The following is a 144,179-nucleotide window of genomic DNA, read 5'->3' as shown; positions in this document are numbered from 1 at the left end:
GTTCCAGCAAAATTAAAGTAGTGTAACTTACTTACTTTTGGAGAAAATCGTCTTTTTGCGTCCCAATATCCCTGATGCAAATTTTGACTTGGAAGGTCTTTATCACTACGGTGTTTATTCACGTTGAAAACAAGCGTTCTGACGCCCTTCGCGGGTTAAGTTCATTTTACGAATTTAAAGTCAACAAAAGGAGCGGAATAATATCAAGAAACAATGCATTTTCAGCTGTAATATCGACATTAGTCGGGTACAAAACCCAATATCGGATAATAAGAATTTCCTGTAATAGTTGCAATAGGAAAATATTACGATGTCAGTAAATAAATGTTTAATTTCTTTCGTTTGATTCAATTTCTAAAATTGTTGACTTGATCCCCAACATTCCAGTGACGTCACTTTTAGTAGGAATGAATGAAACGGCAGTCAATCCCGCCAAACAGTGATCGTCACAATCACCGGAATGATCATTCTGTGTAAAGAACAGGCAATTTGCTTTCGTTTTGATTACTATCTTCTGTATGTATAATGAAAAAGTTGCAGGATAAACAGAATACCCGGTCGCTATCTTACAATACAAGTTTTATTTTGGTGTCGACAGGGAAAACAGAGATGACTCTGAAAAACCTCCTCATCTCATCTCATCTTATCGCACAAACGATAGCAGCAGCGATATTAATTATAGCAAAATAAAAATGTCCAACGTTGGAAATATTGCAAGTACACTCATTATTTACATAAACCAGTAATTAGAATAATCACATATTTCATCTAGACTAAATAATTTGCGAGTCCCGTGCATCGCCTGCAAGGAGACGACCTTGGCATATCGCTACCCACGATGCTCTCGATCGTGGTCTTATATTATGTAACTTTTCCTGGGATATTAATTCTAGATATATCTGTTTTCGACAGTTAAATTTCTTTGAACATGTGTAAAACAAGCAGTCTCAACTGATATTCCGAGACCGTAAAATTCAATCTTGATCACCTCAGCCAAAACACAGGGGCACGCAAATTATGACAGAAACGTTTACAAGTAATTTGATAAGTATGTCATTTGAAAGTATTGGAGACCTTTTGATATGCACGTGTATATCATGATGTTTCAAGTGGATGCCCGTATTATTTTTTGTGAAAAATGAATTATATATATATATTATATATGTTATAAAATTCGGTTAGCTTTTTTATTGTCATTATTGTTATATACACTGCATGTGATATCTAAACGAAAACACATATTTTACCTAATAAGCCAATCATATATATAATGTAAGTATCGGTTAGCTTGTAAGAATAATAATAAGAAGAAAAAACAGAACAATACAATAGGGATTTCCATCCTTAATGGAAATCCCTAATTATATAATTAATAATATAAAATATATTAATGATAGCTTGAACTATATTAACAAAACTGTAGTATAGCTTATGGTGTATCGTATCATAGGTATGAGTATAAAAATAACCTGGTTGAAAAGTTACCTGAGTTGGTGTTAGAGTTTGAAACAGACTATAACTAAACTTCAAAGGGTTCCCTACATAAACACCTCCCATTTTATACCATAGTTGGTGTCCGGGGAATGAGCCGTATATATATGTACATGTATATGTAATACGTAAGAAAGGCTAGCGCTATCACCTAAGTACATTATGCTATAAATGGACCTACTGTACGTGGTTAGGATAAGGCACGCATACAGTGTTAGCTGTGATACACCTGACTGAACATATTGAAGGGGGCACATTGAAGGCCCCAAGCCCCAGTCTGACCAATGTTAGATCATTTAAATTATCAAATAAAGAGTGGAGAGCACGTTTCTCAGATCATAAGAGCGTTTGAACCGCTCGATTATATAATGAGCTTACTTCAAAGCATCATATCCATGATGTTTACCCATGACTCCCCTCCCTATAGGTACAAAAAATGGCGGTCGCAAACTGAAGTTGTACATAATGTATGTATGTGGGATTGGATTTTGAAGATTGGGTGTTTTCTTATATTTTCATGTACGTGTTACCTTAGACGTGCCCGCACTTGGTGCACGTCGGGCAAGAAGGGCTGCGCCCTTATTATGTAATCAGGTTTCACACTGGGTCATATTCATTACGTCATCGCGATCATGCTAATTTGAATACAACTCCTCTCCCAATGACGATATTTGTAGGGAAATATAAATATGCATGTACGGGACAAGAATCAACAAAACGACATCAAAGGAAATCAATATTAAGTGGCTCTCAACCTTCCTGACGCCAGCGCATCATCATCATCATCATCATCATCATCATCATCATCATCATCATCATATCATCATCATATCATCATCATATCATCATCATCATCATCATCATCATCATCATCATCATCATCATCATCATCATCATCATCATCATCATCATCATCATCATCATCATCATCATCATCATCATCATCATCATCATCATCATCATCATCATCATCATCATCATCATCATCATCATCATCATCATCATCATCATCATCATCATCATCATCATCATCATCATCATAATCATCATCATCATCATCATCATCATCATCATCATCATCATCATCATCATCATCATCATCATCATCATCATCATCATCATACATCATCATCATCATCATCATATCATCATCATTCATCATCATCATCATCATCATCATCATCATCATCATCATCATCATCATCATCATCATCATCATCATCATCATCATCATCATCATCATCATCATCATCATCATCATCATCATCATATCATCATCATCATCATCATCATCATCATCATCATCATCATCATCATCATCATCATCATCATCATCATCATCATCATCATCATCATCATCATCATCATCATCATCATCATCATCATATCATCATCATCATCATCATCATCATCATCATCATCATCATCATCATCATCATCATCATCATCATCATCATCATCATCATCATCATCATCATCATATCATCATCATCATCATCATCATCATCATCATCATCATCATCATCATCATCATCATCATCATCATCACCATCATCATCATCATCATCATCATCATCATCATCATCATCCATTTCTTTAAAAAGTTAAATAATGTGACAGAAATAGGTCGCCCACAGTTAAGTTATTTTGTATATATAGCTGAATGGTTCATTTGAAGACCATAACCTACTTATATCAGCACTGGTTCGGTTGATCAACAGTATCAGCTTGGCTTGAGTATAATGCAATGGTGCATTCCGATTGGCTGAAATCTGATTGGTTGATGCTGACTATAAAAGTGGAGAACCCAGCTCTCCAGTATCATTCCTGCTCCAGCTTTTCAAGTGGATACTGCTATATATAGCGCTGTCGCAATAACAAAGGTAAATCCAGCAATACCCCCAAGGCATACCAGGTGCTAAGAGTACTGAGGATAAGTGTACAGGGTGCACAGGCACAGGGCACATGGTGTAAAGGAGTACAGGGTGCATAGGCACATGGTACCTACCAGTACAGGGTGCACAGGCACAGGGTACAGGGTGTGTAAGTGTACAGGGTGCACAGACACAGGGGGACATACCAGTACAGGGTGCACAGGCACATGGTACATACCAGTACAGGGTGCACAGGCACAGGGTACAGGGTATAAGGGTACAAGGTGCACGTCACAGAGTACAGGGTGCATAGATGTCCATGGTTAACAGATACAGAGTACACAGCAGTACAGGGTGCATAGGTACAGAGTGCTGGCACAGTGTATAGTAGGCTATTGTTGTTTGATCACTTGGTACATATTTCTTTCTATCTGTATGTTGTTCATTGAGTAACTGTGAGGTACACAGTGCATGTTTCTTTCTTTGCTCACATGTCATAGGGATTTATTATGTGTTGGTCAAGGTAGACCAGCGGTTCCTTTGTATATATTTGCTACCGCTAACACCCCAACCCAGGAAAAGACCTGGTACGAACTCAAACACGTTACACAATTTCTGGTGGCAAGCGGTGGGATTGGGGTTGTTTATACATCTGTGTTTTATGTTAGATTCAAATTGTTGAACAGGTATTTTCATACCTAGTATACAGATAGCTGTTATTTGTGATATTTGTGTGATATCCAGTTGTTTCTTTTGGTAATTAGTATTTCATTGCTTTAATATGGATATGACTCAGGAAATTAGTAGGCTAGAAGAGGAGGTGGCGCAACTCAGCCATGGATTGTCTACGAATAGGAAGGTTGATGACGAGGTTACGGTAAGGGACTCGGGTGTATCAACCATGAGGATGAACTTAGGTCCTATCAGTAGCAGTACGCCACATATCGACATACCATTTCGAGGGTCGGTTGACAGGAAGACTTATGGAACACAAAAGGACAATGCAGTGTTATACTCTAGTCCTGGGGGAAGTGTTCATGGCGAGATGCCGAGACTCAGTCGTATGGCGGATATTGGGGATATGTACAAGGGTACATCAGTACACAGTGCCTATGCACTTGGACGACCTCGACAACGAGATGGACGTGGTGATCATGCCATGGATGCAAACACACGGCATACGCAGGATAATAACATAGGTCAAACAAGGACTGATTGATTTACACAAAGCAAGTCGCATATCAAGCCAGCAACGTTTGATGGTACTGGATCATGGATTGACTATAAGGCACATTTCGAGGCTTGTGCACAGATTAATTCATGGAACGACATGCAGAAGGGTCTGTATTTGGCTGCGTCCCTTAGAAGCCAGGCACAAACAGTACTGGGGAATCTGCAAAGTGGTGATAAACACAGTTATGCAAAACTCACAGAGGCACTGGAATCACGTTTTGCGCCATATAACCAAACAGAACTGTATCGCTCTATGCTGAGGGAACGGAGACTGAAGACCTCGGAAACATTACCGGAGTTAGGTGAAGGGATAAAACGCTTAACACATTTAGCATACCCCACGGCAACAAGGGACATAGCGGAAATGATTTCTAGGGACCACTTCGTCGATGCCCTCATTGACTTTGATATGAGGTTAAGGGTCCAGCAGTCCCGACCAAAGACACTTAACGAAGCTGTGGCACTCGCTGTGGAAATAGAAGCTTTTACCAGAGCTGACAAAGAACGCCGAAGTAGTAGTAAAGGATATGCACGGCAGGCACAATGTTCTGAGAGCTATGCAGAAAAGGATTTACCAGGTGAACTGGAGATATTCATGTCCTCAGTTAAAGAGTCAATCTCCAACATGGAGAAGGAGATAAAAGAGCTGCGAGAATCCAAGACAAGGACAGGTGGTAATACAGGTCATAAGAAGAACACCTGGTCAAAACGCGATCCACGTGAGGGATCAAGATGCTACAAATGTGGCAAAACAGGACATTTTAAGAGAGACTGCAAGGAAAATAAAAAGTCTCCTTTACCCGTGGCAAAAGGCGAACAGTCTACAACGGGAGAAAGTAACAATGCACATAGTAAGAATACTCCTACAGTACTTCATGCACAGGGTGTATCTGAAGACAAACCAGTAATCAGCGAAAGTGGTTTATTTGTGGACGTTAGTGTTAATGGACTAAGTGCAAAAATGCTGGTGGACACAGGAGCTACAGTAAGTCTCATGTCTGAAGACTTTTACAAGTCTATCTCCAGTGAGCAACAGGTAACATTGGAACCTGTGTATCAGAAGAAAGTAGCAGCTAATGGAGAAAGGTTAAAAGTCAAAGGGAAAGGAAGGTTTACTTTCAAAATAGACGAGTATCACGCGGCATGCACAGTTGTAGTCGTAGATATTTCACTACAAGGGATTCTTGGATTGGACTTCCTGAAAGATAGCGGAAGTGTAGTGGATGTAGCCAAACAAAAGTTGACCATTGTAGGCCAAGAAAAGTCACTACAGCTTGAAGGGTCACTAGGATGCTTTAGGGTGTGTATGAGTGACACAGTGAGTCTACCCCCAAGGTCTGAAATAATATGTGAAGGCAAGGTCCATTATCAAACTGTCGAACTGTTACATGAACAGGAATGCATGATAGAGTCCAGCGACAAATTCGTAGCTTCAGGACGGGGTATTGTTGCAAGAACTCTGGTCAGGTCCGGTTCTACTGTTCCCATAAGGCTACTTAACCCTACAACGGATACCCAACGAATATACAAACATTCATTTGTGGCAACACTTAGCCCTATTGCGAAAGTGTTGGATACTGTTGACAAGGGAACAGGGAAGCAATGCAATGAGTTACCTAAGCACCTGGAAGATTTGTACAAAAGGACCTCGGAGAATCTCAAAGAATCGGAGAAGGAACAAGCTAGAGCTCTTTTACTGAAATATTCCTCTTTATTTGCAAGCTCAGACAAGGACCTTGGTCGGACAAATGTAATCAAACATACCATTGACACGCAGGATAGGAAACCAGTCAAACAACCACCGCGTCGTCTCCCACACCATGCTGCGGAGGAAGTAGACAGGGAGGTTGATAGCATGTTGGAGAGAGGTGTAATTTCACCTTCAACCAGTCCCTGGTCATCAGGAGTTGTCCTGGTGGAGAAAAGTGATGGTACCATGAGGTTCTGCGTGGATTACAGGTTGCTTAACAAGTTAACAGTCAAAGACGCATACCCTTTACCAAGGGTGGATGACACGCTAGATCGGTTGTCTGGCAGTAAATGGTTCTCAACCATTGACCTGTTCTCAGGCTTTTGGCAAGTGGAGATGGAGCAGGCGGACAAACCGAAAACGGCATTTGCAACACGCAAAGGACTTTACGAATTCAACGTTATGCCCTTCGGTTTATGCAACAGTCCAGCTACGTTTGAAAGACTGATGGACACGGTTCTGTCTGGATTGGCCTGGGACATTTGCCTGGTGTATATTGATGATGTGGTGATCTTTGGGAGAACATTTGAAGAGGCTTTGGAGAACATGGACAGGGTATTCGCGAGAATACAAAAGGCGGGACTAAAATTAAAGGCAAAGAAGTGTCATCTATTCCAACATAGTGTACATTTCCTTGGATATGTGATATCAGGTGACGGGGTGTCTACTGACCCGGACAAGGTAAGGTCGGTCAAGGAATGGCCTATTCCAGTGGACGTCACCGAGGTCAGGTCATTTTTAGGCCTGTGTAGCTATTACAGGCGGTTCATTGAAAGGTTTTCAGTGAAAGCAAGACCTCTGATACATCTCACGGAGAAAGGAACCGACTTCGTGTGGACAGAAGACTGTCAAATGGCACTTGACAGCTTAAAGGAACGACTTGCTACGGCACCAATCCTGGCACACCCAAACTTTGCAATGCCATTTATTTTGGACACAGATGCCAGTCAGTTTGGGATCGGAGCTGTATTGTCACAGACCATAGATGGCAAGGAAAAAGTCATTGCCTACGCAAGCAGGACGCTTACCAAGGCAGAACGGAAGTACTGCGTGACACGCAAAGAGCTGTTAGCCGTCGTAGTCTTTCTGAAATACTTCAGACATTACCTGTACAAACACAAATGTGTTGTTCGGACAGATCACAGTGCACTCAGGTGGTTATTGGAAACTAAAAACCCTGAAGGACAGGTCGCAAGGTGGATACAGGTGATAAGTTCACAGGACATAGAGATTCGCCATCGCCCTGGTAAACAACATGCAAATGCTGATGCATTGAGCCGGATTCCCTGCAGACAATGTGGCTACCAGCCGAAAATATTGGACAAGGTAAACACCGTGAATGCTAATGGGTCAAACCATGTTAAACAGGAAGAGACTCTGGGAGATCTGCAGGACAAAGACCCTGACATCATGTTAATAAAAACATGGATTAAGGAAGGGAAGCGCCCAAGCTTTGTTAAGGTCAAGGGACAAAGCCGGGTACTCAGGTCTTTGTGGGCACAATGGGATATACTAACTATCAAAAACGGTGTTTTGTGCAGAGTCTGGAAGGAAAAAAAAGATTCCTCTTATCAAGTGGTGGTACCAATGTCTAGCCGGAGGAATATCTTAGAGGATTGCCACGACAGTAAAACCTCTGGTCATTTGGGAGTAACCAAGACACTAGGTCGGATACGCCAAAACTTTTACTGGACTGGGTTGCAGCAAGATGTTCGCCAGTATGTCTCTGGGTGTCAGAAGTGCGCTTGTCGCAAGGAAAGGACAAAGAGACAGGCTCCTATGCAAACTGAGGAGACCGGATATCCGATGGAGAGGATAGCAACCGACATTATGGGCCCATTGCCAGAAACAGGAAAGGGCAACAGATATATCCTCGTTGTAGCTGACTACTTCTCAAAGTGGACCGAGGCATACCCTATGCATAACATGGAATCAGCTACCGTGGCGACATTGATAGTCGAAGAGTTTATTGCCAGATTCGGTGTACCTGACACCTTACATTCCGACCAGGGTAGGCAATATGAGAGTACCCTCTTTCAAGAAATGTGCAAGTTACTCGGTACTAGGAAAACCCGCACCACAGCGTTTCATCCAAAATCAGACGGGATGGTTGAGCGATTTAACCAAACACTGCAGCAGATGTTGAGTGCATATGTCCAAGATCATCAAAAAGATTTAGGAATATTTTGATGTTAATTTTCGTATTGTTGCTCGCATGCATACTGATCGTATTACAGAAGAAAATTCTAATAAAATCTGTTACCTGTAAGTGATCGAGATCGGGTTATCTCGGTCAAGGGCTAAGATTTTGTAACATAATCCCAACCGAGGCGTTAGCCGAGGTTGGGATGTTACAAAATCTTAGCCCGAGACTGAGATAACCCGTTCTTGATCACTTAAAGGTAATAGATATTTTTTTCTCACGCCTCTAAGATAAAATAAAACCATCTATAAACGCATTCAGAGTAAAATTATCCCGTCTTGGACCTCCTGGTTCAAAGCCGATTTACCATTTCATCTGCGCTTCGAATTTAGTCATTCCGCGTAAAACTATAGTTCGGTTCAAAAAAAAAATCTGATCAATCGGTACATACTGTTTTAATTAAAAAACAACAACCAAACAATGCATGGTAAATACTTGAATGTACATATTTCTAATAATATTGATTGTCTGAAGCGTGTGACGTCATCGATTCGAGAGTATGACGTCACATGCGCGGACTGTTACATGAATGGCGTAAAATTCCGCCAAAAATCGCGTAAAGGTACCAGACAGATCGATAGACTGGTTCCCTTAGTTCTCTACTCTCCGCCAGGCTGCGCTCCGCTCACTAGGGACCGGTAGCGGGTAACCATGATGATTTTTTTGATTGGTCAATCTACATATCCGGTTCGCCTGCATCACATTTTTTTAGGCGTGGGAAACCCCTTTACGCACGAAGCGACGGATCTTAACGTAAAGAATAAATAATTTATTTGAACGATATATAAACAAAAGTAAATAAGATCTTAAGTTTTGAAATCATTTCGTGCTAACAGAGTTTAGAGTGTTCATAGGAACGACGTTAATGACGTTATTTTCTCTTAACGGAAGTAGCCGTCTCCATGATGACATATCATGCGCAGAAATGATGCGCACTACTCTGGAGTTGGAATTCCCACTCAAGATGGCTACCCGCTACCGGTCCTCAGTGAAGCGTACGCAAGGGGGGTAACTGAGGCGGGAACCAGTCTAACAGATCGAACGAGATAGAAAAATCTAGCACTGGGTATCATGTGAGATTTCCCTGTCCGAGGTGCGAAAAAAATAGTTTGGTGTTGTTTTGATTTATTTCACAGAGTGCATTGAAATTTCGACTTATATAAGAAATACGGCGGTTCTTTTTAAAGTCGGTATCACCGTGGTCTGACGGCAAGTGTCCACTAAGTGGTCAGTATGTGGATTACGAAAACTAGCTGACCGCCATAACTCTTTAGTGGGAGCTACATTTGTAACTCTAAATTGTAGGCCGACTTCATGATCACGACTGCGCCACTGTATTACAATAATGGGTACGGTGGTTGATCCAATTACAAAACGATATCTGGAACAGAATGTTAATTTCAAAACGGCGGACGCGGAGCAAGATGCCCCAACATGTCTTTGTATGTGGATGATGCTATATATCAATGACATAAAGCACAATGTTTGGTCACTTTTACGCCACGTCGTAATTTCATTGGAAGCGTTGAACAGTAAAATAATATTAGCGCAATACTGTTTTTTTTAATTGAAAAACAGAAAGGATATATTTATTCAATTAGGGGATGACTTTAATCAAAATGTCTGCAATATTTTTTCTATTGATGCTTTTTTGTTGAGAAAATGATTTTTTTTGCTGCGACAGATGTAACACGCATTTGCATGCGGTTTCAGTTAAAGTGTCACTGTACATGTATGTGGTCATAGTGAACACCACATGGCGATAAAATTTAACACAGAGATTCTCCGAAAATGCACTATCATGACGTCATTTCGTTATAATGAATTGTGACGTCATACTTCAAAATAATGGACTTCGTTTGTAGAATTGCCGATCGACAGATCCGAAGAGAAAAGATAAAAAAGTGAAAAACCACAAATACACTTAGTACAAAACGGTACTACTTCATGACATAGAGACATGACTCGTTAATATAAAAATACATTTTTCTTCTATTTTAATAACATATCAGAAAATATAGACTGCGACGTCGTTCTACTTTTTTTATCGAACAAAATCTTTGTCTTGCAGAAATGACACAAAATTATTTTTTCAGATTGACTATTCTGTCACGCAAGTTCACGACGTTGAAAAGTTACTTAAATATTAGGAATCATTTTTTCTATTCAGAATAAAAAAATACGTTTTTGCTCAAATATATGTGTGCGCAATCTCTACTGAAAATTCAAAAAAGATCCAAAATTTGCGTTTTTTCTTTGTCTTGCAGGTTTGCGGAATGTCGGAAATGACGTCAATTGCGCTCGTCATGTTTAAAATAATGACGTCTTTTACATTCAATGACGTTACACAGAAGTGACCGAACATTGTGCGTGACGTCGTTATATATTCATCTTGAGTTTATACCTCTAAAACGCAGGTGTTTTCAGGGTTAATTTTGAATGATAATTATTCCTTTTAGACGCGTTCATTCAAATTTAACAGCGGCACAGAAGTAACACAAAGATTTTTTTATAATGCAAGACAATGGTTTTTAAACCAAGATGGAAATTTCGATGGCCTGTTTGAGTCTGTCAAATTACAACTACGTTATTGAATAAGTTGTACATTTATAAATTGACAAAGTGTACATGACCATTTACTCTTAAGTAGTTCTACATTATAAATTGACAAAGTGTACATGACCATTTACGGTGGGCAGGGCAAGGTATCGGCATGAGCTATTGGGAGACTGGTTCATGGGGATGTTAGATTCCAGTCTTGACCTTTGGTTCAGCTTTTATTGATATTGCAGCGATAACGTGACACACAATAAAACGCAAGCTATCATTAGTTCGACATTCCCTGCAAATGCAGTCAATTATATAGAAACATACAAATGCTACTTACATGTTGTCTTGAAAACATGACTTCAGCAGATATAATTGTCTGTATACGGAAAACAACGAGGGGACGTGGTCTGCGTCTTATTGTTTGTTGCTAATGCTAATGCAGTACTTACAATTGATAACGTTCTAGTATGAAAATTGTATGACAGCTTGAACCTAAAATGCATAAACATGTCATTATAATGCCGGACAGAGCAGACATTTATACTGCCAATTCTTGTTGTCCCTAGCACAACAATGGTGAAGTCAAAGTAAGTAACTGGCATTCATGCACTGAACATCACCCACCTATGCTTGGTAATATCACATAGTTGGAATGCAGTGAAAATGAAACGATATCAAGTATAAATTGTCTATAATAGACTTTAGTTCGTTTAAGATTTACTACCTCTCTGAAACACATTAAAAAACATCTTTTTAAAAACAATAATATTCTAAAACATATACAACAATAAACAGAATTACAAATGCAAGATTTACTGTATAATCTATGTAAACAGTGAAGATTCATTTGGCTGTTTTGCAATCTAGCGCAAATGCGCGGTAATTAGGAAGACGACGGGAAACATACATGTTAGACGGCACGCATTGTGAAAATTAACATTTGATGTGTAGTATTAATGATCAGAAAGGTAATGAGCCTTTAATGGAAAGAAAAAGTCCTCAAATATATTTTAAATTTACAAATGGATTTTTGTAGAGTATATCGTCGTGTTAAAAACAGCCTGTATTTATACAGACACAGCTACCATTATAGGTGTTTGTTTACTTATAGAATAAATACCTGTGGTCCTCATATATACTGTAGTCATGTAATTATGAAGTACATGAATACCGCGACTACAAACGGGGCCTTTACAAGTATTTCACTTACCAACTCTTAGTATTGTTATAACATTGAATCTCGCTATCTACTGTGGACATTCACCAATGACGATATTGTGGTTACATGATCTTCCAAATACGTGAGAAAAATGCAGGCCAACTCGAATAAATAGGTAATGTCATTAATCATGATGGATATTAAAAAATAATAAGTATGGCCAAGTATGGAACTTTGAAGAACGCCGGCTTCGATTACACCAACAGAAGTTTTAAATCTTTGTAATGAATAGTTTTAACCATAAATACAACTCGCCTGATTTTAATTTTGTTGGTGACCCCTTTCTTTCATACATACACATGTTCATTCATTCATTCGTTCATATTATTCCGTAGGCCTTTCGGCCTATTGGTGAAAATAACAGCATGTATTTATCATTGCAACGTACCAATCCATATAAGGAGAGTGATCAACAAATATTGGAATATTACATTGATTCATAATAGTAATAATAAGATTCATATAGTAATAATAATGTATAATGAATTCAATAAGTGACATTTGGCAGAATTCAAACTCAAATCTAATAAATGAAAGCTAATTAACAAGAACACTTAAATATCACACGTGTTTTATACTAGGTATATATTTCGATTCCTCCTTTTGCATGCTAGATTGTAGATATTTACCGGAATTGGATAATTATCATACATTATTAATACTCAGAAGCTGTATTAACTTGAAAACAGTAAGTCTTTTATAATAGTTTTTTTTTTTTTTTTTTTTTTTTTTTATAAATTTCAGCCTTAAATCATTATAAAAAGGGCACGTCAGAATAAAATGAAATTCATCTTCTACATCTCTTAGGTTACACTTATTACATATTCTATTTCTACGTAGAATATTATGGTGTTACCAACCTCAATATTTAAGTTGTGACATGATTATCTAAATTTGGTTATTATATGTTTGTATTTGACGTCAATAAAATTGGACACAATAGTACAAATGTTGATATAATGAACCTTTTGGTGAGGCAGTTATTTTTGCTAATATGTTTTGTTTAGTGCTATCAACAAGCATCTGTTTTATTATTTGAAAAGCAAAGTTGTCAGGAATCTTAGTGTCAGCCATATAACCGAGTCCTAATAATGCTAATTCATTCTAAAATTACCTATCCACTAGTCATTTTCGTTCACGCGATCATCTAAGCAAGTTTTCACAATTACGTTATCCGTTTTCCTGAGTTTTAACCAATATTTAAACAATCTAATGTAACACTTACTGGTCTCGGGTAATACTATCGTGTCGCCTGGGTAATCATGGGTAGTCATGAGCCGAGATCTGTTCTCTCTCCAATATATTGTACAGTTTGAGGCTTATCTCGAACTTAAAACATAGCAAGTTTTTGTGTTAATAAAGTACACTTTTATTTTTAATATTTATAGCCAGTTTTTTGCCTTTGTCTATGAACTCAGGTAACTCAAACAATGTGCATTCAACTATGACAAATTCGATATAGACAATGGCGACATATAATTACCTTTGCCTGTCTTATAAGTGATGAGCATTCATGAACGAAATGCATGAAGCATGCTTTTTGGTTGGACAACTATCTGTAAATTCACGTTCACCATGTCCATCGACAGTGATGGAGGGATATTAATTTAAGCGATATATTAAGGTGACTTAAGTGACTTTTATTATTAAAAGGACATTTCTGTCCAATGCCTGATGTGGTAATGAAATGATATATGAAACTAGACTTGCAATTTAGGCATTTGTTTGTCATAAAATGACGTAAAAGCCGACGCTTGCCGAGGGTTTTACATTTTGTGATCCTCAGGTAGAACATCCCTATCCCTCATATCCACATTTGAAAGAGACTTATAATATTACTCATAAACCATGATTCAGTATATATACATATAGGCATAATGCAGACGAAATGATGATTTGACACTTAGCGCTAAGCATACAGGGAGTAGTACGCCTGGTTTGCCAGTTGCCAGTAAAATGTGACCGGATTAAGTGTGGTACTTGGTATAGTACTATAAAAAGAGCAATAGTTTCACTATACAAGAAGACACAGCAAGAATATACCACAGTCTCCCAAAACACACCCCGTACCTCATATACGTACCTCATACACGTACCTCATAGCCATAGCAGTATAATACAATTGCATAACCACTTAATATATTTCAATTTTACTTAAGTTCATATTTTAGCTTTAATAGAACTTGAACGCTTAATACTTTGTACAGAGTATAAACAGATTGAACATATACATGTAGTAGTTATACAATTGTATATTCAATGCTATATCATATAACATATATAATCAGCTATATCACAACATAATAATATATATAGTAATAACATACAAGTAATATAAATACAGGTGTATGTAACAAGTACACTGTACTTTTTGATCAGTTTAAATACATAACTGTTCTATTTGTTTAAGAAAATAACTCACTTTTGTTAATAGAGTTTGATTACAGATTTCAAACATGCCTCCCATTTTTAATAAACTTTGATTTGTATAATAGTATTTGTGGAATATATTTATGGCTATTATTAGTTACACTTGCATTACTACATTGAAATAAGTAGTGATATTCATCTCCAATACCGTTATTACATAGTAAACAAATACGGTTATCACGTGGTATACCAGCCCATCTACCAGTTTCAATAGGAACTTTTAAATTCCAGGTTCTAAATTTACTAATAATAACACGTTCTTTCAAATCAAGCTTTACTAAATATGGTTCAAATTTAAACTGCTTTTTAATGGTTGAGTAGAATTGTCCGCGAGACGATGTTTCAAGAATAGAAAACCAATTTTGAATATATTGATCACATAAACGTCCTGTTAGCAAGTTTTTAAACAAAGCTCTATTCATCGTACATGTATTTTGAAATGCCCATATATTGTTAAAAACCTGTGTCATTAAGGAGTGATTTTATATGCCAAAGCCACTTAAATTCTTTAGTATCGTTTTCTTGCATTCTTAGTGTAAGGCGATAAAATACACTGGAGAGTTTATCTCCCCCTGTAATTAATTTGTGCCAATGTAATCAATTTGTGCCAAAACATTAACATCAGTAACTTGATTTCAATTTCTAAAGGAAATTTACCAAGTTCTGCATAAACCATAAAATATGGAGTACTGTTTCGAACATGGAGATTTTTTTTACAAAATTGCATCTGAATTTTCTCAATAATGCTTACATTTTCAAATCCCCAGATTTCACAGGCATACAACAAAATAGGAGATACAAGTGAGTCAAATAATTTCAGTTGTAAATCAATTGATAATGGGATGTTTCTAATTTTAGTATACAATGCATACAGTGCTTTCTTTGCCTGGTCAGCTAACTTTTTCTTTGTTTTAGCAAATGAGCCGTTGTAATTGAACAATATACCAAGATAAGGATAAGAATCTTCACGAGTTATCTGATCATTAAATAATTTGAAATTATATTGCCGTCTACATTTGCTTTTTTCAAAAATTATTATTTTTGTCTTTTGTGTATTAACAGTTAGTTTCCACTCGTCACAATAACGTTGAAAGCAATCAAGTGCACATTGTAGACCTTCAGGTGATTCTGACATCAGCACAGTATCATCTGCATATAAAATGACAAATAATTTGACAAACATACCAAGATTATTTTCACATAAACTATCAATTTCTCTCAAGTATGACACATTGTTTTGGTGAAGATATTCTTCAATTCTTCAAGATCATTAAGAAAAATAGAAAATAAAAAACGGTGAGAGATTTGTCGCCTTGTTTAACCTCAACATTACATATAAAAAAATCTGACATTTCATTTCCATTGCGTACACAGGATTTTGTATGTTCATATAAATTATATATAACTTTTATTTTTTTTCCTTTAATAGAGAAAGACTGCATTTTTTCCATAATCCAACGCGCCACACTGTATCAAATGCTTTTTTAAAATCAATAAATGTACAATATAGTTTTTTGTTTGTAGAGAAATAGATAGAGATCAGAGTATGTTATATAAAGATATTTTCTGTTGTTGAGTACCCTTTTCTAACCCCGGCTTGTGCTTGTGATATAAGATTAATTTTCATCTGCTAATTTAGTGAGTCTATTGTTTATGATAGAAGTGAATAACTTGCCTAGGCACGAAACTAGAGTAATAGCTCTCTAATTATCAGGATTGTGTTTGTCACATTTTTATATATAGGCTTAATTATGCCAATAGTCCAATCTGTTGGGACTAGACCTGTGTTAAGTATAATGTTAAACATTTTCGAATATACTGGAAGAAATGTGTGTAAAGTATGTTTCATATATTCATTGATTATACCGTCAATACCACTGCACATAAATGTGAATTTGTATAAATCATCTTTAATTTGGAAATGTCTCCTATCAATATAATGTTAATTAAATATATTGAAAAACAGCAATAACTGTGTAAGTTACAGATATGTTTTAATAAAGACTAGTACATGTAAATGTTTGTCAGTAAAAAACAAACAATTGTACAACAGTAACGGCACATATGATAATGACTGTTGATTACCTTTCAGAATGCACAGGCAGTAACCACCAAGATAGGGTGGGTTAATATTTTATGGGTAGAGATGTAGGCGATATAGATAGGGTGGGTCAATATTTTATGGGTAGAGATGTAGGCGATATAGATAGGATGGGTTAATATTTTATGGGTAGAGATGTAGGCGATATAGATAGGATGGGTCAATATTTTATGGGTAGAGATGTAGGCGATATAGATAGGATGGGTCAATATTTTATGGGTAGAGATGTAGGCGATATAGATAGGATGGGTCAATATTGTATGGGTATTTTATGGGAGGTAGTATATAACTATATCTTGTCTATATAGATAGGGTACATATTTCATGTAGTTATATCGACAGGTTGTAGTTATATAGACAGATGGTAGTTTAGGTGGTAATTATATAGACAGGAGGTAGTCATATAGACAGGAGGTAGTATATAGCTACACCATGTCTATATAACTACCTCCTGTGTATATAAATACCTCCTGTCTATATAAGAAATACTAACTACTTAAACATGTCTAGCAAATCTGTGCGGACAGTTTTTTTCTTTCTTTTTTTGTGTGTGTTCAAATTGCTGATGATTAATGAAGTGTTGACATTGTCTACAAAATAATTACATTTTGAGCTAGATGTCAAACAAGCCTTCATACAAGAGAAGGAAGACTTCTGGGAAAAACCACAATCAACAAAATGGCTTTAAATCTTTATTCAGACATATAACCAAACAAAGTTGTAGAACAATCCCTTACTTCCATACACTACACTACATTTGATCAAGCATTGTCAATGGTTCAAAAGCTTGGTAAATGTGCCTTGTTAGGAACAAAACAAAATGTCAAATCAGCCTTTCGTTTGCTGCCAATTTCACCAGGTGATTTTGACTTATTGGGTATTAAAGGGGATGAAGATAATTATGTTGACAAGTGTTTACTCATGGGGTGTAGCATTTCTTGAAAAGTTCCCAACATTTTTGGATTTGCTAGTACGTAGTCAATGTAACAGCAATTCAATCGAACACTATTTCGATGACTTCCTATTTTGGGGCAAGACTGATAACATTGCTTGTAAACAGGCCATTGACAGTTTTGAAAATATTTGTCAGGAATTAGGCGTACCTGTGGCAGAGGAAAAGACTGAGGGCCCAGCCACTTGTTTAGTTTTTCTAGGATTAGAAATTATCAACATTGAAGAAATAGTTAGAGTACCACAGGACAAGGTTCAGGAATTAACTATTATTTTAGCAGACTTGGTTTAACAAAATAAAATTCAGTTAAACGACCTTCAGAGTTTATTAGGTAAACTAGCTTTCTGCGTTAAAGCTATGTCAGGTGCCAGAGCCTTTTCTAGGAGATTGTATGGGTTGTTATCTGTTGCTTCTAGACCTAATCATTTTATTCGTTTGTCAAAAGGAACAAACGAAAATATCAGAGTTTGGTATGAAATCTTTCAAAGTTTCAATGGTACCTTTTATTTCTTTGATCAGAACTGAATTGCTAACTCCGACTTTGACCTGTTCACTGATAGTGCAGGTAATGTTGAATCAGGTTGTGGCGCTGTGTTTGGAAAACATTGGTTTGTCTCCCAGTGGCCAAGCAGTTGGCATAACTGTTACCGAGATGATATTACGTTAATTTTTCAACTATTTCAAAGCTTTGAAGTAAGGTTTAGCAATTGATTTGTATTTTGTCACGATCTTCTTCAGATAACTACCTCCTAGGGTCACATTTGCTGGGTCACGAGCATACATAAGGTCACATCCAATGAATGGTATCGTCTGTCAACTAAGTATCTTCTGGATTTCCCATGTTTAAAGCAATTATTTAAACTAAATAAGTTTGTCTTTAAGTTATATGTGACGTATTTTTCATTCTCACGAATCAAGATGAGCTTTTAATATGTTATTATTACCAAAAGTTACCAACATTTTGAGAATTACAGTATTTTCAATGCTTACGTTTTAATTTTACTAATACATATAAGAGCTGAAAATGATTTTTGGCAGTACTGCTAAAAATCATTATATTGAAATCTGTAGTGAAGTGAAATGAGTCCATGCGGTCGGACCATGAAGCCAAATCGTGATCTACAATTTCATTTAACATTTTTATAGCGTTTTAAGTCATTGTTAAGTGATTTCTGCTGGTAACTTTCCATATAAACATACATAAGGTATAAAACAACAGTTTTAAAAGTGCGTAATTTCTGTGTTGCAACTAACGTTTATCACACATCTGAAGTAATTTGAATGATTTTCACAGCTTTATATTTATCAAACTTTATGGTTTTCAATAGATTAGTGAAGAAAGAAATAACATGTCAAGATCTTCGCCCAGTTACGGCACATATAACTTTAAGAGAGCATAATAAAGCAACACCTACATTGCAAGTATGATGCAAGAATTGTGCCTGCTGCCTTATATCATGATCGGAAAAGGCAACTAAATCTGGAATTTCAATTCTAGTGGCTACCTAGATAAAACATATATTGAATTTCTCTTTCAAACATCACATAGAGATTTCTTTTTCAGAAACACTTTTCTGCCACTATCAAATAATTATTTTTATGATACTATTCTATTATGGTGAACGCTAGATGTTTAATACATGATATTGTTTGCTAAAGCCACTAAATAAATGTTCCATATTTAGTCGCCTTTTACGATCATGTAATTGGGCAGCAGACTCAATTCTAAAATCATACTTGTAATGTAAGTGTTGTTTGATATTCTCTCATAAAACAAACTTAAATAGCTTAAACACTTGCTTTAAACAGAAAACCCGCAAGATACATAGTTGACAGACGATACCTTTCATTAAATATGACCTCATTTATCCCCATCACCGAGCTCATGTGCCCCTAATATGCGATCATCTTAAGCAGATCATGAAAAATACAAATCAAACTCTAAAGGTAGCTTTAAAGCTATGAAAAATTTTCATCTAAGTAACAAAAAACTAAGATTCAAAATTTAGTCGCCTTTTACAATCATTCAATGGGGCAACAGGCACAATTCTAACATCCTACCTTCAATGAAGACGTTGCTTGAAATAAGCTTATAAAACAAGCATAAATAATTTAGAAACTTGCTTTAAACATGAGAAAAACAGAGGATACTTAGTGGAGAGACGATGTCATTCATTGAATATGACATAATTTATACACGTGACCTAGCCAATTTGACCCTAGGATGTAATGATTCATCTTAATCAGGTCATTTCAAGATCCACATGCAGTACTAAACATCAATCTCAACCTATTAAATCATTGAAAAAAATTAGTTTTCAGCAAAAATATTAAAGTTTTTAATGACAATATAGAAGTATTTAACTAGGTCACTGTGACCTACATTTGGATTTTTTCATCAGTTTTCTTAACTGAACTTCACAAACCCAAGATTTACTTGCAAAAACTAAAAAAAAATATTATCTTTATTCTAATCTTTAATTAATTAGGAATAAAACAATGAAAATGTGAATTTTCACCCTTTGACCTTGGACCTCTAAAATTACCCTCAGCGCAGACAAAATCTGATATACTGAATAGCATACAATATACAGCTGACCCTAAGGTATCTTCATGCAAAATATTTTGCTTATCACTGAGTGGCCGTAAAACGGCCCAAAGTGATACCCTTCCCTTAGATGATACAATTCAAATCATCATTACATGTACGTAGATATATGCAAATGTATAGTTGTTGTGCTGGATATACCCAATGTAAATGGTACAAAATTCTGTCACATACTTATCATGATATACTGTACATTGCACATGGGGATACAGGTATACACTGTACCAGCATAAATGACTTGTGTACTGTAAACTCTAGCCACACAGGTATGTCGTTATGGCCACTAGGCCTTGGGCCCTTTTCTCCCTCTTTCCCCATCCCACCACATAATAAGGTAATACCTTAACTGAGAGATGATGATCAGTCAGGCATCACTGGTAAGGTTTACCTATTTCTTTAACCCCATGGGGTCCATTATAGACTTCAATTCAACTGATAGTATGCTGTGACATCCTCTATACCTGTATAACCTAATTCTTTTATTAAAATGTACCTCTCTACTTATATACTTGACACCATGTGGTTTAGTTTTAAATGATAATAAACCTATAGCTACTTTTTATCAAAATGAGATTATTCTTTCAATTGAAAAGATAATTGTTATATTATTTATTTGTTTAAGATAATGTATGTATACACATTGTTTTGTATCTTTTATTTATCTTTTTTACGTGAGGGAGGGGTGTATCAATTATATATGTATTATATTAAGATTTATACTAAATTTTACATTTTGTACATCTGTATTCCCCAGCCCCATCGTACCCTACACCTATATCTACATTGTACGTGCATGTAGCTATACATATATATCGTACATGTATGTGTATTTCGCCAATCTCACGTTTTTTTACCTGGCTCAGGTATACATAGAACTATCTAGTATGAAAATCATGTGAATACCTGAATGAAGGTACATGTACATTTATCTTTCAAACGATTTTGCGTATATTTAAGTTTGAATGTCTTACTGTTATTTCTTATACCACATGGCAATACATATATAGTTTTAATTAATAAAGCTGTCCTGATTTAAAATATATGTATGATTTGTTTTAGTTATTCATAAACAAACTTTTAAAGCTCTTTAAAACCTCTATAGACTAATCGTTGAGATCGGAGACCGAAGCCTGAAAACAGGACGTGGGCAAGTGGCCATCTTGGAATACCAAAATCTTTATGAAAATGTTTGCATGTTGTTCGCCATCCCTTAAAGCCTCTATAGAGCAATTTTCATTGAGATCAAAGTCCGAAGCCTGAAAAAAGGAAGTGGGCGAGTGGCTATCTTGGAATACTAAAATATTTATATAAAATATGATTGTCCTTCCCAAATGATGTTTCACACCAAATATGGATGAAATCCACTCAAGAGTTGAGGGGAGTAGGATTTTAAAGCTAAAATTAAGAAAATTTCCCCTTTTGGGGCCCCACTCCTCAGTCCGTAGGGGTTGGAGCAAGCTCATTGATATAAAATATGATTGCCCTTTGTCAATGATATTTCACACCAAATATGGATGAAATCCACTCAATGGTTAAGGAGTGGTAGGAATTTAAATCAAAAATTAGAAAATTTTCTTCTTTTGGGACCCATCCCTCAGCCCATAGGGATCGCAGCAGGCTCATTTATATAAAATATGATTATCTTTTTCCAACAATGATTCAAATCAAATTTAGTTCCCATTCATCCAAGAATAAAGGAGGAGTACGATTTTAAAGCTAAAATTAAGAAAACGTGCCCTTTTGGGGCCTCGCCCCTCTGTCCCTAGGAGCCAGACGTAACTCATTGATATAAAATATGATTGGCCTTTCCCAACAATGTTTCTAAACAAATTTGGTTGCCATTCATCCGAGGATGAAGGAGTAGGATTTTAAAGCTAAAATAAAGAAAATTTGCCCTTTTGGGGCCCCAACCCTCAGCCCCTAGGTGTTGGACAAGGCTCATTTATATAAAAAAAATTGAATGTTTTTCCCCGATGAAGTTTCATACCAAATATGGATGAAATCCATCCAAGGATGAAAGAGGAGTAGGATTTTAAAGCTAAAATTAAGAAAATTTGCCCTATTGGGACCCCACCCCTTAGCCCCTAGGGGTTGGACTAGGCTCATTTATATAAAAAAAAATATTTTCTTTCCCCAATGATCTTTTAAAACAAATACACTGTATGGATGAAATCCATCCAAGGATGAAAGAGGAGTATGATTTTAAAGTTTAAATCAAGAAAATTTGCCCTTTTGGGGCCCCATCCCTCAGCTCCTAGGAATCGGACCTATCTCATTTATAAAACAAATGATTGTCTTTCCCCAAGGATGTTTCACACCAAATATGGATGTAATCCACTCAAGGGTTAAGGAGAAGTAGGCTTTTGTATAAATAGTCTTACGCACGACGCAAGGCGGACGGCGCACGGCAAACGACGACGGACGAAACATGACGACCATCCTGACTTTCGGTCAGATGACCGAAAAATGTAATGAGATTTAAATTCCACAATCTGGATTTTAAAATATATTTTTCTAACCTATGTCGATATATTTTATTTTAGTGGCAATGTCATTATCACTCACCGGCTAAACCACAACGACAACTGAATAGGATCATATCTTATACACCTATAGCTAGTGCATGTGCGTGTACCATTTTTAACGAATAATATTTTAAGAATACAAATCAAGGTAAACATTTGCCAGAAACCTTGCTCTCTGTGGCCTCTGACTGTGCATGTGATGATGTACATGACATACTATTCGCCACGGCAGCACTCAAACGCAAACCCTAATTTCGCGGCCAGGTACCGTGCAGTAAGTCATAGATTTAGATAGTTAATTGCTTTCTAGACCAGTTCAATGTAGTTAGTCAGAGATTTAGTTAGTTAATTACTTTCTAGACCAGGTACAGTTTAGTTAATCAGAGATTTAAATTGTTAAATATATACTATCTAGACCAGGTACAGCGAAGGTAATCACATATTTAGATAGTTAATTACTATTTAGACCAGGAACAATGTAGTTTACCACAGATTTAGATAGTTAATTACTATCTAGACCAGAAATAATGTAGTTAATCAGAGATTTAGATAGTTAATTACTATCTAGACCAGAAACATTTTAGTTATTCAGAAAATTAAATTGTTAATTACTATCAAGACCAGGAACAATGTAGTTAATCACAGATTTAGATAGTTAATTACTATCTAGACCAGGAACAATGTAGTTAGTCAGAGATTTAGATAGTTAATTACTATCTAGACCAGGAACAATGTAGTTTATCAGAGATTTAGATCGTTAATTACTTTCTAGACCAGGTACAGTTTAGTTAATCAGAGATTTAGATAGTTAATTACTATATCTAGACCAGGTACACTGCCGTTAATCACTACTTTAGATAGTTAATTATTATCTAGACCAGGTACAGTGTCGTTAATCAGAGATTTAGATAGTTAATTATTATCTAGACCAGGTACAGTGTCGTTAATCAGAGATTTAGATAGTTAATTATTATATTTAGACCAGATACAGTGTAGTAAGTCAGAGATTTAGATAGTCAATTACTATCTAGACCTGGTACAGGGTAGTCAATCAGATATTTAGATAGTTAATAACTATCTAGACCAGGAACAGTGTAGTTAATCAGATATTCAGATAGTTAATTACTATCAAGACCAGGAACAGCGTAGTTAATCAGAGATTTAGATAGTTAATTACTATCTAGACCAGGTACAGTGTACATCAGTCAGAGATTTAGATAGTTAATTACTATCACGACCTGAAAAAAGCGTAGTTAATCAGAGATTTAGATAGTTAATTACTATCTAGATCAGGCACAGCGTAGTTAATCAGAGATTTAGATAGTTAATTACTATCTAGACCAGGTACAGTGTAGTTAGTCAGAGATTTAGATAGTTAATTACTATCACGACCTGAAAAAAGCGTAGTTAATCAGAGATTTAAAAAGTTAATTACTATCTAGACCAGGTACAGTGTAGTTAGTCAGAGATTTAGATAGTTAATTACTATCTAGACCAGGAACAATATAGTTAATCAGAGATTTAGATAGTTAATTACTATCTAGACCAGGTACAGTGTAGTTAGTCAGAGATTTAGATAGTTAATTACTATCTAGACCAGGTACAGCGAAGGTAATCACAGATTTAGATAGTTAATTACTATCTAGACCAGGTACAGTGTAGTTAATCAGAGATTGAGATAGTTAATTAATTTCTAGACCAGGAACAATGTACTTAGTCAAGGATTTAGATAGTTTATTACTATCTAGACCAGGAACAATGTAGTTAATCAGAGATTTAGATAGTTAATTACTATCTAGACCAGGTATAATGTAGTTAATCAGAGATTTAGATAGTTAATTACTATCTAGACCAGAAACAGCGTAGTTAATCAGGGATTTAGATAGTTAATTACTATCTAAACCAGGTGCAGTGTACTTAATCAAAGATTAAGATAGTTAATTACTATCTAGACCAGATACAGTGTAGTTAGTCATAGATTTAGACAGTTAATTACTATATCTAGACCAGGTACAGTGTAGTTAATCAGAGATTTAGATAGTTAATTACTATCTAGACCAGGTACAGGGTAGTTAATCACAGATTTAGATAGTTAATTACTATCAAGACCAGGAACAATGTAGTTAGTAAGAGATTTAGATAGTAAATTACTATCTAGATCAGGCACAGTGTAGTTAATCAGAGATTTAGATCGTTAATTACTATCTAGTCCAGGTACAGTGTAGTAAGTCAGAGATTTATAGATAGTTAATTATTATATCTAGACAAGGAACAATGTAGTTAATCAGAGATTTAGATAGTTAATTATTATATCTAGACCAGGAACAATGTAGTTAGTCAGAGATTTAGATAGTTAATTACTATCTAGACCAGGTACAGTGTAGTTAATCAGAGATTTAGATAGTTAATTACTATCTAGACCAGGAACAATGTAGTTAATCAGAGATTTAGATAGTTAATTACTATCTAGACCAGGAACAATGTAGTTAATCAGAGATTTAGATAGTTAATTACTATCTAGACCAGGAACAATGTAGTTAGTCATAGATTTAGACAGTTAATTACTATCTAGACCAGGAACAATGTAGTTAGTCAGAGATTTAGATAGTTAATAACTATCTAGACCAGGAACAATGTCGTTAATCAGAGATTTAGACAGTTAATTACAATCTAGTCCAGGTACAGTGTAATAAGTCAGAGATTTATAGATAGTTAATTACTATCTAGACCAGGAACAATGTCCTTAATCAGAGATTTAGATAGTTAATTACTATCTAGACCAGGTACAGTGTAGTTAATCAAAGATTTCGTCCCAATAAACACATACATTTAGCTTTGTTGTGCACTTTGGGCGAGATGACCACATACAGGAAAATAATTTGGACAGCTTTTTCAAACTTTTTCGTCCCCAGTAAAGAAACTGGCATTGCCAATTTGATTGGTCATTTCTAAAGGTCATCTTGACGTGACCTATAATGGGATGTTAACAAACGTAGTGATAATAAGGATCTGTATTTTAATCAGATTGTACTATCACAAAAATCCATCTGACGACCTTTTGCCCATAATGCAAAGTTTAGTATATGTTCAGGTAAAAAAATCCAGGTAGATCTCACACAGGTAGTGTCATATTTATGATTCAGACTAAAATCGTTATAACGACATTCTTGCCGGTACATGTTTTTAAAATGTATTAAAAGAATTTTCTTATGTAAACAGGTTTAGAAGCCAGTGATTTTGGGTGGAGTTCAATATCATTTATACTGGAACATGATAGCTTATTTTCTAGGCATAGAATGCAACACCATGAAAGAGGGTATATAGCAGAAGTTTAGTATTGATGCATGTAGACTATTATATTATTTTATCCAATCATTTAAACAATAACATGAAATTCACTCCTTTCAGATGAGTAAATAGGAAAGTGCACTCAAAAGTTTGTTATGATTTTATGGATTTCGTTACTGCCAGCATAATTTCAGGATACATTTTTTTGTATGTCAGATTTGTGGTTGGAGGAAACCATAGCACCAAGAGAAAATCCACCGACCTTCAGTCAGTGCGTACCTGGCAACTGTCCTATATGAAATTCAAACCATGACAGAGGTGGAGGGCTTGGGTTAATATGCATGTACTATATGTCTGGACAATTTAACCACTTGGCCACAGTGGCCCCTAAAATAATTTAATCAAAAACACCTCCAGAGATGTCAAGTTTAACTTAGCTATCATTTGAGAGTTCTTATTTATATATCCTGACGGACTAAACAAAGTCTTAAACTTTACATCTGTACTTAATGCTCCTCAACAGTACTGTAATGGTATCCAAGGGCCCAAAGTGAACTTTTGTTTTATTACATTTTTGTTTTATTACATTTCATTTCATAACTGACACCAAAGTGACACTGCGGATATATCTATTTGTTATTTTATTAAGAAGAAACATATATACATGTAATAGTATATCAATAAGTTGTTATTTTGAAAATAAAATCATTTAAATTTAGAAGCAACTAACCATAGTGTGACAATTATAAAGATGAAGAAAGATATATGGCTAATCAAAGTTAGACATAAATTCATACGGTAAATAAATAAAACTTGTTTTTCTAGATCTATAGTTAATTATTTATCAGTTTCAGAAGGATATATTCGTCTGTAGATAATTTCATCTTTTCCTTCCTTCTTAGCAGAATATCTTGCGACAGTGAAGAGAAAATCACTCAACCTGCAATAAAAAAAAAACATAATATCTATCGTGTCATCAAATATTCTTCAGTGATTATTCTCTCATACACATACCTATGGGTGTATACCTGTAATACTGGTCATGCATGGAAAGAATTTTAAGTACTACTTTTTCAATAACATTTTTTTCAGAAACAAGAACAAGAACACAACTAGATTTGATCGCGATCAAAACACGGGATTTCCACCTGTGTAATGATATAAGTAATGTTAGCGAACGGACGATTGCTTGAACGAACGGGCGATGTCACTCAATATTTATCAGAAAGCGTTTCTTACGAAAGTAGTCTGGTTCAACCGAAAAACAGATTTAGGGGGAATCCCCCTTTGGGCAGAAGATTTCATAGAGAGGTGAATATATAGGAGCCTGCTGATTGGATATATGTGTGGGTCGGAACAATACATGTAGATGTAAATTTTGTAAAGAATTTTGATAACTTCAATTAACCTGAATAGTAGCAAACGTTAACACGGTCCTCTATGGGAATTTATTTGGTTCTGTGATCTCAAAACGGCCGGATAGTTTCTCAAAATAGCACCGGTTGTGTTTGAACATCCGGTGTCACAGGTGAGGGCTCTGCCACACACATAAAAGGCTTTTAAACCTGTCAGTTATTGTGTTTGTGCATTACTTTTATTGTTTGTTTGTTCAAATGTACGTCCTATTAACAGCTAGGGTCACGTAAGGACGGCCTCCCATGTATGCGGTGTAGTTACACATGTACGTGTATTTACGCAAACACGTGTACATTGTTCATATATACGTGTATATGTAGTGTGATAGAACGGGTTTCTATCATTGTTGCATTTATTTCTACAGTATGTATATTTGTTATTGCACTCTTCTAAGTCTTCACTTTAGTGATCTGTTTATGTATCTTGGACCCAAATTCAGGGGAACACCGTGAGAACAGGTCTTATCTAGGGTGTGTTTGCTGTTTAGCAGTCACATTCATCAACCTAGTTGTCCTCATGATCACCCCGATGATGACCGCTGGCCGGAGTACACGTGTGGTACACGTGGGAGGTGTTTATCAGTCAGTTGAGCCTTGTCTGTTTTAAGCGGAAGTTATATTTAGTGTGTGGTGGGTTGTTGAAGCAACGGTTTCACCTAAATATGGTGCTCTGTCCGGACATTGACCAATCAGTGATCACTTTGGGGTACTGCGTTGATGAGTTGTTATAAAAGGGGCTGATGGGTCTTTACTTAGAGTGTATCTATAGCTAACGTAGGGTTTGTGTATAATTAGGGGTTGTCAGGGGCTTAGGGCTTAGGCATCCTAAGGTATCCTAGTTTACACCGTTGGTTTTATATACCTCTAGAGTTAAGAACACTTGTAGGTGGTTAGTTGGCTCCGTAGGGTGTTAGGCTTTGTTTAGGGAACGTGGTAATCACACAGGACTTAGCTAATTAGGCCTAAAGTTTGGCTATAGTTAATCTTGGATACATTGTAACTGCTTCGGCACTTATATATCTCTTATTGTTATCTGTCTTAACGGGCACTATTGTGAATCTTCTATGTAATAATTAATCTACTTGTCTTTTATATAATAAATAGTTATTTGTACCTGTATTTACCTAGTTGAGTTATTGGATTAGTGTCAGTGCTTCCGCTACATCCTAGAGATCGAACCTGTTGAGATACAGGCCTGTAACCTGTGGAGGAAACGGGATCCAGAGAGGATTTGTGACGACTGTGGACTCTGTTGTATACTAAAAATACTATACGATCACGATTTGGGACTTATACATATAACGGGAGCTACAGTCGGATCGCCCCTCCGGGTCTCTTGTGGAAAACCCTACCGGTGAAAACCCTCCCTATTACAGTAGCACTTAAAACATCCCGAAAAGTATTGAAAACTAAATGTAAAAATACCTTCGAAACGGCCCGTGTGTAACGAAGATTGAGCCCAGGACAGAATTTTAACCCGGCCGCTGATTGGCTGGCTTATTATGAATTTCAAAATTAAAAATGTTTTCTGACAGGTAATTATTCCTTGATAACCGTGATATGAATTTGGAAATTCCGATTGAGATTTAGGTTCAAAATATCAATTTTGATAATGAATAGGTAAACACATTAGAATTTCAGGTTTTTTAAAAGTGCAAAAATTCTCCTTATCTTATGAAGATCTTGGACCAATGCGGAATAACAAGTACGATTAGAGTTTTAGTATTAGATACCGATTATCTCCCTTTGGCCACATGCCACATCATGTAATCACACCTCAAAATCGCTGAAAGTTCTATACCTCCGCCATTTTGAATCATATGACATTGAAATTGGTCATTTTATGTGTCTGAAAGCATGATCTTTCACATCCAATTCAAAACATTTCACCCTTTGAATTTTCATGAATTACGCTAAAATTTACGTTAAAAAATGGACGAAACGCCATATTCGGAGGTCTATATTTCCGCCATATTCAAATTCATGACTTTGAAATTAAAAACCTGTACAGACAATAGGCTAAAGCTAACATTTACAAAAATTCAACACTCTACATGAGATGATAAAGGCCCTACGAGCTCACAAATAACGGAAAAAAATAAGAAAATGAAACAAATCGCCATATTTGGAGAGCTATCTTTCCGCCATTTTTCTATATAACCCCTTAAAAATAAATAACTTTTGAAGACAAAAGTTCATACAACATAGGTATGAAAAATCAACAATGTATATACAGGTTTAAAGGCGCTGAAACGTCTCGTGCAAGGACAAATATAAACTAAAATTTCGATTTTTGATGTCCTATATCTCCGCCATTTTGAATCTTATGACCTTGAACTTGGTCATTTTATGTGTCTGAAAGTATGATCTTTCACATCCAATTCAAAACATTTCACCTTTGAATTTTCATGAATTACGCTAAAATTTACGTTAAAAAATGAACGAAACGCCATATTCGGAGGTCTATATTTCCGCCATTTTCAAATTCATGTCTTTGAAATTAAAAACCTGTACAGACAATAGGCTAAAGCTTACATTTACAAAAAATCAACACTCTACATGAGATGATAAAGGCCCTACGAGCTCACAAATAACGGAAAAAAAAATAAGAAAAATGAAACAAATTGCCATATTTGGAGAGCTATATTTCCGCCATTTTTCTATATAATCCCTTTAAAAACCCATAACTGTTGAAGACAAAAGTTCATACAACAGCGGTATGAAAAATCAACACCGTACATACAGGTACTAAGGCGCTGAAACGTCTCGGGCAGGGGCAAATATAAACTAAAATTTCGATTTTTGATGTCCTATATCTCCGCCATTTTGGATCATATGACCTTGAATTTGGTCATTTTATGTGCCTGAGAACATGCCCTTTCATATGCGCCCTTCGAAACATTTCTATGGTAAAGTTCATTTTTGACCTTTGTTTTGACCTCATTTGACCCCCTAGTGAACTCGTGACCCTGACATAATTTCTGATAACATGTAATGAGAAAAAAACGTGACTTATCGTGATCTACATGGAGAATGAAACGTACATGTTGTGTAGCGTACGGTTATGAAATTATGAGCGTTTAAAGTTCGTTCGAAAAAAGCAGTTTTTTACGTCTGTGACCTTGACCTTGAACGTTATCCTCCAAAATCGAGAGTACATTTTAAGAACTCATGTACGTACATAACGTCTCCAAATTTCAGCGCTCTACACCTCTTATTTATTACGAAGATGTCGTTTAAAGATTTAAAGCTTTTTGAACCCTGTGACCTTGAATGAATGTCAAGGTCAATAAAACAGCATAAGTTCTGTAGACATTCGTCCATGCTATGTCTATACAAAAAATCAAGCATGTGTGTTAAGTATTAAAGGCGCTGAAACCTTAAAAATTTTTGGCGGGAAAACGCCAAAATAGCCTTTTTTCAAAGGCCTATATCTCCGCCATTTTGGATTTCATGACCTTAAAACTTGTCATTATATATTTCTGAGGGCATGCCCTTTCATATCCAACTTTCAAAACTTTTCTGTGTTGAATTTCGTTTTTGACCTTTGTTTGACCCCGTAGCGAACTCTTGACCTTGACATAATCTCTGATAACATGGCATGGGAAAAGCACGCGCAATGTCAAGATCTATCTGAATAACAAAACGTGAACGATGTACACCGTACGGTAATGAAGTTATGAGCGCTTAAACTTCGTTCCAAAAAATTGTTTTTTACGTCTGTGACCTTGACCTTGAACATTTTTGTAAAAAATCGAACGTACATTTCAAGATCTTATGTACATTCATAACGTGTCCAAAGTTGAGCGTCGTACCTTATTTCGTTCCTGAGATATCCTGCGAACAAGATTTGTGGAAATAAGAATAAAAAAGAAAAATAAAGAATAACTAGATTTGATCGCGATCAAAACACGGGATTTCCACCTATGTAATGATATAAGTAATGTTAGCGAACAGACGATTGCTTGAACGAACGGACGATCTCACTCAATATTAATCAGAAAGCGTTTCTTACGAAAGTAGTCTGGTTCAACCGAAAAACAGATTTAGGGGAATCCCCCTTTGGGCACTTTAGGGGAATCCCCCTTTCGGCACAAGATTTCATAGAGAGGTGAATATATAGGAGCCTGCTGATTGGATATATGTGTGGGTCGGAACAATACATGTAGATGTAAATTTTGTAAAGAATTTTGATAACTTCAATTAACCTGAATAGTAGCAAACGTTAACACGGTCCTCTATGGGAATTTATTTGGTTCTGTGATCTCAAAACGGCCGGATAGTTTCTCAAAATAGCACCGGTTGTGTTTGAACATCCGGTGTCACAGGTGACGGCTCTGCCACACACATAAAAGGCTTTTAAACCTGTCAGTTATTGTGTTTGTGCATTACTTTTATTGTTTGTTTGTTCAAATGTACGTCCTATTAACAGCTAGGGTCACGTAAGGACGGCCTCCCATGTATGCGGTGTAGTTACACATGTACGTGTATTTACGCAAACACGTGTACATTGTTCATATATACGTGTATATGTAGTGTGATAGAACGGGTTTCTATCATTGTTGCATTTATTTCTACAGTATGTATATTTGTTATTGCACTCTTCTAAGTCTTCACTTCAGTGATCTGTTTATGTATCTTGGACCCAAATTCAGGGGAACACCGTGAGAACAGGTCTTATCTAGGGTGTGTTTGCTGTTTAGCAGTCACATTCATCAACCTAGTTGTCCTCATGATCACCCCGATGATGACCGCTGGCCGGAGTACACGTGTGGTACACGTGGGAGGTTTTTATCAGTCAGTTGAGCCTTGTCTGTTTTAAGCGGAAGTTATATTTAGTGTGTAGGTGGGTTGTTGTAGCAACGGTTTCACCTAAATGTGGTGCTCTGTCCGGACATTGACCAATCAGTGGTCACTTTGGGGTACTGGGTTGATGAGTTGTTATAAAAGGGGCTGATTCTAAGGAAGCTTTGGTCTTGACTTAGGGAATAGGTAGGGAGCAGAGCCACGTCGTGCACTGTCAACAGTGCAACACTTGCGGGGTTTCTGAGCTAGACTGCAACGTGGGTCTTTACTTAGAGTGTATCTATAGCTAACGTAGGGTTTGTGTATAATTAGGGGTTGTCAGGGGCTTAGGGCTTAGGCATCCTAAGGTATCCTAGTTTACACCGTTGGTTTTATATACCTCTAGAGTTAAGAACACTTGTAGGTGGTTAGTTGGCTCCGTAGGGTGTTAGGCTTTGTTTAGGGAACGTGGTAATCACACAGGACTTAGCTAATTAGGCCTAAAGTTTGGCTATAGTTAATCTTGGATACATTGTAACTGCTTCGGCACTTATATATCTCTTATTGTTATCTGTCTTAACGGGCACTATTGTGAATCTTCTATGTAATAATTAATCTACTTGTCTTTTATATAATAAATAGTTATTTGTACCTGTATTTACCTAGTTGAGTTATTGGATTAGTGTCAGTGCACACTACTAACGGGTACACAAACATATACGTACATACACATATAGACAAACGCAGCGCTCGCGAATATATACGATATATTACGCACGCGAGTAAAACACGGCACGGCATAGATACATACTAATATTATTATTCACTGCAAATTATATATTTGCAAATATTGAAACATCTTTCAAATACACTTTTATACCACTTTTATTTATTACATAAATTCACATAAAATATGACCCTACTACATACATACAGGTTTAAAGGCGCTGAAACGTCTCGGGCAAGGACAAATATAAACTAAAATTTCGATTTTCGATGTCCTATATCTCCGCCATTTTGAATCTTATGACCTTGAACTTGGTCATTTTATGTGTCTGAAAGTATGATCTTTCACATTCAATTCAAAACATTTCACCTTTGAATTTTCATGAATTACGCTAAAATTTACGTTAAAAAATGAACGAAACGCCATATTCGGAGGTCTATATTTCCGCCATTTTCAAATTCATGTCTTTGAAATTAAAAACCTGTACAGACAATAGGCTAAAGCTTACATTTACAAAAATTCAACACTCTACATGAGATGATAAAGGCCCTACGAGCTCACAAATAACGGAAAAAAAATAAGAAAATGAAACAAATTGCCATATTTGGAGAGCTATATTTCCGCCATTTTTCTATATAATCCCTTTAAAACCCATAACTGTTGAAGACAAAAGTTCATACAACAGCGGTATGAAAAATCAACACCGTACATACAGGTACTAAGGCGCTGAAACGTCTCGGGCAGGGGCAAATATAAACTAAAATTTCGATTTTTGATGTCCTATATCTCCGCCATTTTGGATCATATGACCTTGAATTTGGTCATTTTATGTGCCTGAGAACATGCTCTTTCATATGCGCCCTTCGAAAGATTTATATGGTAAAGTTCATTTTTGACCTTTGTTTGACCTCATTTGACCCCCTAATGAACTCGTGACCTTGACATAATTTCTGATAACATGTAATGAGAAAAAAACGTGAATTATCGTGATCTACATAGAGAATGAAACGTACATGTTGTGTAGCGTACGGTTATGAAATTATGAGCGTTTAAAGTTCGTTCGAAAAAAGCAGTGTTTTACGTCTGTGACCTTGACCTTGAACGTTATCCTCCAAAATCGAGAGGTCATTTTAAGAACTCATGTACGTACATAACGTCTCCAAATTTCAGCGCTCTACACCTCTTATTTATTACGAAGATGTCGTTTAAAGATTTAAAGCTTTTTGAACCCTGTGACCTTGAATGAATGTCAAGGTCAATAAAACAGCATAAGTTCTGTAGACATTCGTCCATGCTATGTCTATACAAAAAATCAAGCATGTGTGTTAAGTATTAAAGGCGCTGAAACCTTAAAAATTTTTGGCGGGAAAACTCCAAAATAGCCTTTTTTCAAAGGCCTATATCTCCGCCATTTTGGATTTCATGACCTTAAAACTTGTCATTATATATTTCTGAGGGCATGCCCTTTCATATCCAACTTTCAAAACTTTTCTGTGTTGAATTTCGTTTTTGACCTTTGTTTGACCCCGTAGCGAACTCTTGACCTTGACATAATCTCTGATAACATGGCATGGGAAAAGCACGCGCAATGTCAAGATCTATCTGAATAACAAAACGTGAACGATGTACACCGTACGGTAATGAAGTTATGAGCGCTTAAACTTCGTTCCAAAAAAAATGTTTTTTACGTCTATGACCTTGACCTTGAACATTTTTGTAAAAAATCGAACGTACATTTCAAGATCTTATGTACATTCATAACGTGTCCAAAGTTGAGCGTCGTACCTTATTCCGTTCCTGAGATATCCTGCTAACAAGATTTGTGGAAATAAGAAAAAAAAAGAAAAATAAAGAATAATAATAATAAGAAGAAAAAACAGAACAATAACAATAGGGATTTCCATCCTCAATGGAAATCCCTAAAGAAGAAAAAACAGAACAATAACAATAGGGATTTCCATCCTAAATGGAAATCCCTAAATAATGGGATTTCTGTTTAAGACATCACACAATTTCCATACACATGTATGGAAAAGTAACTTCTTTGAACTTATTTTAAAATGGCGATATATCTTCAGGTGGAATATCCCTATCCTTCATCTCCACATACATGTACATGTTGGTGTATTATATAAAAGTCATACAGATGTATATTATACACTTTTTGAAAGAACATTTCAAATGTGATTCCAATAACAACATGAGTTTTCCTGTGAAGTACAAAAATATACAGTTGACTCTCACTGCTCCAGCTACATTAGCTGCAGAGCAGAGAATAGAGCCACCATTGTGTATATATTACTAGTTTTACACAAAAAACTTGCTGCATCCAAGACTAATGCTATTCAATGAGCTAATTAGGGATTTCCATTTACGGATGGAAATCCCTATTGTAATTAGGGATTTCCATTTAGGATGGAAATCCCTATTGTTATTGTTCTGTTTTTTCTTCTTCTTATTATTATTTTTCTTTTTTATTCTTATTTCCACAAATCTTGTTCGCAGGATATCTCAGGAACGAAATAAGGTACGACGCTCAACTTTGGACACGTTATGAATGTACATAAGATCTTGAAATGTACGTTCGATTTTTTACAAAAATGTTCAAGGTCAAGGTCACAGACGTAAAAAACAATTTTTTGGAACGAAGTTTAAGCGCTCATAACTTCATTACCGTACGGTGTACATCGTTCACGTTTTGTTATTCAGATAGATCTTGACATTGCGCGTGCTTTTCCCATGCCATGTTATCAGAGATTATGTCAAGGTCAAGAGTTCGCTACGGGGTCAAACAAAGGTCAAAAACGAAATTCAACACAGAAAAGTTTTGAAAGTTGGATATGAAAGGGCATGCCCTCAGAAATATATAATGACACGTTTTAAGGTCATGAAATCCAAAATGGCGGAGATATAGGCCTTTGAAAAAAGGCTATTTTGGCGTTTTCCCGCCAAAAATTTTAAAGGTTTCAGCGCCTTTAATACTTAACACACATGCTTGATTTTTTGTATAGACATAGCATGGACGAATGTCTACAGAACTTATGCTGTTTTATTGACCTTGACATTCATTCAAGGTCACAGGGTTCAAAAAGCTTTAAATCTTTAAACGACTTCTTCGTAATAAATAAGAGGTGTAGAGCGCTGAAATTTGGAGACGTTATGTACGTACATGAGTTCTTAAAATGTACTCTCGATTTTGGAGGATAACGTTCAAGGTCAAGGTCACAGACGTAAAAAACTGCTTTTTTCGAACGAACTTTAAACGCTCATAATTTCATAACCGTACGCTACACAACATGTACGTTTCATTCTCCATGTAGATCACGATAATTCACGTTTTTTTCTCATTACATGTTATCAGAAATTATGTCAAGGTCACGAGTTCACTAGGGGGTCAAATGAGGTCAAACAAAGGTCAAAAATGAACTTTACCATAGAAATGTTTCGAAGGGCGCATATGAAAGAGCATGTTCTCAGGCACATAAAATGACCAAATTCAAGGTCATATGATCAAAAATGGCGGAGATATAGGACATCAAAAATCGAAATTTTAGGTTATATTTGCCCCTGCCCGAGACGTTTCAGCGCCTTAATACCTGTATGTACGGTGTTGATTTTTCATACGGCTGTTGTATGAACTTTTGTCTTCAAAAGTTATGGGTTTTAAAGGGATTATATAGAAAAATGGCGGAAATATAGCTCTCCAAATATGGCAATTTGTTCCTTTTCCTTATTTTTCAACGTAATTTGTGTGCTCGTAGCGCCTTCATAATTTAATGTAGGGTGTTGATTTTTTTGTAAATGTAGACTTTAACATATTATCTGTATCGGGTTTCAATTTCAAAGACAAAGCACTGAAAATGGCGGAATTGTAGCCCTCCGAATATGGCGTTTCGTTCATTTTTTTAAAGTAAATTTTACCGTTATTTATGAATTTTCAAAGAAAATTGTTTTGAATTAGATGTGAAAGAGCATGCTCTAAGACACATAAAATGACCAAGTTCAAGGTCATATGATTCAAAATGGCGGAGATATAGGACATCGAAAATCGAAATTTTAGTTTATATTTGTCCTTGCACGAGACGTTTCAGCGCCTTTAAACCTGTATGTACAGTGTTGATTTTTCATACCGCTGTTGTATGAACTTTTGTTTTGAAAACTTATGAGTTGCAAGGGATTATATAGAAAAATGGCGGAAATATAGCTCTCCAAATATGGCAATTTGTGTCATTTCCTTATTTTTTTCCCGTAATTTCTGAGCTCGTAGCACCTTTATCATTTATTGTAAGGTGTTGATTGTTTGTAAATATAGACATTGGCACATTCTCTGTACAGAGTTTTAATTTCAAAGTCATGAATTTGAAAATGGCGGAAATATAGCCCTCTGAATATGGCATTTCGTTCATTTTTTTAAAGTAAATTTTACCGTTATTTATGAATTTTCAAAGAGAAATGTTTTGAATAGGATGTGAAAGAGCATGCTCTAAGACACATAAAATGACCAATTTCAAGGTCATAAGATTCAAAATGGCGGAGATATAGGACATCAAAAATCGAAATTTTAGTTTATATTTGTCCCTGCGCGAGACGTATCAGCGCCTTTAAACCTGTATGTATGTAGTAGGGTCATATTTTATGTGAATTTATGTAATAAATAAAAGTGGTATAAAAGTGTATTTGAAAGATGTTTCAATATTTGCAAATATATAATTTGCAGTGAATAATAATATTAGTATGTATCTCTGCCGTGCCGTGTTTTACTCGCGTGCGTAATATATCGTATATATTCGCGAGCGCTGCGTTTGTCTATATGTGTATGTACGTACAGTATATGTTTGTGTACCCGTTAGTAGTGTTCACTGACGGACTTTTATGACGGACAGGACATGTGACTGTTACGGACATTGACGAAGTTGTTTGATTGGTCAGTGTGGTCAGTTTAACGTATTTGATATATATATCTTTTTGTATTTCGGGATATTTGAATTTCGTCCCTGTGCTTGGTTGGACGTTTCGTTTTCCCGGTCGAGAAATTCATTAATTTTGGTAAGTCTTGCTTTTCGGTTGTTCTAGTATTTGTTCTTTATCTTGGTTAATACATTATTCTATTCTCCCAGTATGAAAATGGTTTGAATGTGATTATTATAATTTAGATATTTTTAAAATATGAAATATATACGGATAAACATGTATTGTATACATGTGATCCGATTATTGTAATTGTAAAGTGTGTAAAATGTCTAAGTTATATATTTCTGAAATGAAGTAAGAATTGTGTGTTCTTTTATATTGTAGTTCAATCTGTTGTGATTGCATGGTCGTACTCATGACGTACGGAGCTAGTATACTTTGTAGTGCATACATCAATTACATTGATACACCATACGTGTTGTACATTAGTTGAGATTACATGATGTCACCAAAGGGAGATAATCCTCTAATACTAAAACTCGTACGAGTTATTCCGCATTGGTCCAAGATCTTTATAAGAAATGGAGAATTTTTGCACTTTAAAAAAACCTGAAATTCTAATGCGTTTACCTATTCATTATCAAAATTGATATTTTGAACCTAAATCTCAATCTGAATTTCCAAATTTATATCACGGTTATCAAGGAATAATTACCTGTCAGAATACATTTTTGATTTTGAAATTCAGAATCAAACAATCCAATCAGCAGCCGGGTTAAAATTTTGTCCTGGGCTTAACCTTCTATACACACGGGCCGTTTCGAAGGTCTTTTTTCATTTAGTTTTGAATACTTTTCGAGATGTTTAAGTTCTACATGTACACGTATATATGAACAATGTACACGTGTTTGCGTAAATGCACGTACATGTGTAGCTACACCGCATACATGGGAGGCCGTCCTTACGTGACCCTAGCTGTTAATAGGACGTACATTTGAACAAACAAACAACAAAAGTAATGCACAAACCCAATAACTGAGAGGTTTAAAAACCTTTTATGTGTGTGGCAGAGCTGTCACCTGTGACACCGGATGTTCAAACACAACCGGTTCAATTTGAGAAACTACCCGGCCGTTTTGAGATCACAGAACCTATAGAGGACCGTGTTAACGTTTGCTACTATTCAGGTTAAATGAAGTTATCAAAATTCTTTTAAATGTTACATCTACATGTATTGCCCGACCCACACATTAACCATTAACTGATGTACCTTGAGTATATCCAATCAGCAGGCTCCTATATATTCACCTCTCTGTAATAGGAGCGAGACGGGCCCAGTTTGTTAATAACTACAAACTACACCCGGCTCACTACCTGTGTGTTTCAACCCAGGTTCGTAGGGTTTTGCTTGATTTTTGCCGGTGAAGGAAAACGAGACAAATACTTTTAACACGTAACAATATTTATTTATAATGACATATTACACGATATTTTACGCAAGACGTAGGGCCCAACAACGACGAGACTAACACATATATTTACAATATATCCCCCGTCAACCCCTCCATGCCCCACTTACAACCCTACCACCCTATACCTTCCTTCTTCCTATTACCCACCTCTATTTAAAACCTATTAGGTTCAGGAACTCAATCCTTCAGTACACCGCAATGAAATGGATAGAACACCCATATATATACCCGACTATAACAATACATGCACGATCGACCAATACGAAGACGGAACACAACACAGGCGCTCGATACAATGACATATTGTGCACAACAGCTCTACGTGTACAAGATACACCAAGTGGCCAAAGGGAGATAATCCATATCTAATACTAAAACTCTAATCGTACGTGTTATTCCGCATTGGTCCAAGATCTTCATAAGAAAAGGAGAATTTTTGCACTTTTAAAAAACCTGAAATTCTAATGTTTTTACCTATTCATTATCAAAATTGATATTTTGAACCTAAATCTCAATCTGAATTTCCAAATTCATATCATGGTTATCTAGGAATAATTACCTGTCAGAAAACATTTTTAATTTTGAAATTCATAATTAGCCAGCCAATCAGCGGCCGGGTTAAAATTCTGTCCTGGGCTCAATCTTCGTTACACACGGGCCGTTTCGAAGGTATTTTTACATTTAGTTTTCAATACTTTTCGGGATGTTTTAAGTGCTACTGTAATAGGGAGGGTTTTCCACAAGAGACCCGGAGGGGCGATCCGACTGTAGCTCCCGTTATATGTATAAGTCCCAAATCGTGATCGTATAGTATTTTTAGTATACAACAGAGTCCACAGTCGTCACAAATCCTCTCCGGATCCCGTTTCCTCCACAGGTTACAGGCCTGTATCTCAACAGGTTCGATCTCTAGGATGTAGCGGAAGCACTGACACTAATCCAATAACTCAACTAGGTAAATACAGGTACAAATAACTATTTATTATATAAAAGACAAGTAGATTAATTATTACATAGAAGATTCACAATAGTGCCCGTTAAGACAGATAACAATAAGAGATATAAATGCCGAAGCAGTTACAATGTATCCAAGATTAACTATAGCCAAACTTTAGGCCTAATTAGCTAAGTCCTGTGTGATTACCACGTTCCCTAAACAAAGCCTAACACCCTACGGAGCCAACTAACCACCTACAAGTGTTCTTAACTCTAGAGGTATATAAAACCAACGGTGTAAACTAGGATACCTTAGGATGCCTAAGCCCTAAGCCCCTGACAACCCCTAATTATACACAAACCCTACGTTAGCTATAGATACACTCTAAGTAAAGACCCACGTTGCAGTCTAGCTCAGAAACCCCGCAAGTGTTGCACTGTTGACAGTGCACGACGTGGCTCTGCTCCCTACCTATTCCCTAAGTCAAGACCAAAGCTTCCTTAGAAGCAGCCCCTTTTATAACAACTCATCAACCCAGTACCCCAAAGTGACCACTGATTGGTCAATGTCCGGACAGAGCACCATATTTAGGTGAAACCGTTGCTACAACAACCCACCTACACACTAAATATAACTTCCGCTTAAAACAGACAAGACTCAACTGACTGATAAACACCTCCCACGTGTACCACACGTGTACTCCGGCCAGCGGTCATCATCGGGGTGATCATGAGGACAACTAGGTTGATGAATGTGACTGCTAAACAGCAAACACACCCTAGATAAGACCTGTTCTCACGGTGTTCCCCTGAATTTGGGTCAAAGATACATAAACAGATCACTGAAGTGAAGACTTAGAAGAGTGCAATAACAAATATACATACTGTAGAAATAAATGCAACAATGATAGAAACCCGTTCTATCACACTACATATACACGTATATATGAACAATGTACACGTGTTTGCGTAAATACACGTACATGTGTAACTACACCGCATACATGGGAGGCCGTCCTTACGTGACCCTAGCTGTTAATAGGACGTACATTTGAACAAACAAACAATAAAAGTAATGCACAAACACAATAACTGACAGGTTTAAAAACCTTTTATGTGTGTGGCAGAGCCGTCACCTGTGACACCGGATGTTCAAACACAACCGGTGCTATTTTGAGAAACTATCCGGCCGTTTTGAGATCACAGAACCAAATAAATTCCCATAGAGGACCGTGTTAACGTTTGCTACTATTCAGGTTAATTGAAGTTATCAAAATTCTTTACAAAATTTACATCTACATGTATTGTTCCGACCCACACATATATCCAATCAGCAGGCTCCTATATATTCACCTCTCTATGAAATCTTCTGCCCAAAGGGGGATTCCCCCTAAATCTGTTTTTCGGTTGAACCAGACTACTTTCGTAAGAAACGCTTTCTGATTAATATTGAGTGAGATTGTCCGTTTGTTAAAGCAATCGTCTGTTCGCTAACATTACTTATATCATTACATAGGTGGAAATCCCGTGTTTTGATCGCGATCAAATCTAGTTATTATTATTAGGGATTTCCATTGAGGATGGAAATCCCTATTGTTATTGTTCTGTTTTTTCTTCTTATTATTATTATTCTTTATTTTTCTTTTTTATTCTTATTTCCACAAATCTTGTTCGCAGGATATCTCAGGAACGAAATAAGGTACGACGCTCAACTTTGGACACGTTATGAATGTACATAAGATCTTGAAATGTACGTTCGATTTTTTACAAAAATGTTCAAGGTCAAGGTCATAGACGTAAAAAACAATTTTTTTGGAACGAAGTTTAAGCGCTCATAACTTCATTACCGTACGGTGTACATCGTTCACGTTTTGTTATTCAGATAGATCTTGACATTGCGCGTGCTTTTCCCATGCCATGTTATCAGAGATTATGTCAAGGTCAAGAGTTCGCTACGGGGTCAAACAAAGGTCAAAAACGAAATTCACCACAGAAAAGTTTTGAAAGTTGGATATGAAAGGGCATGCCCTCAGAAATATATATAATGACAAGTTTTAAGGTCATGAATCCAAAATGGCGGAGATATAGGCCTTTGAAAAAAGGCTATTTTGGCGTTTTCCCGCCAAAAATTTTTTAAGGTTTCAGCGCCTTTAATACTTAACACACATGCTTGATTTTTTGTATAGACATAGCATGGACGAATGTCTACAGAACTTATGCTGTTTTATTGACCTTGACATTCATTCAAGGTCACAGGGTTCAAAAAGCTTTAAATCTTTAAACGACATCTTCGTAATAAATAAGAGGTGTAGAGCGCTGAAATTTGGAGACGTTATGTACGTACATGAGTTCTTAAAATGTACTCTCGATTTTGGAGGATAACGTTCAAGGTCAAGGTCACAGACGTAAAAAACTGCTTTTTTCGAACGAACTTTAAACGCTCATAATTTCATAACCGTACGCTACACAACATGTACGTTTCATTCTCCATGTAGATCACGATAATTCACGTTTTTTTCTCATTACATGTTATCAGAAATTATGTCAAGGTCACGAGTTCACTAGGGGGTCAAATGAGGTCAAACAAAGGTCAAAAATGAACTTTACCATAGAAATGTTTCGAAGGGCGCATATGAAAGAGCATGTTCTCAGGCACATAAAATGACCAAATTCAAGGTCATATGATCCAAAATGGCGGAGATATAGGACATCAAAAATCGAAATTTTAGTTTATATTTGCCCCTGCCCGAGACGTTTTCAGCGCCTTAATACCTGTATGTACGGTGTTGATTTTTCATACGCTGTTGTATGAACTTTTGTCTTCAAAAGTTATGGGTTTTAAAGGGATTATATAGAAAAATGGCGGAAATATAGCTCTCCAAATATGGCAATTTGTTCCATTTTCCTTATTTTTCAACGTAATTTGTGTGCTCGTAGCGCCTTCATAATTTAATGTAGGGTGTTGATTTTTTGTAAATGTAGACTTTAACATATTATCTGTATCGGGTTTCAATTTCAAAGACAAAGCACTGAAAATGGCGGAAATGTAGCCCTCCGAATATGGCGTTTCGTTCATTTTTTTAAAGTAAATTTTACCGTTATTTATGAATTTTCAAAGAAAATTGTTTTGAATTAGATGTGAAAGAGCATGCTCTAAGACACATAAAATGACCAATTTCAAGGTCATATGATTCAAAATGGCGGAGATATAGGACATCGAAAATCGAAATTTTAGTTTATATTTGTCCTTGCACGAGACGTTTCAGCGCCTTTAAACCTGTATGTACAGTGTTGATTTTTCATACCTGTGTTGTATGAACTTTTGTTTTGAAAACAAATGAGTTGCAAGGGGTTATATAGAAAAATGGCGGAAATATAGCTCTCCAAATATGGCAATTTGTGTCATTTTCTTATTTTTGTCCCGTAATTTCTGAGCTCGTAGCACCTTTATCATTTATTTAAGGTGTTGATTGTTTGTAAATATAGACATTGGCACATTCTCTGTACAGAGTTTTAATTTCAAAGTCATGAATTTGAAAATGGCGGAAATATAGCCCTCTGAATATGGCATTTCGTTCACTTTTTAACGTAAATTTTACCGTAATTTTTGAAATTTCAAAGAGAAATGTTTTGAATAGGATGAGAAAGAGCATGCTCTAAGACACATAAAATGACCAATTTCAAGGTCATAAGATTCAAAATGGCGGAGATATTGGACATCAAAAATCGAAATTTTAGTTTATATTTGTCCCTGCGCGAGACGTATCAGCGCCTTTAAACCTTGTAAAGGGTCATATTTTATGTGAATTTATGTAATAAATAAAAGTGGTATAAAAGTGTATTTGAAAGATTTTCAATATTTGCAAATATATAATTTGCAGTGAATAAATAATATTAGTATGTATCTGCAGCTTATGTGCAATTTTGTTTCATTTTGCTTATTTTTTTTATCGAGCGCTGCGTTATTCATATGTGAGGAACGTCGTAGCCGCGCTTTGTTATCCTCTCATATGTTCACTGTTGTTTGAATTTTTGTAAATGTAGGACATGTGACTTTAACGGACATATTGTCTGTATCAGGTTTTTTAACGATTCAATAGATATGAATTTTGAAAATGGCGGAAATATAGACCCTGTGCTTGGCGGTTGGATATGGTTTTCCCCGGTCGATCGTTCATTTTTTAACGTTTCAAATTTTAGGGTATTTGTTCTTTATGGTTAAAATTATTCAAAGTATGAAAATGTTTTGAAGATTGGATGTTAAAGATCAAGATTTTTTTAAAATATGAAATATAACGGATAAACATGGTATTCGGGTATACATGTACCGATATTGTAATTGTAAAAGTGGTAAAATGTCTAGTTATATATTTTCTGAAATGAAGTAAGAATTGTGTGTTCTTTTATATTGTAGTTCAATCTGTTGTGATTGCATGGTCGTACTCATGACGTACGGAGCTAGTATACTTTGTAGTGCATACATCAATTACATTGATACATCCATACGTTTGTACATTAGTTGAGATTAGCATATGTCACCAAAGGGAGATAATCCTCTAATACTAAAACTCGTACGAGTTATTCTGCATTGGTCCAAGATCTTTATAAGAAATGGAGAATTTTTGCACTTTAAAAAAAACCTGAAATTCTAATGCGTTTACCTATTCATTATCAAAAAGTTGATATTTTGAACCTAAATCTCAATCTGAATTTCCAAATTTATATCACGGTTATCAAGGAATAATTACCTGTCAGAATAACATTTTTTGATTTTGAAATTCAGAATCAAACAATCCAATCAGCAGCTGGGTTAAAATTCTGTCCTCGGGCTTCAATCTTCGATACACAAGAGCCTTTCGAATGTATTTTTACATCTAGGTTTTCAATACTTTTCCGGGATGTTTTAAGTGCTACTGTAATAGGGAGGGTTTTCCACAAGAGACCCAGAGGGGCGATCCGACTGTATATCTCCCGATTATATGTATACAGTCCCCGAAATCGTGATCGCGTATAGTAATTTTTTAGTAATACAACGGATCCGGTTCCTCCACAGTTACAGGCCTGTATCTCAACAGGTTTCGATCTCTAGGAATGTAGCGGAAGCCACTGACAACTAATAGATTCCACATAACTCAACTAGGTAAATACAGGTAACAAATAACTAAATTATTATATAAAAGACCCCCAAATGGGGTTAGATTAAGTATTACAATAGAAGACTTCACAATAGTGCCCGTTAAGACAGATAACAAATAAGAGATAAAGAAAGTGCCGAAGCAGTTTACAAATGTAACCAAAATTAACTAATAGCCAAACTTTAGGCCTAATTAGCTCAGTCCTGTGTGATTTACCACGTTCCCTAAACAAAGCCTAACACCCTACGGAGCCAACTAGCTCTGCTCCCTACCTATTCCCTAAGTCAAGACCAAAGCTTCCTTAGAAGCAGCCCCCTTTTATAACAACTCATCAACCCAGTACCCCAAAGTGACCACCTGATTGGTCAATGTCCGGATGTCCGGACAGAGCACCATATTTAGGTGAAAACCGCTGCTACAACAACCCACCTACACACTAAATATAACTTCCGCTTAAAACAGACAAGACTCAACTGACTGATAAACACCTCCCAAGTGTACCACACGTGTACTCCCGGCCAGCGGTCATCATCGGGATGATCATGAGGACAACTAGGTTGATGAATGTGACTGCTAAACAGCAAACACACCCTAGATAAAACCTGTTCTCACGGAGTGTTTCCCCTGAATTTGGGTCAAATATACATAAACAGATCACTGAAGTGAAGGACTTAGAAGAGTGCAATAACAAATATACATACTGTAGAAATAAATGCAACAATGAATAGAAACCCGTTTCTATCACACTACATATAAACGTATAAATTGAACAATGTACACGTGTTTTAGCGTAAATACACGTACATGTGTAACTACACCGCATAACATGGACAGGTCCGTCCTTACGTGACACCTAGCTGTTAATAGGACGTATCATTTTAACAAACAAACAATAAAAAGTAATGCACAAACCCAATAACTGACAGGTTTTAAAAAGCTTTTTATGTGTGTTGGCAGAGCCGTCATCTTGTGGACACCGGATGTTCAACACACAACCGGTTTGTCTATATTGATGAGAACTATCCGGGCCCGGGCACGTTTGAATATCACAGACACCCAATAAATTCCCATAGAAGGACCGGTATTAACGTTTGCTACTATTCAGGTTAATTGAAGTTATCAAAATTCCTTTACCAATTTACATCTACATGTATTGGTCCGACCCACACATACCATTAACTGGTTAGCCCGAATATATCTCTAATCAGCAGCTCCTATATATTCACCTCTCTATGAAATCCTTGTGCCCCAAAAGGGGAAAAAAAAAATCCCCCTAAATCTGGTTTTTCGTGTTGGAACCAGACTACTTTCGTTAAGAAACGGCTTTCCTGATTAATATTGAGTGAGATTTTTCGTTTCGTTCAAACAATTCGTCTGTTTCGCTGAACATTACTTATATATCATTACATAGGTGGAAATCCCGTGTTTTGATCGCGATCAAATCTAGTTTCTTATTATTATTATTCTTTATTTTTCTTTTTTTTCTTATTTCCACAATCTGTTAGCAGGATATCTCACAGGAACGGAATAAAGGTACGACGCTCAACTTTGGGACAACGTTTATGTAATGTACATGAGATGCTTGGAAATGTATGGGTTCGTTCGATTTTTTACAAAAGATGGTTCAAGTCAAGGACATAAGACGGTAAAATAAACAAATTTTTGTGGAACGAAAGTTTAAAGCGCTCATAACTTCAATACCGTACCTTGTATATCGTTCACGTTTTGTTATTCAGGCAGATCGTGACATTGTGCGTGTGCTTTTCCCATGCCATGTTATCAGAGATATATGTCCAAGGTCAAGAGTTCGACTACGGGGTCAAACAAAGGTCAAAAACAAACGAATTTACCCACAGAAAAATTTTGAAAGTTGAAGATATGAAGAAGGTCATGCCCTCAGAAATAAATAATGACAATTTTTATTATGGTCATGTAGATCATAAATGGCGAGGTATAGGCCTTGAAAAAAGGCTTATTTTGGCGTTTTCCCCCGCCAAAAATATTTAAGGTTTTCAGCGCCTTTAATACGTAAACACACATGCTTGAATTTTTGTGTATAGACATAGCAATGGACGAATGTCTACAGAACTATGCGCTGTTTTATTGACCTTGACATTCATTCAAGGCTCACAGGTTCAAAAAGCTTTAAATCTTTAAACGACATCTTCGTAATAAATAAGGAGGTGTAGAGCGCTGAAATTTGGAGACGTTATGTACGTACATGAGTTCTTAAAATGTAATTCTCGATTTTGGAGGATAGACGTTCAAGGTCAAGGTCACAGACGTAAAAAACTACACTGCTTTTTTCGAACGAACTTTAAACGCTCATAATTTCATAACCGTACGCTACACAACATGTACGTTTTCATTCTCCATGTAGATCACGATATTTCACGTTTTTTTCTCATGCGACATGTTATCAGAAATTATGTCAAGGTCACGAGTTCACTAGGGGGTCAAATGAGGTCAAACAAAGGTCAAAAATGAAACTTTACCATAGAAATGTTTCGAAGGGCGCATATGAAAGAGCATGTTCTCAGGCACATAAAATGACCAAATTCAAGGTCATAATGATCCAAAATGGCGGAGATATAGGACATCAAAAATCGAAATTTTAGTTTATATTTTTGCCCCTGCCCGAGACGTTTCAGTGCGCCTTCTAGATACCTGTAATGTACGGTGTTTGATTTTTCATACCGCTGTTGTATTGAACTTTTGTCTTCAAAAGTTATGAGGTTTTAAAGGGATTATATAATGAAAAAATGGCGGAAATATAGCTCTCTCCAAATTATGGCAATTTGTTCCATTTCCGTTATTTTTGTCACGTAATTTGTGTGTACTCGTGGTAGCGCCTTCCATAATTTAATGCGTAGGGTGTTGATTTTTTGTAAATGTAAGCTTTAATCATATTAATCTGTATCGGGTTTCTAATTTCAAAGACATGAAGCACTGAAAATGGCGGAAATGTAGCCCTCCGAATATGGGGGGGGGGGGGGGGATGGCGTTTCGTTCAATTTTTTAAAGTAAATTGTTACCGTTCATTTATGAATTTTTCAAAGAAAATTGTTTTGAATTAGATGTGAGAAGAGCACATGCTCTAAGACACATTAAATAACCCAATTTCACACAGTCATAAGATTCAAAATGGCGGAGAATATAGGACAGTCGAAAATCGAAATTTTAGTTTATATTCGTCCCTTGCGCGAGACGTTTCATGCTCCTTTTAAACCTGTTATGTACAGTCCTTGATTTTTTCGTACCTGTGTTGTATGAAACTTTTGTTTTTGAAAACAAATGAGTTGCAAGGGGTTATATAGAAAAATGGCGGAAATATACTCTCCAAATATGGCAATTTGTGTCATTTTTCCTTATTTTTGTCCCGTAATTTTTCTGAGCTCGTAGCACCTTTATCATTTATTGTAGGTGTTTGATTGTTTGGTAAATATAGACATTGGCACATTCTCTGTACAGGAGTTTTAATTTCAAAGTCAATGAATTTGAAAATGGCGGGAAATATAGTCGCCTCTGAATATGGCATTTCGTTCACATTTTTAACGTAAATTTTTTACCGTAATTTTTTGAAATTTCAAAGAGAAAATGTTTTGAATAGGATGAGAAAGGGAGCATGCTCCTAAGACACATAAAATGACCAAATTCAAGGTCATAAAATTCAAAATGGCTGAGATATTGGACATCAAAAATCGAAATGTTTAGTTATAATTTTGTCCCTGCGCGAGACGTATCCAGCGCCTTTAAACCTGTATGATGTAGTAGGGTTATATTATGTGAATTTATGTAATAAATAAAATGTTGTATAAAAAGTGTATCTTGAAAGAAGTTTGCATAGTTTGCAAATTATAATAATTAGCAGTGAATAATAATATTAGTAATGTTCTTCTGCCGAGCCGTGTTTTACTGTCGCGTGCTGTAATATATCGTATATATTCTCCGCGAGCGCTGCGTTTGTCTATATTTGTATGTACGTACGTATAATTTTGTGTACACCGTTATTAGTGTTCATTTTCCTACTATTATGACGTACAGGACATGTGAGCTCGTAGGACAGTGACGAAGATTGTATGATTAATCATGTGGGCAGTTTAACGTATTTGATATATCTCTTATTTGTATGTCGGGATAATTTGAATTTCGGTCCCTGCTGCATGTTGACGTTTTCGTTTTCCCCCGGTCGAGAAATACATTAATATTTGTTAAGTCCGTTCTTGACTTTTTTCGTTGTTTCTAGAATTTGTTCTTTATCTTGGTTCAAATAAAGCATTTATTCTATTCTCCCAGTAGAAAATGGTTTGAATGTGATTATTATAATTAGATATTTTTAAAATATGAAAGTAATATACGGAATAAACATGTATTGGATACATGTAATTCCGAGTATTGTAGGTTTTTAAATCGAGTAGAAAGGGCTAAGAGTTATATATTTCTGAAATCGAAGTTAAGAAATGGTGTGTTCTTTTAGTATTGTATTTCAGACCAATTGTCAATGTCATAATGATTAACTCATGACGTACGGACTAGTATAATTTTGTAGTGCATACATCAATTGTCCTTTATAACAACGATACGTGTTTTGTACATAAGTTGAGTATTACATGAAAGTCCACCCAAAGGGAGATAATCCCCCTAATACTAAAAACTCGTTACGAGTTATTATACGCATTGGTCCAAGATCTTTATAAGAAATGGAGTAATTTTGCACTTTAAAAAAACCTGAAATTCTAATGTGTTTACCTATTCATTATCAAAATTGATATTTTTGAACCTAAATCTCAATCTGAATTTCCAAATTTATATGCAGCGGTTAGTCAAGAGTAATAATTTACCTGTCAGAAATAGCATATTTTAATTTTTTGAAATTCAAATTAGCAAACAAATCCAATCAGCTGCCTGGTTAAAATTCTTGCGTCCTGGCTTTGTAATCATATATATACACACGTCCCGTTTTGAAGTCCTTTTTTCATTTAAGTTTAGAATACTTATTCGAAGATTTTTAAGTACTAACAGTGTAACACGTAATATATGAACAATGTAACACGTGTTTTTTGCGTAAATGCACGTAATGGTGTAGCTATCCACCGCAATACAAGGGAGGGCCGTCCTTCCTTACGTGAACCCTAGCTGTTATAAAGGAAGGACTGTAACAATTTAGAACATACAAACAACCAAAAGTAAAGCACCAAACACAAAAACTGACAGTTTAAAAACCATTTAAGTGTGTGGCAGAGCCGTCACCTGTGACCAACCACATAAACACCGGATGTTTCAAACACAACCGGATGCTATTTGAGAAACTACCCGGGTTTCCCGTTTTGAGATCACAGAACCAAAATAAATTCCCAGAGATGACCGTGATTAACGTTTTGCTATACTATTCAGTTAAACATGAAGTTTATTCGAAAATTCTTTATACAGAATTTCACATCTACATGTATTGTCCGAACCACACATTATAACATTAACTGATGTAACCCGAGTATATCACCTCTCTGTAATAGGAGGAGCGAACTGGGCACAGTTTTGTTAATAACTACAACCTACACCCGGCTCCCTACCTGTGTGTTTTCAACCCAGTTCGTAAGGGTTTGCTTGATTTTTGCGAGAAGGAAAACTAGACAAATACTTTTAACACGTTAACAAAATTTAATTTAAAATGACATATTACACATTTTTATACAAGCACGTAGGGCCCGTAACAAACGACGAGACTAACACATATATTTACAATATATCCCCCGTCAACGCCCTCTATGCCCCACTTACAACCCTACCCACCCCATACCTATAAACATGCTCACCTTCCTGCTTCCTATTACCCACCTCTATTTAAAACCTATTAGGTTCAGGAACTCAATCCTTCAGTACAACCGCAATGAAATGGATACAACACACCATTTATATACCCGACTATAACAATACATGCACGATCGACCAATACGAAGACGGAACACAACACAGGCGCTACTCGATACAATAACATATTGTGCACGACAGCTCTACGTTTACAAGATACACACGGCACTCTTACATCTACATGTAGCACAGGACCACGACACTATATATATACCCTCCCATAAAGCACAAACTATTTACAAGCCCTGCTACCATCTCTATGAAATCTTCTGCCCAAAGGGGGATTCCCCTTAATCTGTTTTTTCAGTTGGACCAGACTACTTTCGTAAGAAACGCTTTCTGAATAATATTGAGTGAGATCGCCCGTTCGTTCAAGCAATCGTCCGTTCGCTAATATTACTTATATCATTACACAGGTGGAAATCCCGTGTTCTTGATCGCGATCAAATCTTGTGATAACTTAAATTTTGAACAATAGACATTAAAAATGGAATTTTTTTAAGGCCTTTTAGTTTATAGCATATGCTTTTTTCAAACGTCAAAGATATATCATGGTATTTAAGTCTTTGATTGTATCACTACGTATTGTTTTTTTTTAAACTTAAATGCAAATAAATATGTCTTTTCTGGCGAAGTCTCAGCATGCAAGTACATGAAACGCTATGGATGAAATGAGAGATCGTATCGTCAATTTCCAAATATTTTTTTTTTATGAATTACAAAGATGGTGTGAATGGCAAACCCGATGGGGACGTTGATCTGCGATAAATCAGTCTGTAGACTCTATTTAGCTTACTGGTAGGGAGCGACAGCGAATAATACAACATGTGTAACAAACATGAAAACATATACATGTTTTGTTTGTACGAACATGGTATACAAAGTGATGTTTACTGCCGGTAAAGGATAAGGGGACATATAATCATTGTATTAATTTTACCTGTAACTCTTGTGTATAGAAAGACAAGTTAGTAAAACTTAGTCTGAATGTCCGAATTTACTGTGATTGCGACTTACTTGACTATTATTTATATAGGATTGGATTTCGTAATTTTATGTTACCATGCTTGTATGGAGCGCTTCCTCTAAAGCTATAATACTATGGGGGCGCTTTATCATTGGCTTAGAGGTCATAGCCCCATACATGCATGGGTAACGTCATAAAAAAACGAAATACAATCCCTATAATTTACACTCACACGCGACTTTTTAATTTAATATTTGTATGGAGGGGGCAATAAAATTGGGGTGTCATTTGAAAGTGGTACGGTAATTATTCAATGAAAGTTGGTCAAATAGTGGGAGGAGCTTACTCTATTGAGTCTAGCGTATGATTTGACGTTCTGCTTCACGTAAGGTATGTAAACTTATTCCGATCCCGCTTTACGACAAAAAAAAATCAATATTTTTTATCTAAGTGAATGGTATATGAGTAAAGGATTAAGTTTACACCTGGTTTTGGGAAGTTCAAGGCAGGCGCTTTTGTGAGTGAGAGAGTGTGCACTGACCCTGACGTATGGTATATTTTGACGTTGATTTTGCCTTTGATATCCGCCGTATATTAGCCTATGTGTTTTTACTTGGTATGGTATATTAGGTGTAACCGTCTTTACTTGGTATGGTAGATGTTGGGCCGTCATTTACTTGGTAATGGTATATCGTTGTATTGTTTACTTGGTATTCGAAGGGTATATTTTTGTGTTGTTTTGACTGGGTAACCTCTATATATTTGTGTGTTTAACTTGTATGGTATTTAACGTGTTGTTTTACTTGGTATGGTATAACTTTACAATGGTGTTTGTTTTACTTTGGTATGAGTATAGTATGTTGGTGTTGTTTTAAAACGGTTGTATGGTATATTCCCGTGTTGCTTTAGGCGTCTCGCGTAAGTGGTTAAGTAAATTTACAGTGTTTGTCCACGATATCCTTGTAATGTGTATATCCTTGTGTTAGCTGTAAAATAAACACATGGGTATAAGTAATTTTCAGAGATGCTTATACTTGTATTCAGGTCAGAACGTCGTGTGAGCGTTTGATGCAGAGCTTGCGAGAGAGTGCTATAGCGCGCTGTGTTGTTGTTAGCTTGGCCGATTGGGTAATAAATATTGTGTGTTGTTTTACTTGGCCACATGTGTGATATTTTTGTGTTGCTTTACTTGGTATGTAGCATGCGAGCAACGCACGTTTTTATACCCAGGTATGGTATCCCGAAGTTTTCGAAAACACAGTTATCAACTGTGGCTAAATGGTATATTATTGAGATTAGTCGTCTGTACTTGACGATATGGTATATCCTTCTTATGCAGCTGTATATGTTATAAAATCTGGGGATAGAATCCATCGTCCATCTGTGTGAACACACTTCACTTGTATGTATATGTGTGATCGCGTAACTGTCAACACTAGGATTATCTAAGCGTGCTTGTTTTAATACACATAATTAAATTCTCCAAAGAAACATAAGACAAGTAGATATGTATATTACTGACCTCTCTCTATCAGATGGCTCACACGCCCGTCCACCGCCAGAAGACACGGAGACTATGACGAACATTAGGCACATGGTAATTTTACATTTACACCCATACATTTTTAACAAAAATATAAAGCACGTAGGCCGCCAAGTGAAGACTTTCGGAGTTTTGCTATATTTAAAGCAAAAATTTACAGTACTGTAGAAATAAATTTTTACAACAATACAACTATAGAAACCCGTTCTATCACACTACATATACACGTATATATGAACAATGTACACGTGTTTTGCGTAAATACACGTACATGTGTAACTACACCGCATACATGGGAAGCCGTCCTTACGTGACCCTAGCTGTTAATAGGACGTACATTTGAACAAACAAACAATAAAAGTAATGCACAAACCCAATAACTGACAGGTTTAAAAACCTTTTATGTGTGTGGCAGAGCCGTCATCTGTGACACCGGATGTTCAAACACAACCGGTGCTATTTTGAGAAACTACCCGGCCGTTTTGATATCACAGAACCAAATAAATTCCCATAGAGGACCGTGTTAACGTTTGCTACTATTCAGGTTAAATGAAGTTATCAAAATTCTTTACAAATTTTACATCTACATGTATTGTCCGACCCACACATAAACCATTAACTGGTGTACCCTGAATATATCCAATCAGCAGGCTCCTATATATTCACCTCTCTATGAAATCTTCTGCCCAAAGGGGGATTCCCCTAAATCTGTTTTTCGGTTGAACCAGACTACTTTCGTAAGAAACGCTTTCTGATTAATATTGAGTGAGATCGTTCGTTCGTTCAAGCAATCGTCTGTTCGCTAACATTACTTTATCATCACATAGGTGGAAATCCCGTGTTTTGATCGCGATCAAATCTAGTTTCTTCTTATTATTATTATTCTTTATTTTTCTTTTTTATTCTTATTTCCACAAATCTTGTTCGCAGGATATCTCAGGAACGAAATAAGGTACGACGCTCAACTTTGGACACGTTATGAATGTACATAAGATCTTGAAATGTACGTTCGATTTTTTACAAAAATGTTCAAGGTCAAGGTCATAGACGTAAAAAACAATTTTTTTGGAACGAAGTTTAAGCGCTCATAACTTCATTACCGTACGGTGTACATCGTTCACGTTTTGTTATTCAGATAGATCTTGACATTGCGCGTGCTTTTCCCATGCCATGTTATCAGAGATTATGTCAAGGTCAAGAGTTCGCTACGGGGTCAAACAAAGGTCAAAAACGAAATTCAACACAGAAAAGTTTTGAAAGTTGGATATGAAAGGGCATGCCCTCAGAAATATATATAATGACAAGTTTTAAGGTCATGTGATCCAAAATGGCGGAGATATAGGCCTTTGAAAAAAGGCTATTTTGGCGTTTTCCCGCCAAAAATTTTTAAGGTTTCAGCGCCTTTAATACTTAACACACATGCTTGATTTTTTGTATAGACATAGCATGGACGAATGTCTACAGAACTTATGCTGTTTTATTGACCTTGACATTCATTCAAGGTCACAGGGTTCAAAAAGCTTTAAATCTTTAAACGACATCTTCGTAATAAATAAGAGGTGTAGAGCGCTGAAATTTGGAGACGTTATGTACGTACATGAGTTCTTAAAATGTACTCTCGATTTTGGAGGATAACGTTCAAGGTCAAGGTCACAGACGTAAAAAAACTGCTTTTTTCGAACGAACTTTAAACGCTCATAATTTCATAACCGTACGCTACACAACATGTACGTTTCATTCTCCATGTAGATCACGATAATTCACGTTTTTTTCTCATTACATGTTATCAGAAATTATGTCAAGGTCACGAGTTCACTAGGGGGTCAAATGAGGTCAAACAAAGGTCAAAAATGAACTTTACCATAGAAATGTTTCGAAGGGCGCATATGAAAGAGCATGTTCTCAGGCACATAAAATGACCAAATTCAAGGTCATATGATCCAAAATGGCGGAGATATAGGACATCAAAAATCGAAATTTTAGTTTATATTTGCCCCTGCCCGAGACGTTTCAGCGCCTTAATACCTGTATGTACGGTGTTGATTTTTCATACCGCTGTTGTATGAACTTTTGTCTTCAAAAGTTATGGGTTTTAAAGGGATTATATAGAAAAATGGCGGAAATATAGCTCTCCAAATATGGCAATTTGTTCCATTTCCTTATTTTTCAACGTAATTTGTGTGCTCGTAGCGCCTTCATAATTTAATGTAGGGTGTTGATTTTTTGTAAATGTAGACTTTAACATATTATCTGTATCGGGTTTCAATTTCAAAGACAAAGCACTGAAAATGGCGGAAATGTAGCCCTCCGAATATGGCGTTTCGTTCATTTTTTTAAAGTAAATTTTACCGTTATTTATGAATTTTCAAAGAAAATTGTTTTGAATTAGATGTGAAAGAGCATGCTCTAAGACACATAAAATGGACCAATTTCAAGGTCATAAGATTCAAAATGGCGGAGATATAGGACATCAAAAATCGAAATTTTAGTTTATATTCGTCCCTGCGCGAGACGTTTCAGCGCCTTTAAACCTGTATGTACAGTCTTGATTTTTCGTACCTGTGTTGTATGAACTTTTGTTTTGAAAACAAATGAGTTGCAAGGGGTTATATAGAAAAATGGCGGAAATATAGCTCTCCAAAATATGGCAATTTGTGTCATTTCCTTATTTTTTGTCCCGTAATTTCTGAGCTCGTAGCACCTTTATCATTTATTGTAAGGTGTTGATTGTTTGTAAATATAGACATTGGCACATTCTCTGTACAGACTTTTAATTGCAAAGTCATGAATTTGAAAATGGCGGAAATATAGCCCTCTGAATATGGCATTTCGTTCACTTTTTAAACGTAAATTTTACCGTAATTTTTGAAATTTCAAAGAGAAATGTTTTGAATAGGATGTGAAAGAGCATGCTCTAAGACACATAAAATGACCAATTTCAAGGTCATAAGATTCAAAATGGCGGAGATATAGGACATCAAAAATCGAAATTTTAGTTAATATTTGTCCCTGCGCGAGACGTATTAGCGCCTTTAAACCTGTATGATTAATGTTGATTTTTCATACCTATGTTGTATAAACTTTTGTCTTCAAAAGTTATGGATTTTAAAGGGGTTATATAGAAAAAAATGGCGGAAATATAGCTCCTCAAATATGTCAATTTGTTCCATTTCCTTATTTTTTTCGTAATTTGTGAGCTCGTAGAGCCTTTTTCATTTAATTTAGGGTGTTGATTTTATGTGAATGTAGACATTGGCATATTGCCTGTACAGGGTTATAATTTCAAAATCACGAATTAGAAAATGGCGGAAATACAGCCCTCCGAATATAGCGTTTCGTTCACTTTTTTAACGTAAATTTTACCGTAATTTAAGAAATTTCAAGATAAAGGTTTTAAATCGAATGTGAAAGGGCACGCTCTCAGACACATATATTGACCAATTTCAATGTCATATGATTCAAAATGGCGGAGGTATAGAACATCAATTGTCCTTTCAGCGATTTTGTACAGTAGTTGAGATTACATGATGTCACCAAAGGGAGATAATCCTCTAATACTAAAACTCGTACGAGTTATTCTGCATTGGTCCAAGATCTTTATAAGAAATGGAGAATTTTTGCACTTTAAAAAAACCTGAAATTCTAATGTGTTTATACCTATTCATTATCAAAATTGATATTTTGAACCTAAATCTCAATCTGAATTTCCAAATTTATATCACGGTTATCAAGGAATAATTACCTGTCAGAAAACATTTTTAATTTTGAAATTCAGAATTAGCCAGCCAATCAGCGGCCGGGTTAAAATTCTGTCCTGGGCTCAATCTTATATATACACACGGGCCGTTTTGAAGGTCTTTTTTCATTTAGTTTTCAATACTTTTCGGGATGTTTTAAGTTCTACATGTACACGTATATATGAACAATGTACACATGTTTGCGTAAATGCACGTACATGTGTAGCTACACCGCATACATGGGAGGCCGTCCTTACGTGACCCTAGCTGTTAATAGGACGTACATTTGAACAAACAAACAACAAAAGTAATGCACAAACCCAATAACTGACAGGTTTAAAAACCTTTTATGTGTGTGGCAGAGCTGTCACCTGTGACACCGGATGTTCAAACACAACCGGTTCTATTTGAGAAACTACCCGGCCGTTTTGAGATCACAGAACCTATAGAGGACCGTGTTAACGTTTGCTACTATTCAGGTTAAATGAAGTTATCGAAATTCTTTACAAATTTTACATCTACATGTATTGCCCGAACCACACATTAACCATTAACTGATGTACCCCGAGTATTCACCTCTCTGTAATAGGAGCGAGACGGGCACAGTTTGTTAATAACTACAAACTACACCCGGCTCCCTACCTGTGTGTTTCAACCCAGGTTCGTAGGGTTTTGCTTGATTTTTGCCGGTGAAGGAAAACGAGACAAATACTTTTAACACGTAACAATATTTATTTATAATGACATATTACACGATGTTTTATACAAGACGTAGGGCCCAACAACGACGAGACTAACACATATATTTACAATATATCCCCCGTCAACCCCTCTATGCCCCACTTACAACCCTACCACCCTATACCTATAAACATGCTCCCTTCCTGCTTCCTATTACCCACCTCTATTTAAAACCTATTAGGTTCAGGAACTCAATCCTTCAGTACACCGCAATGAAATGGATACAACACCCATTTATATACCCGACTATAACAATACATGCACGATCGACCAATACGAAGACGGAACACAACACAGGCGCTCGATACAATAACATATTGTGCACGACAGCTCTACGTGTACAAGATACACACGCACTCTTACAGCTACATGTAGCACAGGACCACGACACTATATATACTCCCATAAAGCACAAACTATTTACAAGCCCTGCTACATCTCTATGAAATCTTCTGCCCAAAGGGGGATTCCCCTTAATCTGTTTTTTCAGTTGGACCAGACTACTTTCGTAAGAAACGCTTTCTGATAAATATTGAGTGACATCGCCCGTTCGTTCAAGCAATCGTCCGTTCGCTAATATTACTTATATCATTACACAGGTGGAAATCCCGTGTTTTGATCGCGATCAAATCTAGTGATAACATTAATATTATGAACAATAGACATTAAAAATGGAAATTATTTAAAGGCCTTTTATTAATAGCATATGCTTTTTCAAATCAAGATATATCATGGTATTTAAGTCTTTGATTGTAACACTAAGTATTGTTTTTTTTTAAACTTAAATGCAAATAGAATGTCTTTCTATCTCAGCATGCAGTACATGTATGATGTTGGAGCTAGTATTTCAATTTCCAAATATTTTTTTTTTATTGACAAAGATGGTGAATGGCAATACAATGGGACGTTAGGCATAACCTGTCTTAGCCTTCTTATATAGGTGGTACAACATGAAACATATACATGTATATATGTACGAACATATATACAAAGTGATGTTTATAAAAGGATAAGGGGAGATAACTCAGTATTAATTACTGTAACTCTTGTGTATAGAAACAAGTTATAAAACATAGTCTGATTCCCTTTCTGTGATCAGACTTACTTCTATTATTTATATAGGGATTGGATTTCGTTTTTATGTTAACCATGCTTGTATGGAGCAATTCCTCTAAGAATATATTCTATGGGGGCGCTATATTCTTAGAGGAATTGCTCCATACAAGCATGGTTATCATAAAAACGAAATCCAATCCCTATATTTACACTCACACGACTTTTTATTAATATTTTATGCAATAAAATTGTCATTTGAAAGTGACGTAATTATTCAATAAAAGTCGGTCAAAAGTGGGAGGAGCTTACTCAATTGAACAGCGAATGATGACGCTTCACGTAAGGTAGAATTATTCATCCGCGACGACAAAAAAAAATCAATATTTTAGTCAAGGACGTATATGAGAAGGATAAGTCACACTGGGTTTTGGGGAAGTTCAAGGCAGGCGCTTTTGTGTTTGTGCACTGACCGTGACGTTGGGCGATGACTGATTTTCCTTTGATATCCGCCGGCGCAGCCTTTGATGTAGCTTGCGGGTGCGAGGGTTACCGTCTTACTTTCTGAAGCGGGGCCGTCATTTCATGAGCTGTCGATTATTTTTAACGAAAATTTAAGACATATCCTCTAAATATTCCGTCTTTAAAGCAAGTTATATACGTCGTGAAATTTAATAAACTTTACAATGGTGTTTCGTTTGACTCGATAAGACAAGTATTTGTTGAGAAAAAACGGTTTTTATTCCCGGTTCATAGGCGTCTCGCGTGGTGTTAAGTAATGTAAAGAGACAGTCACGAATCCTTCTCACTTATAAATCCTTGATTTTAGTGTAAAATAAACATGACAAACAAAGTAAATTTCAGAGATAATTTTATTTAATCAGGTCAGAACTTTAAATAGGTATTCAATTTTGCTTAAAGTTCATATATAGTGTAATAACATAAAGTATTTGTTCACGGCCACATGTGTGAACTCGGTGTGACCGTTATTGTGCAGCTAGGCGAGGCTGACGCACGCTTACACACTGGAGTTTTCCGAAGTTGTCAAAACACCAGTGTTCAAGTAGCTAAATTTGTTTGAGATTGTCGTCTGACTTGACGATATTACATCCTTCGGAGCAATGTGATTATATAATCTACGCTTAGATCCATCGCCATCTATGGAACAACTTCACTTGTATGTATTTGTGGTGACGCGTAACTGTCAACACGTGGATTACTAGCGGTGCTTGTTTTATAATACACATAATTAAATTCTCAAAGAACAAAGACAAGAGGATATGTTTATAACTGACCTCAGCTCTATCAGAGGGTCTCACGCCCGTCCACCCCAAAGACTCGATCGTAGGACGAACATAGGCACATGGGTAATGTTTACATTTGACACCCATCATTTTTAACAAAAATGAAAGCACGTTGGCCCGGTCGGGATATTTTTCCTTTTCCTAATACAATTGTTAATTTAAAAATTGTTTGAATCATATATAAATATAAAACATGTATATATTGTTTAGATTTTTCCAAAATTCTATGAAAAACAACAATATACACGTAATGTTGCGTCAAAATGTAAACAAAGCCATGTGTTTTTTTGTTTTTTTTTAAAGTAGTCCTTTTACGTTGCACAGAACATTTTCATACGCAAGTTCAAAGTTCAATGTTACCATGCAGTTATGGTAAACAAAATCGGCTAGTATTAGAGTATAGTGACCAAGCCTAGCAAGTGTAAATATACATGTGTATATTCTAAATTTTCATAACATTTGAATGAATTCTATTCATATTCATATCTCATTGAATTTTAGCGTATATATATTCTATTTAAACTTACCTGTTTAGGTATTGAAGGGGTTCACCACTTATTTCACCACTCCGTACAAGAGGGGTCACTCTATAATAACAGTTATATTCCAATAATTAAAGGGAGCAAATTACAATTCAATGCAAAAGTCATTAAATACAATGCATGTACAATGTAACAGGCTTTTCTAAAATTGAATGTGATTCAATATATCATTATAATTTACATGATCAGCCTTTTGTCTAGAACTATGTATATACTCAAATCACTCTTACAGTAGTGTGTTTACCTTATAAGGCGCATGCTCTTGTCTAAAAAACAATTCCATCAACTCCTCAATGAGTATGTATTGCATTGTTTAACTTACATGATATAGGCTCGGGTATTGGTCCGGTGTACATTTACATATTGTACCTGTTTAATCGTATTTAATCGTATTGCTATCCTATTTGGAATACCAAAGGTATCAACAAAAATACTTATCAATGTCATGGAATTTGTCAGTATTTTTTGCTATATGCTTCATAAGGAATGCAGAACAATATTCATGCAATATTTTGCTGATGGTGATGTAACAGAATAAGTCTCACAAAATTTTGTCCCTTTAAATTTAAAGTATATATTAGCAGCAGTTAAAATTAGTTACAAATGTATTGCATAATGATTGTAAAATAAATTAGTTTTGTATATTACATATTATTGTCAGTATTTTTGATTGGGAATTGTTGACAATGATCTTTAAAAGATCGAAAATTAATCTCATGTATATATATAGCTTACTGTCTTTCTGCTCTGCGACAAATGGTCCTTGCCAGATGGAGAGAAGCTGAAGACTTGCCCCCAGACTGTAATTAACACATATAATATATTTTCACATTTATACAAAAACATTTGAGGTTTTTTTTTTAACCTTAACTTCAATATAATTGGTTTTATACTATTACTTACTTGACCTTAATTAATATGTTTGCAAAATTATACAATACAGTGTATGTGTATAATCTGTCTATTTTGGAAATTCACTGAAGAAAACCTTTACTAAGAGTGTTGTGTTTTCTTTTGCTGATAATTTGTAAAGTATATTCACATTACAGATATCTGTTAAATTACACTTTCAGAAAAAAAAATTTTTTTTTTTTAATAAGTTTAATTACTTACAGGGATGATAAAATTTTCTAAGGGAGGTAACTCTGCTGTGTAATCATCAATCAACCTTTCCAGATCTGTCACATGCTTGTTACTAAAATGTGTCATCTCTGAAAAATAAAAAATAAATTAATGATAGGTTTTCACGTAACAACATACATATTTAGCATACATTTGCAATAAAAATAATAAGTGAATAAGATAATTTCATAGGACATAATTGATAAAGTTAAAGTTGCTGGGAGTATTAGAAAGAAATTTTGCATTTTAGGTTTTTACGGTGGACCATCCCTTCTGTTTCCTCTCAAGGATTTTGTTCATTTTTTGATATTTTGATTTTAGGTATACCCTGATCACAAAAACTGCATAAAAATCATATGTCACTGGGTTAATTTTTCTTCCATGGTTGCTTAAATACATGTATATGCACTAATGACTTAAAATTCCGGATTTTAAGGATTTTTTAACAAATAATATTCCTCCCTGTAACATCCCTTAACATATAAATAATATGCCTTAAACATGTTCATACTTTCAGTAGGTGATATATAATTCATAACTATATCCAATAAGCTGGGTTTTGCACAATAAAACAAAATATCGTTATTTTAAAATTAAATCCGGACCCAATTTTAGTGAAAAATTGCATCAAAATAGTCATGTTTTATTTTTCCTAAAAAAAATGATCTCAAGAAAAAGCGATTTTTTAGAATTTCCATGAAGATCAGCTTATTTGCAATCAGAAAAGCCAATAAAAAGTATACCTCACCGCATTATGTTTCAAAATATGACCGATTTGCTTCCTAATACCCCTTAAATTTTGGCCTGAAAATGTTAAAAAATAGGCAAACCGCAGCACTTTTCAATGTTTTATGTTATTCATTTACCCTTGTTAGTTTTCTATATTTATTATATTATTGGAGCATACCAGATAACACAATAATTACATATCTTGATGATTTCATTTATTTGTTATATAAAATATAACAAACCAGTTTGCAAGCTACATCTAAGCCTGACCTCAAACTTTCAAAAAGAGTCTAATTCAGCAGGAAATATATGAGCTTTTTCTGAGACAAATAATTTGCTCTGTGTGATACTGTATTAAAATGGATTATTTCTCGTTATAGCTTTTTTAAAACCTATAAGTAAAGATTTTAACAAAAAATAAAATGAAAATATTTTCCAGCAATTTTATTTCCGTATTTGTCCGGACGAAAGTTAGTATACCAGTATCTTATGAAGAGTGCCTATTGAAGCTAGATACTCAAATGTTTCCATTCAAAACACCACTAACTTCCTTCAGCATCCATATACTGTGTAGATTATTTCTATTATGCAAAAAGATAGGTATACAATTCTAATGATATTCATTTGTTACTACTGACGTGAAGTTTTTCATTTTGGGTCCCCGTAAATCCATGTGTAGGCCTATTCCATCTGATTGTTTAGCGACTATAGTAATGCCTGAATTTTAATTCATGCATGAATCTTCAAAATTATACTATATTTACCAATTGTCACAACTTTAGATTGATGCACTTCAAGTAAACACTCAAAAAGGTTCTAGACCAAATACTTGCTCGAATGCCGATTTCAGAAGCGAGTTGTAATAGATGGGTACGGAGAAATAAAATACGTTTGCCGGGATCTGGATAGCGATGTTACAAACGTATGACGTCACAGAAGGGACGGTCTACGTTAAGTATATGCAGATTTAAGGTCCACTAAGTTAAGTTACCGGATAGTTCATTGAAATTGGTTTATCACCTACAAGATACTACCAATTGTCAGTGTTGTCTCATGGACGATTATGGATTGATGCTATATATTAGCATTTAAAATCCTCAAAATTTGACATGTACATGTACATACTTAAATGTGAGTCTCTGGCAGATGATAGAGGTGTGGCAACACATGATCCAACATCCTGGAGCACACACTGGATCTGTACAAGTCAATTACAGAAAACATTAGTGTGTGTGACTGGTGGCTCAAAGTGAAAAGAAGGTAATTCAAATTTCCCTTTGAAGTATGCTACAGAGGTATTATTATAAAGGATATTATAGCAAAGGTTTTCTAGAAATAAGGAGTAAAAACCATATGATTGTGTTTTCCTAGAATTCAATTTCTAAAGCTATCATAAAGGCTAATCATGTACTTATATAAACAATTAGTATATACAGAAATAAATATTTCACTTACTTGTTCTAACTCTGACAATATGGGTAAATTAGCCTCTTTACAGAACTCAGCAGCCAATCTGAAATTAAATTCATAAACAATAGCTGTGTACCCCTTCTTTGACATTTGTTATAAAAGTGTTAGAATCTTAACTTTCTGATTCTAAACCAACATATCCAATTTAAGGGTGTAAATTTGTAATAATTTAAAAACTTGGTCCCAAAAATGAAATTGATCAAAATTAAAATGTAAAAATGACATATCGTTCACATAAAATATTCAAGTAATATAATTACATTTTTGGTAGTTAAATATTTGGAATAAGTCCGGTAGGTTCCTTTTGATTAATTTCCTTTACTGCAAATCAACTTTCTTTTCATGCAATTTACTTTCAAAGATTTTGTGATCTATGCAAATTCACGAAAGTCTATCTCTGTGCTTTAACATCTACTACATGTATATAGTATAGTATATTAATCAGGATTTTATTCAAATTTTAAATTTGCCAATATTACTATTCACAAACTTGTTTTGAAATAGGATTCACAAAATAAATTTAGCAGCCGCAAAAGAAAGTTTAGAGTAATTGAGAGCATGGGGACCTATGCTTACCCAATGGCACAAGAAAGCTCATCTGTGGACCCTAAGGCTTCAAATATTATATCACTTTTTGGTCGTCGTTCCCCTGTGTAGGTCGATGATGAACCTTAGAAAACAATTATAAGAAAATTGAACAAATGAAATTGTAATAAAAAATATATCACACATCTCATGTAGCCATGTTGTGGTCTATAATAACAATTCACATTTTCAGTTTTTATTTGTAAATTGTAAAATGATTTCTTTAGGTATATTCAAACATGCATACATGTACATGTGCATCAGGCATAATAACCGAGAATTTTACAGTGCATGCTATCTGTGTTGTAACTAATGTTTATAGGGCATCATACATGTTTGTCTGTCCTTTTAAATGATTTCAACAGCTTCATTCATCAAACCTGACGGATTTCAATAGATTACTGATATCATAAGAACAACAAAAATCATGTCAAAATGTTTGCCAGGTTATTACACATATAACTCAAGTTCTACATAAAACTTGATATAATCCAGGAGTTATGGTGACATTTCCATTTCCAGGTAAACTGCTGTAAGTTACTGTACATTATTGTAACTCTGGAATATCAAGGATGGCGTTAAATGCCCCTAATTGTCTATCAGAAATTCATATTACCTTTATCTCCTGTTTTTGTGTAAATCTTTGGAAATTTTTGTCCTTCACTTTTCTGAGCTCTGAGAAATACACCAAATTAATATGAATATTCATCATTACATGTAGAAATATTTTTATTGAAAGAAAACTGCATATGGTCACCTGTGTACACATATTCCATTAATCGAAAACACTAAACAAAATATAATTGTCAATTACTGACTGAATAGTGTACTCCAATAAAAAAACCCAATTGGCATCATATAAGTTAGGAGAATTATAATCTAGCTGACCCAGTTTCATCATACCAAGTTCTTTTTTGGAATTCCTTTACATACATGCCATACTTTTCTAGAGGTGGTAAGGGAGATTGATAACCATTTTAAGGGATTTTGGTCTCAAATAAGGGAGGTATACATGCGACATATATGAATAAATTATATATCTGCTTTTTTATGATGAAATTCTTTGCAAAATAAACACAAACATATAATTTCATGTTCTATAACAATTTTGCTTCATTTAGGTATCATTTTTCACATTGCATTTGCTTTCTTTGCTTTTTGGAATACAGCATTAGTCAGAGTGTAGCTGAAACAGTCTGCATTCATATTAAATTTTACTGAAATATTTAGGAATGTGTGGTTTTACACCCAGTGCTGGAGCAGTTCTATTGTTCAAAATATTAGACTGGGCTTTTTAATATATCTTTCCCAATAATGGATAATTAAAGATAGATAAAGTTCTTAAATTTACAACCACTAAATTTAAAAAAAAAACAGAATTGTTACAGTAGTATTCAAATCATGATTTAATCTTAGAGAGAAAAAAAAGTAAATTTCTTTTTAATTTGATTTATTTAAATTCAGTTACTAATGATAATTTTTATTATTTATATATTTTTTTCTAAAAATAAATTCGCACAGAAATTCTAAAAAAAAATAATATCTTTTCCATTTTTAAAAACGTGGTTATTAGGAATTCCGGAAATTCTATAAAATCAGGATCACCTATTACAATTGCCCAAAATGGCGGTCATTACGATTGCAAAGTTTGTGTGACATCCAACAGATCTAGATAGACCTATTTAATATTAAAAACGTGAGTAAATCATTTACAGTTGTAAGCAGTATTTGTTTTGTAGTAATGCTCACTAGCTGTAGTCTTAAAATTTATTGAAAGGCCAGCTGTTTGTTTTCTAGGCGGCCAAACGGCTGCTTGACTTCAGTTTACGTAATACACAGATGTGAGTGAAAGTGACACCACAGGCCAAGATGGAAATAGCGCAAGGCTGCTAATTAGGGTCACTGGGGTGTTGGTCAGGGGGTCAGGGAGTGGTTACTCTTGTGCCAAAATTAACCTAGCATGTACACAAATGTGGCGACAAAAATAAAACGGAGGGGTTTACAGAATATGGGAATTTAGACTCTCCTCCCTGGAGACAATAAAAGGCTTTAAAATACTGGAAGTTTTGTCTCACACCGGGAGGTATGGCATGTATGCCTTTATTCAAAATTCTCCACATCGTAGGAAAGCATTACAGAAGTAATGAAAATGTCCTTAACTTAACACATTTTTCTTGAATTCTGTATTGTTTTCCTAAGGAGATTTTTAAATAAATTATTTAAGTCATTTACAAAATTTTATCATTGAACACATACATTGTACTTGAATCTTTTAATTAAAATCTTCATAAAAGTTGGTAGAGGTATAGCGGGATTGGACTAGGTCGATCATCGGTGACCAGGTAAACAGTGTAGCTCAGTGGTAGAGCTGTCGGCTAGTGTTCGGGGGTCCCGGTGTAATAGCCAATTCTTTCCCCCCTGCTGAAAGTTTCCCTGGAGAATTCTTTCCCTTCTCTAAGGTTCGATTCGCGGTCTGATCGCTACATTTTCTCCTCTCCTGCTGCAGAATTGGCGCCCAACTAAATAACCTATGGTGGTGGTCTGTTGGTGTTTGGAAGCCGGTCTGGTAGGTCTTCGAGAGCGAAGACTTTGAAAAAAGAAGGGAGGAGTGTAGCCGGATTGAACAGGGTTGATCATCGGTGACCTGGTAGCTCAGCGGTAGAGCATTTGGCTAGTGTTCGGAGGTCCCGGGTACCATTTACCGTTCTGGCCACTACATTTTCTCCTCTCCTGTTACAGAGGCTTTATTTTCATCTACTCACTCAGAAGAACATGAATTATATCTATTGCGTATTTACTAATTGTTGTGTACACTCTATGTCTATCGTCCTAACAGTTGTCATTTAGTAGTCATATTTTATCACATACAATCAGCTGTCAAATTAATGTACATGTACTAGGCTTACATTGTAGATTGTACTAGTACAAAACCACACCGCCCAGCTACATTCCATTTACACCTACAAATAAAACATCACTTATCATATTAAACCTGAGCATGCATCAGATATATACTCACGCTAGCAGTTTAGAGTATGTGGCTAGCCCTCTAGTTGTCTGTCGAATGACTGTACTGATCTGTGACATGATGACATGTGTAGGTTACCAAAACGAAAGTAACCGGAAACGCTTTTTAATACCTCCACGTTGAAGAGCTACGTGTGTACTTTCACTTTATCTTAAGTCACGCGTTGACGAATATGGACAGAATAACCGTATCAGCTCCCGGGAAGGTAATTCTACACGGGGAACACGCTGTTGCTTACGGAAAGGTATCTATTTAAAGGTTTATATAATTAGATAAATTTGATCATTTGTCATTAACTTTTAATTTTGTACTGCATCGTGCATTTTCTGTTGGCTTAATTTGGCCTACATTTAGCTACATGTATCGTCATCGTCATCATCATCATCATCATATCATCATTTTCATTATCATCATCATCATATAATCATCATCATTATCATCATCATCATTATATTTGGGGACACAATTGATATTTTAGAAAGCAAAGAAAAAGTGGTAAACCATACATTGATACATGTACATGTAATATGCACTAATTATAAGAATACATGTATGTTGGTTTATGGATTATTTATAATGTCTAATGTACACCTGTATAACAGGGTGGTTTTCACTAATTCGTTTCATTGGTCACTAGTTGTGTATACCTGTGTATGTGTGTCCAGTTTACCTTAGCTGCAATATTGTAGCTCAAAAGACTTTAAGACAGTAAATGATGTCGTCTTTAGAGCTACAATTGGTGCCTATTACTACTAATGGAGCAAAGTAATGATTATGCAAACCATTATAAAACGTTTATTTACATTTCATCTTACTTGTTCGATATCGCTTACTTACTAGGCAATAAAACTGAACCACATAGATTATCAAATTGCCACCAAGGCATTATTTTTTACGTAATACATATAAACATCTTTCTGAAGGGGATTTTTACCGCAAGTCCAGAAATTGTGAATATGACGTCGTGTGAGCGGTACGGTAGATATTAAGAATGGTAGTTATGTTTGTTTTGGACAAAAATAATATGTAAATGCATGTATACGCATAAAATAATTGGAAACCTACAAAAAAGTATCGAAAACTGTGCCCGAGTGATTTTCGGAGGCAGCGCTCCACTACGACACACAGGGACCAATTCGTACCCGGCCGAAAAGTATAGTAGGCCGGGTACGTATATTCGTTCTAAGTTTACCTGTGTGACATAGTCAATTGTTGTGTCCTTGTATTGTCTCGTTTCTGTTTTGTGGTCATTGTAATTGTCTTTGTCTGGTTTTGGCGGGGAAAGGAAAAAGAGGATTTGACTTACGACCAGACGGATGTGATTATTTAGATTACTACGTATTTCCATTAGACCCTTGACCCATTGTCAAGGTAGGTGTTTTATTTATAATGTACTATATAATGTAGGTTTTAATTTGTGGCTGTCAGTACATATCGACTGATCGACATATAGACTGCATGTGTATGGTATGCGTATGCAGTTAATATAATATGTAATCCAAATTAAAATTTCTCATGTTTGCCAATAGCAAGATCGTCAGAATATACAGTTGTTTCATGACTTATCAGTCACCAGTCAAAACTTTTTTCCCCCGAGTTATTGGGACCGGAGGCTTAGGGAAACAGTTTATCAGGTTGTCCCAACACTGACGGGAAAGAGTACTAGTTTGGACTGTTAACTGATAAAACATATGTTCCTCGCCAGTCACACTCAAACCATTGATTGGTCAATAGTTTCTGAGGATTTGTATATTTGTAACGGAAATCAAGCAATTCATGTAATAACAGACGAGATTACTTTATTTATATTTATATATACAGAGTCTCATAACAAACATCTGCTCAATTGCTCATTATGTAATTGAATTTTCCAGAAGGCATTGGCAGCCAGCTTAAATCTCCGAACCTACTTGACTTTAACCAGAAAAGATGATAAACAAATTAATCTTCATTTTCCTGATATCGACCTGAAATTGTCCTTACCATGTGAAATCAACACATCTGAAAACAATTCAAAAAATGGTAAGCTTAATTTCGGATATTCAGTAATTGTTTGAACGCATTTTGATAAATGAAATCAAAATGTAACATTTTTATTATTTTTCCTTTGCTTTTGAGATCACCTACATAATATTATTTTCAGCATCTAAATAATATATCAATAGCATGTAGCAAACTACATGTAAACAATATTTAAATGCATGCATGTTTGCTAAATGTGCCTACAATATTTATCATCTTAGCATAGCCTAGGTAAATTAAAAATTCTATTCACACATGTACAATACATGCTGAGATAAGCTCAATTTAGATAATAATCAAACTACTGAACCATAGATCAAAGATTTGATCCATTCTAGCAGATGCATAGAAATAGTTTATAATTATTGTAAAATCAGCTATCTAAATGCAAGCATGTATGGATTCAATTGACCAATCACCAGACATTATACAGCCTTATACTCATATACACATACCTATACATACAAGAAACAGAAAGTGTACATATTCTATGTCAAAGCAATAGGCGTAGCATACACAATACAAAAATCATAATGAAAGTCACAAGTGCTGTCCAAGAGATTTGATTGGTAGCTAGCGATCGGTCATTCAAAGAAAATTCTTTGATAATTACCGTATCAGACTTAATTGCTACAGGAGATGTATCCAGTCCCATTCCTGCCTCAGACAAAGTTATAGAAACACTTAAGGAGGTGTCTGGTTTAGACAAATCTGCTTCATCATCACAGACCTTAGCAGTAGTATCATTTCTGTATGTTTACTCAGGGATATCAAAGGCTAGCAAGTAAGTGGACATGCAGAGACAGGAGCCTTTTATAAATTTTCTAAGTTTTAATGTAGCTGTTGTTAATAAGATAAAAACCGTAGTTCAAATGGCACAAATTTATTCTTTGAACTAGTGATATAAATATATATATTTTTAAGGAAAAGTCCTATACAGTAAAACTCACTCGTGTCAAACACGGTTGAATGGAATACATAATATGAGTAAAATGTTTCAAAAGGTCCTGATTTTTTTCCTTCTTCTTTATAAAAGTAAATAAAGCACGGATGAATCAAACACGCTTGAATCAAATACATTTTGCGGTCCTTTCCTTCTAAAATATACCAATATTTCCTTTTTTGTGTTGAACATTCCGGCGTCACGCTGTCTCAGGTAAAAGTCAAGTCTCAGTCCGATTGACCAAACATGACTGCATGATCAACCCTAACAGTGCTAACGAACGTCTTGTTCATGTATCAAGTTCATTATCAGTTTGACAAATCTAGATGGTAAAATGTACTTCCTGTCCTCTATTTCATCTATCCATTCTTTATGTCATTATATATTCTTGTGTTCATGATAGGATATCAAAGGAAAATATAATTAATCTGTGTAAAGCTGTATGACAGGAAAACATATACATGACACCATTAAATCTGTTATGGTTTAATGTTTTTAATTGCATTCAGGTTTTAAAAAAAAATCAAAATATTTAATTGCTTTGAAATTCATACTTAGTTATTTAGCTTGTGATTGAATACTCCTTAGTGCTAACCATAGTGTCTATTACTACTAGTAACATCTTAAATGAATATATTTTTTTGTATATACATTTCATTTGTTTTTTTCCTCAGAAATCCGCTTCCTGCTATAGATATTGAGGTAAAGTCGGAGCTTCCCATTGGAGCTGGCCTAGGATCTTCAGCTAGTTATTCTGTCTGTGTAGCTGCTGCACTTCTACAGCTAGGAAACCACATTAAACAAACAGAATCAAGCTCAAATAGGGTTACAGATCATTCAGACCAGACTTCCTGGACCAATGATGAAACCAAACTCATAAATAAATGGGCACATGTTAGTGAAAACATTATGCATGGAACGTCATCAGGAGTAGATGTTTCTGTGGCATCTTTTGGTAAGTGTGATTTTCTTTACAAAAGGTGAGTCAAAGAAAATAAAAGAACTGAGCATCTTTTCCAGCTTCTTTTTTTGGACCTAATTCTTAATTTCCTAACTTATACAATTGTAACTACCTTGACATTTTTGCAAATGAATCTAATCACCCAATAAATGTCCCTCCCCATTTTCCAGACCATGTGTTTCTTTCATTGTATTTAAGCCTTTATTAAATGAATTATGAAAAATCTTAATGGCATATTATAGTTTCTATGTTTTACTTCTTTTGCAAATAGAAGTGTGAATTACTTATTTATTATTTCGTGAAAGGTGCAGAATTTGGTTGAGGGAAATGTCATTTACCATTTACAGGGGGAGCTATAGAATTCAAAAAAGGAAATATTCAAAATTTATCTGAGTAAGTAACATAATAATATTTACATGATTGTATTGTAAAATATTGTACAACATTTTGGTTAATTAAATTATAAATCTGCGAACATTTATCCATTTTGTATCATTTTGATATGTTCATCTTCATACCATCTTACCATAAACAATTGATCCTAGAGCAGTAGCAATGTTCACTAATTTTATAAATCTCAAATATTTCACACAAAAGGAGTTTCAGCAAGGTCAAAGTATTATTATCTCTTTGATATGCTGTATTCTTCATCAGACAGAGTCCCCTCAAGTTTCTTGTAATCTCTCATTACAATAGTTATATGTATGTAATTGTTAGTCTGTATATTCTATGAAGTGTATATGTTATGTTTCAGAATGCCAGAGACAAATATTCTTTTGATCAATACAAAGGTCCCCAGAAGTACGAGAACCTTAGTGTCACGTGTAAAAACCAAATATGATAAGGTAACTTTAAACATGTTTCATGTCACATTTTCAGAATTTTGTTTCGAAGGCTTACAAAATTATAAACATGTTTACCAGCTTCCCAGCTTCTTTTCTTTATTTTTTTACATGTAAGTGGTTATGTTTGTTATCCTTCAATATGATAGATTGTAATATGAATTTAAGGCAATGCCTCAGAAGAGCGCAGCTACATATAAAAATGTAAATATAGTTAGGATAATAACCTCAGATTTAGATTGCTGTTAACTTGTAGTCCGATCATTGATTTTTAGTAAATGCTATTCTTCAATACTTGTGTCTAGCAGTCGTCATATACAGCAAGGATTTATAAGTGAGAAGGATTCGTGACTGTCTCTTTACACTACTGAACACCACGCGAGACGCCTATGAACCGGGAATAAAAACCGTTTTTCTCAACAAATACTTGTCTTATCGAGTCAAACGAAACACCAATGTAAAATTTATTAAATTTCACAACGTTTATCACTTGCTTTAAGAACGGAAGATTTAGGAGACATGTCTTAAATCTTCGTTAAAAAATATGACAGCTCATGAAATGACGGCCCCGCTTCAGAAAGTAAGACGGTAACCCTCGGACCCGCAAGCTACATCAAAGGCTGCGCCGGCGGATATCAAAGGAAAATCAGTCGTCGCCCAACGTCACGGTCAGTGCACAAACACAAAAGCTCCTACGTTGTACTCCCCCAAAACCCAGTGTGACTTATCCTTCTCATATACGTCCTTGTATACAGGTTAGAAAGAAATATTCAACTAGATTATTTCATTTTTTTCGACCTTGTTCATGCCATGTGTCAAAAATGCGCGGGAATATGTGGCGTCATCTTTAGCACCAAGCCTCCTGACGTCACGGCTGACGGTGCCGTGCGCTTGACAACACACAGACAGTATATTATTTTGACCAGAACATTTATTGTGTCGTTCTTATCCTTGTGTATTTATTTAAAACTACTTAAAGTAATTTCATAGTGTATCCTGGTGATACGTTTTGCCTACAGAAAAAAAATAAAATCTCGTCGTGCTGATAACGAGAATTAAAACATGGCTGCCTGCATGGAGGCGCGAGACTTTTCCCGCGGGACACGATTTCAAAGTCCAAGGGGTACTGGAATGTATTGGAATCTATATGCTCACACACGTGTTATGGTTAGTAGAGCTTCGCTCTGCGCGGCCAAAGGCCGCGCAGAGAGCTGCGCTCTTATAAAAGTTAACTTTGAATGCACTTGACAAATTATAATTTGAAAACAATGTTAGATTTGTATGAATATGTCTGTGATTGTTGATGTTATGTCTAAATATCATGTATGTTTTGAAAAAAAATAAAGAAATATATCTATTTTAAACTATTTGTAGTTTGAGGACATTATAGGACCCATACTGGACACAATAGAAGCTGTGACCACCAGGAGCATTAACACTTTCTGTACACTTAGGGAAAATGGACAGTCATCGTCGTCACAATACAAAGACCTAGAGGTAGGTGTTAGGATCTGTATCAGTTAAAATAAGCTATCTGGATCCAGTTTCACAAACATTCTTTAACTTTAAGGAATTCTTTAACTTAAAATTCCCCATAGGAAAGCATTACAGAAGTTAGGATAAGGAGCCTTTCTTAAACTCTTAAAATGCTTTTATAAGGCAGCAAATTTTAAGTGAAGAAATTAATTCCTTAGTGTTAATGAGTGTTCGTTAAACTGGGCACTGATGGTTTCAAACATTTGCATGTATCATGTTGAAGCCAATAAGAGAAGTTTAGAATCTGTAATATCCCCAAAAAGTTATGATTTTAAGAAAACATATGAAAAGTTCTATATCAAAGAAAGAATACATCATAGTCATGTTGTTGACATCTGTCTGACACTTGGTAGGTACCTTTGTAATGTTCCAATGAAAAGATCAATATTTATAAACCATTGCTTTGTAGTTTCATCAAAAGCAATAATGAGCATACATTTGTACATTGTATATTCACTGGCATCATGAAATAAAAAAAACCTAGATAGAATTATTATCATTTGTCCATTTCAGGCACTTATAGATATGAACCAAGGCCTCCTGAACACATTAGGGGTTGGTCATCCGAGACTGGACCGAGTATGTGAGGTCACTGCCTGCTCTGGTCTCCACTCCAAATTGACTGGAGCTGGCGGAGGAGGATGTGCTTTTTGTCTCATAACACCAGGTAAATAATACCATTTATAGCCTTACAGCACTTTCACAGAATTTTTCAGTTTTATAAGGCTAGATGAAAAGATAAAAAAGAGATGTCTCCATGCAGTAACGCATTTGAAAAAGGAAACTTGTATATATATAAGTTTGTTTAAAAACTTCAATTTTCATTTTCATCTTTACCGTTTTTTTTGGAAAACTCTTTTGACCTGATGGAGACCATGGGTTTGATATCTAGTACGATGTCTCTCTCATACATTGTAGTGTGCAGTATTTTAATTTACATTCGCATTTATGACAGCGCAATAAGTATAACACTTGCACCACAATTTCACTAAACAAAAAACAAACTTTGGATGCTATATGTTTTGCTGGATGATTAGGTTTACTTATAGGTAAAAGGTTGTTTCATTTGCATTACTTAAATAATTATGATGGTATGCTGACATATCTGGTTTTGCCAGACTGGTGTTTGATATAATTATTTGTTTGTATGGTCAACTTCTCTTTAATTATTTCTAATCCATTTCTTTGAACTTTGCAATGTTGTAGTATGGATGTTTCCATGACAACGGCTCTTGCTAGTATATAATAATCATAATATTCAACTGCACTAATATCTTCAGGGACTCCTAAAGCTGTTGTTAAGGAAGTGATGTCACAATTGAAAGATGAAGAATTTGAATGCTGGGAAACAGATATTTGCGGAACCGGAGTGGTTAGGCATTGGAGTCATAGTGAACATTATAATATTCCTCCTGGATTTCTGCCATAAAGAAGTACTAGTATGGACAAGAAATATAATTTCAATATCCCAGAATGTGAATGACAGTTTTAACGAATGTATATATGAATGTGCAAAGTTATTTGATTAATATGTGAAAGATTAAAATAAAATAATTTTGATATAGAAAGTTGTAAATAAAAAAATTATTTCCCCCCTTTAATATTTTCTAAATTTATCATAAAATAAATCCAGCCGATTGCAATCTGGATTACAAAAACGATGTAGTCTCTATTTCTTAATTGATGGGGAAAAACTCAAAAGGACTTCACAAACGGTATTTTTGCAATACAAATGCAAATGCAAAATCTAACGGTTAGCATTATAGATTGATTTTAGGTGTTTAAATTGTTGGCAATGGATGCACGTGAATTTAATCTGATTTTAGTGGTTTTCCGGCAAGAATAGTTTCACAAAAGTATTGTATTGAGTGCATTTGTTTCTACGAGTCCAACCTTCTATAAAGGAAACCTCTTTATAAAGAACACTTGTTTATAAAGGACAGACTCACCAATTTACCATATAGTGAAAACCAAGTAATTTTCGTTGCAAGTTAATTTCACGTTTTCACGCATAGCGACCCAGAGTATGTTCGCAGTTTCTGATCACATGGTGTCCTTTTTAAACAGGTTTTGACTACATTATGACTACGCGAAGTCTTCATCGAAATGACTTTTTCAAAATCATTTTTTGTGTTTAAAGTTTGAGCGCACCAAAATTAGAACGTTTACGATATGTGATCCATGAAATGGTTTTATTTCTATGTTCGTCCGTATATAAACAGTAAGGTACTGGCAGCGCCCGTCCCTCCGACCAACTGTCTAGGGCCTTTGTCCGTCATTTGTCCACATAGCAAACGTTACAGCAGCCATCTGGGGTCATAAGTGCATCGTCATACGCTGCCATGTAGTAACCTGCAAAACAGAAACGCAGCCATCCCTGCAAAGGAAACATATACCCCCTTAAAAAATAAATAACTTTTGACGGACAAAAGTTCATACCTGCAAGGAAACAGTAATAATTATATATTAAAGTTCAACTCAGCAAACTGAATAATCACTATGAGAGAACAGTGACTAAGTGGTAAATGTGTCTGTCATTTAACCAATAGTGAAATTGGTCATGTATCGGCGGTTGAACGCTGGACTGTCCAATCTAATTTACTCTACTGATTTAAAACGGCTGCAATAACTTTATTTCTTTTGTATCTAATTATCGCTAGTGCTTCATGTATATGTTCGTAGTAACTAATCCAGTTAATTAATAATTTTTCTTTTTAAAGATAGGGTTTCGCGTATTTATTCTCTAATCTTCATTTTCCCAAATCATTATTTATTTTATGTGTATTTTACCAAATTGTTTTTAAGAAATATAAAATGAGATAAACCGCTTCTTTCTGTCTTTCATTGCTTAAAATTAAAATGACTTTGGCATAGTTGTAATTATAGCGATATTGTAGAAGAAATTAAGATTATTTGTATGATTGGTCCTACATGTAGAAGCATTCTTACCAAGTCAAGCTTTCCCATATCAGCAGGGCTCGTGAGACGATAATCGGCTGCAGTTTCTGGATGGATGGCTTGAGTACACGAGTTTTTGATATGAGACGCCCAGTCCTGCGATGGATAAAATCACTTATTTCAAAACTCTTGTCTTCAATCGTTCTGTAATTTTGATATCACTACTCAAGTGAAAAGGGCCTTGTTATGGAACGTCTACATACACATACGTCATTGATATATAGTGATCATGACCAGTCGTCCGGGTGATATGAAATAAAATATGATGGCGACACTGAGAAAACGGAAAACGCATTGGACTTTTTGTTATTGTGTCTATTTTTATGTTGAAAATCTTACCCTAAATCAAATGAGAATTTTCGTTTTGAAGACAATTTTAGCTGATTTCGTGGTTGTTAAAGACCACAAATATGAAAGCAACGTTTTTGTATCAATGACATAACCAGACAAACGATGAATATTTTATTCCAAGAAATAATTTTGAAGCTGAAAACCAGCAATGAAGGTGTTCTCTATCTAATATAGTATACACTGTAAATACATTACCTTATCCATCCAGTACTTAGACGCAGCTGTGATAGGTATGATCTGAATACCAATCAGGCAGGCGTGTCTCATGGGGAACAAGTTTGGTGCACATGGCCAGTTCAGTGTGTACACATAGAAATTGTCCTCAGCGATCTGCCCCACCGCGCCGTAACCTCTGATGATTGGTGGGAAATGAGCCTCGTTGTGATTCCGCACCTGAAAGTATTCTTTGACGGATTCTATCTCCATGGCTAGTGTCACCTGGCCAGTTTTCCTCAAAATGTCGTCATTGTAGGCATCGCCTAAGGCAGCAAGACCATGATAACAATTTAAAGCCTGCAAAATATAGAACAAAATGTTTTTAATATTAAAATATAATGTTCAAGGAAATAAAGATAACTATATAGTGGCGGTAGTCGAGGAGATAATATAATGTGCGCAACGATTTAATTACCACCAGGTCACCATGCACCGACGATTAAATGTTTGAGTTTGAAGCTCAGGAATGTTGATGAGACGTGTTCGCATGGAACTTTTGTCGGCATCCAATCAAAACATAAGACGTGAACCATACTCACACTGTCAATATCTATGCTACTTTTTCTATCGGACATTATTTTACTCGACCATATCTCGATCACGTCATGTATCAAAAAAAGAAGATTGCCATGGGTGATAAAGGTGGACAGCCTACACCCGATAAATCTTTCCAGTCTTGCTCTTTTACACTACTGCAAACGAAGGAATCTTACGGGATTAAATTACTTCTCTGCAACATCCATGCATACAAAAAATCTAAAAAGTTTGTAAACAAATTACCTCCGAAGAAGATTCCTCCTGTCGTTGTCCTGGTACAATCCCTGTAGCCCAGGAAAATCCCATGTATGCATCTTTATGGCGTACAACAGGAAAATATTTGTCCATATAACTAGGGTTACCGACATCTCTTGCAAGGGCATACACACGCTCTTTATGCTCTGAAATATATCAATATAATGATTGGTAAGATCTTGATTTATTACACAAAGAAATGTGTATGACTTACTTGAGATTATGTTTCATTTGTGGATGGATGAGAGGAGGAGTCAACTATTCGATTCATCATCGTTCTTTGTTGCAACATCGATATGCATGTACATCAGTAAGATCGCGACGCTTACACTTCAATATCCATGCTCTTATTCAACTTCTATTCACGCTCCTGTGCATAGCCTTTATCGCTGTCAAAAGCCCATCCTAACAAATAATCGTCCCTCCTCTCAAACGGGCAACGTTCACATCGCCCATATTTACGTTGGTACCGCCCTACCTCACGTTAGTCCCACTTTCACCTCGTCATATCATGCTGGTCTTTCCCAGCCTCACACTGGCCCTCGTGTATTCACTCTCATCCAACCCACTCCCACTGACAAGACTCGCACTCGCCCTCACCAGCCTTTACTCATGCTGGCCAAATCCGCACTCGCCCTCACCAGCCTTTACTCATGCTGGCCAAATCCGCATTCATCCTCACCAGCCCTTACCCATACTGACCATATCCGCACTCACAACACCAGCCCTTGCTCATGCTGGCCAAATCCGCAAAGCACCATCACCAAGACATAACTCCCACTTACTAGACCCGCACTCGCCCTCATCAACCCTAACTCATACTGACCGGACCAGCACTCCACCCTCATTCAACCAGCACTTACGTTGGCCCCAGGTCTGATGGTGCCTGACGTAATATGCCAATGCGTACAGAAAATAACCGAGATGGAAGTGGTGGTCGTTGTAATACGGGAAACCGAAGTCGTATCCATAACCGATGTCGGCGTTATTGGTGGCTCGGAGGAATAGGCCGCCCCATACAGTATCATAGTGGAACTTCCACATGTCCGACAGCGTATCTGGAATATTGCAATAAGGGATGGCGCCCCGGATGCTCATAAATTATTATAATACATTTTGTACATCGTCACAAAGGAAAATAGTTACGAAAGAAATATGATTGAAAATTCATTATCATTTCATATAATATGGTTGGATAATATTGAACTACATGTGAATATTTAACCCAATTTAAAAACAATGAATTAGGTAATACACTGCATGTAAATTTGAACAGTTTTAAAATTACTTTTCACATGACAAGATACATGTTTGTTGTAAATATGATACATCATTATGTAGATGCAGCTATTTTTAAAGTGGTAATTAAAATAATGTTGTTTATTTTGTCAAGGCCTTTAATGGTTTTTTATCTTTATTATGAGGACATTATAAATGGATACCATAAGTTTCAACTATACCTTGTATACGAAGCCATTTTTCCAGACACGTTTTAATCTGCCTGTCTATATCCTCGTAATGGTTAGTACCGAATGCTCGGGATATACTCGCCAATCTTGCTGACAGGGATATTGCCTTTCCCAAACCATAACTATCCCACTGACTACAGATGGTGTCAATATTGTGCTCGGACGCGTCGCGTGCAATAGCTGCCAGGATTTCCTGAAAATACAGCAGACTTTCAATTAAAATCCAAATTGTTCAATTCATAAATTACCCAAAAGTAATAATTATCGCTCTAACCTTAGAATCAAAAATGAGTTCTAGTGTGTCTACTAAATCAAAGAGGATATTAGAAAAATAATCTTAGACCAAATGTATACTTAGTTTTTATTTATATGACTGATTCTTTTCATAAAGACTGCTGTTATTTGCTAGCATACTTTATGATATCTGGACCAATCCTTATTAACTCACTCAGGTAAGGCTTAGCATATCATCAATGCGAATTGTTTAATAAATAATTTTCCTTTAATAAAATCATGCGATTAAATAGCAAAGAATACTATTTCGTTCTTCCAGAGAAACAAACAAGTAATGCTGAAAATAGTATACAGACATCTATTACGTTCATAAATGTTTAGATTATAATTATTTACAAAACTATATTGGATCGTAGCTTCAATGAACTTTTCCAGCATATACTTAAAATGTTGAGAAAGTGTTATCTATAAAAAGTTATAACGAGAAAGTGTTCTCTATAAAAAATAATCTGTTAGATTTATTCATGTTAAATGTTAAAACGATATTGTATCGTAGATTCCTTGACATTTTCAGTATATTTTGAAAGATTAATGTCGGGACATTGTTCTCTGTAACATATAATCTGTTTGGTTAATGTTAGACTAACTGTTCCTGTACAGAAAGGTATTGTATCATAGCTTTTTCACCGTTGACTTGTCTGTATTCAAAGTTTGATGATAATACTAACGCTAAGTTGTTTATTATTTTGCTTGATTGTGGTCACTGCTGTTGCATCAGGTTCCATAGACGCCCTTGGAAGGTTCATTTCAAGAAGCCATTCTGACCCCTCATAGCCTTTGAACCCATACACCGTCTCTTTGATATTGCTTCGTTCTATCATTTGAAGTACCTAGAAAATGTAGTTATTGAACATGGAATTCACCAATATGTAAAATCGGTTTAAAGAGCAATTATAAAATAATATAATTATAAAAATATGATATAAAATAAAACAAGTGATGGAACCTGTATTTTATCAAAATTTAGAAGGCTGAGATACCTTTCTTCTTATTTCAATAATGCAACAATATTTGCAATATTTCATCCCTACCGATCAACCGTATACCGAATAACTGTGTTTTTTGAAACATAAAAAAATACAATTATATTACTTCCAACATTTCAGGAACTATAATGATATGTATTTAATATATATAACTTTCGGGATAATTCGTTGAACAAGTATTTATAAACACGTGACGTCACGTATGACATAGCAATATGCACGTACATGATGAGGCATTGTAACCATTAGAAGTTGTCCGGATTGGGACGCTGCGTATTGATTGTTGACCTTCCAGTCGAAATTCACATAAGCTTTATTCGCTGCATCAGACGCACAATACGATGCAACGGGTTTGTAGGAATATAAACCAAGATTATTGTCGAGGAAGTTGTCATTAGAGTGGTCCCCCCTCGGCCCAGCCCCTAAATAAGCCAATTGCATAAGGCCAGAATACGTGCCACCAGATTGTGGTGAGAAGGTGATTGTGTTGTCGTCATTGTTGATGTTCATGTTCACAACTTCACTGAAGTAAAGAAGAAACTTCCTAGTTTGGTTTGGGAGTTCATTTCCAGGTTCGTTGAGCTCCATAATGAATTTTTGGCCTGATAGGATATTAACATGGTTGTGCGTATGAGATCCCTGAGGGTTTGATGGAGAATGAGTCGCTTGTGTGACCGGCGGGGGATTCGTTGGGGCATTCGTGACAGGTGGTGGCATGGTTACTGGGGCATGTGTTGGCTGCTTGGTGACAGATCCACCTGCAAATCATATACCATAAGATAGCAAATATACAAAAATCACATCCAAAGGTAAAATAAGATACTACTGAGACAACAGGCGATTGCTAAAATAGGAGTTTCAACGTAGGAATTATAAGGTACATATAGTTAACCTGAGTAATTGACTTTTTGAACATTATGGGATTTATTGCAATGACGTAATGATGTCCTTGTCAAGACTTCCCCAGCATAATACATGTGTCTATGACACAATCATATAAGAGAACAAACAACGAGACGGTATTGACTATGACGGGTATGTACATTTGACACCCTATGCGATACGTTAATATGTTTGCGTACTCAAAGCTGTTACTGTAGTCTTTGGAACAACCATGACGTCATCGTGACACAAAATCTGTAAAACTGGACATACAACATAAACCTTGACTTCATAGACTGTTCAGGTAAACAGTGTTTAGAATAGCAAATGTATTCTTTTGTTTACAATGCCATATTGTCACCATTTGATGGAATGACAAACTCACCAATGCCACAACTTGACTTGAGTTGACTTACCTCCCTTGAAGTACGTCAGACTGTTAATACTAGGACCGCCACATGTGAACACGTACGGCTCCTCCATCCAGTGCTGGTATGGTAATACTGTTCTTCCTATCACGTTTATGGCTAGTCTGAGATAAAAATAATGATGGAAAAGTTATTGCTATCATATAATAACGGGTTTTTTTTCTCAAAATAATTGACATTTATTCGCATAACGAATTTCGTAAAATTTTAATATAATTGTATTTTCTAATATCCTTACACAATAGCCAGAACAATAGCATATATTTTTAGTACTATTTCGTAAGAATGAAGGATATGAATCACCACAAAATATTGAATTTTGTTGTTGTTGTTTAGTTGTAATCTAAATGTAAGCGTTTTGTGGTATAGCATACAGTATTTGCAGGATATGTGACAGTCCTAAAGAATTAACCTTTTTTCTCCTTTTTACATGTGCATATTTTCTCGCCTGAATGAGGCAATAGGACTAAATTTGAACAGAAACAACTAATTTTTTTAATTTTTTTAAAACTACAATTCACCTGCTCTTCACAACTGTGCTAAAACAAATCTTTATGTAGTACAGTGTAGTTTTCTTTTATGAAAAGAAAAGAAGAATATTAAAAGTGGTCGAACTACTAACTTGAGTTGACTTCCGGTCATGTGTGTTTTGATGGTGACGTATTGTCCATTCCTGGCACATTTATCGTATGTACACGTGTGCATGGGCACACATCTTGTAGGACATCCTACCCACTCATTGTAGTTTTCCAGCGCATACTGAACCTAACACGACAAAATCTTGTAAAAGTGCTGTTATGTAAAATCTTTTCAAAACGATATTGCACGTACATGGACTTGAATAAAACAGTAATGTTTGATAATTTTCATCAAATCTTAATAACTTTTTTTCCTCTGTTATCATACTAAATTCCTGATTGATCGATATTTTTTCTTCATACTTGTTTGAAGAAAAGACTCCGAGATAGGCTCCATAATCAACACGTCATAATAAAGATATCGACGTTGCGTATTGATTTGGAAAAATAATCCAGTGGAAAATCAATGGAATCGTACGTTTAAGCGTATTTTATTTTATCAAGTAGCATGAAATATTAATTATAAGCATCGATGTTTTAACTTAATCGGATTATGAAATTTTTGTTATAATATTATACGCATATTCACACAGTTTGCAAACAATTTCTTTCATACCCCGATGTAGTTAAAAATAGTGATATCAATGCTAAAAATGATAAACATTGTTGATTTACAAATGACTGTTCATACTGTGAAAGGTACCGTATTTGAATACATAGTGGTATGACTGGTATTACATTTGTACTGTATTATACTGAGTTTTCTGCGAAGGCATTTCTATGCATTTTTCAATATAAAGAAACGTCTACAATTTTCCTCCGAGAAAGGGGGTCATTGCTAAACGCACAAAAGCAATGCGATCGAAAACAATTGAAAGACGTTTTGTATCTTTGATTTTGTGGTATTTTGACGATAATTATTGCGTTTTGAAGATCATTTTGGAAATATCGTAAACTATTGAAAATGCTAAATTACCTTAAATAATGATTTTTTGAAAAAAAAATTTAATGTTAACTTATTTCGATGAGTCTTGATAACTATTCAGTACATTTACATAAAAGTGCGTCATAATGATCTAACAGAATACATATACATGTATATATAACGTTAGGAGTTTATTTTACTCGTGCTATTCCTGGTAACTGGTGATGGCCAAGATCCACTCGTATAACGACATTATGATTCTGGTCACACGACGCCTCGAACTGTATTTCAGATATGGCCTGTCTCTTATTGTAGAGTGATACGTCATTAATTTCTGTGGTTCTGGTCTTGTATACGACATCATTTTTCATGTCAGAGGTTTCTCGTCTTCCCGAGCAAGTGACCTCCTCAGGATGGTCAATCCAATTCCAGGGCAAAATGTAGTGACCAATATAGTTAATGGCAAAAGCCATTCGTCCTGTTGAATATTACACAAAACGTCAAATAATTCTATTATATATTGTGTATACACATTTACTAAAATACATATTACATGTATAGATATTATATATTAACAAATCATGATATCAAACAAAGAGGTTTATAGTTATAACGAAATGGAAAATGTGCACTTTCGGTAGAGGTCATGAGCCGTTATTTAGAAAGAGTAAATTAAGATTATCAACATGTCTTTACAGATCATAGATCATACATGCTGAACAAATATAAATATTCTATAGCACTCTTTTCGCGGCTAAAAACTGTAAATTCGACTTATTTTTAGAAAAAATAATCTTCTCGAAACAAAGAGTGATATATGGATAAGTGGACGTATGATTTACACTTTACATATATAGTTTTTCATTCATTCATAAAATTTTCACAGCCACGATAATATTCTGCAAAATTATGAATATATCCCCACAAATACCCGAAGGCTTGCAAGCGTCCTCTTGTTACCTGAGGCGTTCGGGATGTCTACTTTCAGGTGACGGAGGTCACTACTGAGGCGACATGTGCTAGGATCACAGTTATGCATGGCATGTTGATGTCCCCATTGGTCCCTCCTGCTCGCTGCCCATTGGATTTTTCCAAGTTCTGTTATCGGTTTGGAATTATCTAACGTTATATATAATTTTCCGTTGCTACACGATCCGGAAATATGGCCACTCCCCGCGTCCGCCACTAACAACAAACCAATTAATGAATGGCATTTGATTCAATTTTTTTCTAGAATACATTCACACATGCACCACAACCCATACAAGAGAAACTGTCCTTAAATAACCTTAACTAACTTTTTTCACATATTTTTTCACAATTTAGTACCGATGAAATTAAATGCACGTAATGGATTTGTTTTCATACATTCTATATTCTTACTTGAATTTTCCTTCGGACAGTCAAAATGGACAGATCTGCCATTAATACTGCTCAGACAGAAGGGTTTAATGATGGGATTGGCGTTCTTGAAAAGATGAGTTAGGAGGGCTGCACCACGGACAATGGGAACCTGGTGAAAGATGTACATATAAGACATTATTTTGAAAAATATCCTTTAATAATAGTGAAAATTGTAAAACAAATAGAATTTGTAGCTTGAATTTATTATTTAAACTAAACTTTACAGGTCATAGAGATCATACAATAACATTAAAGCAATGAAGAATATTTGATATATGTAGCGGGATTGGACTGGGTCGATCGTCGGTGACCAGGTGGCTCAGCGGAAGAGCCTTCGGCTAATGTACGGAGCTCCCGGGTTCGAATCCCGGCCTTCTAGTCTTCTATTCTGTTACTGATATTTTACAAGACCTATGACAATATCTTAAAACCACCTTGTGATGATGCTGTCAGTCTATGTATGATCTGTTGGAGAATCCGAGAGGTAGCCCACTAAGAATGAAATAGACACTTAGACATACTCAGGGGCAATTTCCTATTTTGAGTGTTGTATTTTATTGTGTTATTACATGACCCGTGATGTGGTATTACGTATATTATATATGTCACATACCTCCATAGTACCGCCATTTCCGGAATACAAGGCGTTGCCATAAAGATCACCAAAGTCCGTAATAGTTGGATCGCCGGCACCAGCTATGCTGACTCGTACGCCAGATCTACCTAAAATGGCCAGTACATAAGGGAAAGTATATTTTTACTTGTACATAAAGTGTATTCTAAATAAGATAAGGGGAGTGCATTACATATCAGATATATTTACTTAAATTCTTATCCTTCAATATACATTGTGCAAAACGTCATCTTCTGAAATTATAAACAAATCGGGAGAAAGGTTCTTATTTCTGAAGCCAATCAGAAGCGCTGTTATAAAACGGCTACGTAAAATTTACCTGGATGCGATAGGAAAACTATCATTTTAAGACAAATGAAAAATCAATTGTTTAATAGTTACCTGAAAATGTCCCGTAGCGGTTTCCATCAGGACCAGATGTTGTTTGTTTAAGGTTTGTACCCAGACTCATTATTTTATTCCATGGCTCCCCACTCATCCAGGCAGATTGTTGCTGCATGGTGTCCGTCCTATTGGGATCGTACCACCTCTCCATTGTATAGGCATCATAGGTCATGCCAGTATTGTCCATGGTCGCTAATTAGAATGGCAACAAGTCACCGTCAACAAGTCACGTACAATTTATAAATTAAATATGTATAAATAGTCATCCAAATGTAAAAAAGGTTAAATATATACAGTGAAGCATGCCTTGTAGCGACCACCACTGTATACCAACGGCGTAGTAAGGCCACTTTCTTAGGGTCCCAAATGGTCATTTATAACATAATTTGACTTGTGTATACATACTACTAGGCTATAGAGACTTCTTTTCACTAGGATGATCTTTATAAACCTGTTTGACTTTGTAGAGTATTTGAGATTAGAATATAAATATGCTTTCATGTGTCCCTATGTCGTCAACGGAAGAGGAGTAGCGTTCAAAATAGCGTAATCGCAATTTGTCATATGAATACAAAAGCGCTATATTGAATATGTCTGTACCCAATTATGTTCATACCACCCTTTTACGCAATCAAAACACTGTTCAGTACCTATCTGTCTTTTGACCTCATATTTTATTTTGCAGCATTTTTCATTCATACCAATTTTGCTTAATTAGCATGTCTTATATGAATTAATAAAAACAATCATTACTGTTTTAAAAATCATAATCACCTGTAACTTCGATACGTATTGCTAACAATGCTGCAAATGGCAAATCTAAATTATGAACGAGACTTTTAATGGCCCCATATAAGTGCACTACAGAAAAGACAGGTGATAATAGATGTAGTATCCATTTTGACAAAATTAAGCGATTCGCTGTCCTTTACCTTCATACGGAAACAGACGAAGCGGAACCGGATGGTCTTTGATTACATTGGTCATGAAATGACCGGTAGGAATAGCCCCTCTAGATCGGAGGTTCCCAACCTTCGTCGGTCTAGCCTTGTTGCCAATTTCACTTGAGCTTCCGAAAATATCACTAGGGTTGGAATGGGAGAATGGATGTTCTTCAAGGCGAACGCACCCCTGCGGCAGGCGTGACTGGACCGCAACCAGAGTAGTGACTGTGAATATGTAAACCAACTATATAATAACGTAACATGTTTGTTTGTTGGATTAATTAACGTTCTATTAATAGACAGGGTTATGTAAGGACGGTCTCCTATGTATGCGGTGTGTAGATGGTGTGAAATGCGAGATGTGTGCTTTGGGAGACTGCGGTATGTTCGTGTAGTGTCTTCTTGTATACTGCTTTATCACTGAAGCATGCTATCGTAGACACCAAGCAACACACCCCACCTCGGTACATTGTACTGACAACGGTCAAACCAGTCGTCCCATGTTAGTAAATGGTTTATATCTTGAAAGAAAGAGTATTATGAAAACCCATAATTTTGCTCTTGAAAACATTGTTTTGTCAGTTATAAGGATCTTATTTAGATAAAATCCTGACATCTTAGGAACTTATTCATGGAACGTACACTTGCAATTTATTTTATCTATTTTAATTGATTGATATGCATTCACTCTCTGAGGCACATTGATAGATATTCAAAGTGTTTCAATAATTAAATGATGTAATTTCCATGTTTTCGCTTTTCTTGTCCCCAAACCTTTATTTAACCTACATTTGTTTGTCGATTGTCGTCGAATAAAAGAAACTATTGTTTTTTGTCTTTATGTTCGGAGTCACTGTGTACGATATACTGTATGCATGAATGAGCAGGGAAGAAACAAGTTTTTGGTCAAAGCAAACTATGATAGAAATAAACATGGTATACAGTTTGTTTTGGATTCAAAGCAATTTAGAAAATGTTAAATCGATCAAACTTAAAACCAAAATCTGACAACATTATACTCTACTTTCGCAAATCAGTACTATATTATACATAATTATGTTAATGTATTTCGATTCTAGTTTCACTGACATTTAATGTGTGTTCCTTTCGACAGATATGGGATCTTAGCTGCATGAGAATAAATGCAGATGTTATGTTCAGACTGCACATCTAGGTCAAATGACAAGACTGCACATCTAGGCCAAATGACAAATAAACAATTTTAGAATGACGATCATGATATCCACCTTATTTTACATTATTCTAACAAAATTTACAGCATGTGATGTTTTAGTTATACATACCCAGAATGAACAGTTCCCTGAACATGATGTTATCCTTTGTTACGCCTAGCCACTTAGGCTATGACAGATAAGCTTCACTCAAGCCTTCTAAAGCATGGTTAGCTTATCAATGTTTCATACCACTAATCGTCTAATTGTTATCTCTTTTCTGCATTTTCAACATCTGAAAATAATTACATCGTACATTATATAGGTCAGTCTATATATGAAAGTAGGGTCATGCAGGGATGACTTTAACGATTCGTATTCTTCGAAACAATGGTAGAATTAACATAATAAAATCATTATTAATTTCACAGTTTAACTACCTGTTCATTACTTTGCCTAATCCTCCTGAGAAATTTATTAACAAATTGAACTCTCTATTATCTGATTTCCTGTGGAGTAACAAACCACATAAAATAAAAAAGTGTTATTATTCAAAACTACACAAAAGGCGGGTTAAAATGATTGATGTACATTCTTTTATTGATTCACAAAAATTAGGTTGGGCAAGAAGAATATTTCAGTCTTCTGGTAAATGGAACTTGCTTCTGAATACTACTATAGACTTAAATAAATTACAAAATTGTGGCAAATAATTCATTTATGTCTGTGCCTCCTCATGCAAAAATAAGTTTTGGAAAGATGTTTTTAAAGCCTGGATCAGAATGAATAACTCAATGTTTTTGAGAAATGTTACATACGATTTTATCTTGAAAACACAGCTGAGGTATAATAAAGATATTCAAGTTGGAAATAGTTATGTTTTTATCCACATTAGTTTAAGGCAGCAATTTTAACAGTCAACGACCTTGTTAAAAACACTAATGATATGACTTTTTATTCATTTGATGAATTTCTTCAAAATTTCAGGATTAATACAAATTTCCTTCAGTATCATGGTGTACTTACTGCAGTGAAACACTTTCTTCAAAAGTATAATTTTTAAATGACAAGAGGCCCATGGGCCTTAACGGTCACCTGACTCATGGCACAAAACAACAAAGCCACATGATAAAGTAGTGGTTAACAATTAATATAATCAATACAAGGAACTTCTTTGTTGAATATGAAAGTTTCTGAAATAGGTCAAGGTCATTTGGTGAACAAACTTGGTAGCCCTTCATCCATATATTGTTGTAACCCATTCAAAGATGAAAGAGGAGTAAGATTTTAAAGCCAAATTTTAGCAAAGCTCTCATTTTGGACCCCCGCCATTCTATCCCCATGGGTCTTACCTCGTCCTTTATAAAATATGATTGTCCTCACCTGAAGTTCCCCCTTCTGAGCCCCGCAACTCTGTCTGTCCCTAGGTCGGACCTAACTCGTTTATATTAAATATGATTGTCCTTCCCCAGTGATGTTTTACACAAAATATGGATGAAATCCACCCAAGGGTTAAGGAGGAGTAGGATACCAACCAAAACATAATACCCCAAACGACCCTATCCCTCCCCATCTCCACCTGCAACAAATCAAGAATGCAGTTGCACAGTGTATGAGCATCTTGAAATAAATTTTGAGATACTTTTATATTCAATCAGCCCAGCGACAATATTTCAATCTTTTTTTCATACTGATCAGCATCCCTTTATTCCCCTTTATACTAATTTTCATTGAAAGCAGAGACCGAAATATAAAAACGGGAAGTTGGCCCAGCGTCCATCTTGGAATACCAAAATCTTTACGAAAATGTTTGCATGTTGTTCGCCATCCCTTAAAATCCCTATAGACCGATTTTCATGGAGATCGGAGACAGAAACCTGGAAACAGGAAGTGGGCTAGCAGCCATCTTGGAAACACAAAACCTTTACAGAAATGTTTGTATGTTGTTCGCCATCCCATAAAACCCCTATAGACCAATCTTCATGAAGATCGGAGAACGAAACCTGAAAACAGGAAGTGGACCAGCGGCCATCTTGGAATACCGAAATCTTTACGAAAATGTTTGCATGTTGTTCGCCATCCCATAATCCTCTATAGACCAAGTTTATTGAGATCGGAGACCGAAACCTGAAAACAGTAAGTGGGCCAGTGGCCATCTTGGAATACCAAAATCTTTATATAAATCATGATTTTCCTTCCCTAATGAGATTTTACACCAAATATGGAAGAAAATCACTCAAGGTTAAGGAGGAGTGGGGTTTTAAACCCAAATTTAATCAAAGAAAATTTTATTGAGAAAGTTTCCCCTTTTTGAGCCCTGCCCCTCTGCCCCTAGGGGTCGGACCCAACTCATTTATATAAAATATGATTGCCCATCCCCATTGATGTTTCACACCAAATATGGATTTAATTAACTAAATGGTTAAAGAGGAGAAGGATTTTAAAGCTAAAATTAAGGAAATTGCCCTTTTGGGGCCCTACCCCTCAGCTCCTAGTTGTCGGACTAGGCTCATTTATATAAAATATGATTGCCCTTCTCAAATGATGTTTCACACCAAATATGGATGAAATCCATCCAAGGATGACGGAGGAGTAGGATTTTACATCTAAAATTAAGAAAATTTGCCCTTTTTGGGCCCCACCCCTCAGCTTCTAGGAGTTGAACCAGGCTCATTTATATAAAATATGATTGTCCTTCCCCAATGATGTATCATACCAAATTTGGTTGCCATCCATCCAAGGATGAAGGAGGAGTAGGATTTTACATCTAAAATTAAAAAAAATTGCCCTTTTGGGGCCCCACCCCTCATTTATATAAAATATCCTTCCCCAATGATGTTTCGCACCAAATATGGATGTAATCCACTCGAAGGTTAAGGAGAAGTAGGCTTTTGTATAAATAGTCTTACGCACGGCGCACGGCGCACGGCGCACGACGACGGACAAAACGCGATGACAACTTAACAGGTCAGATGACCTAAAAAGGCTAGCTCAACCTTTCTTGCCACATCTATTAGAAATATTTCTATTAGCAAAAAGGGGTCCAAGGTTTCTACAAATGCATAATTTCACCACCTCCTACTCCAAATGGTATCAAGAAATGGAATGAACATTTTGATTTTGAATTTGATAATGAAAAATGGCAAAAAATACCCTTTTCTGCCACAAAAAGTTCCAAACTAGAATTTTTTAGGCTAGAATTATACATCATATTTTAGTAACGAATACATTTCTTTACAAAACAAAGTTGTATCCGAGCCCATTATGTTCACTCTGTAATAAGGAAAGAGAAACTATTATTCACTGTATATGGGAATGTTGTGAAGTACAAAAGCTATTACAGCAATTTGAAAATCTGTGTGACATTTTATTTATGCCTGTCGTTTTAAATAAAGAATCATTTCTTTTCGGAATATTCTCTCCTGTAGCTAACATTGTTGAAAACGAAATTATAATCTTAATCAAATACTATATATAAAAAAGTAGATGTATACATAAATCCTTAAGTCTTGACGCCCTCATCAATACTATTAAAGATCATTTCAATACTGTGAAATTTACCACATATTATAAAAATGAAAACATAAAAAGGAAATTTGACAATAATTGGAGAAAATGTAAACAGTCTATTGAAATGTAGCTATAATAATAAGGATTAACATTTAATATGCATGTGTGAAACCAAAACTTTAATTTTTATTTCTGACTTTGCCTTTTTAGAAAAAAATGTTTGTTTTTTTTGTTCATCTTATAGCAGTTGTGGGATCTCTCTCTTTTTCTCATCCCTCTCCAAATTTAAGTGTTTGATGATAGTTGATAAGATAATAAAAATGATGATTTTCTCTTTGTTTTTGTGTATGAGTTGTGAGGGTGCACAAGGGTGTGTGCATATGTATGTATGTATGTATGTATGTACCTCGATCATGTCTTTATTGAAATTTCATTTGCGATTATATTGTATCTATCTTGTATATCTCTATGGTTTGTTTGTTTGATTAATTCACGTCCTATTAATAGCCAGGGTCATGTAACCTCCTTGGTCCACTCGATCCTAGGAGCTAATCAGAGAGCTTGTATCAAATCGGAGACGACAGACAAAACATGGCCGAGATCGGTGATCATCTGTTCTGCATGACAATTAATGGAGCGTGGGGATCGCTAAGGGATACTTATGTGCAATTTTTATAAGTAAGTGAGTTTATATTAAGGATCTGCACTTCAGGGATGCATTCGTTGAATAGATGGCGATTTTATTCGGTCTGTGCTCATTAGGGAATCGTGACCTGGGGATGTAGCGTGTACTTTTCCGACTAACGATTTTTACACGAATCCTCGTAATTCAACTTTCGATATGAAATAAAATTCGCCCATAATCCCATCATATCATATACCATAGTGACCAGTAAGGAATTGTCATCAATGTAAACTAAAAAATATTCAGATCGGATGATTTTGGTGGTGTTCAGGGCATTTTAAAATTAATTACCCCATTTTCTGGAAATGGGATACAGGGCTAAGTAAACAACCTTTCAGTATTTTTAGTTTGGTTTTTTTTTTGCACGTCGTAATCCAGTGCAAAAACTGACTTAAGTCATAAATTTTCACTCTTCATATTTAAATTCATTTTTGTTTTACACATTGAGTTAACGTCAGTTGAATACATATTTTTTTTCGAAAAAACATATTTGCTTTTCAATCTGGTTTTAAAAATAATATGGTTTTCTGGGAACGTGTTTGGGTGTATACAGGGTCCTTCAATGTTTGTAGACTTTCGAAAAGACGGAGTATAATTGAGAAACCATTGACTTGATGTCTGTACATGAATACCACAATTGGTTTACGTAGGTTACGAACGTTGTAATTGTGTGAACGTGTACTTTATAAATGTTATATGGTCAAAGGAAACGCTACAGTTTTATTTTATATCATAATGTCCTGTATAAAGCACCATCGTTATAACAATAATTTAATGTTTGATTAGATAATCATTAACCATTGCTGTTTCCCATGGTTTAGAACTATGTAAGTGTAACTGGTATATCTAGTCTAGACAAAGATGGTGATTCCTTCGTTAACTTTATTATAATACATTAAATAAATATTAATACAGCGTATTACTTCAAAGGCTCTTTGGAAATATGTAATCACCTGTATGGTTAATGGTACTCACTTAAATATGAGTCGACATGATGATCATGAATGAGTATATACATATGTGATAGAGACCGGCGAGACTTTTGTAATTATTACAACCCGTTCTCACATTACTAATTCATAATAATCGAGAACAATAAAACTGTAATTCTTTTTTGAGAGAAAATATTCACGTTTTTAGCTTGAAGTAAATCAAAAGTTATGGGTTGAATAGTTGAACGTCCAAAACACAGCCAGAGTCATCTCAGGACATGCCAGGCTTATATGGCGGAGGAAAGCTGGGGTATCATGAGAAAAACCATCGACTAGCGGTCAGTCTCTAGCAACTACCGCATACGGGATTCGAACTAGTCACCTAGAGATGGAGGGTTTGTAGTAATATGTCGGGACATCTTATGTTTCTTTCAAAAAAATATATTGAAAAAGTGTCAAGTTCTTTTTTTCATAATACGTTTTTGTAATAACAGGACATCGCTATAAATAACACACTTACAATTTATTGTTCTGACAATAATTTGTTTTCAAAATCACACATGAGCCTTAAAATATGGACAGTGTTCTACCTTTCAACGTATAATGACATTATTGATGGATATACGATACAGTAACTGTACGATGGCTAAAAACAGCAAAGAAAATGTAACAATCAACAATACATATGCGTAAATTTGTTTGTTTATTTGATTAAATTAACGTCCTATTTACAGTCAGGATCATTTAAGGACGGCATCCTATATATGTGGTGTGTCCCATGCGTAGTGTGTTGTTTGGGAGACTGCGGTATGTTTGTGTTGTGTCTTCTGGTATAGTGGAACTGTTGCCCTTTTACACTGCTATCAGACTGAAACATGGGGCTGAAGACACCAACCAAGCACATCTCTCTCTGTTAAATTATACGGACAACAGACGAAATTGTTGGCCGATAAGTACATGTACATGTAAGCGTAGACACAACCATTTTATAGGCTATTGAATGTCTCTGCCTCGGGACAAAAGTAAGAGTCTTCCTAACAGGGGCTAGCGTTCAACGGAAGTCCAAACGAGAGGTGGTGTTAAGGGAGATGTTAGAAAGAAGACGTAGGATTAGGAAAAGAAAAGATGATACTAAATTTAGTCGCCTTCTACGCTAATTCTAACACTCTACCTGAAGGTCAAATACATGTACATAGTGTATGTAAATGTTTCGTATATGTGTTAATCTACACATATAAATGTACATGTCAAAAATATGTATTGTTATTGTGGAAATATTTCGGACAATGGTTATAAACGCTTCATAATATTCAAATTATATACTAATATTTCAATTTTCACTGAAGTAATCCGGTTTCATTTGCTCATGCACTTGGGTATGAACTTGGGTATCTTAATATCGGTTTTCCCGCAAAAAATATTTTATGTAGACCATATTTCGCCTAGGATTGTGTATAAATAGATTCCTACTAGGCCTAGGCATAGATCTAATGCTAGGTTTACACTATGTTCCCGGCGACCACGGTAGCCCCGTTTGCCCGAAACGTGGTGCGCCGTGGAATTTTGGCTATTTTTGCAACTGTTTTCAAGTTGAGCTAGGTCTTGTGAAGTTTTGCCACGGTCTTTTACGGATAACGTGGTGGACCGTGGATATAGGGGAAAGTGCTGTTCCCGGAGGTTAAAGGAACACTACGGCTTTAGCACGGTCTATCAAGGATACCACTACGTTCTCTCTAGGCCTGTTACGATCTGATGAGGTCTGCTACGTTTTAAACGTTTTAATCGGACTCCAATACGTTTTTCACAGTCCGCCAAGGCTTACTAGGATGAAAGTCTGATGCCGTGCTTTTCGGAGCAACTGAAACAATATTTATTGCCGAAAATGTCATTTCAAACACGTTTCAATTACAAAATTTGTTAAAAGCATATTTGGTATAAATATATGAATATTATAGCCAAGTGTTTCTACGCAAATATTTTTTTTTCTGTACTCATTTAATCTGCCTTTTGCAATAATAGCTTTGGTGTAATTCGAGGGTTTAAATGTGTTTGATAATGACTATTCCTATTTATTAATACACATAATTCAATGAAGTAGCAAATATGTACCAGGCCAGGCAATTATACTCTTATCATATTTTGCTTGCAACGTAAGACCGTAATAAGACGTAACAAGCCGTATCACGTCGGACTTTCAACCGCAACAAGCAGTAAGATGCCTTGTCAGAACGCATCAAAACGGTTTTCATCCACCTTGGCTTGCCGTAAAAAAACTTGACAAGCCTGGACAAAACGGCACGAAACGTGCAGCCAATCTGCATCAACCGTGATCAAACGTGGAAAAAACGCAACAGAACGTCACAAAACTTGAAATCACCGTGAGATTCTGGGGAACGTGCTTGCTGCCCGTTCCACCACGGACCGTCTTGAAGTTCTGTTACGGCCTCGTACGCACTGTTACATTTTGTTACGTCAATCCCGTTTTATTACGCCCTGTGGCGTTCACCATCTGTACCGTGACAGTTTAAAAATCTGGCACGGCATCCACGGTAATCACGACCGCTCACGTTTGTCTATCACGTCCTTCTGCGTTGTCTCGCGGTCACCACGTTTTGTCCACGGTGGCCTGAAACGGGGCTGCCGTGACCGCCGGGAACATAGTGTAAACCTAGCATAAACAGCGGTGGTTTAAAAAAGTGCAAATATTACGGACAGATTTCTATAATTTTAAAAGCATTTTTATGAACTCTCGTTTCACTGACTCTTGTGTATTGTTCGAGTCAGCACCATTGCATACCGAAGAAAAATAAAATGTGCCATGTCCCTGTGTGACGTGTGTCGAAACTTAAACGATGAAGCCTAAACGGCGATAAGAAATACTATATAAAAGTCAAAGAGTGTTGATTTACCTTTGATCAGTTGTTTAACTTGTATCAAGGCTAAAGGCTACATAAACCACTAGAACCTTTCCGTTCCCAACACGCTGCGGTGACTCTCCATTTTGAATCGAAGCGTATCTTCGGCGGACCATTTTTGCAATCACTTCTAAATCTATTGTATTTTTTTTTATTTTTCATCTGGATTACATTGATAATAAAGTTGTTTCTAAATAAATGTACGACAAATTGTAATATTTGCGTCATTTATCTTTAATTAGTTGTAATCTAATGACGCAGTCTTTTTTTAGGTCTCTCGTTGTAGACTTGCACAAGCCCAGAAACTCGCATTTAAAAAAACCAAAAATCAACAAAAATCTAATACGATTAAATTGAAATATAAGAATTGAATCTTGCTTTGGTCGATTTCATAGGGTGATGCATTGAGTTGCTCTTGAATCAAATTCAACATGAACTGCTTCATTCAATTTGTTTCAAGAGCAACTCAATTCATCACCCAATGAAATCGACCAAAGCAAGATTCAATTCTTAATTAATATGACGTAACTTTGAATATAAATAAATTCAAGATACAATCAAAATTAACATGAATGACAAATATTACTTTAACAATATATACAAACGAATGTTTTAGGATATCAAGGCGACATAAAAAACACAAATGGAAAAAAGAACGAATATAAAAACAAATTACTTTTTATGACAAAAAAATAATATCAAAATAGTTAATTATTGTTTGTTTTCATACTTAATCCGACTTTCTGATTGGCAGACTCTTTTTCTTCATACTACTAAGAAGAAAAAATCCGAGAAAGGCGTGAAAACCCGACGTAATCATGACGTCACAATAGAGTTGCGGATTGATTTAGAAAAAAAAACAATTCATTAGAAAATCAATGGAATCGCACGTGTAAACGTATATTAAGTTAGCAAGTAGTCTGAAAAATTTAATTATAAGCATAAATGTAACTATTTTTATCTACATCGGGGTATAGAATAAAAGAAATTAGTTTGCAAAGTTTTTATGACAATCTGCGTAGAGAATCAGCTACGCGGATTCACACAGTTTGCAAACACAATTTCCTTCAAAAACGGTAAATGCGAAACAGATATAAGACTCTGTTAAATCGAATGTTAAAATATATTGTATTAAAACATACAAATATAGTCTGTTTATAAGGTAAGCATCAACGAAATATGTGAAGGCAGGGCAGGTGGGCTGATAGCGATGATCATGAGGTCAAAGTTCTGCACGCGCGTAATGCACAAACACTAGGTCAAAGGTAATAACACAATGTCCAATTAGACTGCACATGTTACTGTTTATTTGGATATGACGTTTTAAAACTTCCAGTTTATCATGCAAATATGTTCTACACGTGCAGGCTGTCTTGGTAAGAGAGAGAAATCTTGCCCTCACGCACCAGAAGGACGGATATGTCTCACTGATGGTGTAGAAACGGATATCTTTTTATTGACTGCTACGGCGTCTGTTCACAAACAAAATGTCTTTTTTCGCCACACCTGATATCCACCATCTTACCTATATCTGCCCGTAATGTTAAACAGTTGGTGTTCCCGGGGGACGGTGCGTCATTTTTAAATAATGTCATGTGAATCATCGTGCCATCGGAATAAACCCAGCTACCATCTTCAGCTGCATCAGTTCCATCCACATATACTTGCGTGTCTAAGTTGATTAACAGTTCGGATATCTTGTTGGTGCTATCCACTTTGGCTAACTCACCACCTATATAGTTACAGCACGTAATGGCATCTGGTTGCGTATACCTCGCAGTGTCTATAATTCTATAGCAAAAATTCAGTTTTTGATTAAATGAGTAATAATCTGTATTACAAATGGTACAAGTCAGGGAGGCTGTTGACCATGATCCGTCTTGTTGACATGTGATCTGTTTTTCCCCCTTTGCTATATATCCAGGCTGACAACTGTACACAAGTACTGTCCCAACTGTTCTATCAGCTGACGTTTGTACACTAGCACCGTCAATAAATGGGGCGTCATTGCAGTTGATTGCCTGTTCACTCATATCGCTACTTGGTTCTCCACTCTCATCGCTGCTTGGTATCATCAATGGCACGCATGACGAATCTCCATTGGTCATTTCAACACATACCGATGATGCAGCGCATGTGTGTCCAATACACGATTTTAAAAGCTCTGCTTCAAACTGCATTAACGTTGTCCTTGACGCTGCTATATCCCCAGGAACTGTCGAAGAGGCTATATAGGAGTCATCCGTACCAATATAACAACTTAGCCTATGAAGATTAAAGGCCACAGCTTTGCAATGTGTTCGTAATAAACATTCTCTGGAACATTGCTTTAGTCCAATTGGTTCCAATTGTGTAGATACTTGCTGAGATAGAGTTTGTTGTAGTCCAAAGTCATTTGTTATAAAGTTGTCAGTACAGTCCTGACAAACGATCAGTGAAATGTACACGATGTCCAGTAAAGCACAGAGGAATACCTGGACACCCATATCACGGACACTTGTATGCATCAACTAGTGAAATAATTAAAGAAATTATATACAGGTTATCATCGTTCTTTCACATTGATTTCAGCCAAACCAATCAGCATTCAGTTTATCAGTGTATAGGGCCAACAATCAGCATTATTCATCAGGTTACCATGGTGCCAAACTTGACATGTTATCCAATGATATTGAAGATGGAAAACTTCTTTAATGTCGCTGATATCTCTGAACATAATATACTTAAATATGTCTGAACTCATAATACTATCGTCTTATTGCTTCTAAAGAAATACAGTGTGCGCTGGTGCGCAACATTTTGTGGTGTAAAACATAATCTTAATATTCCTATCATTCGGTACCTTGTCTGCAGCAATAAATATGGAGACTGTCACAAGATTAGGTATATGTGTGCCGATTGGTATAACCATTAATTATTGAATACACAAATAGAAGGTTTGAAGAAGACGAGTGAATTGTTTTCATAATGTCAGATGGTTAAGAGATGAATCGATTTTCTTTCACTTTCCTCAACCTTCGTCATATGTTCTGGTGTTTCTTAACAACAAATGGAGGGAACCGATATAGAAAATAATTATTTTGTTTGAATTAAAATAGTATCCATTATAATATTAATTTCATAAACTATGCTATATCGGACGTCCTGTTACTAGCGTTTTATAACTTTATAGTAGGATTATCGCTTATCACTCAAGGTGTCAGGCATTACAAACTACAGTCAATCGTAAAATGCTGACTTCACCTTGAGTACATTAACTGCTTTTGAGCACTTATTACTTGTAAGGAAAAGAAATACTTTGAATTGTAAATTGGATGGTATAATGAAATCTATTACGAAAAATATTGTAGGTAGTGATTTTCTTAGTTGCTGCATATAATCACTACAGTGTAAACTTCGCTAAACTCGACCATGGTCAAAATAATGTTTCCAAACGCTCAGATATAATATAGTGATCAATATGTACCCAAAACATATAGATCTGACATGTAAATTTCTTACAATAATGGTGGCGTAACGTATGGTTTTAGATCATCTGTCCTGAAGGGTCAGGGTGACCTATAGTCTTCAGGTTTCGTCCGTCGTCGTCCGCCGTGCGTAAACCTTTCATATATTGAACTTTTTCTAAAGTTCTTCAAGTGCAATTAGCTGTAACTCGCATGAAATGATCCTTACATTGTCCCAACAAAGAGTTGTTATTTTTTTTTTTTTTTTTTTTTTTTTTGGGGGGGGGGGGGGGGTGTTCGATCTGAAATCCAAGATGGCCGCCATCTTGAAAACACATTTTGAACTTCTTTTAAAGTTCTACTGGTTATGAGGCCTCGAGTTATAGTTTTACTGTATACCGTACAGCGGGAGGTGTATTTGGCGAGTTTAAATTTTGCGATCTGACATACATCTGGGATTTCAATTTGGCGTTTATCATACCTTCGCTCTTACCTGTGTAGAGTGCATTGCATGGTCTCGTGCAAAACTGTTTATTCGTTAACTTACATACTCCCAAGTAATTGACTTTCCATGATTAAACTCCCTAACTATTTTCATAAGAGCAATCTCTGATAATAGTTTTTAAAGGATTCAAAGATTTTAAGTAGAATTTAAATTAATGTTATCTCTGTTAGAACTATAAATAATGATACTATTACATTTTTCCTTCTGCCTTCATCTGACAGCCGAAGCTGCATAAAAAATAAGCCTTCGGAAAAGGAATCGACAGTTGGCAAAATAACGTCCGTTAAAAAACCGACTGATTAGTCGACTCTCATGTGATGTAAGTAGCGGTGTTTTGTGTGTATGCACAGCGGGTGCATGCTTTGGGAGACTGTGGTATATTAGTGTTGTGTTTTCTTGTAAACTGTACAACTGTATTACACAGCACTGCGAACCATTTAGATTGTAAAACAACGTAAAAAAGGGGAAACGAATATTGTATATGGAAGAATGATTTCAATTGTGTATTTTTACACCTTGCCGTATTCGCTATCTTCGCATACCATGCGAGTTACAGATACGCTATAATTTGTTGTTTAATGGCACCAAAGGCTTATTAACAGCCAAGGTCATTTAAGGACAAACGCTCATCTCAAATCAAAAACGTTGAGAGAACAATGAAATTATGAAAACCCGATAAGACAACATATCTTCATTCGCCATTTACACAAATCATGGAGCCAGTTGACAAAATCATATCGCCCTACCTACAATGCACTCCTCCCAGCAGAACCAAATGTGGAACCATGTGATACGACTGCATACAGTACCACCCATATCCTTGCTCCCAGACCAGCCGCTGGAAGCAATGTATAGTTCGTCAGTCTAGCGTCTATCCATCTCGAGCTCATGCATCATAAATATAACTGGATAGGAAGCATGGTTTTGTTTAGATTTTTTTATTAATGTAATTATGCTCAAACTGACTTGCATAAAAGTGTTTTAATTGTGTCATAATCTCCAGTGTCCGTCTGTCATTTGTAACAAAATGATAGCGTATACTTTTTCTTCGTCTCTCTGACTGATTATTATCAGAAGTTCCCTTATTGGTATATCGACGTGTGTATTTTTATCATTCCTATGAATGGGCGCATCATCTGTATATAATGTATTTTGTTTTTGTAAGTTTTCATGAAAGTAGATAAAACAACGGAAATATTTGTATACATTTAGTACACCTGATGATGACTCTCTTTCTGTATTTATAAATAGCAAGTTAACTACTCTTTGTTATCTAAATTGTTATATAATTATGTGATAATATATATTGTTGTACACAATATGTATAACTGCTTTTCTGCTGATGGGTCATTGACCTAAAGTAAATAAAAGAATGGGAAAAAAAACAAACAAAGAACGTTTCAATATTTAGGTGTTTGGCATATTCTTTGAGGTAAGCTGAGTTGAATTCGCCAACCTCATTGCAACTATTTTCAATTCAAGTTAATAAAATAATTTGAAAATGACACTTTGCTGCAGAATATACATATATTATGGACTCTCCTTCGAAATATTCCAAGACTGAAATTTTTATCGGAGTTATCCCCCTTCCAACAGGATTTCAGACTTTCTTTATTTTAGTGTTTGTTATACTGTTAAGAAATAAGACTTATTGATCTTAATGTTCTATTATCGTGTCGTTACCTACCATGATCAATATATTTATGTATCAATAGACCAGACTTCCCAGAAATTAAACATCTTAATGAGGCAGACGGTTTTGTCTTCTCATACGAATTCCGAAATATGTAGCATATAACTTACAAACCAACGGATCTCTTTTTATGATAGACGATTAGACGTAGGTGAAACCAATTTGCTAAATGTCATCACCAACTATTTAAAGGAATCCGTTGGTTTTCAGTTAGTCCACTAAACATGTTTTCATCATTAGGACTTGTTAGGCATAACAATTAGGCCTAATAACATACGCAGGTGTAGCGGACTAGCTCAGTATACAGTAGTAAAAGTTCATGCATTTTGATAAAGTGTGAAAGTATACAATACAGTTTGATACATGTTAATTGAGATATACTTCGCCATTACAGGTAAGTCATCTATATGTCTCTTGAATATACCCAAACATGTTTCGACATGAAGACAAACGAGAAAGATTTATTTTTAATATTGACAGATATATCTTAGATAAAACTCAGAGGGAATCAGTCGTTCTTAATGAACCATGGAGTATTTATGACACTTTAATAGAATATAATATAAAACTCCACCTGCTCCAAAAAACTTCTCAGAGATATAGATTAATATAAAACATAATTTAAAATACATTAATGAAAATGTATCAATTTAATAAAGACAGACCGCTATGTGATAAAGTTCTTTTTTCGTTTCATTATTTCATGTTGAGGGGAAAATTAGTTTTGAATGTGATACGAAAAAGATTTAGAATTTATCTGTTACTCTACAGGGAAAAGGTCTAACAACTGTTCTTCTCTGACAATTTATGTATTTTCATTTCATAAAGCACTAACTAATATTTCTTTAATGTGGAATAGCTTTTTAAGAATATCAACAGTTTTAAGACTATATCGTCGGTTTCAGATCCCTTATCGCTACAGGAAAATGATGATGATAAGCTGGAAACCTTGAAATACTAATAAAACGAAATCCGTTATTTTTTTCTTTCTGTTTTTGCGTGTAAAAAGACAAAAACACTGATTGATGGATATCTTAAACGACGTATAAAGATTGATTGGTTGATATAACGTCATATTAACCGCCAGGGTCATTTAGGACGGTCTCAATATAGGTAGCAATGTAGTGCGTGTCTGGATGTCTGTGGTATGGGAGACTGCGATGTATGCGTAGTGTCTCATTGTAATTCTGGAAACGTATTTGTATAGCGCTATCTTTTTTGAAGACATTGGACAGCACACCCCCACTCGGCCACATTAAAGTGACCGCAGTCGAACCAAATAAATACAATCAGTTGATATACGTATTTAAAGACACTGTTTTCGCTTATACACTGACTAAAACTGTAACTAAACAATAGGATATTTGATTCGTTATATTATTCACTTGCATTGGTCATGCACATAGGGCGTAGGAATGGTTGCCCTTAAAGGCGACTAAGTATATGTTCTTTTCTTTTTGGCTTTCAGTTTAAGCGCTCGCCCCTGCTATGAAGGATATGGATTATGTCCCCTGGCCGAGACACGCCATACAAATGTAGTCATAGTTTCTGCTCCTGCTTAGCGTTCAGCATAAATGGAAATGGGCGAATGGTTCGGCCGTTGTCTATATAATGTGAGCGGGTGGGTTATGTGTCTTGGTGTCTCTAGTGGTGTTCTACAGTAAGACAGAACTATAAAATGGTCAAGAATTTCCACTATTGACACGAGGTACAACATAAACATAACGCAACCTCCCAGACTATAGACATTTACACATCCATATCGCAAACAGCGGATATAAACAGTCCTTAAAATGCTCCACCGCTGACAAATGGTATTTTATGCGCTATCAAAAACAGCTGCAGGCGATTTAGTACTTTTCTTCAGTTACAAAAGTTACTTACTTTACACCATTGCCACCATAGAAAAGTTTGAGCTTCTAATTTTTACTTAAAGACGAAAATATTAAAAATGATTAGATCTAATTGCATCCGAAAAAATTCCGTGGCACTATGTCTTTTATGGAATGAAGTACTGATTGTGCATGCACCAAAAGTAAAAGAAATCATTTTATATAATTGTTTGTGTTAATTAGACATATTTTTACACAATTTAACACCAATTATTGTTCAAATAATTAGCATCGTTTATGCCCTGTCGGCGATGGAGCATCTTTTAATTACCTGGTTGTTCATACATGTAGTACGAAAATAAAATCACCACCTAACTAAAGAAAGCCTTTGGTAATATATATTCATATTTATAGACTGACCACTTCTTTGTGTCACAAATGGCCAATATCTTCTAAAATAAACGTGATTGTTAATGCCTTTTATCCAAAACTTGTCTAAATACTAGCATAATTATCTTTGATTTTATAAAGTCCGTATAAAAGAGATGTTTGTACTCCGAACGGAAGTCTTGGGAAAAGGTTAGGATTCCACATGCCTTCTGTCCAAGTACTACCCATTGTCCAGCACCATCGCCATGTCAACGGTACGTCAACGCTTCTCAATGGATATACTCTTTTTAATCAGAAAATAAATTGAATTTCGGAAAACGAGGTTGATTGGATTCTATGAAGATAAAAAACTGTCTGTTAGTGTACCGGATATTTTATCAGACATAAAAATCATTACCGGAAACATTGTCTGCCATCGATACCAAACCGGAAGTATTTTCGTTTCAGCGGAAATGGCACCAGTCCTGGTTGATGAAAGGTACGGATTGTAAAGTCAGGCCTGTTGACGGTGAACGACAGTCTGGCATGTGTTGATAATGTAGAGTTCTTGAATATTTTATTACGAATGAAAACGTGATGTCATTAGTTATGTTATAAGTTTATCACCACGATAATTTTCACGTGAATCTAATTGTATTCGAACTTAATTAACATAAACATAAGAAAATAATTAAAATGCAAAATAAAAATGATTTCACAAACACAACACACAAGATTAATTCACATTATCAAAGGATAATATCCTTTCCGTTATGACGGCACCCCAGAAAACGATTTCAGTGGCTGTTTGTTGGATTAAATTAACGCCCTAGCTACATTCACGGTCACTTAAACTCGGCCTCCAATGGGAAATATAATATCCTAAATTTAGTCGCCTTTTACAGTCATGCAATGGGACAGCAGGTACAATTCTAACGCCCTACCTGCATGGCCGGATTTCAGTAACACAAAATATAAACTATCCCATGACCAAACCATACTATGTTCTCTTTTGAGATCAATCTGAAAAAGGCCGAATAAGAGTATTTTCTCTCAGCTGATTTCGTGTGATCGTAATTCTGTAATTGTCTGTGATCGGATCAGTTTTGAGGATAGACGGCTGGTCAATTATTTTGATTGATATGCGGATCATCATCTCCCATTCCGGTTCGGATATTAGACCCTACGTCAGATTATTTTTCGACTCAAAAGCTGATGATGACGAAGGAGATTATGATAGAAGTGATGGACGCCTGGACGAAATGTCACCAGGGGTCATATCTTTTAAATGGACGTTATCACGTATGATTAATTTCCTGCATAAAAGGACTGACCGTCTAATAGAATGTAACAAGGTTCCGAAGGCTGACCCCGCGAGGGAGAGCCTAACGGTACTTTGGCGGTCCTTATACCGAGGAAAGTAGGAGATGTCCGTATATCTGTGATTGATTATGTTGTGATTTCCATTTTCATTAGTATCTTGGGTTTTTTTCTTCTGTCAAATATCGCTAATTATTCCCGAGGATTTTTGCATCTTATAATAGCTACTGCGTTCATATGTAGATATTCACAAATTGAAACTTGTTAATGCTATCGTTATATTTGCTTAATGTACTGTGTTTGTGATAATTAAGGACGGCGTTTCCAGTTTTGTTTGACATCCTATATACTTTATTATGGGTTGAACATTGGTTTATTCGAGTTGTGTCTTCTTGTGATATGAATATGACATTTCACTTCATCGAAGTAAATTCCTACTGACTTAACGATCAGAAAACCAACCCTGTCACATAATTTATGTTTGAGAACGGGTGAACCCTAGTTGTGCAGCTGTCTATATGTTAATCACTATAAACAAGAATACAAATAGACTACCATGTTGTGTTGACATCTTCTACTTAGGTGAAATAATAAGATACTGATAAGACATTAAATAACGTAACCAGCAAAGACAAGAAAATTGCATATAAACCGTACGTCACCTACCACGTCACCTGCCACGTCACCTATCACGTCACCTGCCACGTCACCTACCACGTCACCTACCACGTAACCTACCACGTCACCTGCCACGTCACCTACCACGTCACCTGCCACGTCACCTACCACGTCACCTACCACGTCACCTCCACGTCACCTACCACATCACCTACCACGTAACCTGCCACGTCCCCTACCACGTCACCTACCACGTCACCTACCACGTCACCTCCACGTCACCTACCACATCACCTACCACGTAACCTACCACGTCACCTGCCACGTCACCTATCACGTCACCTGCCACGTCACCTTCCACGTCACCTCCACGTCACCTACCACATCACCTACCACGTAACCTGCCACGTCACCTACCACGTCACCTACCACGTCACCTGCCACGTCACCTACCACGTCACCTACCACGTCACCTCCACGTCACCTGCCACGTCACCTACCACGTCACCTGCCACGTCACCTACCACGTCACCTACCACGTCACCTCCACGTCACCTACCACATCACCTACCACGTAACCTGCAACGTCACCTACCACGTCACCTACCACGTCACCTCCACGTCACCTACCACATCACCTACCACGTCACCTACCACATCACCTGCCACGTCACCTACCACGTCACCTACCACGTCACCTCCACGTCACCTACCACATCACCTACCACGTAACCTGCCACGTCACCTACCACGTCACCTACCACGTCACCTACCACGTCACCAACCACGTCACCTGCCACGTCACCTACCACGTCACCTGCCACGTCACCTGCCACGTCACCTACCACGTCACCTACCACGTCACCTACCACGTCACCTGCCACGTCACCTGCCACGTCACCTGCCTTCAGCAAAGCCAACGAATGAGATTACGATAGATGCATGTTTCTACTCGTATTAATCGTATAATAATGAAGAGACCACATTCTGTTGCACTGAATGTAAGAAATGAGATTGTTTATCAATGATGCAAAAGTGAACCCTAGAAAAACATTACCATTTGGGTTATTTAGTCCTATTACATAGTAACCATGTTAAAGAACACATTATAAAAATGTTATTATTAACGTTGATTATGAATCGCATTATCGAGAACCATGTGTAACGAGGATTTTTTTCTTTGCGCACTCCAGTTACCTTTCACCAACCAATGACAGGTAATACGACAAAAAGTTTTAAAAATCAATCGCTAGGTTTGTTATAGTGTAATAAATGTACTAGACGTTACGTAAGACGGGACTACATGCTATTATTGATAATGGTGCATTGTGCCTTTGGTTGAGATATATACACCGTTTTCCAAGAGTTCAAATTAGAAATAATCACCAAGCATTATATTTTAAAGAATTAACGATCTCGAGCCTTCGGATCAGATAAATATACGCACATGGGCTATATAATTTACGTATACGACAACCATTTATCCTCTTGATGACGTCAGCGAGTGCTAGCGACCTCAGGAATATGCATCACCCTCTACCTAGGATACGATGGACGCGACCTTTCTCCCTTTGTAAAGTTAATAGGAGTCCTATTACACTATATACTTTCATCAAGTACCCTTTTTGGATAATTGGACACAAGGCATAAATCCTAGAAAACATTCAACTGTCTGGACATCAACCGGACTGCGTTAGTTTACGCAGGCGGTCTTGATGAACAAACTGTGTTCAATAATTGATATATTAAACAAACTCAATCTGTTTGAGATATACATCATTATAGACCACAATTTGTACATCTATCATGCCGATAACGAGCGTTAGTTTCAAAATCATATCCTATTTGGTATAGAAAGCTCTCGAGATTTGACAAATGTTTCAAAATATGGTAAGGTTATTATATATGTTTATTGGAAACTTGAAAAAAAAAAAAAAAAAAAAAAAAAAAAAAACAATGGTAAGGTACAATTTCATTGGCTAAAGCAACAGTATTAAACAATAACCTTTCACCAATGACATATACCATTATGTACAATGTCTACCTGTGTGTACTTGCAACTGGCCTGCTTTATATGCTAGTATATTACTACTGTGGTACTATTAGATTAAACTATCAATCGAATATCAGCAATTAGCTACTTTTTGTACTGTGGTGTCCTGTTTTCGTATATTGTATATTGGTTTCTTTGTTTTGTTATCATCTTAAAACCATTGAATATAGGAACTGTGTTGATTCTTTCTTATCAAAAATCATCTTGTATCGTAAAACCTGTTAACGTTTTTAACACATTTCATAGACGAACTGGGAAGGCTTAAGGATAATTCAGACAATTTTAGTCCTCGAAGCCTTATCAAAGTCGTTCTTGTTGTATTAAAATGTTTGTGTTACATGCGTTTTTAAAGAAGGTATGTCAGGTCAAATGGGATCAGTACATGACTGCCTGGGAACTGTCTGAATTTTACACTCAATGTTATGAGCTAAAACGTTTTTGTCTCCGTAGCCACTGCGGCATTTGTCTACGACATCAGTCATCGAAAGGGCACAATTAAGAGAGTGGAAGTGATAAAGACTTTTGGGCGTGAATCCCAGATTAGGACATCGGGTACTATCAGGCAGCTATGTGATGATTGTTTGTTTATTTGATGATTTTAATGTCCTATTAACAGCCAGGGTCATGTAAGGAAGGCCTCCCATGTATGTTGTGTGTTGCGTGTATGGTTTGCGAGGTGCGTGTTTTGGGAGACTGCGGTATATTCATGTAGTGTCCTCTTGTATAGTGGAACTGTTGTCTTTTTTATAGTGCTATATCACTGAAGCATGCCGCAAGCAACACACCCAATCCGGTCAGTCGTCCCACTCCCTCTATGCTGAGCGCTAAGCAGGAAAGCAGGAGCAGACGCTACCATTTTTATAGCCAAATGTGAGGTGGTGCCAAGGGAGGCATTAGGAAGGATAAAATATGTGATGAACAAATTGACTAGGGTACAATATGGTAATGGTCTGGCCACATCTAGCCAGGGCATTGCCATGTTTGATGCTTTGAAGTCTAGTGAGGATTTATTGTTTAAAATCAAATGCAGAAACTTAATTTTATGCACTTTGGTTTGCATTTAAACAATACAACACTGACAGTGTCCCCATGTGAAAACTTGACAAAGCAGATGGGACACAATGCAGACAGCGAAGACACCTGTCATATTGAATGTCTATTCTACAACGGACATTCCATGTCTCGTAAGTGACATATCATGAGCTTATTCTTGTTTTCTGAAAGCGAATTCCATTGCCACTGTACGTCAAGTAGATATGCTTTTTACTTATTGTAACAGGATTAGACACAGCGACAACATCCAATTATAGTTTGTCTGGGAGGCAAAACGTCTACATGTTAATGGTGACTGTTCGTCAAATTGTATTTAACTTGGCGCTCAGACATCATTATGTTCGAGTAATGGTAACAGTTTTAATCTAAGAAAGTAAAGATGTCACATTTCAGCCGCTGTCAGTCAAAACAGGAAAACCTCGTCTCCATCGGCACATAATATGTTAGTGCTTCCACTGCCTGCGAAACCTCGACACCAAAAATGGTTTCTTAGAGTCAGTAGTTCCGGGTAATAGCACAGAAAACTCGTTAATGTCATAACTTCTGAATTCAGGGGTTATGGTAGCCAACACAGAAACCTCGTCACCATCAGTACTCCCTCAGTCGGTGATTCCAGTACCCGAGAAGTGATCACTCGTTGCCTTTTGTTTTGTGATTCAGGAGCCTTACTACAACTTACACTACACTGTCCAACCTGTCAACACACAATATAATGTCGTTTAATATGTTCAATTCATTACAGCGATACCCGTCCATGAGTCCATTCCATAAACAACAGAATTGTACCTGCTGCCCCTATTTCATGATCGCAAAAGGCGACTAAATTTTGGATCTTATCTTTTCTCTTCTTCCAAACTGACTTTATCTTTCCTCCCTTGGTCGTTTCTGCTCCTGCTTATCGTTCAGCATACCGGGAGTGGGACGACTGGTTCGCCCGTTGTCAGTGTCATGTGACCAGGTGGGGTGTGTTGCTTGGTGTCTTCGGCGGCATGCTTCAGTGTTATAGCACTATAAAAAGGGCAACAGTTCCACTATACAAGAGGACACTACATGCATACATGCAACACACCGAATACTTGGGAGGCCGTCCTTACATGACCATAGCTGTTAATAGGACGTTAATAAATCAAACAAACAAACAAACAAACCATAAACAACATGCTCGATATCCACAATGTCCTTGACCCTCACAAGCAAATTTATGACACACAATGGGACATATTGGCGATCCCATTACAGCTCTCCCTCATTGCGACAAAGTACACATTGCTGGTCTGTTAAGATATCGATAATGCTCAAAAATGTTCTTTAACAGCAATTCCCACATGTCATAACAGCTATTAGCGCACGTCAACTAGCCTATTAGTACCAGTGATGGATTGATTTGGTTGACAACAGAAGCGGCCACACAACGACCAACCCCTATCAAAGTTCTAAATATTGCTTGGATCATATTGACTATGACATAAATCGTTACAGGCATCTTTCCTTTTAAAATCAGCCGTTTAAACTTGCTCAGTTGAAAGTTAAGATAATCACATCTGTCTTTTTGAAAGATATGGCCTATCGCAGCCTGTTTTTGTGTGCGTTAAATGAGATGGAAGTTGTAACGTGATCGAATTCCGGACAGTTACGTCCTTTTCCTTGGAGACCTGGTGACAGATCTCGCCGTATCTCGTATAACAACGTACTCCATCAGATATGACAAAGTAGCTACTATCAGTTACATTTTTCAAATTCTATGGGAAAAAAACTTTTTTTTTTCAAAATTAGGTACCGCTGTACAATTTTGTAAAGCTGGTGACACACTTTTTGCACCCCGATGTCGCACAGCTTTTCGATAATTAACAGGAACACGAATTGAGTGATCACGTGGTCTAATGGTAAGAAGATGGATCGCATGGTTTTAGGACACACGGTGAAATAAATAATTGATGGTGAATGTGTGTTACGCCATAGAAATACATGTACTATGTTTAGTTGTTTTCTTTGATTCTTTTCCTCGAAAAAATGTTCCGTTATGCATCTATCTCAAAAGTATGACGCATAATGTGTTCATACCCCTGTTTCGTTTACCTTTTTTTCAATTTATTTGGCCATAGTCTTTGGTGAAGCATGGCCTGTATTAATGTTTTGATGGTTTATGACTTACATACATACATCAATAACATGTGTGGTTATGAAAACACAAATATTTTTGCGATTGGAAAACCTGGGATTATCGAGACAAAACACCAATAATCCTGACCCTAACGTATTATGAGGGTAGGGTTGATGGTTAAGTACCACAGAATGACGATTGTGTGAGCGAACGGGTTAATGGATGGTTGGGGGTCCTTGTGAGTAGCTTAAATGTGTGAGCGAACGGGTTAATGGATGGTTGGGGGTCCTTGTGAGTAGCTTAAATGTGTGAGCGAACGGGTTAATGGATGGTTGGGGGTCCTTGTGAGTAGCTTAAATGAATGGTTTGTTTGTTTGATTTATTTTAGCATGGTGTTTTCGTTACAAGCTGTATACCATTATTCATTTGTCTTTGCGACGGCATCCTTCAGTGATATAGAACTATAAAATGGGCACGAGTTCCAGTCTACAAAAAGACACAACACGAATATTCCGCAGTCTTCAAACACATGTTTCAAGATTCAAGTTTTATTCACTTTGAGTCTGCTGATTCAACAGTTGGATATACATGCACTCGAACTTTATGGACGCAACACATCCAACCAAGGTTTTTGCGGACACCAGGGCATTGTTGTGGTCACGGAAATTTAATAAGCGAAATGGGCAGTGATAGATAATTTACATAACTATTTTGACGTATTTTCTAATTCCAGTCAAAATAACAAAATGGCTTATAAATTGTCTCAATATCTAATTCAATATCGTCGTGTAAACGTCAAAGAAACACCGAATGAGCATTTTCAAAGAATTAAGTATATTAAGGTACATCTGTAAGTACAACGAGTCTATATCTTTGGCAGAAAACTAACGACCATCTGGTTTATTAATGTTTAGACCAGACGAAGGCATACCAATATGGTTCACGATTAATTGTCAAAGCTTCGATCCAAGGTAAATATCGCGGGGACTTCATGCCAACAAGACTTATATATCCCTCATCCCGGGGCTGGCTCCCCGGGGGTCGGAGCACCAAGAAGACAGCGTACGATTACAGAAGTACAAACGCCACAGGAGATTTGGAACATCTATAACTCACATATTACAACACAGATAAAAAAAGGTTATTTACAATGTAAGCGTCGTTTAAAATACCAACAACATTCATTAATGCCAAAGTGTTCCTGAAATCAAATATACAAATGCACATTTCCGTCTTTAAGTTATGTAAAATAATCTCTTCTGACGAGGAGGCATTAATTGTTAATTTGTATGTGATAATAATTACTTGAGAAACCAATAAAAGTGCGTAAGGTTTTTTTAAACAAATAATTGACTAACAGAACATTAAATTATCCTTTTTCAAACTTGTATCCAATCTGGCATTGCAAAAATCGCGATTTTCGATTGTTTTGAGTATCAATTATTGCGGGGTTTAATCAAAAGAAAAGCTTACATTGGATACTATTCAAGACATGATTGGGTCAAACATAACGGCTAAAATAGATGGCAATATCTGGGTTGTGGTCATGTTTGGCCATGGCAATGACTGTTGATCAAAATTAATGAAAATAATAAAAAATAAACATATACTCTCTCAGTTTCGTTTGATCTATGTAGTGCGAAGTTCTTGCTCTGGGAAACTGGTATAACCAAGAGATGTCAAACAACACACCCCACCCGATCACAATATACTGTACTGACAACAGGCAAACCAGTCAGCCTACTCCATGTATGCTGAGCGTTAAACAGGAGCAGAAACTACCACTTTTACAGACTTTGGTGTGTCTCGGCCAGGGCACAGAACCCAGAACCTACCTCACAGGGGCGAACACTAAAAACTGCCAAAAATAAGGCGGTGTCAAGGGAGATGTTAGGAAGAACAGAGTTAGTTAAAAAGAGAGAAAAGAAAGTGTTAGACTAGATATGGTAATGGCTCTTTTTGGCCACTAAATCTACAAAATTTCAAAGTAAGTATTTAGAAATTAAGTTGCTGCGTTCAAGAGATTGAAAACATCCCTGATAAATCCTTAATGATATTTTTGTTGAAAGAAAGTATGTTTTTGCTATATAAACATGGTAATTTTACATAAATTATGCAAATTTGAAAATTTGGTAAATTTCAGCATATTTTTGACAGTTTTTCTTTTAAAAGCAAAAGAGCAAAACCTAGAACAAACTTTATATTTTAAGGGAATTAGCAGACACTAAGAATACATCATTTTGAGAAATATAAAGTTTGTTCGAGAATGGGCTCTATGTTAACAAGATGAAAAACTGCATAAAAAGGCCAATTTTGATGAAATTTTCACATTTTGCATAATTTATGTATCATAAAAATGGTTGCAATGACAACTAGAACTGATATATTACCTTATAGCACTATCAAATATGTCAGGTATGTAGTTAATATTTGAAATGCAAGATTAACATCTTTAAATAACAGCGGATTTGGGGGCCACAAAAGACTCTTATCATACCTATTCCTTTAGTCGCCTTTTACGAACATGCAATAGGGGCAGCAGGTACAATTCTAACGCCCTACCTGTAGGGCCGGTATCTGAAATAGTGGAATGACAAACATATATTTATTTTATTCATGTATTGCTTTCTCTTTCGATGTATAATGCTAAAGGCAACAAAAGCACATCCATTCACTTTATACTGATACTAATATAAGATGACTCGGTTACAGACAGAACATTATCTCGACAAAAACAGTATAGCAAGTTCATAATGTCGAAAAAATAGTTATCTATAGCATGTCATTGAATGACTTTCATGTAGTTAAAAGACAAATACACATGTGCGTTAATTATTGTTTGATTACTTTTGTATAAGTCGATACCGGTACCTTATACATCATATCCCTAATATAGAAATATCTTATCTGTGTCGCTGGGCAGGAATTGGTCTTCTCGACGCTGGAAACTATAGATTCGTTATTAGGTTTGCTGTTTGTATATTGCTATATGTCGTTTCCCTAGGCCAGATTTGGCAATACCGAATTGATGTTCACTTATTCAATTTCATTCTTCACATGTAAATACAATCGCCCGATTAAAATCGGATTTCTGTATGAGTCTGTAGTATTAAAGAAATGCTGATGCTGTGTGTCAGGTCATGAATCAACTAGGACCCCGACTGTTTGGACAAAAGGAGAATCTCTGGCGGCACCATGACGACAAGGGAACCATTGCCTTTATGATTTATGGTTAATGTTTTGGTTTGGTGTGATGAAGATTGAACTTGTGATGAAGGAATGCTATACATGGAAGGATGTCTGTATTGTGGGTCATTTTTCATGGATGCCGTGTGGTGAGCGCGCGCGCACGACCTCTACTCTCTTGACAATCCATATGCTCTGATCATAACGCATGGCTTCACAAGAAAATAGGGTTGTCCCGATAGAAGAAAAAAAACTTCATAAATAACATAAGTGTTTGGGAATGTGTCATATCTTTAAGAAACATCCAATATGAATCAGCATCAGCTTCGCTAGAGCCTTAAAACGTCTCCTTTCTATCTCCAAATCAACCAATTAAGTACAGCAGATAGGATTTTTTATTTCCGGAGAAGAGAATAAGCCGATAATTTTGGTCTATTTCCATACCTTGCTTGTGACATGTAAATGCTTCTATTCTCCACCTAATCCCCAATCAGCACGAGCCGGGCCGCCATTTGTTTACATAAAAGTTTAGATTGAATTCGGTAACGTGTCAATAAATTGAATAACGTTTTCATTAGAGGTGAGTTATTTCCCTGAAATTGTGTCTTGACGAAGGAAGAATGTCTTGGTAGTCACAGCTTACAGAAATCAATAACGACCTCTCCACCACCCTCCTCCCATAACCAGTACTATACGGAATCGTTATAGCGTCCATATTTAAACCGCATGATTTTAACGAAGACCCGTACGTACAACATTCGATTCTAGTTTATCTTTAAGCACTATTGGCATGTCTCCCCAATACCCGCATATTAACTTCTCCCTCAACAGCTTTCACGTATAGCAAAAATCGACCTCCTATGTGTGCGTCGGTGTCATCGTGTGTGTTTTGGGAGACTGTGGTATGTGCCTGTTGTGTCTCTTGTAATCATGGAACTTCCCCAATTTCTTGCTCATAAATCACGTACATTACAGATGAATGTATTTGTTAGATAAACCTTACTATTTGTTTTATCGTGTCAAATGAAACTTTGAAGCGTTGAAGTAAGAACGATGATCAAAGCTTTCTTGTTCGGTTAAAGTTGTATTTCTTGTAATTTCCACCACCACAAAATGTTATAAATCATACATGTGTGAGTATTGATGCTTATGTATGATAGATCAGATCCATAAACGCATCAATTTATTTCTTACATAAGAGTAAATGTCCCATGAAATAATGTACATTATTATACCTCACTTTCATTTAGAATATTCAGATAGGATTAAACTTGATCACATGACATTGAATAAGTTAGATGTTTCCCCGGAATTGGAAGGCGAAGGAAATAAGCGAGTTATAGTGCGATGTCCATGTAGACTAGAGCACCCCGAGTCGTATCACATGACCAACATCGGCAATACCCGTAGAGATCGGAATAGATCGGAACGATTCGGAGACTTCCGAGTTATTTAAAACGTGTACAAGTTAAAAAATATATTGAAATTTAATTGATTAAATCAGAACTTTGTGAATACTAACTTGACGCAAATATCAAAAGTTTAAAACTTAGAGAGGCGGAGTAAAATATGTAGAACACTTTAAATACTTTTCCTATGCCAAAAATACAGCAAGTCTCAGATCATACGACTTTAATGTTTGACTCTAATGTGGAATTGTTACGTCATATTAACCCAATAAAGGTGTTTAAATGATCAATGCACACTTTACTTAAGTTTTATTTTGCATCATATTTTGTTTCTCGATCCTTCATCTACTCACATCGATCCCATATATAGTTATCTAAAAGTCACAAGCGCACGTATTTTTTTGTTTTGATGTTTTAATATATATGTAAATAATGCTAAACCGATATACGTTTCTAGTATTTACACTAGTCTGGTATGCAAATTTCGATGGTATTGCCGCATTCCAAGGCCAAAGTGTACAAACGCCTTGGTGGTCTTTTTGTCTGGATTTTTTTTTCAGTAATGTATATATAATACCATTACATATAGCAAAACTTTGAGCTCTCTCACCTGAACACATATATACAAATGTCTCGATTCAGATTAAATCATTTTGTTGTCGATAAGTCATCAATCATTTCATGATACTTTGTCAAAACGATTACAGATATTTTATTACATTTTTTTCGTAGTGAAATATAAGGTTTTCAAATATTGTGAAAATATAAGAGTGAAAATATCACTGTTGATATTTCACTCGTTTTGCCCTATCGGAATGTAGCATTGACAGTGAAAATATCATTTTGATTACTACGTACTTAGTTTGTGCAAAAAGAAAAGGCCATATTTTTGTGTAGAAATATGACGTTATGCTCAGAAAAATACGACGAAATAATCGCAAGGGCAAATAACTCTGTAATATACAATGGCGGAATAACCTTTGGCGGAATTTGCAGTGATGGTCTTCTGTAAATATAAGCGAGAAATCAAATGTAAGAAGTAGAATGTAATATTTCATCTCTTGAGGTGGAAACTGATATTTTTCCACCACACATGATGAAATATAACTAGAATTCATCAAGAAACAAGGGATATCCTCTATATATTTCCATTAACATTATTTAGCGCACGTTTTACCAAGGCGCCTCGATCTACTTGAATTACAGTAAACTGTTGGTGTAATGTGATCCATTTTTCAATCGACAGATTCATGTTAATAAATGATTTGGTTTTTCATAATTTTAATCATTTCAGCTTCATTTACAATAATCGGTATGGGTGGTTTCCTTATGAAACTAAATGATTTGTAATGGACATTAGCGCGTAATATTACAGATTCCCTAATTTGCCACTAATCTCACTGGCTAATACATGGTCACTCGAGGTTCAGCATTTGCTTTTTAATTAGATAACGTTCAATCACAAGCCAGGGTCATATAAGGAAGGCCTCCCATGTAAGCTTTGTGTTGCGTGTATGAAGTGCGTGCTATGGGAGACTTCGGTATATTCGTTTTGTGTCTTTATCTATAGTGGAACTCTTGCCCTTTTATAGTGCTATATCACTGAAGTATAAAGCCAAAGACACCAAGTAACACATCCCACCCTATCACATTATATATACAATGGGCGAACCAGTGGTCCCACTCCCGGTATGCAAAGCAGGAAAAAGAAACTACTACTTTTATAGACTTTGATGTGTCAAGGACAGGGAAAAATCTCAGAGCCCATGGCTAGCGCTCAACAGAAGGCCAAAAATGAGGCGGTGTCAAGGGAGACGTTAGAAAGAATAAAGTCAGTTAGGAAAAAGAAAAAAGGATACATGTAAGATCCAAAATTTAGTCGCCTTTTACCTCCATGCAATAAAGGGCAGCAGGTACAATTCTAACGTCCTACACTGCAGTGCAGTGGTATGATTTATGGAGGTGGCATTTTAAGGTAGGAAAACGTTCCGATATCAAAAGGAGACACGGATATACTGTGTAAAAGGAAAGTAGTATGTACATAGTATGCATTTCTGATAGAATTCCGAGCAAAGAAATATATAAATAGTATAACTAAACACAGAATGATTGCCCGGTTTACGATTTCAAAATATTTAAAAAAAAACAGACACTGGCTGTTAATAAGGCGTTAAAACAAAGCAAACCAGGCGTGATTTTCATCTAACGTGTGTATTCACAACACCTTTATAATATAAAACTAGTGCGAAGTGTTGATGGGTGAAGCTCCGCGTTAAAGGCTCCCATTAAGACGAATTATGTCAAGGATTTTTAGGGTTATATATTTAAACTATCTTTAAATTAGAATAAATGTTGTAATCTTGTTACACTAGGCTTTTGACCTTGACCCAAATGTCTGCGTCGTTAAATACCTAAGTTGTTACATGTAATAAGCACGTTGTTGAGAAATATCAAATAAAAATAAAAAACGATAAAAATGATTTAATTTATTTTCATTTTTAAGTGTTTTATTGTAGAAAAACAAAACAAAAATCTATGACTGCCTATCACCATGTAAAATATACACAGTTGCAAAAAGTGTAAAGTCGTGTTACACCCCGTTAATAATCCGGAATACCTAACGGGAATCGTATTGAGGTAATAGAAGACTCGTTAATTTTGTTTGGTAGACATAAACGTGCCTTGCAGTGTTGTGATAATCACATTATCTGACATACGAAATTATTGACTAAAATTGTGAGCTGTCACCGCCTTCGCTAGCTTCACACCTGCGCCATTGCTTTCGACATTTACCTGCACCAGAACACAATGTACAAATGTCATTCTACAAGTTCGGAGATGTAACGAGATCTTTGATTGGTTAATAGTCATCTGCATAACTAATCAGACGGAATACTCTTTGATGTAATGTTATTAGCGGTTGGTTATTTTGTACGACAGCCTAATTCAATATAGTTGAGTTTAACAATTCTCTAATTGACGTGCGTTATTAATACATTTCTCACCACGAATGTCGTTTGACACGGTGAAAGGACAGAACTCCAGAACCAACTACTGGAGCGGCATAACGATATGCACAGGCCAAGCCAAGTCAGTGATGTGTTTCAGAAGACCTAATTACAGTTCATAACCATATCGGGACACATTCGCATCGCATTCTGTAAAAAAAATATACGGTTTTAAATTTCGCGATTTCAGATCAAATTCGTAAAAGTAACTTGGCTACGAGGCTATTATTGGACAAATCGTTACCATGATGCCAACCGTAAAAACAGCATAGGTTTTGGACCAGGAAGAAATCTCCTATTTAGTTTCATTAAGGTCACAAGCATTGTAAAAATCCGTTATTTTAATTTAATACAATTTAAAATTTATGTTTTATTTTTCAGTTTCTTAGGCATCCTAAAGGCAAAAATGGTCCAACTCAAATTCATTTATTATTTGCAAAAAATAAGATACGGATTGTTGAGAGGCTTTATTTATTAAATTTTAACAATTAGTTAATACTTAAAGAATATATTGAAGGCAAATAGGATCAAAACCGACAACATGTATTTAGATAAATCCGTTATTATCAAACATAAGTGTATTGGTCCTACAAGCGCCTTTTTGAACATCGTTTACTTACCAAATGTGCAAATACACTGTTGGACATGGAATTAAACTTAAGTATGGGATCTGTTGCGAGTGGAAATAAAAGAAAATTAAACTAATGTCACAATGGCTCTGTAATTGAACGGTAACGATTCGTTTATTGTTCAAATCTTTAAGATTCCCTATTGCAAACTAAAAAAAATGTTTCTTAAATTCCACTGCATACATCACGTCATTATTTGATATACTTTATAGGTGCAAACTCATTCCTTATTACATTGTTGAAACTGCTGTTAATAAAAAAAAAAAACAATTAAAATTGCATATCAAAGCCATGCAAGCATGTACTTGTTTTACTAACGAAAACAACAGTGCCCTCGCAACAGGAACAGCGTTGTTGCAAACAGCAGTACTTATCTAAAATATATTTTCCATTCATTTGGAAATTCTGAACAACGAAACATCTGCTTGCTTTAGCCTATGTAGACTCGTCAAGCGCGAGGCGACAGGTAATGTGGGAGCACGCGATGTCACGTGACACGCCATCTTGTCACGGCGCGTTCGTGAGGAGACTATTAAGTTGGTGGTGACGGAGCCTAACCATATAGTGATATTGGGCTTATTTAACGTGTCGGAGCATTCTGACAGACTGAGCGCAATGTTATCGAAGTAATTTGATACAATTATCGCAGGTACTATTTATTTTGTGAATTCCTCCGCGAAATCTTTCCGGAATTTTTATTGCCTTTTGTGTCGTTAAAATTTGACATAACACAACTATTCAAGCCTTATAAAAATATGTTAGTTAATTCCATCTTAACATTCCCTTTAATTTGACATTACCTTGCTAGTGCTATAGTACGAGCAATGGTTTAATAATGTATGCTTCATTAATTAAACCACATGAGCGTTAAAGACGAATGCGTGCTGGTTATAGCAAATAACTCAACTGTTATTTTACATGATGAACACTCTCCCACACTTGGTAATTATCCTTTGCTAATTATATGATATGTCAATAAAGGTTGTATCCAGATTTTGTGAATATCGTAAGAATTTTTAGTGAAATTTATTACACTCTCTATACCAAACCAAGTCATAGCTTCGGAAAGTGGTTGATGCTGATTATTTTGAAAAAAAATGGACGGTGGTGCAGTCAGAACAAGAAAATGTATTTCTAACATTGTAACATCTTTTAAACACAATTATCTCATAGTAAAGCCATATACTCACATACAACACACATATATATATATATATGATATACATACATTTAGAAGTCCGCAGCACCCGAAAAGTATCTAAGACACCACAACACTCAACACGTACGCACGCCATATCTCCAACTAGCAGGTAAAAACTAATTTTCGTAGGATATCTCAAATATATTCCGGAACATTATATATATATATATATATATACCATGATACGAAATACATATAAATATTAAAATAATTATTTTGATTGCCTTAATGAAAATATAAACAAATAAACAAACAGAAAGAAAGTGAAATAGCGTGAAAGAGATATTTTGATTGATTGAAATAAAGAATGAAAGGAGAATGATATGTGAAAGCCCCTCCTGTGAGAGGACAAGATTTGTAGAAATATTAACTGTAATTCGCTTTTGAAAATAAAATATATTGTTTAAAAAAATAAATAAAAAATGCTGTGTAGCAAGAAAACGTTTTGAAATGCATTGGTGGTTTTTGAGATGAAGATTTTGAATCCTGGTTAAAAACGAATGATAGACAGATTGGTGGTGTTTTGTTTTCACGACAATATATCCATATTTCACCACCCATGCGATGATTATCGATGATACTTGGTTGGCTGGTTGGATTCACGTCCTGTTAAAATTCTGTGTCAACTATTTAAGGACGACTTCTCAAGTAGGTGACAAGTTGTGTGTGTGAAGTGCGTACGTCTGAGTCTACAGTATGTTCTTTGTAATGGTGTACAATGTTTGGCATTTTTATATTGCAATCTCACTGACACATACCGCCCGAAAAGAAGTGTGGTCAGTAAAAAATAAATCAAGTAAATGTTTAATGAAAATATGAACTTTTATTTTAGATTTGGACATAAAAAGATGAAAAACACATGATATATATAGGTTCAAACACAACGGAAAAACGTGTATGTACAATTGACGTTCATGAAAAGCCTATTGTTCTGTGTTGTTCTCTTTGAGTATGTCGTATAATTCTGGTTTCTTAACTCTAAAAAGTATGAACTTCATCTAACTTATTACAAAACATTTTACAATCAACAAAGTGACAACGACAAGTATCTGTCGTCCTTTTTTCAAGAATGTTTCGATGGAAAAGGCCTAGTCCTTCAAATTGGATAAATGTGTAAGCAATTCAAGGTACTTTATATTTCAATATAAAAAAAACTGGTTTTAGCTATTTAGCTGGGAAAATGTTCTAATCCCTTTTCTCCCTCTTATCGAGCCCCGAGCCTCATCATTCTAATTCTGGATGCCGTTGCCAATCCATTTATGTAACTGTGCAGGATATATGCTGTTCTAATATTTCCACTCTCCCTTCCTGATCAATCTGTTGTATACAAATCGCTGTATTTTACTCTGCGCGTGATCTTCGTGCCCGCACGCTACGTGTGGTAGTAATTATGGAGACCTGGCCTTCTCCCTCTCACGGCTTTCATGCGGCTTTCACATAATACGGGCTAACTTAAATTGAATGCGTGCACGTTTCCCGAGATCCCCTGCTCATTCGAGTTGTAAAATCAATTTTTCAAATATGATATAATTCGGCATAGCCTCCATATGTGAACCTGTTTGATTTCATTCTCACAGTTATCGGAAGGCGGTTCATGTCTGTCACGATATTCCTCAAAACTTGTCGCGAGCTCTCTTTGTGGCAGATTGTTCCCTGTTGGTTGTGAGAGGAAGCTGAATACATTTCTGTCAAAACCAAATCAAACGTCACGTCATTCCTTATATATAAAATTGCTTGAAGCATCTTTTGTATTTCGGTACAATGTCGTACGCCGTTTCAGGATAATAGCCCGGGATACTGTCTTTCGTGGTATACTCGATGCTAATGTTTGATGCCAATACCTTTCAAAATTGTTGAGATTTCTAACGTTTTATTTCTATTGCTTTGGATGAGCACGTATTAAGGAAAAAAGAATACCTCAAGATATTCTCGTGAAATTAACATCAAATTCTTTTACCGATCACATATTGAATCATGCGATTCTTAAGCCTATATTTTGACGGAGATTATCCTAAAGCTATAATGTGAAAAATAGGAAGTAGGTTAACGTGTTGCTTGTGATTTCAAAACTGTAACTTTACATTGATCAAGTCTAACGAAGACTCGGTAAACAGGCAATACATTTATTAATAGTCTTATTAAGAAACTTCAATAGTCCAATTGTAATGAACGTGCACAATGTTAACCTCGTGTTTTTTGCGCCAGATATGTATCATTTACATATGTATAATGTTATAGCCATTACGTATACGATTGCACAAATTCGTCGTGGTCCTATCCTGTTGAGGACCACACTTGCGTTAAACGTTAATTGCTCCAAACTATTATGTTAACAGTATGTTACTTTTGACATTAGTTTAGCTAGATACGTTACCTCCATACTGGTGAAGGCAAGCTGATTTTTATACAATCTAAAAACAGACTTGTTTTCAAAGGTCTAATATACTGTACCTCTTTAATATATTTCAAACATGATATTTTTTCATGGAATCTGCATGGTATTTTACATATAGACTGAAAATAATCTGAAAAAAAAATTCAAAACATTAAAAAAAAATTTCTTCAATATAAAATGACACTTGATAATATCTTAGTAAAAGTACTGTATCCATCGAATTATCAATACTACGAGTACATCTATATCTATTATAATACCTTTCTATCAATTATTCAAACTCTACATATATTCTACGCAAGCAAACACATCAAAGCATTTATCATGTCTTGTCTCACTCCCAAATATATATACCTGTTGTAAACATCAATATTCTATCCTTGACGATTAATTATATTGCATGTGTAGTTTGCGATAATCTACATAATGTATCATCAAAACCTTCGACGTTCTTTCCCATTGTGCCTGTATCATTCAATTATTTCAAACAATTGGGTAATTATTCACCAATGTCTAGAATTTGAATATTGGGATATGAATCAAATTTGCACTATTTCTAATCCGACACAAAATGATATACTTTCATTGCTGAGTCGGGTCTGTATCAGTACTAATACTGCGATTTTGAAATGAAGAATTGACGATATAATCGTGTTGTTTTCATTCAATTGTGAAACGCATGGAAATAATATGTTTGACCGTTGTAAGTACTATGTGACCGGGTGGGGTGTGTTACCTGGTGTCTTCGGCGGCATGCTTCAGTGATAAAGCATTATAAAAAGGGGAACAGTTCCACTATAAAAGGGACAAGAACTCCGCTATACAGAAAGACACAACACGAATATACCGCAGTCGCCCAAACCTCACACTTCATACACGTTACACACCGCATACATTGGAGGCCGTCCTTGTATGATCCTGGCTGTTAATAGGACATAAATTTAATCAAACAAACAAAATGTTAAATAATCCGTTACCTTACCACCACAACAGGGGTATACCGCAGCCTCCCAATATATACAAACATTCACACACCGCAATAACTTCCACACAAGGGAGGCCGTCCTCGAGTGACCCAGGACGTTAAACTCAATACACCAAATCAATACCACAACTCTTCTAATAAAAACACTTGATGGTTATGTACCGTTCATTTTGCTAGAGCCGTGGAGTGTTCCCTCCCCTCTCGAGCCTATCGATTTAATCAGTGTCCATCGTTGCCTGTCCATGTCAGTTCCGTCGGTTTGGCCGTTTCAATTAGAGAACGTGGCTAACTTGGACATTCGTCACAATTATATCTTCAGAACGAGGCTATTAAACCGTCAAGTGTATTGAAAATGATTTCTTCCGCACATTTGTTATAGCAGATCAATAGTATTAAATCTAATATCTATCAAACTGTGTTCGTATTTTAGCGACGATTGGAACAGAAAATTAATAAAGCTAATATTGGTATCCATGATAATCAGATTTAATTCTTCCAGCCATCATCCCTAATCTTGGTAACATAATACAAATCTCTGCAATAATTTGTACAAAACAGGACAGCTGATATATCGATGATTTTCACTGAATTAAGTTCGAATTTCTACACTGTGTATTGTTGTAGATATTCGATAAATGAAATGGGTTTTTTTTTTGTTTATCATACGGCATTTTACTTTTCAATAAATGATACGAAGGAGGTGTATCAATTAAAATCGTTCCCTCAACGCAATTCAGAAATGACAATGACAATAAATGGTGGTAAGAATACACAATGGTGCTCAAACCAAGGTACTTCAAAGCAAAATAGTATTTTGAGAGGCCAAATCAAGACTTGAATTGTTTATTCATTGAAAATTGATATTTGGTTATCATTACACGATGGCAGAACTGACGTGCACGTGCACATGGTAACATAGGTATGTAAATTTGCGTTATATAATGTTCTTCTATACGTTATGTTGCGTGTGGTTAATGTGAATTTGGGAGACTACGATATGTTAGTGTATTACGTACTGTATATATGACACATTAAATATTACCTACTTTCAAGTGTTATCTTAATCTCACACACACTACCAAAGACCACGAACACCTCACCCCACTCGGTTACAATATACTGAGTGACGACAGGCATTTGAGAGAGCAGAAGTCACTGCCTAGTACATGGAATTATATACTTGACCTGTAACACAGTTTCCACTGCCATTCACACGCCTTCTTTTTAGAAGCAATAAAAATGTTCTATTCAGCGGTTTGTTTGGTTTTTTATTTTATTTTTGTTCTTTTTTGTTAATGTTGCTTTTTTTCAAGCCTATGTGTTACCAATTTAGTATATGATCTGTATTAAAAGGCGATAAATAAATGACTTTAATTTGTTCAAGGAGATTCTGTTAAAAAGGTAGTGTGTTTGGGCCTTTTTATATTCAGCTGTATGCAGATCGTTGTAATCGGAATAGAAAAGCTGTCCCATCTCTTTACCAGGCAAGAAATAACAAAAACAGAGTTAATTTGAATTATAAGTTTTTATTTTGAAATACGACGCGGGATGATTAATTAGATGAGATTAGGTTTGACTGTGCGCTGATACACAGCTATATTGGTTCCTCAAAGGAGAAACCGGAAGTTTTTACCGATAACTCTAATAACATCAATTATACCGGAAATGTCACTAGGGGAAATTGGGAAAGCAACACAACTGCGGACACTGAATTGAAAGCACTCGCGTTTTAGCTTCACAGATTCATTCTTGAAAATTGATGTTAATAGAATAATGTTTCTTTTAGCGACACAACTCGAAATGCCGTTCGTTTGGTGCGTGCGATGACATGTTTATCCATATTGATATTCGCTCTGCAAAGTCGAGATTAGAAAGGTCATTCCAAGGTCTTCTTGTCACGACAAAAAAAAATCATGTAATGAAATATTACCTTCTCGAAACTTAACCATAATGCAGTTTCCATGTAAAATGACATTTTGAGTGTTAAGCATTTTGAAGGCCGGTTTCTATTTTACGTCTATTTTATTCCAACTGTCGATTTCAACAGATAAACGTCATTCTTTTAAACGTCACCAATCAAACACTATCAGGCTAACAGCTATTCAGAGTCGATAGCTAAGTGAGCACTGATATTGATGACGTTTCCCTGCCGATATTGTCTGTCTCCTTTAATTACCAGGTGCCGTTCTCATCCTCTAATGAAGATATTCACATATTGATACTCTCGCCGATCATTTCTGGATCCTCTGCCGCACCTTCTTATCCTGTTCATTATGACGTAAGGCGCGCTTCACACACGAAATAAAAGAACCCTACTTGTAAATGAATGAGTTCCTTACTGTCCCGGAATAGCTATACAACAAACCTCTGTAATCAACCCTCGTGCTGTTTTTGTTAATGTCTGAAAATAGTTACCCCGTGCTATATACAGCAAGGAAATGCTGCTTATACGGCCCACACTTGCCGACCTCCGGATATTTGTGGTACTAGTCTCTGTACGGACTGTTTAGAAGTCGTAACATAATTAACACGGTGTCTGACGTTTAGAATTGTTTATATGAATCTATTCACTGATACAATTGGGTCAACTTCACAAAACTACCAGCATACGGCCCTGTTTAACGTTGTTAGAGCTGATGCCGTCGTAGGCTCTATCCCCAGGCCTAGATCAATGGTTGGCTGGTTAATTTTGGACTATCAACAGCTGACGCCATTCAAGGATGGCCTTCACTACCTTCAATGAGTTGTGTGTGTGTGTTTATTTGTATGTCCTGGGATTCTTGGAGGTATTTTAATTTTAGCGCTTTTCGCGATCTCGTCATCGAATGATAAATATTTCCTTGTACATAGTGATTTCGGGAATTCAAGATTGCGCTGATAAGCCAATGCCCCCTAAGAGCGCAATAATTGAAGCAGTTGTTTTGTATATTTTCCATTTGTATTTTAGTTATATCCTTACTATTTTCTCCTTAGATAAGTAGATCATTGTCTGTTTAGAGTGCTTTCTTGCTAGCATACTACAGGAAACAAATAAGACAAAAAGTCATTGACTTAATCTCGATTGATGTCTTCACGAATACAAATAAGGCCTCGAAAGCGTACGTGTAAATACTATTTGAGAATAGTTGACATCATATGTCACGATGGTTTAAAAAAAATAACAATACTTTTATGCAAGTAAGATGACTAGCATCTGGGCAATCGAAAATAATTTGTATAAGTTATATAACTTGTTTTCGCGAATTATAAAAGTTATAGTTATATCAAAGGAGTAGAATATTTTAAAAATTATTCTTGTATCGGTAACATATACTTTCTTTTTGCTCCTGGGATTTCCTTCAATGCATCCATCAATAGAGCCGAGTTAGTCATGGCCTCAAGGATCGCAGTATACTTTATTTGTATGTAACTTACGTGGAAAAACGATAAATTATAAATAAGAAAAATGTAGTCGACATCTACTGTATTGAAATGCAACAGTGCAAGAGGACTGGCAGCGTTTTAAGCTATGAAGATGAAAAACGATAGTCATCTGGGAATACATTATCCAGTTTAAAGTATAACATAGAAAAATCAAACGGGATCGAGTGGTATCCCGCTCACCACTAACAATGAGACCGGGGTATTATGGGTCCAAGTCACAGATGCCAGATGGAAGACGCCTATTGGCAACGAGTCCGCTGACGATCATTCAGCTACGGGGTCTAGGAAGACGAACCGTTGATAACCTAATATGATGTTCTATCATTCATTTCTTGTTTAATAAAATCTGAAGTCAATTAGAAAATATTATATGCGCAACAATTTGAAAACTTCCTTAATAGTTTACTGACAGGTACGATACCAAATTCTGTTGCTGAAAACAAGACATCAGCTCTCTGACACCATGATGTATTTACATGTATTTGGTAAAATGCTCCATGGCAGAGGTTAGTCTTAAAATCTCGAAAACAAATTTGAGAAATAGTTGTTTTTAAATGAACTTTATCTCAGATCATGTAACACAGTGCCTACAGAAAGATCGTTTTTACGATTAAAGATACCTTATCTACTTAAGCTGTTCACAGATTGACTAACCAACATAATGTGTACTTAATAAATCATGAACTTGCGAAAAATCGTAATGTCATCATATTAGCCTCTCAGAGGCAACGGTACAAATAGGGGCATTTTGATAATGCCATCATTTTTAGGGCTATAATACTCCTTGCAATTATCAAGTCATAAGATGATACACAGAACAGTGATCGCCATCAAAATGAAATGCAGTGCTTCAGAAAGTTTTGTTTGAATTAAAACTCGATTACAATATTGACCTTGAGTGTATGGACCCGAGAATAGGCAATTTCATTCTGTATGTATTTCGTTTTATTTCGTCAAAATGATATCTGTGTATCGTATTACTGACTTTGTATTCAGCCATCTCAAACGTAATTCTAGACAAGCAATAACGCTGAAAGGTTTTATATACTGTATTGGAATGATAACATTGGTTTGGTCATATGAGATAGCCGTGTTACGTATATTACTTTAAATATCATATCCGGACATTCAATAAATCCATCTGTAGTATTATGAGATAGCCTTCTTCCGTATCTAGGATGGAAATTGAAAATGACACTCATCAGACAATGAAATTTATCGTTGACTTTGATTCGGGTTTTTCTGCATATCGGAAGCAAGATGACGTCATACCACGATGCCGGATAGATTTAAAGCCGCGGTAATTTCCGTTAGTAAATGACTTACACCTTCGTTGAAATGAAAAAAAATTATGTAAGCTAATTGAAATATATTACTACATAGTTAAAGCTTGCCTTATAACAGATTGTTTTTGTGAAAACCGGCGTTAGACCTGATAAAATCGAAGGTGTATTTATAATAATTACAAGATGTTAAGGGACAAGTCGAACTATTCTTTACAATATTAAGGAATAGCGTATAATCATATCAACTTTACACTGATTCAATTCTCACCCTTTCATAAACTTAACAAAAATCAAAAGGTTTAACACCATCTTGGTTTTTTTCACAGTATTTTCCACCAGGTTCAAAGCGTTTTGGCATTCTATTAAGTCAACGACAACGTCACTACTTCTAATAACGTTTTTATACAAATGCATCGACTTGAGAGTAATGTATTCAAATGAAATGTTATTTAAGGAACTTTATTATGCTCACCAAATATCGATTATGAAGTTTTCTATGAACATTACCGAGTCAATTTTGTAACTGTTCCGTGTAAAAGAAAGTCAGATCGAATCTTAATAAACTGGTGACACATTTGAACTCTCTTCACCATAGGTAATGACTAATGCATCTGCTGTGGTCAACGGTCAATTCAATGTCTTTTGTACAATTTGACAGATAAACATCATTGTAGATACACCGCACAAAAATTAGCAATAGCGAACAGCTTGAAAGCTACCAAACAAAAAAGGAAGAATGCGAGAATATTAAAGAAAAAGAATTCATTGTTAAACTGATTGGATAGAAATTGTATTGCCCAATCAAAGTAAGCATTTACTCTAATCCGGAAGATATTATCCCATCATGTTCCACAACGAAACAGAAGGTCATCGTCGGATTCAGGGGCAAGGAAATAATGAACCAGTCGAATTTCTTTAAATCATGAAATGGTGCCCGATTGGTAACATGTAATCACTCACGTGGCGAGGTGATAGATCATTAGCAAACAAGTACAGAAAAAATGGACCGTTCTCACCTAATAGATATCGGTGGTATTGATCTTGTACAAATTATCAATGGTATAAGGCACACTAACCACAAATCACCTGACACCACTGAACTCCCTTCTCGGGTTACATATTAATTCGCCTATATCACACTTCCGTCGACTTCGTGTACACTCCATCGGCTATTTGCAGGTCTCGCAAATTCTACAGATATAAATTAGACGTGTCAGAAAGACAGTTAATGCTAGGTTGGTATAGTAAAACGCTATCTGTAATTGCCTTATTGATAAAAGACTCATAAATACTCAGTTGACTTTCTACGTCTCTAAATTGATGTGAAGATCTACGGGACAACTTCAAACGTATGTTTACCTCAGCGACAAATACCATGTACTTTAAGTGCAATTTAAAGTTTCTGTGAGACGAGGGGATTCTCGGTTACTTTCCGATAACAAAGCGTACAGTTGACATGGATTTAACTGCATTTGTTCAAAAGTCTAGTGTTTGAAAACGTTTTAAATGATAAGGTTCAGTAACGAGCGGTAAATGGGATATTTTCTGACTATTGCAAAATAAATATTTGTCAATATAATCGTGCTGTTTGCGTTTTATTCAAACCACTAATCATAAACAAATAAAAGGAAATAATCTGTACTCCGTCCGACACTGACAGATTGCATTTTCTTTTCTCAAACTAGCATTAAAATCCGTTTAAATTGATATGTTGAATAAAGCCAATTCGTTTAAGTCAACAACACTCGACATAAATTGATTTTTGTTTTGTTTTAGAGATGTGTTCCATACTAATGAACAGAACTCGGTCTAATTCAACAGAAAAAGTCAATACAATCATTTTGAATTATTGTTGTTTTGGTGGTTATTATGTTTTAGCGTTTGTAGCACAGGAAATACTGCGATAAAATACGCGTTATTTCTTATGGCTCTCGCCCTTGTGAGGTTGGCTCAGGGTTCTGTCCCTTGGCTGAGACAAACCAAAGTCTATAAAAGTGGTAGTTTCTTGCTTAGCGCTAAGCATACAAGGAGTATGAGGACTGGTTCGTCTGTTGTCAGTATAATGTGGCCGGGTGGGGCACTAAAATATCCATTATCCATTGCGAAAACATGAGTATCCTCATGAGGAGCCAAGTGAATACACCTTTTCAACAAAATTTAAATTCATTCAAATATATTGAATCGTTATCCTCTTTATTATTTTCTTGGTATTCTTTGTTTTTACTTAAGCTGCCTTTCTGACTGGTGGATTCTTTTTTTCATACCACAATGATTAAATAAAATCCGAGATTGTCTCCAAAAGCCAACGTTATCGTAACGTCAAAATAGGAAAAATAGAAAAATTGACGTTGTGTATTGATTTGGGGAAAAAATCCCTTTGAAAATCAATGGAATCGCACGTGTAAACACGTATTTTGTTTAAGCAATTAGTCTGGAAAATTAATTATAAGCATTGATGTCATTATTTTTAATACAAGTATCATCGAGTTGTGAAGTCAATTTTGTTAGCAACGTCTTGTGAGAATCACACGGCTCAGTTTCACACAGTTTGCAAAAAGAATTTTTTATACCTCGTTGACATAAATAGTGACATCAATGCTTAAATGGAAGCTACATATCCAAACATTTAACTCACTTCTAAAAAATTATGAAAATTGACCGAAAACTGAATAAAAATTGCCTTCTTCGTGACTTCGTATCTTCTGACCGATTCCTATGATTGGCTTTTTTCATTTGATGAATGACCTTTTTGACCTTTGTAGACACATATTCCGTTATAAATTGGTCCTCGTGTACACTCTGTGCTCATTCAGGGTATAACTTAAAACCTTCGAGGATATCGCTCTGTCACGTCAGATAGAAGATTGAGTCGTATCATCAGAACCTTTGGAACTATCGAACACATCAATCCTACGGTCAGTTTGTGGTCAATCCCATGGTCAGTTTTTGGTCAGTGAAAGGCTGATAGTATCAATAAATCACGTCATTGAGTCCACATTCGTCTTAGAAACTGCTAAGACTATAATATTGTGAGATTCTATTCATTATGCCAATAACAAAATATACTAATACTGAATCGTAAATGAATAATCATTGGATGCAACAAACATTGAAATCTGAAAAAAACCGTTTGGTTGAGATATATCTTTAAATTAATGCCTAAAGCCTTCTACTGTTATAACAGGTATATGTCGCACATCGCCAAAGACACCCAACAAGCAAATTGTATAGTGACAATTGAGTAGTCCAATTGACCCACTCCTTTTACCCTGGAGTGGACACTACCACAGGCACAGTAGACAAAAATCCAGAGTCTTCCTCACATGGGCGAGCACTCACCTAAAGGCCATACGAGAGGCAATGTCAAGGGGAACGTAGGAAGAATGACGTCAGTTGGAAAGAGATCCTAAATTTAGTCGCACTTTACGGACAATTTTAGGCGACAGTCCGTTATTTCTCCAGTTGTTTATATCAGTACGTTCATCTAACAAACTAACGTGATCCCATATGGTTCAGGGTATTTATATAAACCAGGAACATTAGGAATTTATATAGAATTCCAAGCAATTGTATTATGTATTATGTTCTTGGCTGTGTACAGGTGTCCTCATCGATTGAGTAAGGCAACACAGCATGGCGTCGTTCAGGGACAGTATTATGAAAGTGTTAATTTGTAATTTCTTTTTTTTGTATTATCTCCTTTTTATAATTATTAAAATAAAAAAACAACACTTTTTATGTTAAAGAGATCGGTGAATTTATTATTGCATCGCTCAAACTATAATCAAAATGAACCTCAGACGTCGTTTTCAGTTTATATTGTTTTTGATTTGTGCGATAAATCATTGTTCAAACTATTGACATTCTTGAATTGTATAACATAAATTTGAGGAAACTAAAAATAGATTTATCAGGTTGATATGTCAATATCGAATGTCTTCTCATGATATGAGAAAACTGGAAATTTGAAACATACTTAATATGTATATATATCTAAATGGGACGAGGATGGAAATGGAACAATATCACATGTAATCATGGATTGATAGAGGTTTAATGTAACATGTAAGGCTATTTCAGTCTGGCATTGTGATGTAATACATACTGGTTTCAAGTTGCTATGTGTAACCAATATGTACATTACTGAAACAATAAACCAGAAGCCGACTCAGCTACTCGACAGATACTCTATTCAAAGTTTTAATGAAATTGGATGTGCAATAGAATACTGGTTCCGCGAAAGGTCCGCGGCAGATTCCTGTTCTGTGAATGTCCAATAAATTCTAAACTAGTTCCTGTAATCTGAGGTTTTCTAACTAGATAGATGGAAGTATATTGGCACTGTCTCGCTTGGAATATCCATTTACGTACTTATTTCTGATCTATCTATAAATAACAAACATTAGAAATGTACCGCATCTTAAGTATTTTCACTTTTTATTGATACGCTATAGTGTTACATTGCGAATATTCGCATGGGAAGAATACATGTATTTCCTTTCACATTATGATACAATTTTATCTCAGCATTATTTTAACAAAAAGTAAATTAATACCTTAGTGTGTATTTTAGACTACCTTTTGAAATGTTTCGTCATTCTTAAATAGCGACATGTCACATCCTAAACGCCCAAAATATAGCAGGCGGAATGATTAAACAAGAAGATGTATCTGAAAATACATCAGTTATAGATGCACAAAATTTGATGAAATTTTTGTGTTAACGTCATTAATTTATTTCGAAGAATTAAAACCATCGCACTATCGACAATTTTAGCCGACGAATGGTCTCTATAATACACAACCCGTTGCTGTGGAGATCATTCTGTGTTGTTTACGACCAGGGATTGTAATCAGGACACGTGTGTAAGACGGCCATCATCAATTGTTTGGCATTAAGACGGATTTTTTTTCACGGAGCGCGGAATCGATAACCAGATCAATCTCATCATGATATCACAGACACGTGTCCATTTAATACTATCAGAATAATTTGTCCGCGCCAGGAGTGGACGATCATTGTCCGGACTAGTAAGGACATCCGCATTTATCTAATTAACCCACATGTATGGGGTCAAAGGCATTGACACGCATTCCTGCATATTCGGCACGTTGGACCGTCAGTGTCTTCGAGCAAGTGGCAGCTCTGAAACTGCTATCAGTCAGTCGTTATTGCTCAGCGCCCAGCATTTTGGTAAAGAACGGCCTCTGCTTCATCTTTTGTTAAAAAAAATTGCTCAATATCATAGAGAATGACTTTATTTCCCCTACTGTCAGCAGACCTCTCCTGCTTAATGCTCACTATCAGGTTGTAGGACTTTGCTTCCCTTGTTTGCAGTTGTCGCCGCTACACGATTACCATTATGGAGTAGAACAAATTGCTTCCTTATACAGTAAACTGTGTTTAGTTGAATCTGAGTACCTTGGTATGCTTCCTCGAAATAGCTGCGTTTGACCATAGCATCGCAACAAATATTACTAGACAAATATCAACCTTACCGCAGCATATATCTTACAACAAATATCTTACTTTTGCACAAAGCAGGTCTTCTGTAAAGGACCATCTTGTCCGGGAATGCTTCTTGACACAACAGAAGTATGTGTGGTATTTTGTCAGGTTTTCTGGGTGTATAAAAACGAAAAATGTATTACAGCAAAATAAACGAATAACGAAAAGAGTGAGATACATATTTATACGAATTATATGTATTTTTTAAATTGCGATATCTCCAAAATGATGATAACTTAGATAACAGGCATATTATGTAATGAAAACAAATCAAACATAATTCAAAGTGAGCAATACCATATTTTGTTTTTGACAATAAATAAGCGTTGAATACCAAAGGAATTATGCCAAATACAAGTTATTCGAACATTATAATTGATTTATTCCTAAATATATATTTTATTTAAACAGATTGTTTTACACGTCTAAAACAATGGTTCTAACCAAAGAAAACAATGTTCGAAATTATCTAAGCATTACGAAGCACCATTCAGCAGTTTAATTAAAGGGTTACAAAAATACAGGACAAAAGGTAATAACATATCAGAATTTAAACAACCACAGAACTAGTATTTATGTTGGTTGGTATGTTCTACCAATCAAGAACATTCAGAATGATTAATTTCCTATTGAGATAATATACGAAAATGGCAGTTCATTAACCCAATAGAAGGACAATTACAAATATGACTCCTAAATAGACTCGAGCTCCTATAATTATTATATTATATCAAACATCTTAACATTTATGAATTACTGTAAAAAAAACTTAAATACGAATACGCTAATTCTATGATATTATATACCTTTTTATCAAAATGCGGTTCAAGGGGAACAACTGTTCAATGCCCGTCTCGTTGTATCTGTATAGCGAAGTTAAATAATGTATGAAAGACTAATTTCATGTCAAAAGTCATTAATTGTAAGCAAGAAGTTCATATATAATGCATACTATGATAACACCAATAGACACACAGACAGGAAAACTTGATATTCGAAATTCTTGCACATTTGTTAAGAACACACAAAATGGAATTTAGATTCATTTTAAAAAGAAAACAATATATTTTGTCAATTTAGAACATCATCTAAGGTCAATTTACAGTACATTACAACAGACGCTGAACAATATCGATTTATCAATAATCAATGAAAATTTTTATTGCTTTCCTTTCCTGTAGTTTTCATAAAAAATTAAATCTACAAGAATTAATTGCATAATAATGAAATATATGACGTCAGTCATATATCATTGTTTTGTGAATGTGATACAATAAAGGCTAAGAAAATCACATACACCATGATCATATCATGTGACGCTAGAGGTTAACGTCATTAAAAACAAAATACGATTTGTCTACAAAGAAACATTATCACATCCTCATATCGCATGGTACAGAAATCAGATGAAGTTGTTTCATCACTAGATCTATGCACGTCCCATAACCAGATCTTACGCCTTGAGTTGCCCTATAATTACCCCTGTGATGAAGTGATATGGCCGTCCAACGTAAACAGAGATCTTTATGATGTATTCAAAAAGAAATCTGCCTTTGTCATTGGCCAATAACATTATATGTGTGGATGTAATAAAAATGGAACCGGAGTCTGGTATTTTACGGAACTTCACATGTTGAGTAGTGAAAGAGAATACAGAGTAGTTCCGTATACCCGGTATGTAAACAGACAAAAATCGTCAAAATGTTTATGCGTTTTCCTTTTTGAGCTTTTCCCGACCTCAACACGATGTTTGTTGTTATATAAATACCGGGAGTTTTATCGATCAAATGTTTATGATATCATGGCATGAAACACTTGACTGAAAACCACGTAAAACATAAACTATTACCGTTGATATGAATAACAAGTGAATCAATTAGTTTATAACAAAAATGCTGAGGATACAGAATAGAAAGTAAAAAAGACAAACTTATTCAATATTTTCCTGAAGCAAATAGAACCAGACACAATAATTACTAAAACGTAGTATGAAGGTAACGATTAAAAATTATGTATTGTTTCGTTTAATATTTGTTTCCACTCATGTTCAAGCCTTGTGCTTTGTCTACATACATAAAAAATCAAGAGTGTCCGAGTCTGGATTCTTCCTAATATAAATATTTTAAGTTTCAGTTATCTTTGAGCCTCAACCTCTTGTTGAGTTAACGAAATTTCTGATATTTCGGATATTGACCTTAATAACTAATAATCTCATTTGAATCGAAATACAAGAACGCTCCCGACCAATCAGCGTAAGCACTGCCAGTTAGCTCTCAGAAAAAATGGCGAAGAGTTATATTCCAACAATGTAATTTTATTATCATCAAGTGAAACACATGTCTAATGGTGTTTCAGAACATCCCTGACATGTTTGGCAATTGTATAAACGTATTGATCACAACACATCGGAAATAACCATTAAAGTGTAAACAAAAAACTGGTTTGACACTTGTTTGTGTCCATCAAATTACATTAAATACAATGATTAAAAGTTAAATATGGAAACAAGAACCTTAATGGATTATTGACGTCATTAGTTTAATAGCGCACATTTATGTCGCTGATTTGTTTGGCGTCTTAAATTGCAATTTGCGATTTTCATAACGAAGTGCATTGTAATCCATTGCTAGTAAAATGTTAGATTCTGAATATATATTAGAACCGAGAGTATAAAAAAATGGCGATGAAAATCAATCAGTAATATATATAGGATCGACTAGGATATTTGAATCATGTGTTGGGGATGCAGTTTGGTATTATCTAGAGATCAGAAATCAACGATTTAAAATGCCTAAGCTTATCATTGATCTCCACTGCTTGCTTGTTTAGATATGTGTTATGGTTTTTATGAATCTCTTTTCCTTATAAGTGCAGTTATTGTTGGTATTTATTGGTACAATGTATCGTTTCGTTAATGAACACCAGAAATTAATTAACAAAATAAAACAGGGTAAATTTTTCCTAATACTTAAGAAAATTACGTTATCTGCGGAGGTGAATCACCTGACATGATTTTATTAATTACGACTATCATTAAATAGCACTACTTCCAAATCTTGTGAATCCTCAAAACCTACAAGCCCAGCACGTGTGTCTATTTTTAAAATGTATATCATCTATGTCTGATCCCATTTCATTACTTCGGACTGTGTTAATGATCCGATGAACTTCCATCGACGCCATGACGAGGGTAAAAGTTTTCTCCCCATGGTATGGCGTCTTTGGATAGGACGTAGTGTTTAATGTCGGAGGACGTGGTCATTCTATGCAGTCTTACAAGGATTAGTTGGCCATAATGCCTATCATTGCCCTGCTTGAACGCAAATAAAAAGTCGCCGACCAGGCATTTACAGTTATATTGATAGTAATATAAGCTTACCCTTAATGTTTGTTAAAGATGTTCCTGGGGGTCATTGTGGCGTGTAATAATTTATTTCTATTTCGTTAATTGTAGATAAGTTTTGGTAATATATATATTTCGCTGTTTTTGTTGGTGATTTTTTTATGATGGGATGAGGGGTGATAACATGAGAAAGTTATATCATTTATCATATGATAAGTAAAACATTTTGATTAAAGAGCTGTTTCGCAACATGTTCGACAAACATACATAGTATACGTCCACAACCATTTCATTCTTGAGTGTTCAGATAAAAGAACACGACAAAGATTATGAATCAACAATTCATTTAACAGCAGTTAATAACATATTCATGTGTGTTTGATGTTCTACATTTTCCTTTCAGGCCCGGACAAGTAACGAAGATTTGAACTGATAAAAAACTGGTACGAATTGTATAAAATACCACAGACAGCCGCAATCAAAGTTAGTCAAATGTTTGTATACTTGCTGAAATCACTTTGTATTCGCAGGTAATCGTTTAACAGCTGGAAAAACACATCCCACATTCTTTGGCCTCCTCTTTCGTTGCTAACTAATCTGTTTAGCAGTTTGTATAATAATCGCGATGACACTTGAATGGGGCTACAAAGGGAGAACTACTGAATAAAATACTACCATGGCTACTTACAGTTCCGAAGTTCTCCGATGTAGCACCGTGTTGGAAAATGAAAATAGTTTTGGGACATTGGGCAGATTTCAATAATTTCTTGTAATTTCATTTAAAAACGTCCCTGATTTTTTTTTATTTGGTATTTTAATTTCTTTGTATTTTTATGACGTTCTTAATATTCTATCCATGAGAACCTCTAAATAAATACGATTTTATATGTTTATAAGCGACATGCGAGTATCCGAATATCTTTACAAATTAATAATTCTAATATGCAGATTCAATACAGTTAAAAAAAGTCCGTGTGAAAAAAAGTGTTACAAACGTCAGTAAGGCATTAATAATTCCATATGTATATTATAAAAATTTGCATAGATGATTTAGGAAATGTTGATTCTCATAATTATGACCATACGTCACATTTGTAGCAAAAGCACGATGCAAACATTGGGTTTTCAACTTTAGCAGTTTTCAAATTTCCCGATTTTGCTTTAAGGATGTAAATTATATAATTCATCCATATCGCATTTTGGAATTTTTCGCAACCATAGCAATATCCGTGAAAATAGCCGTCTATACGGCATTTGAACTAACGAAATATTTGTTACACCAACCTTCATATTACAGTGTTTATGAGATAGGTCAGATGGGCATCATAATAAATGTAAATTACCTCTAGAACAGGTTTCATGTATGATGGTAGAAATTGTATATTGAAACCAACATTGAAATTTTGTCTTTTGATACAAAAATACCAAAACCTTTTTTGTTTTTACTGTTCCCCTGTAGAACCTTAGAAAACAAGTTTTGCACCATGTATTCCGGGGCTATGAAAGTTGCGTCAAACACGTGGATAGAATGTTAAAGGTAAGCAATAATTGGCGATGAAAATGAGGAAAGCAGAGTCTATTAAAAATGTTAAACCTGCTGTGTTGTTGTGTTTATTTTGTCGGGGATGGGATGTTACGTATACACACAGCAATTGGCAGACTCGCATGGTAATTGGGTAAATACCTATATACACCAAATGACATTTCGGTAGAGTCATGCTGAGATATATTTATCGAAACATTTGTAATGCCTTATCTGCTTCTTCTGACAACATGTCTTTGTTTTGTAATTACGTTGATAGACTATGAGATGTCTTCGGCTCCATGGCGAACAATTAGAGAAATATAAAGGCATTATCAAAGTTTAAACTGTGATATTTTGCACACCAGTAAACTACTTATTTGGTGCAGTTGAACATATTCTAGTTGATAAAAAGTGTGTATGCATCATGGCTGACCAATACGTAATACAATTGACTTGTAATTGGATGTGGAGTTACAAAATATGCGAAAACATGTACGGTTCAGACAAAAAGGTCTACCAATTTCAGAAGACAAAGTCACCAAATATCCATGTCATGATGTCTACTGATGCCTGTTGTATGTACTTATACCGTTAATTTGATGTAACTTTACAAGAAAATATATATTTAGTTATTTAACATAAGATGCGAATGTCGGTTGCATAGAAGAAGTAATGTATGAGATATATAAACCATTTCAAGGAACATCATTTAGTTGACATACAAAAGAAAATTATTTTTTAAACAATTGTCATTCAGAGAAGAGAAAAATAAAAAAAAATACATCCCTAGTCACGTTTGCAAACAGTTTTACTCCAGAAATCATAAATCATATTAATCTGACGAGTTCGACCCAATAACCGCCACAATACTTAAAAGCGCCCCACACTATATCGAGTGAAGAGTGAGGAGCGCCCCACACTAAAGCGAGTGAAGAGTGAGGAGCGCCCCACACTAAAGCGAGTGAAGAGTGAGGAGCGCCCCACACTAAAGCGAGTGAAGAGTGAGGCGCGCCCCACACTAAAGCGAGTGAAGAGTGAGGAGCGCCCCACACTAAATCGAGTGAAGAGTGAGGCGCGCCCCACACTATATCGAGTGAAGAGTGAGGAGCGCCCCACACTATATCGAGTGAAGAGTGAGGCGCGCCCCACACTAAAGCGAGTGAAGAGTGAGGAGCGCCCCACACTATATCGAGTGAAGAGTGAGGAGCGCCCCACACTATATCGAGTGAAGAGTGAGGAGCGCCCCACACTAAAGCGAGTGAAGAGTGAGGAGCGCCCCACACTATATCGAGTGAAGAGTGAGGAGCGCCCCACACTATAGCGAGTGAAGAGTGAGGAGCGCCCCACACTATATCGAGTGAAGAGTGAGGCGCGCCCCACACTAAAGCGAGTGTAGAGTGAGGAGCGCCCCACACTAAAGCGAGTGAAGAGTGAGGAGCGCCCCTCACTAAGAGAGTGAAGAGTGAGGAGCGCCCCACACTATATCGAGTGAAGAGTGAGGAGCGCCCCACACTATATCGAGTGAAGAGTGAGGAGCGCCCCACACTAAAGCGAGTGAAGAGTGAGGAGCGCCCCACACTAAATCGAGTGAAGAGTGAGGAGCGCCCCACACTATATCGAGTGAAGAGTGAGGAGCGCCCCACACTATATCGAGTGAAGAGTGAGGAGCGCCCCACACTATATCGAGTGAAGAGTGAGGAGCGCCCCACACTAAAGCGAGTGAAGAGTGAGGAGCGCCCCCACTAAGCGAGTGAAGAGTGAGGAGCGCCCTCACTAAAGCGAGTGAAGAGTGAGGAGCGCCCCACACTAAAGCGAGTGAAGAGTGAGGAGCGCCCCCACTAAAGCAGTGAAGAGTGAGGAGCCGCCCCACACTATATCGAGTGAAGAGTGAGGAGCGCCCCACACTATATCGAGTGAAGAGTGAGGAGCGCCCCACACTATATCGAGTGAAGAGAGTGAGGAGCGCCCCACTAGAGTGAAATGAGAGCCCCACACTAAGCGAGTGAAGAGTGAGGAGCGCCCCACACTAAAGCGAGTGAAGAGTGAGGGCGCCCCCACACTAAAGCGAGTGAAGAGTGAGGAGCGCCCCACACTAAAGCGAGTGAAGAGTGAGGCGCGCCCCACACTAAAGCGAGTGAAGAGTGAGGGCGCCCCACTAAAGCGAGTGAAGAGTGAGGGCGCCCCCACTAAAGCGAGTGAAGAGTGAGGAGCGCCCCACACTAAAGCGAGTGAAGAGTGAGGAGCGCCCCCACAAAGCGTGAAGAGTGAGGGCGCCCACACTAAAGCGAGTGAGAGTGAGGAGCGCCCCACACTAAAGCGAGTGAAGAGTGAGGAGCGCCCCACACTAAAGCGAGTGAAGAGTGAGGAGCGCCCCACTAAAGCGAGTGAAGGTGAGGCGCCCCACTAAAGCGAGTGAAGAGTGAGGGCGCCCCCACTAAAGAGTGAAGAGTGAGGCGCGCCCCACACTAAAGCGAGTGAAGAGTGAAGGAGAGAGGCCCCACACTAAACGAGTGAAGAGTGAGGCGCCCCCACTAAAGCGAGTGAGAGTGAGGCGCGCCCCCCGCCCCACTAAAGCGAGTGAAGAGTGAGGGCGCCCCTCAGAGAGTAAAGCGAGTGAAGAGTGAGGGCGCCCCACACTAAAGCGAGTGAAGAGTGAGGCGCGCCCCACACTAAAGCGAGTGAAGAGTGAGGCGCGCCCCCACTAAAGCGAGTGAAGAGTGAGGCGGCCCCCACTAAAGCGAAAGAGTGACCCCACTAAAGCGAGTGAAGAGTGAGGGCGCCCCACACTAAAGCGAGTGAAGAGTGAGAGCGCGCCCCACACTAAAGCGATGAAGTGAGGAGCGCCCCCACTAAACGAGTGAAGAGTGAGCGCGCCCCACACTAAAGCGAGTGAAGAGTGAGGCGCGCCCCACACTAAAGCGAGTGAAGAGTGAGGAGCGCCCCTCACTAAACGAGTGAAGAGTGAGGCGCGCCCACACTAAAACGAGTGAAGAGTGAGGCGCGCCCCTCACTAAAGCGAGTGAAGAGTGAGGAGCGCCCCACACTAAAGCGAGTGAAGAGTGAGGCGCGCCCCACACTAAAGCGAGTGAAGAGTGAGGAGCGCCCCTCACACTAAAGCGAGTGAAGAGTGAGGGCGCCCCTCACTAAAGCGAATGAAGAGTGAGGGTGCCCCTCACTAAAGCGAGTGAAGAGTGAGGAGCGCCCCACACTATATCGAGTGAAGAGTGAGGAGCGCCCCACACTATATCGAGTGAAGAGTGAGGAGCGCCCCACACTATATCGAGTGAAGAGTGAGGAGCGCCCCACACTATATCGAGTGAAGAGTGAGGAGCGCCCCACACTAAAGCGAGTGAAGAGTGAGGAGCGCCCCACACTATAGCGAGTGAAGAGTGAGGAGCGCCCCACACTATATCGAGTGAAGAGTGAGGAGCGCCCCACACTATATCGAGTGAAGAGTGAGGAGCGCCCCACACTATATCGAGTGAATAGTGAGGAGCGCCCCACACTAAAGTCAGCAAAAGTCACTTTATGCACTCCTTATCCTCACGACAATGGCAATATTGTATTTTTATAAACAAAAACACATACAAAATTACAGTACATAACACAGTATATATGTGCTCGGCTATACATGATGGAAATTGGTTAGAATTTGGTACTGTATATCTTAACATATAAAAACACCTTTTTGCTAGTGTTGTCAATTTCTCTTAGTAAATATAATTGGATAATTGATAAATAAGCCAGAAATATAGTAGTTAATGATGTCAATGTAAATAGTTTATCCACAAACAAAAACGTACAGAGAATTATAGTACAGAAATCACGTAATAAGTGCATGTGTTAATAGTCTGTTCATTGTTAACAGTGGTCAGAATAATCATGATTTTAAATTGAGATAACGATAGCCTTGTATAAAAAATTACAATTCATTACCTACTACATTAGCTCTTAATATTAACAATGTTACATTTTAATATTGAGCGCATGCCTTAACATAGCATGTGTTGTAGTTCCAATGTGGTATTATATACTTGCTTTATATTACTCGTGCAATGTAGATATGCGTATCTGTTATCTATATTGCTATCCCATCTATAGCGGTTGAGCGGTCAACGACTTCTGACTATAGAGTAATACGATATATTTGATATCAGAACATTTGTTTTTATCGTTTATGTGTGCTTACAGTGACATAATCAGATAAACGTTCAATATCGAGGCATCATCGCC

At 36.0% G+C, this 144,179-nt stretch overlaps 4 protein-coding genes across 5 annotated transcripts; 2 read left to right on the top strand and 2 right to left on the bottom strand.

Moving 5' to 3' along the window:
- Window positions 1–26,852: 26,852 nt before the first annotated feature.
- Window positions 26,853–68,421, bottom strand: LOC138331823 (corrinoid adenosyltransferase MMAB-like). Its single transcript, XM_069279635.1, has 9 exons — window positions 68,286–68,421; window positions 65,883–65,941; window positions 65,258–65,351; window positions 64,667–64,724; window positions 64,337–64,409; window positions 62,474–62,571; window positions 62,096–62,160; window positions 61,346–61,405; window positions 26,853–27,164 (listed from the first exon to the last, which is right to left on the bottom strand). Exons 1-9 carry the CDS (start codon window positions 68,351–68,353, stop codon window positions 27,062–27,064), a joined length of 678 nt encoding a protein of 225 aa, XP_069135736.1. The 5' UTR covers window positions 68,354–68,421; the 3' UTR covers window positions 26,853–27,061.
- Window positions 68,421–76,866, top strand: LOC138331821 (mevalonate kinase-like). Of its 2 annotated transcripts, none has more exons than XM_069279633.1 (9): window positions 68,421–68,538; window positions 70,169–70,316; window positions 70,953–71,100; window positions 71,934–72,214; window positions 72,568–72,613; window positions 72,975–73,065; window positions 74,437–74,559; window positions 75,112–75,265; window positions 75,879–76,866. In XM_069279633.1, the coding sequence occupies exons 1-9, from the start codon at window positions 68,467–68,469 to the stop codon at window positions 76,025–76,027; spliced, it is 1,212 nt and encodes a 403-aa protein (XP_069135734.1). In that variant the 5' UTR covers window positions 68,421–68,466; the 3' UTR covers window positions 76,028–76,866. The 2 variants fall into 2 exon arrangements, with proteins under 2 accessions (XP_069135734.1, XP_069135735.1); XM_069279634.1 differs by having other exon boundaries at window positions 75,805–75,943.
- Window positions 76,867–76,873: 7 nt separating this feature from the next.
- On the bottom strand, window positions 76,874–121,572 carry LOC138330647 (uncharacterized). Its single transcript, XM_069278197.1, has 18 exons — window positions 121,508–121,572; window positions 89,148–89,310; window positions 87,832–88,068; window positions 86,897–87,091; window positions 86,495–86,604; window positions 85,861–85,990; window positions 85,438–85,662; window positions 84,678–84,955; window positions 83,597–83,739; window positions 82,963–83,078; window positions 81,890–82,422; window positions 81,347–81,508; window positions 80,376–80,577; window positions 79,779–79,973; window positions 78,904–79,061; window positions 78,103–78,420; window positions 77,548–77,652; window positions 76,874–76,975 (listed from the first exon to the last, which is right to left on the bottom strand). Exons 2-18 carry the CDS (start codon window positions 89,170–89,172, stop codon window positions 76,874–76,876), a joined length of 3,234 nt encoding a protein of 1,077 aa, XP_069134298.1. The 5' UTR covers window positions 89,173–89,310; window positions 121,508–121,572.
- Window positions 121,573–140,046: 18,474 nt separating this feature from the next.
- Window positions 140,047–143,325, top strand: LOC138330646 (trichohyalin-like). Its single transcript, XM_069278196.1, has 6 exons — window positions 140,047–140,097; window positions 140,824–141,237; window positions 141,399–141,665; window positions 141,946–142,148; window positions 142,387–142,492; window positions 143,128–143,325. The coding sequence occupies exons 1-6, from the start codon at window positions 140,047–140,049 to the stop codon at window positions 143,323–143,325; spliced, it is 1,239 nt and encodes a 412-aa protein (XP_069134297.1).
- Window positions 143,326–144,179: the final 854 nt, after the last annotated feature.

This window comes from Argopecten irradians, chromosome 9, assembly GCF_041381155.1.
Source record: "Argopecten irradians isolate NY chromosome 9, Ai_NY, whole genome shotgun sequence".
Taxonomy (NCBI): domain Eukaryota; kingdom Metazoa; phylum Mollusca; class Bivalvia; order Pectinida; family Pectinidae; genus Argopecten; species Argopecten irradians.
Note: the sequence above shows the minus strand (reverse complement) of the source record. Positions and strands in the feature narration are given on the sequence as shown.

Excerpts from the sequence above, each read along its gene's own strand:
- LOC138331821 (XM_069279633.1), top strand. The coding sequence starts at position 68,467 with ATGGACAGAATAACCGTATCAGCTCCCGGGAAGGTAATTCTACACGGG. Across the intron at positions 70,317-70,952 it reads TGAAAACAATTCAAAAAATG|GAGATGTATCCAGTCCCATT; the intron begins GTAAGCTTAATT and ends TAATTGCTACAG. Across the intron at positions 74,560-75,111 it reads CACAATACAAAGACCTAGAG|GCACTTATAGATATGAACCA; the intron begins GTAGGTGTTAGG and ends TGTCCATTTCAG.
- LOC138331823 (XM_069279635.1), bottom strand. The coding sequence starts at position 68,353 with ATGTCACAGATCAGTACAGTCATTCGACAGACAACTAGAGGGCTAGCC. Across the intron at positions 64,725-65,257 it reads GAGCTTTCTTGTGCCATTGG|ATTGGCTGCTGAGTTCTGTA; the intron begins GTAAGCATAGGT and ends ATTTAATTTCAG. Across the intron at positions 62,161-62,473 it reads TAGAAAATTTTATCATCCCT|TCTGGGGGCAAGTCTTCAGC; the intron begins GTAAGTAATTAA and ends TGTTAATTACAG.
- LOC138330647 (XM_069278197.1), bottom strand. The coding sequence starts at position 89,172 with ATGTTCAGGGAACTGTTCATTCTGG. Across the intron at positions 77,653-78,102 it reads CTAAGTACTGGATGGATAAG|GACTGGGCGTCTCATATCAA; the intron begins GTAATGTATTTA and ends TATCCATCGCAG. Across the intron at positions 76,976-77,547 it reads ATATGGGAAAGCTTGACTTG|GGATGGCTGCGTTTCTGTTT; the intron begins GTAAGAATGCTT and ends TTTCCTTTGCAG.
- LOC138330646 (XM_069278196.1), top strand. The coding sequence starts at position 140,047 with ATGGGATGTTACGTATACACACAGCAATTGGCAGACTCGCATGGTAAT. Across the intron at positions 141,666-141,945 it reads AGCGCCCCACACTAAAGCGA|CGAGTGAAGAGTGAGGAGCG; the intron begins GTGAAGAGTGAG and ends CCCCACACTAAG. Across the intron at positions 142,149-142,386 it reads CCCACTAAAGCGAGTGAAGA|AGTGAAGAGTGAGGCGCGCC; the intron begins GTGAGGAGCGCC and ends CCCCCACTAAAG.